A 104,716-nucleotide genomic window follows, 5' to 3' on the forward strand; every position below is an offset into this window, starting at 1 on the left:
CTGATCAATGAAGCTATCATAGTTAGCAAGACAATGTTTGCTTCATCATCTTAAAACTCTTTGATGTAGGACTTATAAGGTGCATAAACACTACTATAGAGAAGTATGTATATAACAGATAAATCATTGAAAGATAGATGAAAAGATACGCAGACAGATGACAAACAGATTGAATTTTAGCCTCAAAACCCAATGAGTATACAAATAAAATATAGAAAGCCCTGCTGGGCAGGTTCATTGTGTCAGGAAAGTAGGGTACCACACTGGAATGGCCTGGAGATTTATTACCAATGGGGTGGAATTCCTTCCACTTGTACCACCTTGCCTTCTCTCCCACACTCACCTGATGCACTGGTATATTCACGTGTAACAGTTCACATGAATGAAAACTTCCAGAAAATAAATGAACCATTCACTGATGCACTAAAGATAAAAGGAATTTCCTTACAGGGAATTAAGCTACAAGCACCAATGGAAGGGAATCAAGAGAGAAGAATGGAGGAAAGTAAACAGAATAAAACAAAAAAAAAACTGATGAGGAAGAACTGGTCCATCCCAAAGGAATCAGGTCATTCAGGACATAAACGCAATCCAAATTTGTCCATGAATTACTCGAGAAATTTTCCTACATTGACAGCCATTGTTCATGTCTACTTTCTACAAGAGATTAAAAACAAAAAGCTAAAGGAAAGCTTTCAGTTACAAATTCATAATCAAATGAGTTGACAGCCCAGACCAAAATAAAATTGAAAATAACCCAAGCAAAAAAGGAAAATTGTAGATTCACTGGTTGATGAATCCAAATTGAGTTAAAGAAGGACGCAGGCCAAAGTAACTAGCAGCATAAGCTGCCGTTTAGTGGTGCATTTGTAAACACAACAATCACACAACACTTTCATCAGCCAATCAACTTTTACTATTCATTTTTAATTTGTTTCTTTTTGGCTTTGTCAGCTTTAGTTAATAATGGTAAGAATCTTTAATATTAAATCTCTCTTAACATTATTGTGCACTATAATTTATTTTTCTCTACTTGCAAGTGTATACATTCAGGAAAAGAAAAAAGAAAAGAACCAGTTATCAGTTACTAAATATGGGCTTTACATGCATTAGCTAATTGAATACCTGTAGTAGTTTCATGTTGTAAATGCTGCCATCCTTCTTTGGGACTGGAAAACATACATTATACAGCTTCTCCACCAGCACACAGCAGAGACAAAGTACAGATCTCCAAATCACTATATGGCACTATATGGTCAAACACCAAGCCTGAGCTGCATCAATCAGTGTTGCCTCCCCATATGCTTAAATGTGGCCATGAATTCTGGTTGTTCCCAAACACATTTAGTGCTTCAAGGAGACTTAGCCTTAAGTGAGTCCAGGCACACAATGTAAGGACAAATATAGAGGCCAAGAGTTTCCTCCCTCCTGAGAATGAGACGATGCTTACTTCCCCTTTCTCCTTACTTCCAGCGTTTCTTTCTTTCCTAATGTGTGTAAGTCTTAGTAAGTCTTAAATAAATCTTCTGCAAGTCTCAAGACTCAGAATATTTCCCAAAGACTGGGGAGTGACCTTGGACTACAAACATCCAGAGAGAGCTGCCCTAAGTCCCAGTCTCCAGCAGAGGGTTAGAGCTCCAACTATCAAAACTTCCTTGGTCATGAAGATACGAGAAATGTTTTTCTGTAGACCAGTGGCTCCCAACCTTCCTAGTGCTGTGACCTTCTAATACAGTTCATGTTGTGGTGACCGCCAACCATAGAGTTATTTTTGTTGCCACTTTCTAACTGTAATTTTGCTACTGTTATGAACTGTGATGTAAATGTCTGTGTTTTCCAATGATCTTAGGTGACTCCTGTGAGTCATTTGAGCCCCTCAAAGAGGTTGTGACCCACAGGTTGAAAACCAATGCTCTAGATAAAGCCAGTAAGTTATTATAGATAGTCACCACTATTAACAGGTGTACTCATTACTTTTCTTATCTATTTGATAAAATATTCTTCAGAAGGGGGGGTTGGAGATTTAGCTCAGTGGTAGAGTGCTTGCCTAGCAAGTGCAAGGCCCTGGGTTCAGTCCTCAGCTCTGGAAAAAAAAATATATTCTTCAGAAACAAGGGAGGGAAGGTTTATTTTGGCTCAAGACTCAGGTGTATTTCAGTTCATCACATCAGGGAAGAAATGATAGTGGGAACAGTTCTATCCCTGGTAGGGGGAGCACGTGACAGCAAGTCTTCACGTAACACATCCCAGTAAGCAGAGAACCCAAGACAGAACCAAAGCAGGAGTAACTATCAAAGACCTGCCTCTAGGGGCCCATCTTCTGCCAGCCAGGCCCGCCTCCTACAGGCCACCATTTGAGGACACATGAGCCTGTCAGAGCATTCAAACCATGTCATCAGGTGAAGTTCAGAAGAACTATGCATGATGAAATGGGTTCTGTCTGCAAGTCCAGAGAAGGGGGGAGATTCCTCTACATCTACAACCGCTTAACAAACTGCCCATAACACACATCACCACTTTGTAATTTCAAGCTTACTCAACAGAACTCTTGCCTATCTTTATTACCTTTGTGACAAGACTCTTTCAGTCGGGATATTTTATTTTTAATTCTATTTCCCTAACAATAATGAATATGAATTTTTCTTGAGCATAGAACTAACAAAGGACAAACTTATGGAAAGATGGATTCATGTTTCCAGTTCTCAGATGCACTATGCTATGTGGAGTTTAGATGTCACAGTCTTAAATCACCAGTTTTATGATCCCAATATTCACTCTTTCCTCAAATCACTAAGGAACCTTCTCTAAAGACAACAAAAGTAATTTTAATTTCTCTAGGAGTTACTCTATTTTTATCATGTTTTCCTTCAACCTAAAGCAAGCAGTAGTAACCTGCTTAACGGTATGAAGGAAAAAGTCATTGAAAAAATAAATTCACTATATATACATGTATAGTTGTGGGTATATATAGTGTATATGTATAGTATATCTACTACGTATAGTATATATTCATACTTTGGTAAGCCAACCAGATTACTCCTTCAGCGCTGAGCCCAGATGCTAGGCATGTTGACTGTGGTCAGTTGATTCCCTTCCCAGAAACTGCCATCAGATAAACAGTGTCCTCTTGTCCACAGTCAACTCCCTTCCAAAGGAACAGCTTAAAATCCAATGAGTGGGGATGAACATAGAAGGCAACAAAAGATCATTTAAAATGTCTGATGCCAAGGAGCAACTCTGAAGAGCTATTCCAGGCTTGGCTAAGGCTTCAGTGCAACCACAGGACCAGTCAACTTCGTCTGGCCAGTCCTGAGTCCCCTACTCCTCTTGAGTGCTGTTCCCAGGACCAGGGGCCAAGAACAATAAAAGGTTTACTGCATGCAAAGGTCACAGTCTGTTTCCTGAGGAACCCAACTCGCAACACTCACCAGGATGAATTTTCTTTCTAAATGTCAGGCAGTTACATATTTCCTGCAATGTGATACTGAAACATGATGACTATAAACCAGTGTTCCCTCATACCATTTTATGGATACGAAAGTTATATTTAGTGAAGGCTTCAACTATTCCATATAGTGTCCTTTTAGTGAAACAGCAACCCTACTGAATGCACAGAGCTCTGGGGCTACAGGAGTAAAGGAGCAAGGGCTGGCTATCAGCCTACTCACTCCTTTGGCACCACAGCACATGATGGACTGTCTTTGCTATAAAATATGAGTGGGCACCAAGGCAACAATTACCCAACACTCATGAAAACTGCAGTTGCTAGAAGACAGTGCAAATGATAATTCAACAAAGGTTCATATACAGGTACTTCCTCAAAACAGTAGGAAGAAACATCCTATAGAAATGGGTAATATTGGCCGGGCAGCGGTGGTGCACACCTTTAAAACCAGCACTCGGGAGGCAGAGCCAATTCTACAGAGTGAGATCCAGGACAGGCACCAAAACTACACAAAGAAACTCTGTTCGAAAGAGAAAGAAGGAAAGAAAGAAAGAAAGAAAGAAAGAAAGAAAGAAAGAAAGAAAGAAAGAAAGAAAGATAGATATTGCCAAAGTACCTAAAAGTATGAGAAGTATGAACTAAGAAAGTTATAACAGCCAGGAAAATACCTCATGCATCAAATTGAAGGATGAGATAACAGTGGAAAGATACTAGAAAACAGCCAAGTCAGTGGTCAAGAGGTGAGAGCAGTTGGTGTAAAAGGAAAAACTGAAGCAAACACTGTGTCCTAAGCCTCTGAGTAAACAATAATGTTCTTAGTAATGACTCTTCCAGCGAAGTCTTGCTTTTATGCATACTATATGTGGCATGTAGTAGATTTATTGTCTGTAAGGAAATATCTGATAATATACAGTTCAAAGAATTCTGAAGGTAAGATGTTCCTAAACATAAGGTCTTTCCTTAAAGAGAAATTGAAATCATGTATATAATTATTCAAGCCATGGCTTCTAAATGAATAAAGAGTCAGTAATGCTGTGGGGTATGAAATCAACATTCAAAAATCAATAGTATTTATATATACCAAAGACAACCTACCCTTTAAATATTAAAAACACAATCCCATTTATAACAGCAGAAAAATATTTAGAAGCAAATTTAACCAAAACAAGTATATAAATTGAAAGCCAAAAGACAATAATTAAAGAAACTGAAGATGACATAAAGGGAAAAAATCCTGTATTATAGGTTATAATAATTAATATAGTTAATATAATTTATACTGTCCAAAGCAATATTCAGAATCAAACTGACCACTATAAAAATAACAATGGAATTTTTCAAAGAAATAGAAAAAAAACCTAAAATTCATATGAAACACACACACAAGAAAAAATAACAAATAGTTGAAGCTATCTTTAGTGACACACACACACATACTGGGGAGAAGAGAGAGAGAATGCTCTGTAGGCATCACTCTCTGGTTTCAAACTATATTACAAAGCTGTATAATCAAAATATCATGATGATATTGACATAAAAACAGACACAAAGACCAATGGAATGGGATAAAAAGACCATAAATCAACTTGCATGTTTTATGATCAATTGACTTTCAACAAAGAAATCAAGAACATGCAAATAACATTGAAAGGATACTCCCCTCAATAAATGGTGTTAAGAAAACTGAAAGATGAAATTGATCTCTCACACTATATATAAAAATCAACTAAAACTTATTAAAGACTTAAACATAAAACCTGAAACTCTAAAAGTACTAGAAGAAAACAAGGGAAAAACCCCATGCCATTGATCTGGTCAATAATTTATTAGTCATAATCCCACAACTACAAATTAGGAAAGCAAAAGTTGACAGATGGGTTCACACCAAACCAAAAGGAAACAAGAGACAACTATAAAGTGGGAGAAAACGCTCACTTGTGACCCATGCACCTAATAAGCAAATATCAAAAATACACAAAGCAACTCAAGGAAAGTAACCCAATTTTAAAATGCCTAAAGGACTTCAACAGACATTTCTCCAAAAAAGACACATGAATAGCAAACAGATCAATGAAAAGTGCCCAATCATCCAGCAAATGTAAATTAAAATCACAAGGTATCACCACTTTTAGAATGATGAGCATCAAAAAGCTGTGGTGCTGAGGCTTGTTCCTAGGTTTTCAGGAGACTAAGGCAGAGGGCTGCTTGGATCCAGGAAGTTGAGATGAGCCTAGGCAAAAGGAGAGTCTCACAAAGGAGAGAATAAAGAGGAGGAGGAAGGACATAATTTTGAACTGGGGGTATAGCTCAGTAGTAGAGTCCATAGATTCAACCCCTAGTAAGTGATTGGGAGACTGGAATCTGACACTATTGATGGGCATGGGAATTAGCACAGATACTTCAGATAACAGTATGAAAATGCTTTTAAAAACTTCTTGGTATATACTCAGAGGAATTGAAATCTGTATCTCTGCAGCATTATTCTCAACAATAGAGATATGAAAGCATATTAAGTGTCTGTCAGTGAACAGAGAAAGGTGGCATATATATATACAATATTATACTATTCAGCATTGTAGAATCAAGGAAAGCCCACTATTTGTAACAAATTAAATGAACCTGAAAGACATTATACTCATGTGGAATCTGAAAAGTAGATATTTGAGAAACATAGAGTGGTGTCACCAGAGGCAGGAGAAGGAAGTGGGAAAGAAGATGTAGAGTACAAGTTTCCTTTAGACATGAGAAATAAGCTTAGTAATGTATTACACATTTGAAACACAGAGTTTCAAATAACATATATTTGAAAACTGCTTAAAAGTAAGTAGGTTCAGATTCAGATTCAGAAATAAGTACATTGATGAGCTTGATATAATTATTCTAGGATATTGTAGTCCACAAGTAAAGTTATTTGTCCATTAAAAAGAAAAAAAAGCAATCACTGGAATCTGAGATGCTAGAAAACTAACCAATGAGCTTAGACTAACCCTGAACCAGGCCTCCAGAATTCGGAAAATGGAAGGTGCAGGATGAAAGACAATCTTCATATAAACTACAAGCAGGAAAACCATTCTGGAGAAATCAATCAAATTTTACGTTTTATACACCCATTCGGGGAAATAGCGGGAAAAATGGTTCTCTGGAAATGATAAACTATTCCTCACTCTCGGTCCAGAAAAGTGTTATAGTGGTTTAGGACAGCTGTTGTCTAGCCAGGCATAGACTTCCTCAAGTCCTAAGTCTAGTTTATACCTTATGGGGAAAAAAGCCATCTCTTCTTACAGTTCACAACTAAAGATTTTTTCTTTGTAGTTTAGTACATCCTTAAGAAACTTCTAGGAGCTGTGGGACAAGGAGGATGGTGTCTCGTCTCATAGGCCAGCTGTGAGCCCATAACTGTCTAATGTCTAAAGAAGAAAAGGCCAAGTGATGGGGATTATGGGTAAATGCACAGTGGGGTGAGAGGTCACTGGCTAATTCGTTACCGTACTCTAAAATAATTCTTGGGTTCCTACCTTGCAGTAGGCAGCAGGCTGTTCCTGCCTCCCTGTGTGTCTGTTCCTCTCCTCCCCTCAGCAGGATCTAGCCATAGAACTCAGGTTGACCTGAACTCAGGAGCCTCTTGTCTCCTCATCCCAAGTGTCAGGATTATGGATATTTGCTGCCACATTCAGCTATATTGTGTGTCCAACTCACATGTCCATCCAGACTCATGATAAAAAGCAAAATCAATTTTTACAATGAATTTTCCAATAAGTCTGATATGCTCTCGTCTTAATCATTTCTATAACACCCTCTGCAAAAGTCAGTACCATGTTCCCCATAGAGGAATCTGACTTGGCCCCTTTGCTTCCTACAACCTCTGCTTCTCATCTCTTCTATTTCAAACACCCAATCATCGCAGAAAAGAAAATAAGACACCTAACAATCTCCCCAGGAAAAAAGTTGGCACATCTTGCAACAAGAGAAATTTTTTTTAAAAAAAGGAAGCAGAGACATCTTTTAAATGTGTCTTTTTATGTGGTTTCTATCTACCAAACTAAATCACTCACTGGTCTGAGCTACTTCTGGTACCTGGCACCTCTTACACGGCTACACTGAGTGTGCACAAGCATTCATGCATACACATACACACACACACACACACACACACACACACACACACACACACACACCCCTACACACCTACATAGCTGTTTCTCCCACTATCATGAACTTCTACTACCTCTTAACTACCAAAGCAAGAATCAGGCACCTTGATTATTAACATATCCCACTGCCATAGTGCAGAGGTTAGCCCCCAAGATATATGAAATGGTCACTTTGTGCTGTGAGTTTTGTTTTGTTGTTTTTGTTGTTTGGGGGAAGTTTTTGTTGTTTGTTTGTTTGTTAAGACAAGGTTTCTCTGTGTAACAGCACTTGCTGTCCCAGAACTCACTTTGTAGATCAAGCTGGCCTTGAACTCACAGAGATCCACCTTCCTCTGTCTCCTGAATGCTGGGATTAAAGGCGTGCACCACCACAGCCTGGCCTCATTCCGTAAATTCTGAAGACATCCAAAGGGATATCAAGGAGAATCTGATATAAAGAATAACTAGGAGTCAGAATATGGAACTAGAAAAGTTACGAGGTGGTCAGGGAGAAACTTGTCAGCAGGGGAAGACAAGCAAGGAGGGTGGTCTAGGTAAGTCCTGGAGGGGAGGGAAATGCGCTGTAGTTTGCAGAGTTTGTATCTCCCAGAGGTTTGTGAGTTGAAATTCACTCACCATTGTGAGGAATTGTGGTGGTTTGAATAAGAATGGCCCCCCTAGGTTCCTATATTTGAATGCTTGGTCATCAGAGAGTGGTACTACTCAGGAGGATTGGGAAGAGTGGCCTTGTTGAAAGAAGTGTGTCACTGGGGGCGGGGGAGGCAGTGAGCCTTCAAAAGCCTAAGCCAGGCCCAATGGCTCTCTCTCTCCCTGCTGCCTGAGGATCCAGAGGTAGAACTCTCAGCTCCTTCTCCAGCACCAGGTCTGTGGGCATGCTGCTGTGCTCCCTGCCGTGATAATGAACTAAACCTCTGAAACTGTAAGCAAGCCCCAATTAAATACTTCCTTTCTATGAGTTTCTGTGATCACGGTGTCTCTTCGCAGGACAGTGGGGACTTGATCCAAATAGGTTTTTTGTTTGTTTTTTTTTTTTTTTTTTTTTTTTTTTGGTTTTTCAAGACAGGGTTTCTCTATGTAGCTTTGTGCCTCTCCTGGAACTCACTTGGTAGCCCAGGCTGGCCTCGAACTCACAGAGATTCGCCTGGCTCTGCCTCCCGAGTGCTGGGATTAAAGGCGTGCGCCACCACCGCCCGGCTCCAAATAGTTTTAAAGGTTGGGTTTGGGAAGGTAATCAGGATTAGATAACCATCGAGGTGGATGACCATGATTGAATACAAGTAGCTTTATGAAGAGAGGGAGTAGAGGACAGACAGACAGACAGACAGGTGCATACACACACACACACACACACACACACACACACACACACACACACACACTACTGCCCCTTGCTGTATGATGTCCTGCACCACCTCAGGATTCTCTCCCTGCCATAACCAGATGCAGCATTTGACCTTGGACCTCCAAAACCATAACTCAAAATAGAACTCTTTCATTATTTCACTAAATTACCTGTGTTATTTGTTAGCAACCAAAAAAACAGACTAAGACCCACGAACTATGGTCTGAACAGACTGATGGGAAAAAATGAAAAGCATTTGGATTCTAGAAGAAACTGAAACAAGTGAGATACTAAGGTTTGTAAATTGCAATATATTATACTGGTGTGTATACATGCATGTGTATGTGCATATGTATGTGCATATACCTGTGGAACATGGAGGCCAGAATCCAAATCCGGGTGTTTTCCCCCAATTGTTCTCTACCTTACTCTCTGAGACAGCCTCTCATGAAGCCTGAAGTTTGTAGCTCCAGCTAACCTGGCTGGCCAGCAGGCCCCAGGGATCCTTATGCCTCTGTGTCTCTATACTGAGATTACCGCATGTCCTGGGTTTTATGTGAGTGCTGGGGATGCATGCTGAGATTTTCACGTTAGAAAGGCAAGCCCTCCACCAACTGAACCATCTGCCCAGTCCCGATATACAGTGCTATTTATTGCGTAGTTTAACTTTGTCAATGTCATCTCTAATATTTAAAACTTGTCATGTGTGTTGAGGTAACAAGTACAGTTTTCACTTGAGCTGTTTCTTCTCCTAATTCAGCAACGTGTCTCCAGCCACTAACTCTCTGAATCTCTTCTGGGCTGAGGATGTTAGCTTTTCCTTGCTGTGAAAAAATACCTAAAATACAAAGAATGATCGATTTGACTCAGCTTCAGGTATCTCAGTCCTTGGTCTCTTGGCCCCATCATTGTGGGCCGATCATAGCAAGACACAGGATGGAGAACATGTCTGGAGGAAAGCAATGAGAAGAGGGCAGGGTCCCAGTATCCACTTATGGGCACATCCCTAACCACCTGACTTGCTTTCCTGAGGACCCTCCACCCAAACTTCCCTTCACCTCCTGTGCTCCGCCAGCTGGGAACCAACCTGCGACACACGAGCTTCGGTGGACAGTCAAGATGCAAATCCTAACAGATTATCTTCGTAAGTTTGGCACTGATTAGATAACCTCTTAGTTATCTTCAATAGCTCTGAATTGTGAAGGTCCCCAGAATGAAATTGTAACTCCTTATTTCTAATATATAAATAACAGAGAAGAATGTACTATGCAAAGGAGCCAGATAGAATTAAGTCTTGAAAACTGCACCCAACCCTCACTAACAATGAGACAAGAGTCACTTTTGCCTAAGACTCAAGTTCCAGCGGGAAAGAGACAGTAAGACAAAGAAGGGCAAAGCATGGCTGACAAGATGCTTCAGAGGGTAATGGTGCTTGTCACCAAGCCAGACAACCTGAGATCCATCCTGGGGCCACACAGTAGGGAGAGAACCAACTCCCACAAGCTGTCCTCTGACCTCCCTGTAAACACACAGAGAGAGAGAGAGAGAGAGAGAGAGAGAGAGAGAGAGAGAGAGAGAGAGAGAGAGAGAGAGAGAGAGAATGTAATTATTTTTAAATTTTTTAATGAGATTTTAACAGAAACCCTGGGTATGGTGGGCACACTCCTGTAATTGCAGCAATCAAGTACTGAAGCAGGAGAATTACCATGAGTTACAGGCCAGCCTAGGCTATATAGTTCTAGGCCAGATGGGCCACAACATGAAACCCTGTCTGATCAAAAAAAAAAAAAAAAAAAGATTTTATAAGACCGTACTGAGAACTTTTCCTCAGATTTCCTCCCAGAACAGCATTCCAGTCTTAAATATGACCTTTCTCGGCCCTGCCACTGTACGCCATGATGTTATCATCTGCATTCCCACGGCGTTTAATTGTAGTTCACGGATCTTTTATCTTATTTCACTTGTATCTTATTTATTGTAAGCATATTTAGATATAATTACCATTTGTACAAATTGGGCTTTTCTCCCCTTCTAATATATTTATTGTCTTATATTACCCAGACTGGTCTCAAACTGTGAGCTCAAGAGATCCCCCTGCCTCAGCCTCACAGGTAACTGGGAATACAGACACAAACCACCATGTCTGGCCTCTTCTACCTTCAGAATGCCTTGAAGACTAATGTTTGAACTTTACCTTCTAGTAGCATATCCCGTTAGGTGCTACGTATAAACTCTACATTTGTCTACTAAATTGGATCATATAATTTTGTGTGATTTAGCCCAGTTTTTTAAGTTGTTTTGGATTAAAAAGTAAAGAGAAACTGAACAGAGAAGTGTGGCATTGTCCCTAACACTAATACAGTCCTTGGGACACAGTCACTGCTCCCTCTCCATTTTGTTCATTATGCCGCACCAAATACCTCCGGTGACGGTTACCTCTTTTCAGAAGATGCAACCTTCAAAAGTTAACTACTTTTACTAAGTAGGAAAGAGAAAGACTTGGGCATAAAAGAAGTATTATCTACTCAGATCCCTCAATACTACTGGGGAGGGGAGGAATTTCCAAAGGTCAATTCTAGAATATGCATTTAAAATCTAAATACATTTCTATTTTCCTTTTCCACAGAAACTAAAACCTGAGAAAATACGTTTTGTGTCCAGAAATGTACAACAACTTTTAGGACGCTTCATCTAAAATTAACAAAAGTTGTTTCTCATCTGTGATGAATAACTAAGCTTTTAGGTACTTTTTTTTTTGATAACTAATCTTTGGACATATTACCACTAAGATCGTTGCTGCTTATTTTGAGGACAAATTTTACAATTCAGAGTGCACAGGTTATCCCAGATGTTAACTTCTAACACTGGCTGATGCTGACAGCTTAAAAACATGGCCAACCCCGTAAGATGGAGAACTCGGGTTGCTGTCTCCTAGGGTTAAATTTGCTATAGCTTTAGACCTTGACACCAGGTGAATCTATCGGGGAGGACTGGTGTGAGAAGTGACCATAAATAAAGCAATGGCCTGAAACAAAACGGATGGTCGCTTTTATAATGGCAATCCTTATTATGTGAGTTTGTCTAACTGGAATTACACACTACTTAAGAGAGGAGATGGGCTCTCGGCAAACTTTTAGAGATGGTCCCTGCAAAGCAGTCCTTCAAAGGAGATCGCAAAGCTATGGGGCCGAGTTTAATGAAGCTGATTCCCTCCAGCTCTCTCTCCTTTTTGAGAGGTGGGGGGAGAAGGATTGGGTGTCAGGGCAGGATCTCACTGTGTAGCCCTTAACCATCCTGGAACTCGCTATCTACACCAGGCTGACCCTGAACTCACAGAGATCCCCCTGCCTCTGCCTCCCAAGTGCTGGGATTAAACGTATTGGCCCGGCTCCCGGGCCCTCGGGTTCTCAGGAGCTCAGCACAGCTACCCTACCAGTGGCCTGGACGGCGGGCGCTGCCCCGCCCTCCCTGGCAGGGGTGAGTGACAGCGACGACAGCAGGTGCTGCTTCCTTCCGTCCGCGGCTTTTGCGTGCGCCGCCGCGCCGCCGGGAGGGGGAGCCGGGTTTGCACGTGGAAACTGTCTTCCTGTCCTCGAACCAGCCTTCGGGAGTCCCCGTGGGCGGCGCTGGAGCACAGGGTCGAGGTGAGCTCATCCGGAGCTGGAACAGCGACTGCCTGCGGCTTCCTCGGCGGCTTCGGGAGAGGCGAGCGCATCCTACGCCCGTCCCGGGTCCCGGACAGTGCGCGCCGTCCATCCCGGCTCTCCCGTGGGGGGGAGAAGACCTGCGCACAGCGCCTCCTCCGCCCCCCGCACAGCCCGCCCCCCCCCCCAGCACCGCTCGCCCTCCCCCGCCCCCCAGGCCAAGCTCGCCCGGCTCGGAGACGACTGCGCCGCCGCCGCCGCCGCCGCCGCCGCCGCCAGGGGGAGCGAGTCCCCGACGGGAGACGCGCCGCCGGCTCCTCCGCTTCCACGGAACGCGCCTTCCAACTTGAACTTCCCCGCGCCTCCTGCCTCTCTCTGAAGAGCGGAGGGGGAAAGATGGAGACCGAATCCCGGGCGGTGAGTGCTTGGGGTCCCCGGGCGGGCGGCGCGGGTCCCTGCGGGGCTGGAAGGGTGTGCTTTGGAGCCGCCGAAACGCTCGCTTCTGTTCGGTTGGGAGGGAAGGCGGTGCGGCCCGTCGGGGTTGTGTGAAAGGGGGCCGGCCTGGGGTCCCGACTCCGGGGAGCGGGTGGGCAGCGCGGGGGGGCGGAAACGGCCGGGGACCGCGAGGGAGGCTCAGCCCTCCGTGCCCAACGAGCGAGCGGGCAGCCCTGAAACGCCTTCCCGCCCAAAACTGCGGCGCCCTCGACGCTCGCCCGCCCGCCCTGTCGGGGACACGTTCTCGTAGCCCGCGGCCACCCGTCGTGTGGCCGTCGATGCTCCGCCCCGGGGAGGCCTGAGCTCGGGAGGCCGGGGGTGGTCTCTACGCGCGCCCCCCGGCTCAAGCTTGGGGCCCCTGGGCCCGGGGCCTACGGGCCCCAGCGCAGCCTGGTAACGTGCCGCCCCGCCCCCGTGCCGGCCGGCAGCCAATCAGCAGGCGCCAGCCGGGGAGGCCCCGCGGAGCCTGGTAACGTGCCGCCCCGCCCCCGCCCCGCCCCCCGTGCCGGCCGACAGCCAATCAGCAGGCGCCAGCCGGGGAGGCCCCGCCCCCGCGGGCCTGCTGCGCACGAGGCTGCGCACCAGGCGGCCCCGGCGCGTGGTAGGTGCCGTTGAGGGTTCCCGCCACCGCTGCTGGCGGGTTTGCCTGGCAAAATTTCTCGCTGGCTGGCCTTCTTTTCCCTCCCGCACTTTGGTGGGGAGGGGGGGGACCCTCGCGTCGGCGCCTCGCTTCACGATGACCCGAGAGAAGCCGAGGACGTTGTCAGTTCGGCCATGCCCCCCATCGCCTCGACCTGCTGGCCTCGCCGGGGAAGGAGCACCGAGGCGGTGACTGCGACGGTTAGCCCCCACCTCTTCCCTTCGGTCTCTGCAAAAAAAAAAACAATGGTCCAGTTCTAGGCTAAGCCCCAGAGAAGGAGGCGGGGAGGCCCTAGGACTTGGGAAGAGCGTCTTAATAAACGCTTGACCACGAAGCCGAGGGACGCATACTAACAACCCGGGAGCAGCCCCGGCCCCCGTGCTGTGAAACGGTGGACAATGAGAGGTGTCCCCGGTTTCGAGCCACGGCTGATCTCGAGGGAACGTCCATGCCACCTCTCCCCGAGCCTTGTGGCTGCGAACAGTCAAAGGTGTTCTAGAATATGACTGGTACTTCGGTCCTTATCCAAATGTTGAGCACATGCGAGGCAGGTTTCTCCCGAAGCAATGATGGGTGTGTTCGTACAATTCAACAAACACCCATCGAACACTTGCTGTGTGATGTTACTGGTTTACACGTTGTAGTGTTTTAAATATGTAGATGTAGGCAAACTTCCTGCCCACGTGGATATTGTATCGTAGTGCCAAGTGACAGGTGAATAGATGTTATAGTAGAAGGTGGCAAATAGTAAAAGAAAAAAAAAAAAGTAAGCAGATAACATCCACAGCAGAATAGGAGCCTTTAAAACAAGGGAATGAAGTGAATGGGTTGGTTTTTGGTTTTGTTTTATCAATATTTTTCTTTTTCTCATTGACTAACCTCAGGTCTCTTCATTTGGGACTGTTTTCATCCACCTCTCACAGGAAAAATTATGGAGTTTGTCTTCTTTCTTAAACTTGAGGACAAACTAGAACTTCCATTGAAGTCCTTTGTTTTTAGAGAATTTTCGGAAGACTTTTTTTTTAATTAACAAGTTCTATATTATAAATAAATGGGCAAAGAAACAAGGTTTTATCTATTGGAGCTAGAAGACTTTTTCTGGTACAGTGTTTTCTAGAATATCGTTGGTAATGTTTACAATTAAATTTCCTTTGTTGAAATTGTGTTACATGTTACTATTCATCTGTTTCCTTCCATTCTCTAAAATACCATATATTTATCTGTTACTTTGTACTATGATACTATTCATGAGGACAGGGAATTTGCCTTTTTTATTTTAATCACATAAACGTTTAAAATAGTGGTTTTGTTGTCCAACAAAATGGAAAAAGACAAAAAAAATGGAAAAGGACAAATAATAGAAAAGAACAAGCCTACTGTCTAAATTAAAACTTCATTGTGATGTTTCTCAGCAAATTATGAACTTTAGTATTTAGTATTTTTGAAGGACTTAAACTGTCTCAAACGTCTGTTTAGTCTTCCCAGAAAGAAAGTAATATTAGTTTTGTGTGTGTGTGTGTGTGTGTGTGTGTGTTTCTTTATTTTTGTTTTCATTTTACATTGCAAGTCTTTTTGGTTGCCATTATGCAAAGTCTTATACATTGATATTGATACATTAAGCCTTCCAATTTAGAAGTATGAACATAATGGATATGTCCTCAGCTCAATTCTTTGTCATGAAAATGTATAGTTAAGTTTTTAGGTATTTAATGTTTTTCATAATGTTCAGGTTTGTAAATTTTTCACTGATTAACCCTGGCTGGCCTAGAACTGTGCAGACCAGGCTGGCCTTGAAGTCCCAGGAACCTGCCTGCCTCTGCCTCCTGAGGGCAGGGTTGGAGGGGTGCACCACTGCACCCAGCTAGGTGTGTGTTTTGTAAAGATAACTAATTTTCAAATAGATACATGCATTTACAGTTTTGACTTTCAGGCTAACACTATACAAGTTTATTAACCTGTCAGTGTTCTTTAGCCAAAGACTACCAAGAACACATCTGTAATTGAGTTGTGTCTGTGAATTCATTGGAACTAGGAAGAAAGTACACCGTGGGTCCTCTCAGGCGTTAATAACTTGATTTATACAATATAGGCTTTTAAAAAGGATTTCATATAGAAAGGCTTTACCTGGAATGCATGTTGTGAGGAAATGGGAATATTTCTATGATTGTGTTAATTATTTTAAAATAAGATTGATAAAGGAGAAGCAGTTGCTCAAATTATCTAGGATAAAGCAATATTTGGTAATTCTCATGGTTTGGACAGTGTTTTTGTCTTTATCAGTGTTCAGACATGATTAATTTATCTTGATCTATCGTAATTATAGGTTCCCTTGTCTGATGTTGATGTTCTTTAATGAAAGAACATCACTGCCTAACTGTGAGTGCCAGGCTTTTCACACCTGGACAAAATGGCTGGGACAGAGCATCTCCCAGCCATCTGGGTCTTCTTTTCTCCCTCTCTGACTTTTCTATGAAATGAGTGCTTGTGAGGGGGGTTGCTTGTTTGTTCGTTGGTTGGTTGGTTGTTTTTTGTTGTTGTTTGTTTGTTTTTGAGACAGGGTTTCTCTTTGTATAGCCCTGGCTGTCCTGAAACTCACTCCCTAGACCAGGCTAGCCTTGAATTCACAGAGATCCACCTGCCTCTGCCTCCCAAGTGCTGAGATTAAAGGTGTGTGACACCACTGCCCCGCTTACTTATTGTTCTTCCTTAACAAACAGCATACCTCATAACTATTGTAAGTATATTTGAGCAGTACATCTAATATAAGCTCTTCTCTAGCATGAAGTACTTTGTTTCATTTTTATTTCCCCCCAAAACTAATTATAGTTTTCATAATCTTAGAATAAAAGTCAAGTCTAGTAAATGGCATTTTGCCTAGATGACTATTTTGATGGCCCTGCATTAAAACTCATGCCCAGTGCTAAAAGTTTAAAATGACTTTATTTTACAGCAAACAACAAATCAGACGCAAACAGATTCATTATCTCCATCCCCTAATCCTGTGTCACCTGTGCCTTTGAATAACCCAACAAGTGTCCCAAGATACGGAACTGTGATCCCTAACCGCATCTTCGTAGGAGGAATTGACTTTAAGGTATCTGTTTGTGGGTGCAGCATGGTGGGAAAGGAAAGGAGTTTTGTTTTTCTTTACAATTGAATAGTTCAATTTCCAGCAGATATTTCCTATTAGGACTATAAAAATTATATTTGCGTATTGGTTAATAGGCTTAACATTTAAATACAGATAACCCTTTAAACAATTGTGTAGGTTAATTTACATGTGTATTTGGGCAATCTCACATACAAGGAAATTGAGGCTTCTTCAATTGCTGTATGCCCCTTGTTACTTACTGATGGAAATCTACCTTTCTTTAATTTTCTCATTATTGCTCAATATTCTTCGTTTTTCAGCATACTTGTTATACTTTCTTAAATGATGCTCCAGTTGCCTAGATGATAGATTATTTCAATTTTCAAATGAAAACTTAATGTAAATATTTTAATCTTGTAGAACCCTGTGTGTATATGTATATATGCACATACATATGAAATGTTTAAGATTTATTTATTTTATGTATATGGTGCTCTATCTGCATGTACACCTGCATGCCAGAAGAGGTCATCAGATCCCATTATAGATGATTGTGAGCCACCATGTGTTTGCCAGGACTTGAACTCAGGACCTCTGAAAGAGTTGGCAAGACTCTTAACCACTGAGCCATCTCTCCAGCCCCCAAACCCTGTATCTTTATCCCAGCCTTTATCTTGCTTTCCTAAGCCATGTCCTAGACTTCAGTTTCTTACAAATAGCTTTCTTCAATAGGATTTATAATCTGATCATTTAAAAGGCTTTGTGGTCCAAATAGAGAATCTGTACAAAAGTGTACTTAATCAGCTTATCAGCTATTTCATTCTTTCAGAAAAGCATAGTTGAAATTATTTTCAGTATTCCTGCATAAGAGGTAGTAATAGATATGTACAGGAAAGATATTCATGGATATTTTTAATCAAATACCTTTACTGGAGCTGAGGATATAACTCAGTGGTAGAGGTTTGCCTTGCTTGTAGAGGCCCTAAGTTCAATCATGTACACATTCACACTTCTCTTCCAAATGGAGTTATAGAAGCATTTCTAAAGCCGGGTGGTGGTGGTGCACTCAGGAGGTAGAGGCAGGCGGATCTCTGTGAGTTCAAGGCCAGCCTGGGCTACAGAGTGAATTCCAGGAAAGGCACAAAGCTACACAAAGTAACCCTGTCTCAGGGGGAAAAAAACATTTCTATTAGAAATTATACAGAGAGATGCCTTCTGTGATAAAAGGTGCCATTATGTGTAATTTTTGACACTTACTTCCATGTACTCTATCACAATTTAGGTAAAATTACTTTTTCTTTTACTTAAGAAAAATGTTATCCTTAGTGTATTTGCCAAAATAATGATTCTTAAGTATGTGATTGTTTCACTATAAATAAATATGCTTTATAAAATACCTTTGAAAGATTGTCTGTACCTATGGAAAATGTGGGTATTCGTGCTTAGAATTCATTCATATTAAACTTCTTAGTGAACTTTGAAAGTAAGTATTCCATAAATACATTTCGGATAAGTCACTAAAGCACATGAAGGATGATAGGAATCTTAGAGGTCATTGTTTCTATGCAGCCAGAGCATTCAGGTAACAGAATTCTTTCCCTTGAGGCATATCTTTTTCAAAACTACAAATAATTGCCTGTGAGGAAATAATCTGCGATAGTAGCAGTGTCAGACTGTTCCAGACTGTCCCTCTGCAGGTTCAGTCATCTTGACTTTCCCCTTGCTCTGTGAGTTAGTGACTGAAGTAGTGACTCCTCTCCAGAGAAAGGTCTGCATTAACTTTTCTAAATATCTGATAGCAGTTCCCATTCTAGCATTGATTCCATTTTTAGAAGTTCTGTTATTAGAATAAAAGTAATTCACATATTCTTAGATTTAGTGTTTGTCATTGTCCAATTTAACAGGCTGAATGTTATCATGCAAAATAATAAATTGTGTATTTAAGTAAGTGAGTTGACAGTTGACCTCAAAATGAGTGGCTGTGCTGTAAGACATCTTTTGATTGTCCTTTAGGTAAATTTAAAGTTACACTTAGAAGCAAACAGTTGCAACCGAACCCAAAAATCAAATTGCCATGAATTCACCATAAACACTCTGGGACTAGCTCTTGTTTGTTATCTTCTCTATACCAGATATTCCCAAACCATCTTTGTACACATCTTGAACATTGTGTCTATTATACCTATTTTATTGTATCATCATAATGTCTGTAGTTAGCTAAAATGTATGTTGACTACAGATAAAATACTTGTAATTTGAAATATTATAGTCACTTTGTAACTTCTTATAGCAAATTCAAATATTTGGGGGAAATATATTCCTTTCCTAAGGCCTGATTCTTCCTAAAGACTGTGTTGATTACCGTAAAGTGACTGGATTAGGCCATTGTGACTTGGTTTCACTGCTGGAATTGCTGCCCTTCCCAAATACTAGAGGCAACAGTAATGCAGCCAAACTATGGGTTTAGGATATGCAATCCAGCATTAGCATTCTTAAAGTCACTAAAAGATTCCTTTACATAGTTAGCGTTCTTTGCAGGTTTAGAATAATTCACTTTAAAATCGCTACTTAGCTACTACGTAAAGCAAAGTACATAGATTTTAGTAACAATGGTTTTGCCTATTTTTCAATAATGAGAGATACTCTAACTTGTTTTCTATATTTTTTATGTCTCCACAACAAGCATTGGAGTTGTTTATCTTTTATTGATTAAAATGTTTTTTAATGTTTTCTTTTTATTCCATTAGACAAATGAAAATGATTTAAGAAAATTTTTTTCCCAGTATGGGTCTGTAAAAGAAGTGAAGATTGTTAATGACAGAGCTGGAGTATCCAAAGGGTTAGTATCATTCACATAATACATATATTAATGAATTGTATTTCGTTGGGTTAGGTTTTGTATGCTAATATACTTTGTCTCCATTTTCGAAGAATTTTATGCCCTCTTGTTTTCCATACATTTGCTCTGTGTGTGTGTGTGTGTGTGTGTGTACTTTATTGAGGTAAAGAGGGACTCTATAATACTTCTTAATCTAAAAACTTACTTTTTCATGGACCAAAGGGCCATTCAGTATAATATGACAAAAAAATGTTGAAGGGCAAATTGTATAGTAGCTAAAGAAGCAGAAACTGAAAGAACAGATGCTTCTGGAATTGTGTTCTTGCTTTGATCTATAAGAGGGTTTATTTGAAAATTGCCGATCTGAAAGAATGTCTGTGGTCTGTGGTTCAGAATCTAGTTAAGGAACAAATGAAAAGTGCCACTCTAAGAAGAATGACAAATTGTCAAATCAAAAAGAATTGTGGTAATTTGAAAGAGAATGGCCCCCATAGGCTCATGTATTTGAATGCTTGGTCACAAAGTAGTGGTACTTTTGAAAGGGTTTGGAGGTGTGGCCTTGTTGGAGAAAGTGTCACTAGGTTTGGGCTTTGGGCTAAGCCCAAACCAGGTCCAGTGTCTCTCTCTCTTCCTGCTGTCTGTGGATCCAGAGGTCAAACTCTCAGCTCCTTCTCCAGCACCATGTCTGCCTGCATGCTACCATGCTTCCTGCCATGATAACAGTGAACTAAACCTCTGAAGCTATAAGCAAGCTACACTTAAAAGCTTTTCTTTATAAGAGTTGTCATAATCATGGTGTCTCTTCACAGCAGTAGAACAATGACTAAAACAAGAATAAATATTGAAATTAGTAGACTGTGTAATATATAGAGAGCTGTTTCAGGATTTCTCTGTGTACAAAATCCGAAATTTTCTGAGAGGGAAAAGGTAGTTTTGCATAGTGCATTCACATAAGGAGTTTTGTTGCAAAGTTAAAAGAAAATAGATAAGGCAGTGGAGGTAAATAGAGGATTGTGTTTGTTTTCTTCAAATAAAGAAATATATTTACAGGATTAATAGAAGAAACCAATAAGATAGAAACAATTTTAATGAGGAATGACATGGAAAAATGGCAGGAGCTAATGTGGAAGATACAGTGTTTTCACAGGGAGACTGTTTTTAATTAACAAGCCTTCCTGAGACTGTCAGACAATATTAAGATGAGTTGAGATTGTATCTTTCTCATTTAGCTAAAAGAATTTACATTATTTTGGTAATACTTTTATCATTGAAAAGCATGGAAAGTCAGATGTAATCCAATAAATATTCTGGAGACTGAGGCAGGAGGCTTGCAAATTGGAGCTCAGCGTGGGTTACTGCCCTCTTCAACCAAAAAAAAAAAAAAAAGGTCAAGGCTATTGCTTAGCATGCACAAGGCCCTGGATTCATCCCTGGAACCACAGAAAAGAAAGGGAAGGGAAGGAGATAAAGGAAAACTCAGCTGAGATATTAAATTAGAAGCTGCCTTTCTATGACACATGAATAATATATTAATAATAATAATAAATAATAATCAGGGTAATAAAAGAGTCTATTCCAGAAAGAGAAAGGTTAGAACTTACAGAACAGGTAATAGGGCAGGACAGCCGAGAAACGGCCCAGAGAGTAACAATTATAGTTCAGAGAGCCTGAAAACGACCTGCCCTGTCTCTTGAATGTGAAAGAACTGTGGAGGCAATAAGGAAGGGCTAGACCCACTGACAAGTTCAGACAACATAAGATTCTAACAGTAAAGAATATGATGGTCAATCTTCCTTGGCTAGAAGACAGCCATCTCTGAGGATAAGTAGTGGAGACTAACAACCTTGAGCCTGAGGTTAGCCCATTCTCCAACTCTTAGAGCCACAGCTAGGCACATGACTTACCCTCTGACAAGCTAGAGAATACCAAAAGTCAGCCCGCAACTTCTGCAGCCTCCTCTCTCGTAGAGAGTAATTTTTAATGGGATTTGAAAGCACGAAGACTAGTCCTCTGAATTACACTTCAGTGCTCTGTTTGTCTCCTACTCCTCAAAACACTTGGGAACACTATTTGGCTTAGGCAATAGCTGTGCCAAGTTGTTCAGAGTATGGAATTTCTGGAACATGGAAGACGCTACGTGGCCTACAAGTACAGTGCTAACTGTGGCCAGAGAGGCTCCTGGGGTACAATAAAAGCAAAAATCCTCAGGCAAAGACAGCTTGGGGCATGTTGACCCTTGGCTAGCGCAGGCTCACCACTAGCCTAATCTTAGGACAGACCGGGACTCCCCGTTCAGCTGCACACTGCCTTTCCCAGGTTAGAGGACCGGAAAGAAGCTGCTCCAATAGTTTGTCTTCGTCGTTTTCCTTTGCTTGTGGATGTTTGGGGCCTTGTATTTATCCTTTTTCTTTAGATGTTTTCTCTTTTATTCTTCTCACATTTAATTTTGCTTACACATTTTTCCTTTAGTGTGCAATCAGAATGATTTCATCTCCGCTCTTCCCTCCCCACTTCACGGTGTATTTCTGTACTCCTTTTCCTCTCTGCCATTTAAACTTGTGTCTCTTCTTTCTCCCCTTCCCAGCCTCCTCTCATGGCAGTAATTTACTATTTTTATATTTACCCTAAGGTTTTAACTTATACATGTATAATGGCTTATACATTACTTTTGCCCTTTTCTGATTTGTGGTCATTGACATTATATTAGTATCAATCAATTTTAAGTATATTTCCCATCTGTTTTGATTCAGTATTCTAGCTGGTAAAGCCATTTGTTTTCTCCTTAGTGGGTGGTAATGGAGGTTACGCCATCAAGAGATATCCATAACAGTAGATGAAACATGAAAAGGCAAGGGAGCACCCGTAAGATCAAAACTTCTTAATTATCTAATCTAAATATAATAAGTAAAATACTGAACAAGGAATTCAAAAATCTTCTTGTAAAATGACCAGTAACTTCAAACTGTATGCAAACAAGCAAATGAGTAACATAAGCATCTCAGTTCAAGCCTGTGCTGGTTTGAATGAGAATGGCCCCCAAGGGGAGTGGCACTATTAGAAGTTGTGGCCTTGTTGGAGGAAGTGTGCCACTGTGGAGGTGGGCTTTGAGAGCTCATATATACACTCAGGCCACGCCCAGTGAGAAAGTCCATTTCCTCTTGCCTTTGGATCAGGCTGTGGAATTCTCCAGCACCGTGTTGCTTGCAGACAGCCATACGCCCCGCCATGATAATAATGGACTAAACCTCTGACACCCTAAGCTGCCACCTCAATGAAACGTTTTCCTTTATAAGAGTTGCCATGGTCATGGTCTCTTCACAGCAATAGACATCCTAACTTAAGACAAAGACCTAAATAACAAAATCAGAAACAAGCATGAGACAGGCTCTCAAGGCTGCCACTGAGGTCAATGGAAATAAGCAACAAGGTGTTGTATTTGCCTTCTTCTTAAAACACTGGGGAACACTATCACCACCGTACTACTGAACCAAAATCTGGTGAGGGAAGGAACTGAGAAAATTCACTGCTTAACTCAGCACGGTTGTGCCAAAAATTTAGTACAAAAGGTAATTGATCCAAACTAGGCAGTACATCCCCCAATCTAATTTAATAGTGTGAACTGAGATTGGTAGTTAAACCTCTCCCATCAGCACACTATAGTACATGAAGTATCAGTGAGGGAAAGAATTCAAAACTCATTCTACCAAAAATAAAATATGTCCAATGTGATTTTTTTTTTGTCATTTTGTTTTTGGGTTTTGGGAGTTTTTTTGTTTTGTTTTCATTTCTTAGTCTGTACTCTTGCAAAAATGTCTTGGAATGGTCTTGCTTTAGTTTGTACTGTGCATGGTTAGGCTGTATGATTGTTCTATATTATTCTCCACCCATTCTGACATTTTCTACTCTGAATCCTTACATTCAGCCCATGCAGTTTCCCTCTCATTTTCTTTCTCTCTTCCCCATATCCACTCCACTTTTACTTATTCACTATAACCTTCCAAAACCTTAAATTCTGAAAATTGCCTGACTTTCCCTTCCCAGATATTTTTCCTCCCTCGTATTTTTTCCTAATACTGATACCTAGCCTTATTCAGCCTATAGTCCCTCCACTCTTAATCCTAGTAACTAATATCCTAGTCATACCATCCTGGCTTATTGATCCTCCGGTAGTTATTGAAGTTATATTTAACTAGCTAGTATGATGTTTGTGTTGTAGACCTACCCAGCATTTATGGTTGCTTTTGCAGTTAATACTATACTCTGGAAGTAGTAAAGAGTGTGCCCTGAGCACATGAGCTGAGGACTTCTGAACTATGCGCCTCCACTCTACCACAATCTAGCCCCATTTAAATATTACAAATAATTAAAGGATACAGCTGATAAAAACTCCAATCAATAAAATAACCACAGATCCATAAGTCTTAATTTGGTAATTAAGAAACATAAAGGCAGAGCCAGGCGGTTCTCTGTGAGTTCGAGACCAGCCTGGGCTACAGAGTAAATTCCAGAACAGGTGCAAAGCTACACAGAGAAACCTTGTCTCTAAAAGCAAAAAAAAAAAAAAAAAAAAAGAAAGAAAGAAAGAAAGAAAGAACACGTGAAAATCACACAGTGCTACACCCCCAAAAAAATTATAAATGGCTGCAAATGAGAGTAAATTAGATGAAATTCAAGATGGGGAATGAAAAGAATGTTTAATAAAACAAAACAGTATAAAAATAAACCGTTAAATTAATTCAAAGAGAATATAAACAGCTAACTGAAATAAGAAAGTCAGTACATGATATGATAAATTTACTAAAAAGTACTGAAAACCTGAAGAACTCAATATGTCAAATAAATTCAGTAGGAAGCTTTACCAATAGAATGGGTCAAATGGAAACAAGAGAGATGAATTAGAATTCCTGAATCAACAAAGAAAATAATAAAACATAAATACAGCATGAGTTCTATGTACAACATTAAAAATTTACAATCATTGGAGTAGCAAAACTCCATTTTAAGGGCATAAAAATATTTTGATAGAATTATAGCAGAAAACTTCCAAATCTAGAGAAATAGATGACCATCTGTCTTAGTTTCTTTTCCTATAATTGTGGTAATAAAATATGCTGACAAGAGCAACTTCTGTGGCACAAAGTTTGTTTTGGCTCACAGTTTAAGGGTACAGTCATCATGTGGGGAATTCAAGGCAGCCAGAATTTAAGTGGCTGACCACTTTGCACAATCAGAAAGAGGCAACAAGTGCCCTCTGACTGTGGGCAAGTCTTTTTACCTCAGTCCAGTCAAGATAGTCATCCCCAGGCACGTCCAGAGGCTGTCGTAACCAAGCTGATTCCTCACACGTGTCTAGAGGCTTATCTCTAAAGTGAGGCTAGATTCTGTCAAGTTTACAGTTAACTGTAGTACTCAACTCAGGAGGCATATAAAAAACAAAATGGACAAGAAGAGAAAAGTTTTCCATAGCCTATTATAATTAAAACACTAAGTACAGAGAATGAAGAAAAATATGGAAAGTCACATATAAAGGCAGACCTGTCAGCACTAATCCATTTCTCAACAGAAGCCTTTAAAGCCAGGAGTTTATGGAACGATGTATTTCAAGCACTGGAAGGTAATTATTAAGCTAAACAACTATATCCAGCAAAGTAGGTCATAATTTAAGTTTCTATGATAAAAACAAGCAGAAGGAATTCATGACCACTTAGGCAGCATTACAGAAGATAATTGAATATTTCAGGAAAAAAAGCCAAAAATAACTCATCCAGGACACTACAAGAAAGAGTAAACTGCCCTAGAAGAGTAGTTAAGGAATAGAAAGAAGACCAAACACTAGAAATTTAACAAATAACAGGAATTAGTACACCTTTCGAATAGTAAGTTTGAATATTAATGGACTAAATTCTACAATAAAAATATACAGAGTAGGTTGAGTTAAAAAATAGACTCTTTATTGCCTACAAGACAAACCCTATAATCTAAGACAAGTGTAGTCTAAGGATGAAAGGGTGAGAAAATGTTCTCCAAGCAAATGGAACTAAAAAGCAAACAGTTGCTGTTCTGTGTCTGAAGAAAGACTTCAGAACAAAGTTGGAAGAGATAACAAATGTTCATACTGATTAAGGAGACAATTCATCAAGAGAAAATGTTCTAAATATACATGCCTCAAACACTGATGCACTTAATTTCATAAAACAGGAACTGCTGGTATACAAAGACACAGACTAACCCTAACACAATAATAATGGGTCATTTCAGTCCTCTAGTCTCAGCAGAAATAAATCACTCTAGCAGAAAATAGTAAGGACCATGTGAGTTAAATGACATCATAGATCAAATCGACCTAACAGACATCTACAGAAATTCCCCTGAAACACTGCAGAATACACATTGTTCAAATTGGCCCAGAAAACTCTCTCTAAAATATATTATAAATAGGATACAAAGCAAGACTTACCAAGTATAAGAAAACTGAAATGTTTTTGTATCCTGAGCACAGTTAAAGCTATAAACAAACAGTAAGAGAAACTTTAGAGCATTATGAACTCATAGAGACATAGCATTTTATAGAATAATGATTGCGTCATCGGAAAATTAAGGAAATTTATAAATTTCAAGAAATTAATAAATGTGAAGTGACACATAAATGCATGAAATAGAATGAAGGCATTCTTCATAGAGGGATATTCATAGCTGAAAATATGAACATTTAGAATCAGATTTCAGATAAATAATAGTCCCCCTTGTAGCTATAGAAAAGAATAAGAACAAACCAAAAAAGTTAGTAGAAGCAAAGAATCATGATCAGCACAGAAATTAATAAAATGGAAATGGGGAAAAAAAGAACCAATTTAACAGAATACTTTGGAAAGATAAACAAGATCCATAATTACTTAGCCAGACTAGCCAAAAAAGAGAAGACCCAAATTAACAAAATTAGAAATTAAAAGGGAAGAGATTGCAACAGATACCAATGAAATTCAGAAAATTATTAGAGCATATTTTAAAGCTTATATTCCACCAAATTAGAAAACAAAAAAAGAAATTTGCAGACAACACAACATAGACAATATTTTTCAAAAATAAACCAGTATGTAACAGCAACAATGAGGTACAAAAATAAACAACAAAAACCTCGACTGGTTTATAAGAGAGAGAGTGGGGCTGGAGAGATGGCTCAGTGGGAGGAGCACTCGTTGCTCTCAGAGGACTCCAGGTTCAGTTCTTAGAACCCATGTCAGAATCACAGTCACCTGGAACTCTAGCTCTAGGGATCTGATACCTTCTGGCTTTTGTGGGCACCATGCACATAGATTCATGTAAGCAAAACACTCATACACATAAAGTAAATGTAATTTTTTTAAAAATACGTAATTTTTAAAAAAATTAAAAATAAAGGATGCAGAAATAAACCAACTTAGCTACAGCCACCTGATCTTTTGCAAAGACAAAACTTTGCATTGGTGCAGGTAAGCCTTGTCAACAAATGTTACTGGCAAATCTGGATAGCTACATGTGAAAGACTGAAACTAGATCCCTATCTCTCACCCCATACAAAAATGCAACTCCTTAAGACTGGAGATGGAGCTCAGTAGGTAAGAGCATGGCTGCTCTTAAAAAGAATTCAGATTCTATTTCCAACACATGGTAACTCACAGCCATCTGTAACTAGTGCCTCTTCTGTCATCTTTGGGCACCATGCACATAAATTAAAATAAAAGTGTGACCCCAAATGTTAAAAAGTCTTAATAATGTAAGACCTGAAATTAATATTAACAGAAGGAGACATTTCAAGATATTGGCATAGGCAAGCACTTTCTGAATAGGACTCCAGTCACTCAGGAAATAGCACCAACAATTAACAACTGGTATTTCATTAAATTCAGAAGCTTCTGCACAGCAAAGGAAACAATTGAGTGACGAGATAGCTTACAGAATGAGCTGTCTGTACAGATGCCACCTTTACATCAGATGGGATTATTATCTAGAATATACAAAAAATTAAAAACTAAAAACACAAAACAAAGCAATTCAGTCTATAAATGAGTTAGTGAAATAAAAAGACAGTGTTCAAAATACAAATTACAATTGGCCAATAAATGTATAGGGAAATATTTAACCTCATACCATCAGAAAAATATGAATAAAAATTACATTGAGATTCCATCTTATGCCAGTCAGAATGGTAGTCACCAATAAAACAAATACTAGCAATGATGCAGACAGAAAGAAATCCTTATCTACTGCTGGTGAGCCAAGTCCAGCCATGGTGGAAGTCAGTATGGCAGTTCTTCAAATAAATAAAGATGAACCTATCATGTGACAAAGGTATACAGCCCCTTAGTATTTACCCAAGAGACTCCAAGTCAGTGTATGTCAGATAGTAGTGCTTACTGCAGCACTGTTCACATTACTAAGTTATGGAGCCAACCTAGGTATCCACAACAGAGGTGTGGGTAAAGAAATGTATGTACACAGCCATGAGGAAGAATGAAGCCATGTGATTTGCAGGAAAATTGATGCAACTGGTGATGTGTTAAGCAAATTAAATAAGTCTTAGACAAATATGTGTGGGCCCTAGACTTTATATATAGATAACATAAAATAAGCACCCTGATACTGGCACAAAAGCAGATACAAAGACCAGAGGGATAGAGGACCCAGAAATAAGCCACTTGATTTTCAACAAACATCCCCAAAACATGAACTGAAGAAAAGGCAAATGGTTCTGGGAAAACCAGGTATTTACATACAGGAAAACGAACCTAGATCATCTCTCACCCTATACAAAAATCCATTCAAAATGTCTAGAGGCCCTTAATGAAAGATTTGAAATTTTAAAACCAGTAAATGAAAATACAGGAAAAAATACTTGAAGATACAATCATAAGCCAAGATTTTGTGTAAAGGACACCACTAGCTCAGTTGGAGTTCTTTACACATGAAAGTGAGAAGGGAACCAAAGGGGAGAAAGGAAGAGGAAATGAGAGAGTTAATGGAGTGTAAAAATAATATTGAATGCTTGCCCTCATGCGAAGTGCAAGTTTGTGTGTATGACTATCTATATCAGAAGGGAGACTGTTTAAGGAATGCACTGGCAGGAATGAGGAAGCACAAGAAAGGATCGTAGGGAGTCAATATGACCAAAGGATACTAAATGCTGTTTATGAAGATGTCACAATGAGCTGGGTGTTGTGGCACACACCTGTTGTGTAATATTATTATAAGATGTGTTACATTTGTTTATGCTCTGGAACATTTGTTTTAATGATGCAAAGAAGTGTTGCAATCTTTTATGTTGCATTTGTTTAACTCTGTGAAGCTGTGTTACTTTGCCTGTCTAAAACACCTGATTGGTCTAATAAGAGTTGAACGTCCAGTAGCAAGGCAGGAAAAAGAATAGGCAGGATTGGCAGGCAAAGAGAATAAATAGGAGGAGAAATCTAGGGAGAAAAGACCAAGAAGCAAAGGAGGAGGACACCAGGGGCCAGACACCCAGCTACAGCCAGCCACAGAGTAAAAAGGAAAGAAAAGTATATAAAGTAGAGAAAAGTAAAAGCCCAGAGGCAAAAGGTAGACGGGATAATTTAAGGAAAGCTGGCAAGAAACAAGCCAAGCTAAGGCCAGGCATTCGTAAGAAAGAATAAACCTCCATGTGTACTTATTTGGGAGCAGGGTGGTGGGTCCCCCAAAGAGTAAAAAGAGTGAAAAAACAACCAACAACACACACCTTTAATCCCAGCACTCAAGAGGCAGAGACAAGTGGATCTCAGTGAGTTTGAGACAGCCTGATCTACAAAGTGAGTTCCAGGACAATGAGGACTGTTACACAGAGAATCCCTGTCTTAGAAAAACAGAAGAAGAAAATGTCACAATGTAACCTATTATGTTTAAAAATCAATTAAAAGACCAAAAATAGTTGAGTAAAGGCATTTCAGAAAACTAAGCACACACGCAAGCAAGCTGTATTCTATCCAAAAATTACTGTAAATAATTATTTAATGTTTGGACTAACAGATAAGAGAATTTTATTCTTTAAAAAAAAAAGTTACTTTGATGTTAGTGGTGTAGCCAGGTAGTAGAACACTTGCATAGAATGAGTGAGGACCTTTCTTCCCCAGCACAAAAATAAACATTAAACAAGAAGGAATACTATTAAACAATATCAGTTATAAAATAGTAATCATGATGTTTAGCATTATTTAATATCTAAACAGGACTCATACATGTTAGCTATGTACTTTATTTCATTTTTCCTATAATTTAGCATGACATACATCATTACATGTATCTTATTTCTTTTCCTTTTTTTTTTTAACCCTTAGAAAACAGTTTTGCTGTATATCCCAGTCTGAGCTGGAATTCAGAATTCTTTTGCTTCTGCTTCCTGATTGCTGGGGTTATTTGCATGTAAAAATCAAATACAAAAAAAATAGGTTGTATTTTTACTGCTGTTTGCGAAATATAATAGTTATATTGCTAGTTTATGTGTAACAATAATAATTAAATGATGGATTTGTAAAGACCTATACAAATACAAGAAATTTTGTATTGAAACTTTTATTGTTAACATTTTTCTACTTTGATTCCTCTAAGGCAAACATGTTATTTTTATAAGGTTGGTTGGTTGGGTTTTTTATTTGCTTGTTTTTAAGGAAATTACAGGGCAAAAATGTATTCTGTGGTAAAGTGTAGCTAGAGTTTTCCTGCCTGGCCCACAGTCAGGGCAAATCTCTTTCACCTGCCAGTCCCACAGCCTCTCAGACCCAACCAAGTAAACACAGAGACTTATGTTGCTTTCAAACTATATGGCCGTGGCAGGCTTCTTGCTAACTGTTCTTATAGCTTAAATTAATCCATTTCCTTTAATCTATACCTTGCCACATGGCTCGTGGCTTACCGGCATCTTCACAAGCTGTTTCTCATCGTGGCGGCTGGCAGTGTCTCTCTGACTCAGCCTTCCACTTCCCAGCTTTATTCTCCTCCTTGCCCCGCCTATACTTCCTGCCTAGCCAACGGCCAATCAGTGTTTTATTGATTAATTAGCAACACATTTGCCATACATCCCACAGCAGTAAAGCACCTGCCTTGATGCACAAGTCCTTGGGTTTCATCCACAGCGTGGAGTGGGGGAAAGAAAAAGAAAGATGCCAAAGATGATGGCCCTATTCTGAAACCTGTTGCATCCCAATCTTTAAGGCAGAACATGAATGCATCAAAACGCTAATACTGTTTGAAGATGCCTCACTTCTTTATTCTCTCGGTCCCTGTCACTTTGAAAAGCAAGGATGACAGTATTAATCTATGGTTCCCACGCTGATACAGCATACCTACAGTGGCAATACTTAAAAAGTAAAAATGTTATTACAGGTTTAGGCTTATAGTTCAGTGGTTTAAAAAAAACTTACAGACCCTAGATTCAATCGCCAGAACTGCAAAATAAAATTTAATGTAATATTCTAAGAAAATGTTAATAATTTAATGCATTTACTTAGGTATGGTTTCATCACTTTTGAAACTCAAGAAGATGCACAAAAAATCTTACAAGAGGTAAGATCTTTCACTGTATTTAACTTCTGATTTGGAACTTCTTTCTTTGGAACTAATCTCTTATGATAATATAATGGTAGAGGACAAACCAGTGATCTACATATATGTATATATACATATATGTATGTACATGTGTGTGTTTATAGGTATCTTAAGATTGCTGTTGGCCTCTAAGAAATAGTCTGAAGAACAAGACATTCCAAGTCATTACATGAGGATGGTTGTTAAGTTATAATATATTTTATTTACTTAAACTAGTAATTTAAGAATGTATCTCTGTGATATGTAAATGGTTTTATATAATTCTTTAGAAACACTACAAATGTAGATTTCTAGAATAAGATTACCTGGTATTATTTCCTTCCTATGAAAAACTACATAAACCAGTAACATTCTTTGATAAAATGTCTATAGCCTGTAGTTCATTTTGATATCTTTTAACTTATGGCAAGTATAACATTTAACCTTTTTAGAAAAAGATAGTTAAATTATGTGTTATAAGATAATACACAGTCAGTTCTTATCCACTTTTGTTCTATGAAGTCACCATATAACTGGATTAGTGGATACTGAACTTCTGGTGTTCCTAGTTACAATACAAGATAAGGTTCCAAAAGACCTTTAATCACAATATTGCCACCAGTACATCAACATAGAACCTGGTTTCATGTGTTGCTATTTAAAGAAATTGTGTTAGCAAAACTTTTTATTGCTTGTCACAAAGATCTGAAAGAGACTGGAAAGATGGTCTCAGTTCATGGGGTCATAGGTTTCAGCCATAGCTGGCTGAGTCTGTTGCTGTGGGCCCTAGGACAGTGAATGTCAAGGAAGCAGAGACTTAACTTAGGAAGAGATCTATGATGAGCTATAGTTCTCAAGAATATTCATACCAAGACTTGCTTCCTTCAGCGAAGTCATCTCCCAATAATGGTTTTAGATTATTAACCCAGCAGCAGTAATCTGTTAAATCCAATCCCTTATAATCTGATCACCTCCTATGGTTGAATCTATCAGTTGAGACAAAGTATTCAACACATGAACTTTTTTGAGAGGGGAGTGGACACTTCATATCGAAGCCATAATAAACAACATATTTAATAATTGTTAATCATTAACATTGTATTCATAGCCAATGGGACTATAATACCTGAATTCAGCATAACAATACATTTCTCCATAAAATATATGACAACCTCCGTGTGCTTAGGGACATTAGCTGGTACTTTAGCACCTGTGAGCCATTTTATTTATTTCACATAATGTGAAAAGCATATCTAAAAAGGACACTTGATTAGAATATGATATCTAGAGGAAGGAAAAACATCACTTTGATCTTAACTGGGTTCTTTTGTGTTGGACTACTCACATTTTCTGTACATGTTCACAGATAGTCTTGAAATAACTACAAATAGTGGTTTGGAAATTGCAAATAAATTTTAGAGAATATCTAAGTTGCAAATACATAATCAGTAACTAATGATGATGGTTACTACATCACCTAGATTCATAGCAGTAGAACCAAGATAAAGATAGTTACTTGAACCCAGACCATCTTTTGAGGCATACTTGATTCCCAATACTACATAAGCCAGGCAATGTGGCACATGCCTGTAATCGCAGCACTTGAGAGTTAGAGGCAAAAGGATCACAAGTTCAAAGTCATATGATAATGTATCAGATTTGAGGACAGCCTGGGGTTCATGAGATCTTGTATTTTAAAAAAGAAAAAGAAAAAACTCACACAATGTCTGCTGTTTTATACCGGTTTTTCTTCACTGGTTTTACAAATCATGGTGTCAAATGATTTTACAAATCATGGTGATGGGCTTTTTCCTTTATTTTAGGCTGAAAAACTTAATTATAAGGATAAGAAACTGAACATTGGTCCAGCAATAAGAAAACAACAAGTAGGGATTCCTCGTATGTATTGAGAACTAATGTATTTTTTAATGCTTTGCATGATTTTTGTGAAATATTAGACTCTTCTAGACCTTTTATTAAAATACCTTGTTTCTTTAAGTTATTTTAGCAAAATTGGTAGCTTATATAATTATTTTTAACAAATTAAAATATCTTAGTTTGAGGTATAGAGGAAATATACATGAACAATATTAAGTATATTCTATATAATGGTGGATTAAATGAAAAATACTTTTTAATTAGCATAAAAAGTACTGTTTCATAATAGCATTTTCTTTTTATTGAAAATTCATACAATATATTCTGATCATGGTTTACCCTCCCTCAGGTCTTCTCCACCCATCCAACTCCACCCCTTCTTTCTTTCTCTCTCTTTAGAAGACAAACAGGCAAATAAAAAATAAACAATTTTTTAAAAAGTGAAAAAGCACAAGAAACACAAACAGAGACACAAAAACAAAACCCATAAAAACAGAGTCAGAAAGCATAAAATATACAAGTAAAAGATAAATAAGATTTTTTTTAAATTGTCCAAAGAACAATATTGAGGTCAAAAAAATCTACAAAAATACTGTTAAATTCATTTTGTGTTGACTGTCTACTGCTGGGCATGGAGCCTACTCTTAAGTGTGGTTTGTATACCCAGTGAAACTCCATTGGGGAAAAGAGTTTGCCTTTGTAAGCAGTTGTCCACTGCAGACAGCTTCTTGGTTAGGGATGGGAGCTCATGTCCACTTGCTCACCTTAACGCTGGGACCCGTCTGGCTTGAGCCTGTGCAGGCCCTGTGCATGCTACCACTGTCTCTGAGTTTGTGTGGGTCAGTCCTGTTGTGTCTAACACGGTTTCCTTGGTGTCACTTCATCCCACCTGGCTCTTGGAATCTTTCCACCTCCTATTTTTTCTTTTTTTTTTTTCATTTTTCTTATTAAGAAATTTTCTACTCACTCTACATACTATCCACAGATCCCCCCTCCTCCCTCCTTCCTCCTCCCACTCACCCCCATCCCTTTTTCCCAAGCCGCCCCGCATCTCCACCTCCTATTCTACATAGCTCCCTGAGTCCTGATGGAGGGGAGGGAGAGTTGATGAAGGCATCCCATTTAAGATGTTCCAAAAGTGTTTCCAAAGTCTGTCACTCTCTGTCTGTACATTGTCCTGTCATGGGTCTCTGTATTAGTTCCCATCTCCTGCAGGAGGGATGATCACCTTCTCCGATGATGGCTGAGCAAGGGAACTGACCTATAGGTATAGGGGAATGTCATTAGAAGTCATCTTATTGCTGTGCTTCTTTAGCAGAATAGTAGTATTTGGTTTTTCCCAGGGTCCATGGCCTATCTAGTCACCACCCCAGCCGTGTCAGTCTTGGGTTCCATCTTGTGGGATGGGCCTGAAATCCAGTGAGATAGTGGGGGGACTCTCACGTTTGTTCCACTCTTGCACAGGGTATCTTGCAGGCAGTTAACTGTGGTAGACTGCAGGGTTTGTAGACATGCAGAGTACTTTCCAGTACCCCAAACACTAGGCAATAGGAGTGAAGGCTGTGGGTAGGCACCAGCTCAACCTTTCTGTGTTCAGTAAGATAGTTCAATGTTGTATTGAACACTTACCATCAGTTTGTGGAGAGCAAACAATAGTCTTGGCAATAACCTGAGTTGTTTGAGGATTTCCATTTGGGCCCCTTCGGTCAACAACTCAGACAACCCATTCCTGGCGGTGTAGGCTTTACTTAGTAACTAGAGGTCTCTAGTTGGGATATAATCCTCTCCCCCATTGCTTGGTGACTTCATTTAGACTTCTTTGATAAATGTATATATTTTAAGAAGCTTCTGTAGTAGATCTCCATATGACCCCTCAAATGGCCCTTAATTACTTGTCTCTCTCCATTTTATCTTCTTTACCCCAATCTTCCCTCCCCCTCTTCTTTTAATCTTCCCATTTCAGTCTCTCCCCACACCCCCATCTCTCCATAACTATATATCTTCCTAGGGAATCCTCCTCTTCCCACCTTGTCCCTTATTCTAAACCTACGCTTCATGATTATACAGATTGTAACATGTCTATTTAAAGTCTTAAAAGCTAACATCTGCATGCAAGAGAATGCATACTATGTCCTCTGGGGTTTGGGTTACCTCACTTAGCTCACTCAAGATGATTTTTTTCTAGCTTCATCCATTTACCTACAAATTTCATGACTTTTTTAACAGCTGGATAATATTCCATTATGTAAATGTGCCACATTTTCTTTATCCATTCATCTGTTGGTGGACAACTAGGCTGTTTGCAGGTCCTGGCTTTAACAAATAAAGCTGCTATGAACGTAGTTGAGAAAGTGTCTCTGTAGTAGGAGGTAGAGTCCTTTGGGTATATGCCCAAGAGTGGTACAGCTGGATCTTGAGAGAGATCTATTCCCAGCTTCCTGAGGAATCACCACACTGATTTCTTGTACCAAGTTTACACTCCCACTAGCAATGGAAGACTGTTCCCCTTACTTCACAGTTCTCACAGCATGAGCTGTCATTTATTTATCTTAGCCATTCTGATGGCTGTAAAACGAAATCTCAAAGTAGTTTTGATTTGTAGTTTTCTAATAGCTAAGGATGTTAAACATTTCTTTAAGTATTTCTCAGCCCATTTGAGATTCCTCAACTGAGAATTCTTTTTAGTTCTGTACCCCATTTTTTAGTTGGGTGTTTTCTTGGTGTCCAGTTTTTTTGTTGTGATTGTTCTTTATATATTTTAGGTAGTAACCGTCTATGTCAGCGGTTCTCAACCTGTGTGTTGCAACCCCAGTGGAGGGCCAATTGACCCTTTCCTTGGTTTCAGATATTCTACATAGCAGATATTTGCATTGCACTTCATAACAGTAGCAAAATTACAGTTATGAAGAAGCAGTGAAAATAATTTTCTGGTGGAGGTCACCACAATACGAGGAACTGTATTAAAGGGTCAAGCATTAGGAAGGTTGAGAACCACTGCTCTCTAGGGTAGCATTTTCAAACATACTGTGTTTTGTTGATCCTCCTCTGAAGCCTGTTTGTCCCACATCTCCCTGCCTTCCATCCGTCCTTCCACTCCAAGTAACTTTTTATCTATTGTCATATCGTGGCTTCCTGTTCCTCACCACCGTTTTCCCCTCTCACAGGCCTCTTTCTGTTTATATGACCTTCACACAGACATGCACACACACACACACACACACACACACACACACACACACATATCTAAACATTTAGACCTGTGCTGAGCATAAGAGAGAGGATACCGTTATTTGTCTTTCTCAGTCTGGTTTACCTAACTTAGGATAGTACATTCCAGATTCATTCCTTTTCCTGAAATTTTCATAATTTTATTTTTTTACTGCTGAATAAAATTCTTCTGTGTATATGTACCACATTTCCATTATCCATTCATCTGTTGATGGACCTCTAGGCAGATTCCCTTTCCTTGCTGTTGTAAATAGAACAGCAATATAGACACAGGTATTTCACCCTTGGACATAAATTCAAAGGAAACAATTATAATGAAAATATCACTTAAAAGAGCTAAAGAAGGGCTGGAGAGATGGCTCAGAGGTTAAGAGCACTGGCTGTTCTTCCAGAGGTCCTGAGTTCAATTCCCAGCAACCACATGGTGGCTCACGACCATGTGTAATGAGATCTGGTGCCCTCTTCTGGCTGCAGGGATGCGTGCAGACAGAACATTGTATATATAATAAAAATAAATAAATCTTTGCCGGGCGGTGGTGGCGCACGCCTTTAATCCCAGCACTCGGGAGGCAGAGCCAGGCGGATCTCTGTGAGTTCGAGGCCAGCCTGGGCTACCAAGTGAGTCCCAGGAAAGGCGCAAAGCTACACAGAGAAACCCTGTCTCGAAAAACCAAAAAAAAAAAAAAAAAAAAAAAAAAAAAGCTAAAGAAATTTAGAATTCTAATTAAAAGTATTCATGATTATAGAAGTATTTTAAACTAACCAAAGTATGGAAAGTAAAAATACATAACTAATAACAAAAAATAACTGCATGAAAAGTTCTTTAATCAAACCTCATATGTTCTAATTATCCGAGAAAGCAATCACTAAGTCTTTGGGATTAGATAACTAACTTTTATGTATGCCTTCCTCAGATTTTTGTAATCCTTTGACTCTTTTTTTCCTACTTTCAACTTTTTATATTAAGTACTTCTGTAGTTTATTAAAGAAAATTTTTACAAAAAATTGTTACTGGTTGTATTTTTCCTTAGCCGTATTGTATGTCTACTGGGATAATGAAACATTAGGCTGTTATTCTATCACTGAAGTGTTCTGTTGACTGCAGTTAACAAATAGTTTATCTTTGACTCAGCATTTATTAACTTAGGCAAAGATGTCTTAGTCAGTAAAGTGCTTGCCACGAGAATAAGGGCTTGAATTGGATCCCTTCTAAACCATGTAAAAAAGCAAAGCACAGCAACATGTGCCTGTAATCCCAGAGCTGGGGAGGCAGATACCAGAAAATCCGGGGGCTTTCTTGCCAGCCGTCTAGTTAAATCAGTGAGCTCCATGTTTGTGAAAGATTCTATCACTAAAAATAAAATGGAAAATGATTGAAGAAGATACTTGACATCAAACTTTGGCCTCTACATGCAAGTTTATAAGTATTCAGACACACACACACACAGAGACAGAGAGATGATTGTACTAAATATAGCAGGATTCTGAAAATTTTCGGAATACCGTTTATTGTAAGAGTTTAGCTGTAATAAATGCATCAACAGTTCTTTGGCCCATTGTCTACTGATTGCTTTCAAATTTACAAATAGTTTATTCAGAATTAATGAGCAAAAGAGCCAGTGTTACAGTTTTTCATTTGTTTCACGAAATAGCAACTTGAGAAATGTTAGCTCTGTTTTTATAATACACATATCTGCCTTAGAAAGGGAAAGTCATTTTAAAACCTTTTTGCTGCATCTATGAAATCTCTGAAATGTGGTCTACTAAACAAGACCTGAATAATGAAAATACCAGTTGACATTTCTGCTGAAATACTCTTAATAATAGAGGGGAGATGATCTTGGCCATTTGTAGATCTATCTATTGTACACTGGAATTTCATATTTTCTTTGAAGTCTTAGTTTATGTTAAATCTCCATGGATAAATTGCATTCTGTTTCTTAGTATTAATTGTTTGCTTATTTGAAGATAAACTTTTTCCAAAAATAACAATTGTTTGAATTAAACTGCCTCTGTGAGACCATCACCATGTTCAGCCTATACCTTGTCTCTTGGTATAACACCCCATATTCTAATGTGAGAAGTATGCAATAAACTTGCCAAATGGTAGCATTAGCCTTCATTTCAAGACTTCTAGACTCCAAAGCTATTTTTATGTTCTCTGCAAATAAAAATAAATATTAAAATTTATTTCCACAATTATAAGAGATTCATATCTTAGTTTTTTTCTCAAATATGTCATTTCTTTTTTATTTCATTAGCAGCCTTATCTTCCCAACAATCCAGTCTACTTGCCTTCATTGCTGGGAAACTCTCCTAATGGGTACTTCTGTATGCAGCCTGCTGCTGCTGCTTAATCATTCATAAAACAGCCAAAGCAATATTTAAAAAGCACACATCAGCTTACATCATTTTATCTTCTGTAGCTAGAGTTTTCCTGCCTTGCCCATAGTCAGGACAAATCTCTCACCTGCCAGTCCCACAGCCACTCAGACCCAACCAAGTAAACACAGAGACTTATATTGGTTACAAACTATATGGCCGTGGCAGGCTTCTTGCTAACTGTTCTTACAGCTTAAATTAATCCATTTCCATTAATCTATACCTTGCCACATGGCTCGTGGCTTACCAGCATCTTCACATGCTGTTTGTCATTGTGGCGGCTGGCAGTGTCTCTCTGACTCAGCCTTCCACTTCCCAGCTTCATTCTCCTCCTTGTCCCGCCTACACTTCCTGCCTAGCCAGTGGCCAATCAGTGTTTTATTTATTGACTAATCAGCAACACATTTGCCATACAGAACATCCCACAGCAATCTTCAGCTTATTTTTAACTATTCCCATTTCTTTTTGGGCCAGTGCCAAAAGCCTTCTCAAAGCCAGACCATGGCATACTTCTCAAGACTCTATGATATACATACCACTACACCTCATTCTGTCTTTGAAGCCCAGCTTATCTATCGTTCTTCACAGATGCCCCATAGATTAAGTTTACATATTTGCATGTAAAATAATTTAAACATTCAATATAGTGCCCTATACTACCTAACATTCTGCTCTGTTCTGGTTTTTCATATATTTGTCAAAACTTACGAAGGACACTAGAGAGATGGCTCTGCAGTCAGGCACACAGCTCTGAGGACACAAGTTTGGTTCTCAGCACCCACATCAGGTGACTGGAACTCCAGGTCCAGAAAGACCCAATGCTGCTAGCCTTCATGGACACTGCACTGGAGCACATACCCACGCACAGATACCCCCACAGGGATATATACATAGTTTAAAACATGTAAATATCAGCCAGGTGGCAGTGGCACATGCCTTTAATCCCAGCACTCAGGAGGCAGAGCCAGGCAGATCTCTGTGAGTTCTAGGCCAGCCTGGGCTACAGAGTAAGATCCAGGACAGGCACCAAAACTACATGAAGAAACCCTGTCTCAAAAAAAACAAAAAAAAAATTAAATATCAAAAATGATTTAACTAACTAATTGTGTAATTATGTAATGACTGTCTCATATATCAGAACCAAACTTCTAAAATATGGAGAAGATGTCATGTCTGGTTTTTCAGTTGTTTTGCTTTATACCATCCTAGCTCAATGTCATCTTAATATGCACTAAAAATGTATTGATTTACTTAACAGATAAACTTAAAAACCTCTTGAATTGTATATTAACTATATATGCTTATGATAAATGTCCATGATTTTATATGATGAATTTCTTTATATAGATAGCCACCAAAATTAAATCAAGATGAAATAAAAAGTTTAAACAGGCCCCTAATCCCTAGTAAAATCAAAGCAGTAATTTAAAATCTCCCAACCAAAAAAAGACAAGGCCAGGGCCAGATGGATGCAGTACATAATTTTATCAGACCTTCAAAGAATAATACCATTACTCCTTAAATTACTCCGCAAAGTAGAAACTGAAGGACCATTTCCTGATTCTTTTTCCAAGGCCACAATTGCCCTGATACCTAAACTACACAGAGACCCAACCAAAAAAAAAAAAAAAAAAAGATTACAGACCAGTATCCATTATAAACATAGATACAAAAAAACTCAATAAAATACTTGCAAACTGAATTCAAGAACACATCAAAAAGGTTATCCACCATGATAAAGTAGTCTTCATCCCAGAGATACAGGGATGGTTCAACATATGTGAATCAATAAATGTAATCCACCATATAAATAGACTGAAAGACAAAAACCACAGCATCTCATTAGGTGCAGAAAAGGCCTTTGATAAAATTCAACATCCCTTCATGATAAAAATTCTGAAGAGACTCAGGATACAAGGGACACACCTCAACATAACAAAGGTAATTTATAGCAAGCCCACAGCCAACATCAACCTAAAGAGAGGGAAACTCAAAAGGATGTCCACTTTTTCCATACCTATTCCAATATAGTAATTGCAGACTCAGCTAGCGCAGTAAGACAACCAAAGGAGATGAAGGGGATACAAATAAATTTTCAGAGGTGGTTTTTGAAAACCACTAAAATAGGACTAACAAGATAGCTTAGTGAATCCTGGTTTGACTGTCAGTCCCTTGAGTTCATATGATAGAAGGTGAGAACTGACTCCCACAGTTGATCTTCTGACCTACACACACACATTAAATATGTGCATATGTACATGTGAATTAGAACTAAATAGGAACAATACTACATCAAATACCACGGAAACAAAAGCCAAAACAGTGCCACTTAAGCAGAAAGTGTCGGTTCAAATGTGAGCTCAAAATGCAAATTTATAGTCCTTATTTTAGGCTTACTAAATCAAAGTCTCTGGAGATGGGTACCTAGAGTTGGTATTTAAGTAGGCTAGGCAGTTCTTATGTATGTTGAAGTTAAGCACTGGCATAATGGGAGGAATAGTCAGTGGGCAAATAGTGTAATTTAGGTCATATGATACACATACTGTGTATGTAGTATATATATATGTTTATAATTGCATGTGTGCACAGGTGCTCATGTGTGGAAGTTAGAAGTTGACCTAGAATATACTCTCCTATTGCTCTCCACTTTATTTTTGAGGCAAAAGTGTCTCACTGAACCTGGTATTCACCAATTGGCTACATTGGCCATGTGACAATATGAGAGAGGGAGAGCGTGTGTGTGTGTGTGTGTGTGTGTATGTATGTATGTGCATGCCTGTGTGCTCTATGTGTGTGTTGTGTAAATCCTGAGCTAGAAAAACAGATGGGGATCCTAGACTAACTGCATCAAGGAGTATGGTCATGGTTATAATAGCAGAAGTTATAACCAAAGGGAAAGTAGAGCTAAAAGAGAGTTATAACATGAAACAATGCTGCTGATATTAAACCCAAAGAATTGCTAAAATGGATCCAAGTGCCTTTAGGAAACTAGAATCTTCTCCAGCTTCACTGTCTCCATCATCTTTGAACTTTTATAAATAGGTCCAGTCAAGATCTTAGGAACTTTACTATAGAGTCTGTAGTTTTCAAGTTCTCAATATAATTTATACTTATAAAAATAATAACTTAGTTAACTAATAATTAGTTTCATTAAACTGATATTAGAATCTGAATTGGAGGATTTTAATATTTATTTACCTTGTTTATTCCTTAATCCCTAATAATCTAATAAAAGCTCTGAGGTAATAAGTCTAAAAATGGATTCAAAGATAGTGTAATACATAGACCTTGAAATACTTTTTACTGCAGCTATGTAGAAATCTTAAAATATTTTTCTGAAATATGTTCATAAATTACATATTTATAAAATTAAACTTTCATTTTTTATTTATTCTTTGTTTTAGGTTCCAGTGTAATGCCTGCTGCTGGAACAATGTATCTAACCACTTCAACTGGATATCCTTACACTTACCATAATGGCGTTGCTTATTTTCATACTCCAGAAGTAACTTCTGTCCCACCGTCTTGGCCTGTAAGTAATTTTCATTTTAGAAGAGTTACTACCAAATTTTTTAAGATTTGTTTTGTTCTTATGTATTTGATTAATTTTGCATTTGTTTATTTTTGTCTGTGTCAACCAGTGAATGTGGAGGTCAGAGTACAATTTGCAGGAGTTAGTTCTCTTATTCCATCATATTGGCCCTGGGGGCCCGTATCCATTGAGCCATCTTACTGGCCGTGATTCTGAAATGAACAAACAAATACAAATATAGCCACATCCCTACTACCCAAATTTAACAAATAATAATACTTTTCCTTATTAATTTAAGGTCTTTTGAAAGAAGAAATAAAATATGGCAAGTTCAGGTAGTTTCCTTATTTCCATGCCTTTTATCCTTTCTTCAGAATACCTTCTTCATTTTGTTTATCTTATTACAAATACATACTCCAGTAAACAATATAGGAACTCCTTGGGTAGTTTTTAAACACTATGTAAATAATCTGGCTTTTATATTACATTTTTGAGAATTAAACTATTGACTCTTGGCTGACAATACTGTTTTAACCCTTAGAGGCTAGAGAGGCTGCTCAGTGGTTAAGAGCACTGGCTGCTCTTCCAGAAAACCTGGGTTCAATTCCCAACACCTACATGGCAACTCATAACTGTAACTCCAGTTCCAAGGGATCTGACAGCCATGGAAAAACACCAATACACATAAAAAAGTAGTAAAGCTCACATAGCCCTCATATATTTGTTCACTTATTCTGATACTTTATAATATTCTATTTTTGGTGTACTATCAGTTTTATATTCCTCTAGTCATAGACATTTTTATTTTTTCTATAATCAGTATGGAACAACCAGATCTTGTATGTATGTAAGCTCTTCTGGGACAGTGTTTTTCAGATTTGTTTACATACCTTTAGATTGCTTTTGAAAAATTATGGATTTATTCATTCATATTTGAAAGTCATTCTAAGTTTCAATAGTAGAGGCATGTTATATGTTCTAGATTTGTTATAAATATATCTTAATCAATACTTTGTACCTGTATGTTTGGCTTTGTTTTAATAATTGAAAATGCCTGCTCAACAGCTTAGTTAACTAAGTTAACAAAATTGGTTGACTAAGCAACTAAGCAGAACACTATAAGAATATTCTGACTTTATTCTTAAACTCAAATAGATAGATTAATATGTATCCTATGAATCCATCTACTAATTTAAGATTGTTCCCTGAATGAAATAAGGTACTATTTTACCTTTAATTTTTGTTACACAGTCTTTTGGTTTTGTTTCTTCCTACTTTACATGGCATTGCCTTCTTGAATTGTGTATTCATGCCGGATGGTGTTTACACTCCAAAGAAAGCATTATGGCCACATCTACAGTGAGTAAGACATGCCTTCTTAAGAAAAGGAAAATTGAGAAGGGGAGTTTTATTAAGAAAATGTAGAATACAGATACATTCAGTCAAAAGGGGCTTTATGATCTGAAAACTTGTAGTCTTACTCATTGGTCATGCCCATATAACACTATAAAATGTCTGTGGTCCTCTTAACACTAGGTTAGAATATATCTTAGAATCCGAGCTTCACATTGATAAAATATATATGTCTTTTACTACATGTTGACTTGTAGCTTTCAAAAAGAAAAGTATACTTTTTATGCTTTATTCAAGCTCCAATTTTTCCAGTGTGTGTCAGCCCTTAAAAATAACTAGTCTTGGCTATGTGGAGAGACCTTGTCTTAAAAAAAAATTTTTTTTAAAGTCTTTGGGGTTAAAGAGATGACTTGGTAAGGTTGGAGTGTGCACCTCTCTAGCACTGCTCTAACTATGATGTGCCATGGAATTTTCTTTCCTGGTCTTGTCTATTTGGTGTTTTGTAGGCTTCTTGTGTCTAATTTTCTTCTGTGATCTTGTTGAAGATCTGATCATGCCATTGACTTAGGATTCCTTTAACTCATCTATGCCTATATTTCTAAGGTATGGCCATTTTGTGGTGTCCCACATTTCCTGTGTGTTCCTTTCCTGTATTTCTTTAATTATTTTTGTATTCCTTATTTTGTATAGATCATCTACTTTATCTTTGAGTCCTGATAGTCTATCTTCTGCTTGATTCATTCTGCTTGGAAGGCTTTCCTTTGGAGTTTTCTAGTTGGGTTATTGGGTTTTTCAATTCCATCTTCATTTCAGCTTGAGTTGTCTTCATATTCTATTTATTGGATTCCATTTTGAAGTCTTGAACTGTCCTCATCATTTCTGTCAGCCTTATGTTTGTGTTTTCTTGGCCATCGCTCAGGTTTATTCTCCTTAAGTTCTTTCTCCTTAATTTCACTGAGCTGTTTCTTTGTGTCTTCTTTAAACTTGAATTCCTTGGTGAAATTTATTATTGTTCTTTTAAATTGTCCGCCCTATAGCTCATCTAGGTAATGTCATTGGCAAACATTTCTACAGGACTGTTGGGCTTTAGAGGGAAGAAACTAGTTTGAGATTTCATGTTGTTTATAGATTTGCAGCGGATCTGGGCATGTGAACGAGTGAACTCTGTGTCTGATATGGACAGAGAGGGTTGGAGCAAAGAGGGCATGCCTTGGTAGGTTAGGCTTATTTTCACCCATCAAAACTTTTTACTTTTGTGATAAGAAAAAGTGACATATATTTTGTTTACTTGATTCTTACTACTCTGTAGTTATTGTTACACTTATGAAAGATGCCCTTTTTAAAAAAATATGCTATTTCCTAATAGTTTGTGACAGTTGGCTAGTAATTAATGCCTTTGATTTGGTATGTCAGTATTGTGTCACTAATTCTGTCAAACTTTCATTTGTTATTCAGTATACCTTGATTTCTTTATGGGTTTATTTTTTTTCTCTTGATTATTGTAGTGGCACTGTCTGTGATACAATATTGACATGATGTCACTATAATATAGTCTTGTTTCAGGGAAAAGAAAGAAATTGAGGGATCACTGTTGGACTTTATATATAGTGAGATATGCATACATTTAGGTGGCTTAAGATACTCTTTTTTTTCCATTTTTTCTACATGTTAGTAATTGATTTTAAGGAATTATTTTTACATTTCATCAGCAACATCAAACAGAAGGTACAATACTACACAGGGTACAGAGGGCTGTTGCATACCTAAGAATATTTGCATGACATGGAGAAGATGAGTGTTTTGCATTTCCATGAGCTTATGGTCTAGAGCTTTACAATTCATTTAGGCTCATATAGTTTTTATTAACATTCATTCAGTAAACAGAATTTACCTAGTAGACAACTGTAAGTAAAGACAAGCTCTCCTGATATGCAAGAGTTAAAACAACTTAATTGTTGTTACTTATTTTATAAAGCAAGTATGTTGAATAGTATGATGAGAATTTTTATACTAGTTTTAAAATAGGCTAAGTTCTGACAGTGTGGTCCCCTTATACTATACATTGTTCATTTAAAAGTGAAATGGGCAGAGGGAATGGTTCAGCAGTTAGAGCAGGAACTGCTTCTGCAGGGGAGCTGAGTTTGGTTCCCAGCACCTATGTTGGATGGCTCACAACTTCCTGTAATTGCACCTTCAGGAGATGCAACACCTTTTTTTGAATTCTGCAGGTACTTAACACTCATCTGTACACACAGACACACTCCTTTACACATAACTAAGATAGTAAAAATAAATCTTTTTCAGGTGAATCTGTAGACTTGGTAGATGGCTTAGTAAATAAAGTACTTGGCCCTGAATATGTTAGTACCGGCTTTCATAATCTACATAAAAGCTGGAATCACCAAGCTATTTGGTTCATCAAGAGACCTTGCCTCAATAAAGTGGAGAGCAGTCCAAGGAGACTCCCAACACCAACCTCTGGCCTCCACAGCCCAATGCACACCACACACACACACACACACACACACACACACACACACACACACAAAATATAAATCAAAGTGACTGCTAAAATATGTGGGTTTGATACCTAACCCACAGAAAAGCTACCACAAATCTTATTGTTTTATGTAATATCAATCTCATATGAAATTTATATTTATCCTCACTGTTAAGTCAAAAGCAATGTAAACAGTCAATTCTGATAGTCCTAGTTATGATAGTCCTGGTTATGATGGCAACCTTGGTAAATGAAGTGCCCAGGTATTCTAGCAGGAAAAAATCAAAAGAGACCCTACTTCAGCACTTATTCATCTTCAACTTCCAAACTCTCTTCTTAATGTGACAAGCTGAACATCAAATTAGAATCTTTATTATATGTGAAAATACTATTTAGTTAATTCTGGCTTCTTTAGGTCCTCAAGTTTAAATTCTTCTTGACACCCTTTAAAGCACAGTTCACACCGGGGGAGGGGTGTACATGCCTTTAATCCAGTACTTGTAAATCCCAGTACTTATAAGCAGAGGCAGGTGGATCTCTGTGAGTTTGAGTCTTAGAGCAAGTTCCAGGACAGCCAGGGCAACACAAACAAACCCTCTTTCCAAAAAAACAAACAAAAGCACAGTTTACAAGTCCAAGCATGTTGCAGTTTTTTTCCTATGGTATTTATTTTGTGAATTTAGAATTAGTGTGATGAACTTGGACCTACTTTTGTAGATGCCTTGTTTACATCTAATACTCTGTAATCTCCACCAGATGGCCCCAAGAGCCTACATCCTTACCTCTCCTAAAACCCACTGTCCCAACACTGCAGCAGACTGTCACATCCGTCATACTCAGTCACTGACCCATCCTGTTAAGGATAAGCTCTAAGTCGTGGTCTTTCCTCAATGGCCCCAACGTTCAATTTGAGAAGACACTGTGAAACAGAGTTTTGAAATCTTGGCAGTCAAAGATTTCTACTTGGGACCAAATATTTCATTGTTGTGGAATTCTATTCAGGGCATTGTAAAATGACTAAAAGGGTCTCTGCCATAATTATGGCAGTCAAGCATGTCTCCTAACGTAGCCAAATGTTCTTAGGAGGCAAAATCAATTATGGTTGAAAGTATTCTCCTGTGCTATTCTCTGTTATGTTTGCTAATAATTTTCATTATAAGAAGCAGTTGTTTAAATGCATTTCTCTATCTTCTGAAATGGTCAGTTTTTTCCTCTAACATATTATTAACAGTAAAACGCACTATTACTTTCTAGCCTTATCTGTGTTATCATTTTATTAGCATATCAAGTCTGAATTGTATAAAACCATGATAATTTTCTTGACTTTGGGGTTGTGGGCATTTAAACAAAATAATATTATACTACATCCCAAATTAGAAATTAAATTTTAATCACTATCATCAGTTTATTTTGCCTCTATTGAAATATAACTTACCTTTTTTATTAATTACCTGGTCTTAAGTAATCTCTTTGGGAGCTTACTTTGTCATTTTGAATAATCAAAAGATACTTTATTTTCCTCAAATACAGACCTATCACAATTTTTCGATTATTAACTCATTTAAATATTAAATTACTTAAATATGATTTCACTGTATTTCAATAAACAAAATTTTAATTAAATATATAATGGAATCGAATATTGGTTCTAAGAAATGGGAAAATCAACATATGATTATTCATTTGATGTTACCTGCTATTGTAAATACAACTTACTTCTGGTTTCTGCAGTGGAAATAGGCTGTGACCCTTAGTTCAGGTGCCATTTTTTTTAATGTTATCATAGACCTCTATTTTCATAACTTTTGGAGGTATTAAGTTTCAGACTTAAAGAAACTTTACTGGTGTTTTAGTGTTACTATGGAAATGAAGCCACATAGGAAAATTGATTATTTTAGTAAGTAGATTTAAATAAAGTTGGTAATAATACCATAAGAGGAAATAAAAAATAACATTTTAATCAATAATCGAAAGTTAACTGATCTTAGGTAATAATTCAAGATAAAATTTTACTGTAACTTAAAGAGTTTTTCCTAAAGTAAACTTTGTTTCCTCCCACAGTCACGATCCATATCTAGTTCTCCTGTGATGGTAGCTCAGCCAGTTTATCAGCAGCCTGCATATCACTACCAGGTAGGCATTGCGTTCCTTAGAACCTCTGGGCTGAGGGACCTGGGCAGATGGCTCAATGGAAAAACCTCCTACTGCTCAAAACCTAGGCATGTGACTGTCACCCAGTGTCACAGGGACAGAAACAACAGATCTTTGAGCTCACTTGCTAGCCAGTCTGACCATAGAGAGAGACACTGTCTCAAAGAATAAGGAGAGCAAGTCAGCCTGTAGCCTCCACATGTGTGCACACATACAACACACATGCACATACACCCTCAAGGTTGCTTAGCATGTAGGAGGGACACGATTTGATCCTAAGTACGTTTTTTTTAAAGGTCCAATACTTTTAAGTCCTTTTCAGGTAAATTTCACTTCTTTCTTTTTTTTTTTTCTTTCACTTCTTTCTTTTATATGCAAAGACTAATTTGGGAAAGATAGTTAAGTCTTAAGAGAGGATGAATTTTCTTCCTTTCACAAATGTAATGAATTTAGTTCTCTCCTGTTTAAAATTTATTCTAAAACGCCTTTATTAGGCTGGGATGTAGCACAGTGGTAGAGTGCTTTCATAGCATCTGTAGTGCCCTGGTCTCCATTCCCAGCCCCACAAAAAGAAATCTTTAGCATTAATTCACAAAGCCAGGTACAGGCGTTGTGCTTTTAATGTTACTTTTAATTTGTGACTGTTACATTTAATACAGTATGTTTTGAAGTAATCAGTATACTATAATATATCAGTTATTATGGTAGCCTCTTATAGTTAGCCAGCCAGCACTCATTTTTAATTCTCGTGGGAGATTAGGAATGAGAACTATGGTATAATGTCCCATTTAACTTTTGGCAGGGTAAACAAAGACTTCTAGACAAAATTCAGGTAACAACCTGTTTTTATAAATAAAGCATTACTAAAATATAGCTGTATTAATTTATGTCACATCTGTGATTGCCTTTGCTTTCAAAGGTTGTATAATTCTAACAGAGGTCTTATGACCTGCATGGACATTTTAAAATATTTATTCTAGCCTTTCTTTAAAAACTTTTTGTCATCCTGTGATTTATAACATTTACACATAAAATCAAATTTTAATATTTCTAGAGTAGTGGAAGAGCTTTTGGGTTTTGTTACTGTTTTTTTCTTTTTGAACTTTTAAAATACATCCATATGAAATGTGGCAGGGTTATGAATGAAATTCAGTGATAAAATTCTTCTTAGCATGTGTAAGGCCCTTGATTTTATTCCAGCAGTGTGAAAAGAAGGAAGAGAAACAGGGAGGAAGGTAGGAGAAAAGGACAGCAAAGGAGAGAGAGGACAAGACAGGCGGAGTTGTCCTAGCATGCATGAGGCCCTGGTTCTAGCCTCAGCACCACCTAAATTGGAAGTGGGAGGTGGAGACAGGAGATCTCTCTTGGCCGTATAGACAGTGGAGGCTATTCTGGGTCTGTGAGATCCTGTCTCAAAAACAAAAACCGAAAGAAAAAGAAGTAGTTGTATTAATGTTCTGTAATCCTTTACTATGAGATTTTTTAATTATATTATTCTATGTGTGTGAGTGGCTTTGCATGGATTTATGTGCACCACCCTTGGAGGCCAGAAGAGGAAAGCAGATGCTCTAGAACTGCAGTTACAGACAGTTGAGAGCCACTGTGTAGGTGCTGGGAGCAGAACCTGGGTCCTCTAGAAGACAGCAAGTGCTGTTAACCACTGAGCCATCTCTCCATCCCCCTACTATTAGACTTAGTTTTTGTATGTTTAATTAATTTTATTTTTAATTTTACCATGCTAATAAACTAAGATATTTTCTCCACTTATGAAAAATCAAAGTATCTTAACGGCATTTATGTAAAATATATTTGTAGCATGATTTTTTCTAAGCCATCATAGGATTTCAGCTAAGACTAAAGACAGATCATTAGGTACCACACCAGTTAAAGTAACTGGCCAAAGTATTGTGAAACCAAGAGGAATGTGAGACTAATGAAGATTTGTTAGTGTGCTATGGCATATCCACGTCTCTTCAGCCAAGTAAGGACCTCAGAGAGTGACTTGGGGAACTTAGAACCCATCTGCTGAGTCTGTGAGGATGTTGGCACGTTGGGTCTTGAACTCCTTAGAAACACCAAAAGAGCTTGTTGGCAGAACCAGGGAAGAAGTCTGTAGTAGGAATCTGTTAAAGCAAAGGTTCATGTTTCCTCAAAACAAGCTGTAACCTGACAGAAGAAACTCTTCCCAAAAAAACATGTGGATGAACCCAGCTAAGAATCTGTACAAAAAGAATGTGACCTCCTCAGAAGTTCCTAAGAAGAATATCATCAAAGGGTCTAGTAAAGTTCCATACCAGACAGCTGGTATTTGGAATCTGCCAAACTCCAAAACAGTAATTTGCTCTCTATCAAACCCAGGGACAAGGAAAAACAACAGAGTGCTTTAAAGTATCAGAAGTGAGAAGAAAGTTGGATTTTGCTTGTATCCTGAGGCTAGCCCCTTTATTAATTAATTATTGATATAGTAATATTAATTGTAGCAATAAATATTATTGACATATATGTAATTTTAGAAACTATCATTTAATTTTATACTCTGATTCTGACTTCATGTTTGACACTAATTACAAAATTAAAGGTGAAGATTGATGGCTTCCTCAGATCCTGTTCTTCATACCAGATAATTCATGACATTAACCTCTGTCATTCTGTTTCCATTGTAGTTAATTCCTTCATTTGTCTAACAAAGCCACATATTAATCATTGTATTTCAAGATTTTATCAGAGCAGTCAGAGGTTTTTACCCTGCGTTTTTAAATGTCATATATCAACAGATTTCAGTTATCTTAGTCATCATTATAATATAGTGATATCATCCTTTGGAAGTTCAAGTGGTCAGCACTGTACAGTGATTTGGTTTAGATAATAGATCTGTGGGGTTATAGTCTTAGTCCCTCCTCTCTGACTCTGTCTCTATCCTCTCTCCCTCCTTTCCCTTCTCTCTTTCTCCCTCTCCCCCTTCCCCCTTCAGTAAAGAAGACCTTATAAAAGTGAATAAAAGTAAAACATCTTTGATAATACAAAATCATTATCTTTATTTAGATAAAATTTGCATACTGTATTGCTCAGTTGTTAAAAGTATACGATTGAGTAGTTTATACTAAACAGAGTTGATATATAGTATACCAATATTTTAGAATACTTAACCACTCCCTTTAAAAAAATAAACTGTAACCATTAGCAGATATGCCTTTTTCTCCCCACCCAAACCCTAAACAAGAGGTATTTTCTTTACTTTTCATAGCATTTCCCACATGCATGCAAAAACCCATATACAATAAGTAAATACAATTTTTTAAGTGTGTAAAGCAGCCTATCTGGGATACACTATGCCATCTACCTCTCTATGCGCCATCCCACATCCTAATCATGGGCACTACTGCAAGATTGCCATGCATCTCTCTCCTCCTATGGGCTTTGTCTCTGCTTCCACAGCACTCAGACTGAGCCCACATACCCCCTTGTCCCACAACCACACAAGCTAAGCCGTGAGGTGCTCTTTCACAATTCACTCAGTTCAGATGTACTCACTGACTACCATAGTCCAAAGTGCTGAGCCGCTAAGTCCCCGTCTTCGTGCTGAAACGTGGATTTTCCCTTCCTCTGTATTAGGTCTGGATGCCCTTTGATCACACTCTGTATCAGGTCCGGATGCCCTTTGATCACGGGGTATTTTCTCTTACTGCTTCTTTGCACCTTTCCTCCTTGGTCTCTGATTCTTCCCAGGAGTTCCAAGTTTGGGATCCCAGGATGGGCTCTTTAACAGAGATCTAATTTGTAGTCATGTTGGTTATCTCTTCTCTCCCTCTCATCACACCAGTAGAAAGGGAGAGCCAAAACCTCATCTCGTCTTCCTTTGTCACACGTTTCCTGCCAATCAGAGGTTAGATGGCATTCACATGTTTCTTTATACAGTCTTCAGAATTCCTCCCCACTTAGGCAAATTCACCCGCCACCAAACAGCTACTGCTGTCTGCCTGTGATTCCATCCCATGCATGCTACATTTGGGGGGTTGCATTATATTCGCTACTTCTTTGGCCGTTTAAAGGGGAGCATCCATGTACTTATAGCAGACCCTATTAATCAAGATTGCATGCCACCTCATACCACATGGAGGAAGGTAGACACCCTGAAATTCCTCCTAAGAATGACCTACTCTTTGAGTAAAAGACCTTGTAACACTCAGCCTTAAATGGGATATTTTCATCAAATCTCTCCCCTCAGAGCTCAGGGAATTTTGCAGAAGAGACAGGAAGTGTAAGAGGCAGAGGGGATGCAGGACACCAAAAAAACAGGGCTCTCTAAATCAACATGAGCAAAGCTCACATGAACTCACAGAGACTTAAGCAGCAGGTACAGGGCCTGCCCGGGTCTGCACCAGGTCCTCTGTGTATATATTATTACTTCAGTTTAATGGTTTCATGGGACTCCTTCCTGGGTGTGCAACTAAATGAGCCTCGGATTCTTGGGCTCTTTTCCTTCTGTTGGTTTGTCCTGCCCAACTTCAGTGTGATAGTTTTTGTTTTATTATGTTTTGTTTTGTCATTTTTATTAAAAAATGAATGAATGGATGAAAACCTAGTGAGGAGGATAAAGGTTAACAACTGAACTGTCCCTTATACCTGCTGGGAGAGGGAAAGTCAATTTTCTCCAGTAGAGTGAGTAACCAGTGGTATATCAGACCTCATGGTCAGGAGTAGTGGACCAACACATGTTTGGGGTGGAAAGTACGTTTATTTGGTTACAGTTTGGTGATTTTTTCTCTTTGGGTGTAGTTTTGTTTTCTTGGTTTTAGGGGTATTGTTGCATTGGGGTTTTGTTTTTTTACGAAAGAACTTAAAGTTGGGTGAGTAGTAAGGGGGAGAAGATTTGTGGGTTTAAAATTATTTTAAATAATAAAAAATATAAGAGAAAAGGAATGACCTACCCTTAGCTAAATCTTCTCACCAATAGCATGGACTATGCTGCTTCCCCTACAGCAAGGAGGCACACCTTCCCATCCCACATGAGGAAAGGTCCCCATGCTGGGATTGCCCCTGCAGATGCTCCGTCCTCAGATAGATCAGCTTCAGTTGTGTGTCTTACCCACTGCAACAGCGTGGCCTTGCTCCTGTCCAACTCCTCTTCATGTCTGTCAGATCCCTATGCAGGTGCTAATCATGTTGTGTGACTTTTCTTGTGAAGAAGTGGACAGACATCTCTTAACCCCAGGTAGGGTGGGTCTAAAGACAGACCAGAGAAACCTTTCTACTCAAGTCTGGCTTGGTGAGTTTAACAGAGCTGCTCATACTTGCAAGGGTGGAGGATTACCAGCAGGAGCATGGGTGACTCCAAAGGAACTAGGTCACTGTAAAGTTCCTCCTAAGATGGTGACAGCACACCACAGCTTTGTTACTGCAAGCAGCACCATCAGAAAGACTCCACTTCTGCAGTGACTTTCTCCTGCTTCCGTGATCTTTCAGAGGAGACTCTTGGTAATAACTTAGTGAGCTTCCTGAGTCATGGAGTCGTCCTTCTCCCTCCAGGAGGGAATGTTTCAATGCAGAGGAAACAACTGTATAACATTCATGAATCAGCAGAACTAATACTGTTAAAAGAGCTGTTACCAAAAAAGGATTCGCAAACTCAGTGTAATGCTCATCAAATCTCCAGTAACGTTCTTCCCAGGTACAGAAAAGGAAATCCTAGAACTCATATGTACATCGAAATACTGAGAATGGTCAAAGCAATCCTGAGTAAAAGGAACACTGCAGGAGTCATCTACTGCCTTACTTTATAAGACCATAAAATGGACACACAGACCAATGGAGTAAAAGGAACACTGCAGGAGTCATCCACTGCCTTACTTTATAAGACCATAAAAATGGACACACAGACCAATGGAATAGACTGAGGAGGTCTATTAGCCCAAGCATCTACATTCATCTGAGTCTTGACACAGGAAAAACACAGCCTCTTTAATAAGTAGTGAAAAGAAAACTGGATATCCACACACAGAATAGGGTTAAACACACCCCCCAAAAATGAATCAAGCAGGAAACTTGATATTCAGACTATAAATGACAAAAAGCAAACTATCTGGTAAATAAATGTCCGTGGAGATAAAGTGACACTTCTCAGGTTAAAAAACAAGTACAGATTTGAAACAAAAGATTCAGACTTAGGCATCAGAAAAATGCAAATCAAAACTACAATGAGATTTGATTTCACCACAGTCAGAATGTCTACCATCAAGAAAACAACAAATCATGCTGGAAACGATGTAGAGGAAAGGAACCCTTATTCACTGCTGATGAGGCTGTCAATTAGTGTAACCACTGTGAGAAGCAGGATGGAACTCCTAAAGTCAGAACTACCATAGGACTCAGCTGTGCCACACTGTTGTATGGAATCTACGAAGGAGTCAATCAACAGATAAAAGTAGCATATATACAATTTTACTCCTCTCTAAAGAAGAATGAAGGTATGTCATTTGCAGGAAATTAGATGGAACAGAAGATCATCATGTTGTGAAGTAATCCAGACCCACAAAAACAAGTAAAAGAAAAAGCATATCTTATCTCATATGCTTAAAAACTACTAAGTGTGTTAAAAGAAGAAGGAAAAAGAATTGGATGGGACAGTAGGAGAGTATAGGGTGGTTATGATGGAAGCATGTTGTATGCCTATATGGAAGTGTCATAATGAAACGTCTTACTTTGTGCAAGTCATACGCACTTGAAACTACTCTAAGAGGAAAATTCTCATATGTTCATAGAATTATAGACAAGACATCTTGCCCCAACAAACAATTTGAAGTTAACGTTCCAAACTGGAGAAGTTGGGTATAGCAAGTCTATATTTTATTCTAGAGAATAAAAACCTTCTTTTCTCTACCTGTGCACTCTTACAAATGCAAAACTGACTCACTGCATCTGAGTAGGAAGAAAACCCCATCCCATTGTGGATCTCTTCCAGTGCCGCCTCTCGGAGAAGCTGATAAACACAAAAAGGGACTCCCTATTCCTATAGCCTTAAAAATCAATACATAGCAGGTTTGTGTAGTCTTTGGGGCTTAGAGTATGGCTGTTTCATGATTGCAAAGGACTTGTGGGGCCCTGTGTCGAACCACCAGTATTGCACATAAAAAAATAAAGGTTTGATATAATCTTGATAAAATTTCCTTATCAAATTATGATTTGTAAGCCGGGTGGTGGTGGTGCATGCCTTTAATCCCAGCACTCAGGAGACAGAGCCAGGCAAATCTCTGTGAGTTCCAGGCCAGCCTGGTCTACTGAGCAAGATCCAGGACAGGCACCAAAACTACACAGAGAAACCCTACCTTGAAAAATTATTATTATTATTATTATTATTATTATTATTATTTGTAGATATTTTCTCACATCTTGTGGGTTAAATTTTACTTCAGTGATGGAGTTCTTTATAGCAGTCAAATATTTAGGAGTTTTGATGAGGTCCTGTTTATCCAGCTCTCATTAGTATTGTTCCTTTGGTATGTGGCTTGGGGGTGTTTGGTTGGTTGGTTGGTTGGTTTTCTAGACAGGGTTTCTTTGTGTAGCCTTGGCTGTCCTAGAACTCACTTTGTAGACCAGGCTGGCCTCAAACTCACAGAGATCCACCTGCCTCTGCCTCTCAAGTGCTGGGATTAAAGGCCTGTGCCACCATCACCCAGTTGTTACAAGTATTTTTAAAGCATTTTAAAACATTGTCTAATTCAAAGTCATGAACATTTCTACCTTTGTATTCTAATTCTTGTAAGAATTTTATTATTTTAGCTTTTGTGTTTAGAGCTCTAATCCATTCTGAGTTAACTTTTATACATTCCTTGAAAACTGAGCTTCATTCTTTTGCATGGAAATGTCTGGTTTTAACCCTGTGTGTAACCTAGGTGTGTGTTTGTTGTTCTCATTTTAGGCCCCAGCTCAGTGTTTACCAGGGCAGTGGCAGTGGGGGGTTCCCCAGGTAAATATCCACCTCCAGTGTCTAATTTACAATCTTTCTTTTCACTCTGTTTTTACTAAAAATCCCTGAAAACTAAAGTCACGATAAGTAGACTTAGAGCCTCCCTCCTTTATTTATAACGGTGTCCCCTTGGACGACTCCTCCCTCACCCCCCCCACCCCACCCCGTGTAAGATGCGTGCAGTGGCGTTCCCTTTAACTACCCCCCCCCCACCCCACCCCGTGTAAGATGTGTGCAGTGGCGTTTCCTTTAACTACCTCCGAACTCCCTCGGTTGTAAAATGGATGTTGTGATGTTAGAACCTTGTAAGTATCTTCCAGGATTTGGAGAAGATGAAATGAGATCGTGTTAGTTGAAAACATTTTATAAAGGAGTGCTATATAACATAAAAAATGATTTTGGTACTTTTGTTGTTGAAAACGTTGGCATTTTGCTAACTTCATTTCAGATTTTGCTTTAGTTTGTCTCATGGTCCTAAATAAAAACAGGCTGCATATTTATTATCTGAAATGATTGAGACCAAAACTGTTTTAATATTTTGATTTGGGGATATTTATATAGCTGTTATTGGATGAATACTCCTAATCCAAATCCAAAGTCTTCTCTAAAATCTGGAGTCTCAAAGGTGTTAACCTGTACAGTTTTCCAATTTTTCTCTAATAAATTGTATACTACCAAAAAATTATTTAGTGGTATTTTCTTACACCTATGTGAAATCACAAAGTTGAAAGTAGACACTTAGACCAATTTAAATATGATCGGTCTATTACTGTTACTTTTCATGATATCAGTATACCTGTAATTATTGTCTATTTTTCTATGAGGTTCTGAGGCACTGTAAACATTCAGTACTTGCCATTAATAAAGTTTCTTAATAATACCTATATACCTGAAATGTATGACAGCTTGGATTTCCTACTCTGTTTCTAAGATAATTCTATGCTATCCCTGAAAAGTCATTTTAGGAAAATATGTAACAATTTTTTTTTTCATTTTAGGGTCTGTCATTTTTGCTTAGCAGAAATAACTAATCGTATTTGAATAACAAGGATCATTTTGTGTTTTAGTCCCCTGCCTCTTCTGCTCCATTCCTATATCTGCAGCCCTCTGAGGTTATTTATCAACCAGTAGAAATTGCACAAGATGGTGGCTGTGTTCCTCCTCCACTGTCTCTGATGGAAGCCTCCGTCCCAGAGGTACACATTCATCTTTTTCTTTGTTTCCATTTGCTCAGGGTTGGAAATTCAACCCAGGGCCTTGTAGGTTCTAGAAAAATACACTGCAACTGAGGTACATCCCCAGCTCTATTTGTGGTAAAGTGATTGGTCTGTAACTGCCTTGTATGGACATTTAGTTCTTTTTTATTTGTTGAAGATCATCATTAAAATTGCTTATTTTATGTTTTCTCTGGTTTATTTGTATTTGCCATTTTTATTCCAAGAGTGTTGCTTCTTCATCTTAGAATTTTTCAGTAACTAGTCCTGAATCACTTTCCACGTTTCTTTTAAAGTTTTAAGGTATCAGCTATTTGCACCTTCTTATTTTCTTGTCAACCTGTGTTGTTGTTAAATAATTTGTCAGTTAAAAGCATATAATCTTTAAGCCATTGTAAAATTTAAAATTCTTCCTATACTAATGTAAATTAACTATAAATTACAAATATTATCTTTAAGTTATATCCTCAGTGTGTCACTAATAACATCATCTGTGTGCCGGAACTGTGCAGGTGATGTGGTATGTTTTAAGTCAGCACCTGGTTGAGTGTATTGTTTTGTTATCTCTATAGTACTAAGGCTTGTAATATAATTTTATCCTGAAACAGTAATTTCCAGTTAGATCTTAGTGGTTTTGCTCTCCATACTTTTACTAGAATTTCTCCATTCCGTCTCATCCTTCATTTACTTTTTTGTGTTCCTCTTTTCCAGATTTAGTAAAATATAATTGAGTATAAATGTTGTACTGTAAATATTTATGAACTACATGATATTTTGTAGTTATATGTATTCTGATTACCACAGTCAAGGTAATTCATCTCTTCATGTTGTTACTCGTTTTTGTTTGTAGTGAAATTGTTTTAAGACGTTTCAGCAGTTTTCAAGTTTATAACCCGTTACTATTATTCATGGTCGCCATGGTGTACAGTGACTCTCGAGAACACATTCATCCTTTCTGTGCCTGTCACTGTACCATGTAAACAGCATCTTCCCATCCTTCTCCCCACCCATGAAAACCACTATTTTAGTCTTCACTTCTGAGGGTTTGGCTTTCCAGAATTCCACATAGAAGCATTGAGAAACATTTATCCTTCTGTACCTGACTTGTTTCATGGTATAATGTCTTCCAGGTTCATCCATGATGTCGCAGCCAACAGAATTTCCTCCTTTTTATACTGAATGTTATTCCGTTATTCATAGCCCACATTTTCTTCATCCATCGATAAACACTGAAGTTGATTCTATATCAGTGCTATTGTGTAAAAGAAGAATATTGTTTTGTTTTTCTAGTACTAGGAGACAAAACCAAGGCTTTGTGTACTGTGAGCAAATACTCTACCATGAAGCCACATTTCCAACTCCTTTGCTATTGTGAATAATGCTGCAAATGAGCTTATGAGTTCAAATCTCTGTAGCAAGTTGGTTCCTTTCCTTTGTGTGTATGTGTGTGTGTGTGTGTGTGTGTGTGTGTGTGTGTGTGTGCATATGTATGTATGTATATCCAGAAATATAGATCTGCTGAATCATATAGTAGTATTTTTTGGAAACCCACATACTGTTTTGCATGATAGCTGTCCTAATTTACATTCACTCCACAGTATCAAGGGTTCCCTTTTGTCCATATCCTTGCTGGTGATCATTTTGATTCCTAGTTAATCTCATGGTAGGTTCTCTGTATTGAGATGGAACAGTCACTGCTCACCCCAGCCTTCACCCTGTTCCACCTCCAGCATTGTTACTCAGCTCAGAGCCCACAGGGTGGACAGAAGAAGTAATACAGACCTCACTTCTCCTGGAGGCCCTCCCTTATTGTTAAGCAGTGTAAAAGTGGATCTTTGTGTTGTTACCTCGGCTCGACCACACAAGCCTCTAAAGGATCTGTGGGGAGATCTTTCATTGACATCTGGGGAAATCTTTATTCTTGCTGAATTAACGCCTCAGACTCCTCCTTATGTTTGTCCCAATTGCATAGCATAGGAACACATTATACGTGGTTTGTGATTTGGAAACCATGGGTATTTGCTTACTTAATTGATGATGGAATTTCAAAATTCTGTCTTGTTGTTTTCTACCTTCAGGTTTGCGTAGAGGTGAGAGTAAAGTAAGAGTTCTTTCACATTAGCTATGTCACCAGAACTTTGACATTAGCTATCTCACCAGAATCGGCTTTGGCCTTCAGCCGTACTCTCGGTCTCCCCGTCAGACACTCCCCATTGGTGTATAGCCACTCCTTATCTAGTCTAAGAAGTCGGTCTCCGCTGTCAGACACTCCCCATTGGTGTATAGCCACTCCTTATCTAGTCTAAGAAGTCATCTCTAAGACTGCTGCTGCTGCTGTGACTGCCAGCTTCTACTTTACATGGTACTTCCATACTCAGTGATACCTGTGTGCTTTTATTTGGTGCTCTTTCCAACAGAATGAATACTCTCATTAATATATAATTTAATAAATAGACTGTAATGATTTGCAGTTAAAATCTGCAGGACTTTCGTTGTGAATGTTATGATCAGGTTTCCTAAAAAGAAAACAAGTATGTTAATTCAATTCCCAGCAAACTTCTACCCTGCCTTGACTACTACAGATCTCCCCCATGTCAGTCTTAGAATACATCTGTGCTTTCTCTTTCATAGAAGTTGAAACCAACCTAGCCTCCAACTCCCAACATACAAACTTAAACAGGTCCTAATCCAGCCTTATGCTTTTTATATTTATTTGATCTTTTGTTCTTGTCCAAGGTTGCTTCTACTTACTGCGCTCTGGAAACCTTCACTTCCTTCCTGTCAGGGCTCTCAGTCCATCTCTGGTTGAAGTCAGCTTCTCTCCATTGGTCCTCGGCTTCACTGCTCTGCTGTGATTGTTAAGGGAATTAGTTAGCTTCCACAATCTTGACCTCAGAATGACCTTTTATAGAAGTGAGGGTATCAAGAAACCACATTGCGGTATTAAGAGATTAAAGCTGTGTGATACAAAATTCTTTGAATATCTGTAGCACCTTTGAGAGGTAACTATTATCTTTTGACACATTCTTTCCCGGATCCCCTAATTCTCTTCTACCTTTTAAAACTATGATTCTTGAAAGATAGGCTGTATTCAGTATTTAATGTTCAGCACCATTTTATTCCACACTTGCTGAAGTCTACTTCATTGTCTCTCTGCATAAGCTGCCTTTAAGAAGGCTCCTTAATGACATCCTAATTACTAAATATTTTCTTGCCTTTGTAATCTTATTAACCTTTCAGGAACACCATCCATATTTGATCTGTCTGACACCTGTGTTTACACAGCACTGCCCGCTCCTGGAATTCCTTTACCAGATTTTCTTTTCCTTTGTAAGCTGACCCTTTGCTCCTTCTCATGTCTGGGTCTCCTCCAGTCCAATGCTGTCCTCTCCATATCTCTATGTCAGCATCACCCTGAGTTTGTAGTCGCTGTCTGTCTAGAGCAGCTGAGCACCTGAAAGGGGGAAAGAAGAAATGGAGACGTCCTGGAAGTGTAAAATTTGTATCGGGTTGGGAAGACGTGCTACTAAAAATACTGACAAATTCAATGATTAAATAATTAGCGTACTTTAGATAACATTTGGAATCTATTGGTTTAAATATAAACTTATTTCATTATCCATTCATCTGTTGGTCGGTAACCAGGCTGATTCATTTCCTTTCTATTTTGAATAGACCAGCAGTAAACTGGGTATGCAAGTATCTGCGTAGGATATAGAATCGCTTGGATATAGGTCCAGGGTTGGTATAGCTGGGTCTTAGAGTAGTTCTATTTTTAATTTTTTGAGAAACCTGTATACTGATTTCCACAGTGACAGTACCAGTTTACAGTACCACCAACAGTAAAAGGTCCCTCTTTCCCCGCCCCCTTCCCTGCATTGGTTACTATTTAAATAGAATTTTTAAATGATCTGCCCTCTGTGTATTGCTCTTCTGCCTTATTTATTGTACCCCTTAGTGTATAATGTTCTATCAAACAACCTAAGTAAGCCTCACAGAAGAGATATCTTACTTAGGCTGTCCCTCACTGTGTCCCCAGGTCTTTAAATCAAACATCAGTGCCACTAGGAAATTTTTTATGACCATCATCCCTAATTTTTTTTCTTTTTCTTTTCTTTTCTTTTTTTTGAGACAGGGTTTCTCTGTGTAGCTTTGGAGCCTTTCCTGACTCTGTAGCCCAGGCTGGCCTCGAACTCACAGAGATCCGCCTGCCTCTGCCTCTGCCTCTGCCTCTGCCTCTGCCTCTGCCTCTGCCTCCCGAGTGGTGAGATTAAAGGCTCACACCACCACCGCCCAGCCTCCCCAGTTTTCTTATGCATATTGTTTTAGTATTTTTTGAGTGATCATTATTCCCCACACATCATACACGTGACTCACAGATGTGATGACTTAGAGTAATGTCTGTTTCTCGATCAGACAATAAGTTCATTAAACATAATGAGTGGGTTTTTGAATGAGGCAGCAGGCATCTCACATAGTAAGTGCTGAGTAACTATGTTAGTAATAAAAATGACCCCTCTTTTTTCTCTCCCCTCCTCTCCTTTGCTCACTGCCTCTTGGAACAGCCGTATTCCGACCATGGGGTCCAAGCAGCGTACCACCAGGTCTACGCTTCCAGCGCCATTGCTATGCCTGCGCCCGTAATGCAGCCTGAGCCCATTAAAGTAAGGAGTTCAGTTTGAGTGCTTTCTGCTTTCCTTCCATTATGCTCTGGACAGTTTTACCCCACTGCGATCCAAAAAGTACAGTTAATGAATTATTTAATATGAAGGAAACAAATTCTAAATTAGCTATAATTCCTATTAACTAATTTTGAAATGTTATAAATCATTCATGGTCAAAATGTTTTATTTGTTGTGATACAGAGATACATAAACTTAAGCTTATTGTTTTAACTATTTTAAATGTCTTTAAGTATATTCACAGCACTGTGAAAATTATTACCAGAATTTCTAACCTTTTCCACTAACACAAGTAAAAACTCTGTTCTCATTACACAGTAAGTTCACCTTCCTATTTGTCCTCTCTCTGAAGTCCCTGGTAACCTTTAATATCTTCTTATATCTAATTTCCCTGTTCTGGATATGGCACATAGGATTATCTGTGTCAGTAATACAGAGGAGTTATAGGGAGATGAAACAGCTAATCTCTCCACTTTATATTTAATGTATTTGTATTCGCTGAATCAGATTCAGGCCAGAAAATAGTATAGCACCCAATTAAATCTAATCTACTTAGATTCATGTGTATATTCTCTATATTCTGGTCATCAGCTCTGAAGCAAGAGATTCTCTTCCTTTATTTTACTGGGTTTTTTAGTGAGGCTCAGGATCACCATGTGAGAGAAATAGCCTCATCATAGTAAAGAATTGCAGATTGATTAACTGTTTGGGTGGTGACATGAATTTTTATCCACTTTAGTTTGGTCGAATAAGAAAGTATACTCTGCAATAAATGAAAGAAAATAGCTGTGTTTGCACTCACATTTATGACTGATCCATCATATGTGTTGAACGCTATAGTAAAGAGCCTCTCTATCCCCTCATATTCCTGCCCCGCCCCCACCCAGTAACCACTCACTGCCATGACTACACATTGAAGCCCTTATTTCCTATGCCATTGTACTATGGATATGAAATAAGACCCCAGTTTTGGTTTCACATTAAAATCTAGAATGTTAACAAGACTCACTTCTAGAGGCTTCATTTTCAGTATTGTTAGAAAATCTTCTAAGACAGACTTCCCCTAATGATAACATCATCAATTGCTGGTATATGTGTACATGATGTTTTGGATATACATGTCAGGGAGAAAGGGAGGGGGAGAGGGCGAGCATCAAAATAATTGAAATTATCGCTTAAATATTTCAAGTAGGAGACGGGGTGGTGAGTGTTCTAATAGTGTTCATTGAAAGTTAGATTTTTCAGCTTAGGAGTATGTACGTTTCTAAGTTGTCTTCAGACTCTAAGTAGGTAACACCAGAAACTGTAAAAAGAAACTCACTTTAGTCTTAAATTTAGTCATATAGGAATTACTCTTTCGTTGAACACTGAAAAAATTAATAAATTTTCAAGTGAAAAATTGGAATGCAGGACTATCATATAAGAAGTTTATACTTCTTTTTGTGTTTCAATAAAAGATAGAGTTTTTTATGTATTTTATACTCAAAATGTCTTGGTGGTGCCAGTCATTGATCCCATGGCCTCGTTAAATCTTGCCAAGCACTCTACCACCAAAATACTATAATCAGAAAATTTTAGGTAGAGTCCCCTCTGCATTATATAATTAATAGTTCTTTAGTGATTTGGTGGCTCTACGTAAAAAGCTTTGTCTGTCTCAGGGACAGACACTCCACTGTCACTTCCATAGTTGTGTAGAACTTCACAACAATGCTTTACTATACAGGCTGGGTTTGGTTTTGTCTTTCAAGACAGGGTTTCCCTGTGTAGTTTTGGTGCCTGTCCTGGATCTCGCTCTGTAGACCAGGCGGGCCTCAAACTCACAAAGATCCGCCTGCCTCTGCCTCCCGAGTGCTGGGATTAAAGGCCTGCTATACAGGTTTTATTGCACAAAAGATTAACCACTTTTGTTTGTACTGCATTTGTATTACAAACATAGAAATCTTAAAGTGCAAATGTTACATTATTAGAAACATCTTTTTTATAAGACATTAAACCAACTTTAAAATATTAATGGACACTTGAAATATCAGCTATTTTCTCCCTATGTAAATTTTCCCTGGCACTAAAACCCTCAGTGTCTTTTTTAGAGTTTGAATCTTTTGATTCTTAGTTTTATAAGGACAGGTCACTTTGAAAACTGGTGAGAAGGTTGACGTTCTAGTTTCATTTCTGTGCTCCAGTTAAATACTCTGAACAAAAAGCAGTTTGGAAAAAAGGGTTCATTCAGCATTTACAATTTCAAGTTATAGTCCCACCATTTTGAGGAAGTCAAGGCAGGAAGTCAAGCAGCTGGTCACATGACACCCACAGTGAAGAGCAAAAGGAGAATAAGCATGTCCTTCCTTGCTTGTTCCTTTGCACTTAGCTAGCTTTCCTCACTCTTGTACAGCTTAAGGATGGCCTCTTAAATGTGTCACCCACAATGGATTGGGCCTTCGAACGTCAATAAACAACCAAGGCAGTCCCTCACAGACATACCACAAGCCAACCTGAGCGCAGTAATTCCTCATTGAAGACTCTCTTCCCAAGCAGTTATAGGAAGTATCAAGTTGACACTTAAAACGAACCAGCATAATTGATCAATGGGTACTATGCTAATGTTATTTCTATTGTTAGGATGAAATACCCTGATAAAGAAGAACTTTGAAAAGAAATTGGTTTATTGGGCTTACAATTCCAGGTTACAGCCCATCATTTCCTGAAATGCAGGAACTCAAGCAGCTTGTCAAATCATATCCACAGTTAGAAACAGAATAAATGCATCCTTGCATGCTGTTTGCTTAGTACCACTGCCCAGGGAATGATGCTGCTCACAGTGGGTTGGATAAGTTAGCAATCAAAAAAATTTTCCACGAACATGTCCAAAGGCCAACCTGTTGTAGGCAATCTCTAATTTGGAAATATGTCAAGCTGACATGGAAAGCCATCACAGGTAGGACATCACACTTAGTAGTAAAAGTTCTTAAGTACCATTGCACAGGGGGTAATTGTCAATCACAGGAATGTACTGTATTTTTCTAAGTTAGAAGAAAAAGCTCTGGATTCTTTTACCATTAAAAAAAAAAAAAAGGAAAATGTGGCCTAGTGAGATAGATTAGGTGGTTAAGAGTACAAACTGCTCTTGCAGAAGATTGAATTTCCATTTCCAGTGCCCATATTGGGTGGCTCTTTGGAAAGACAGTATAATTTGGAAGTAAATCGGAATGGGATTTGACTGCTACAAATGTTTCCCTCTCTCTTGCAATAACCACCCACGTAAAAATTGCAGACTGTCTGTGAAGAAATATTCTACTACCACTATGTTCTTCCATTGTTTTATTTCAGTACCGTTAATACTTCTTTTAAGTCAATTTAGAGGCTAAAGTTGACTTATATTCACTACTCCTGAGCACAGAGGAAGACAATAAAGTGTTATGCTGTAGGGGACAAAGAAAGACTCAGGGGCGGGGGCTGATTTGTACCTTCTAAGACAAGAGTATAAAATTGTGTTGCTCTCCATAGTCAAACAATATTCCTTCAACTATGTAGCATATCTTTACTCATAGAACTATACAATAGTACCTGTGTAGTTAAACAGTAGAAATGCCTAGGTTCCGTGTGCATAAAACTTCCTTGTTTATGACAATCTAAGACAGTAAAGAGAATCATAGTCTTGAGAAACCAGTATATTTAAATTGTCAACTGGAAATAACCAAAAATGTTTGGGGTCAGTAGAAAACTGCTTACATATAACATATTAAAGGTATTGTACATAGCTGCTCCTCAACTTGCAAAGTTGTATCTATCCCAAAAATATCATAAGATGAAATATATCAGGGCTGGAGTGGTAGTGAGCAGTTAAGAGCACTTGCTGCTCTTGCAGAGGACCTGAGTTTTTTATTCCCAGTACCCACATGGTAGCTCACAACTATCTATAGCTTCAATCCCAGGGGATCTGACAACTTTTTCTGACCACTGTGGGCACCAGGTGTGCACATATATACATACACAGAAAATAAATAAATATTTTTAAAACGAAAATGTAACTCAATGTGTTTAGTTCACCTTACCTATCAAATCTCATAGCTTAGCAACTCAGTAGACTGCAGAGTATCAGTTATGTCCTAGTGATTACATGGCTTACAGGAAGTTATGCCAACATTAAGGATATCATGATACATATTGAGTCCAGGAAAATCAAAATTTCAAACTAGAACTATGATTTCCACTGATTCAGTATGACCTTTGTACCATCTCAAATCAATATATCAGAAATCAAACCACTGTGACTTGGGTTCCATCAGTATATACCAGCTCTATCATATGCTCTAAAATAATTCAGGAATTAAACTTTTAATTAAGTTATAATTCACTTGCTGCTGTTAAGATAATGTGTAGTTTCTCATTTTGTTGTCTTTGCTCTTCCTAACATGTTGAAATTGAATCTAAGATGACATCCAAAGAGCTAACATGAACATTACATCCCTTGTTATATGTTAATAGTGAATGAACTAAAAAATAAGGCCTCTATACTGTCTTTAATATCTTTGTAGCAAGAAGGAATGCCATACTGATTCTTGGTGGTGTCACTGCTCCAGTTACTTATATTTAATCTCTGGGAAAATAGTCACTAAGATTCTACATTGAGGGTGGTTTTTTTTAGATTATTTTACATGTATGGGTGTTTTGCCAGCATGTATGTATGTGCACCAACTGTGTGCCTGGTGCCTCAGGTGAGAAGGCATCAGTTCCCCTGGATCAGATGGTTGTGAACCACCATGTGGGTCTGGGGATTGGTTGAATCCAGGTCTCTGCAAGAGCAACAAGTGCTCTTAGCCACTGAGCCAACTCTATAGCCTTGTACTTTGAGTTTTATTCTGGTTCAGAGACATAACACAGACCTCAAGAGTCTATGGATAGGAGTACATTACAGCTTACTTTGTTTCCCTTATAATCTCTCTATGTTAATCAGACTTTTCATGTGACAAATGATTGAAAGAACAACTTGATTTTTAACAACACAACAAAAACTTTATTTTTGGCTTGATAGGTTTCATGGTTTCAGAGGTTTCTACCCGTAATCTTTGGCTCCACTGACTCTAGACCAATGATGAGGCAAAATATCATGGTGGACCAGAAGTAGAGGATACAACAAGATACAGCCCACAAAGACACACCCATGGTGATCTAGTCCTTCTAGCTAGACCTTACCTCCTAAAGTTTCCAGAACCTACTAAATAGTGGCAGTAGCTAAGAACCAAATCTTCTAGAATGAGCCTGTGTGGGACATTCATATTCAAACTGAACCATTTTGCCCCCAGACTCCAAAGACCACATCTGTTTGATAATGTAAAATGCGTTTAGTCCATCTCTAAGAATTCCCGTAATCTTAACACTTGCAACATTGTCCAAAAGTTAGGTCAGCAGTCTCTTGTGATATTCAAGGCAAGCTCTGTGGATGTTATTCACTTGGTAGAGTGCTGGCATGTGCTAGACATGCCTAGCACGTCACAGCACTGAACTCCACTTCTCTGGTACCAGTTTTCTTCTGTGTCGGACATACCTTTTGTCATTCTGAGGGAAGATAACAGGATAGAAACAACTTAAAGGAGGAAGGACGTATTTTGGCTCTTGGTCTCAGCATATTCAGTCTGACTGTTGATTCTGCACAGACTGTTCACTTGATGGTGGATGGGAAACAGAAAAATAGAAAGAGGGGCCTGTGACAAAATACAGCCCCAAGGATCCCAAGTAAACAAACTTGTTTCAGCTAGGTGCCACCTCCTAAAGTTTGCAGAACCTCCCAAAATAGTGCCACAAGCCGGAGACCAGTCCTTCCTTCAACAGTGAGCCTGAGGAGGTTAGCTCAGATTCAAACTATAACATAATCCTAGATTTTTCTTTTATGTTTTTAAAATATTCTGAGAATAATTCTGATAGCCTCAGTGGGCTGCTGAAAGAGCTTATGACATGAATACATTAAACTAGTTAAGAACCTCTCAGTTGCTAGCTATGGTGGCACACATCTCTAATCCTAGCACTTGAGAACTCAAGTTAGGAGAATCACAAGTTGTAGGGCAGCCTTGGCTACGTAGCTGACCCCATCTAGGAAAATGAGCTTCTGTATTAGAGTAACTTTATTTTACATGTGACAAATTTTTATAAGAAAGAATGTCTTTAATTAAATCTTCCTAATTCTCTTTTTTGTTGTTGTTTGTTATTGTTCATGTTGCTGGGGACCAAAACTAGAGCCTTAAGCTTGCTAGGCAAGTGTTTAGCCCCTTAGCTAAAGCCTCAGCCTTTCTGTTTTCTAAATTCTAAGAAAGTACTTGGATCTTTCATACTGCACTGGTGAAATTATTTAAACTATATAAACAATGATACAGGCAACTGGTGAGAAAGAATAAAAAGCCGGGTGGTGGTGGCTCATGCCTTTAATCCCAGCACTCGGGAGGCAGAGCCAGGCGGATCTTTGTGAGTTCAAGGCCAGCCTGGGCTACCAAGTTAGTTCCAGGAAAGGCGCAAAGCTACACAGAGAAAACCTGTCTTGAAAATTTTTTTAAAAAAATTTTTAAAAATCAAAATAAATAAAAGAGAGAAAGAATAACAACCAAATATGAAAAATAGTTTACTACATGAAATAAATGCAGAGTTCTACAACAAACATTCTAACAAATGTAGCTTTCTGTATAAAACAGTACTAGTCTTAGAGTTAAAAAGTCAAATTTTGTATCTGGTGTGGTGGCAGTTGGCTTGTAGTCACAGAACTCAAGAAGCTAAGGCAAGAGAATTGTATGTTCAACATTAACCCAAACTACATAATTAGACACTGTCTCAAAAAAAAAATTCTTGGTAGTATTAAAAATAATGAAATCCTGAGGTTGGGGATTTAGCTCAGTGGTAGAGCACTTGCCTAGCAAGTGCAAGGCCCTGGGTTCGGTCCTCAGCTCTGAAAAAAAAAAAGAAAAAATAATGAAATCCTGTTACTTGCAACATGTATGAAACCTACATGTAAAAACCAACATGTGTAAAAATAATTATAAGTAAAATAACCCAGGCACAAAAACCTAAGTACTGCATGATATCACTCTTGAAATCTGAGAAAATTGATCCCATGGAAGCTGCAAGCAGAATGGTAGTTACCTGTAGCTGAGGTTTTCCTGGTCCTGCCTGGCTCCCATGGCCTTGCGGTCGCTTGGACTCAAGTAAACACACAGAGGCTTATGTTAATTAAAACTGCCACCTCAAGTAAACACACAGAGGCTTATGTTAATTAAAACTGCTTGGCCATTAGCTCAGGCAAACTATTGACTAGCTCTTACACTTAAATTAACCCATAATTTTTATTTATGTTTCGCCATGTGGCTTGGTACCTTTTCTCAGTTCTGCCTTCACATCTTGCTTCCTCTGTGTCTGGCTGGTGACTCCTGGCTCAGCCTTCCTGTTCCCAGAATTCTCTTCTCTGCTTGTCCTGCCTAAACTTTCTGCCTGGCTACTGGCCAATCAGCATTTTATTTATTAACCAATCAGAGCAACACATTCACAGCATGTAGAAAGACATCCCTAGCACTTCTGCTTTTCTTTTTTTTTTTTTAAGGAAGGTTTTAACTTTAGTAAAATTACATATAACAAAACAATTATCAAGTAAGAATTATAGTTATAATATCTAGTCTGTTTGTATTTGGCAAAATTAAAGAAGATATTCTATCTATCTTGTATTTGTGAGTCCAAGGTTTCATATCTAATTTATCTTTTATCATAACTAAGGAAATTATAACTGTCTAGTCTTCAACTACATCAAAGACCTCAGAAGGATATAATATTACCTAAGTAAACAGGAAGAGCATTGTAAGCAACTTCCAAAAATCTAGAATGACAGAGAAACCTGGCTGCCTGGACAGTTGCCCAAAGTTCTTCAGTATTGGGGCATCCATTCTTAAACAGCCTACAGGCCTAGAGTCTCTCAGTCACTTCTCTCTGTGTCCTGCAGAATGTCTGGCAGTTTCTTCTGCAAAGCAGGAACCTGAATGACCATTTTGCCTTGCAAAGTTCAGTGATCACATTCCTATGGGTCCTGCATGTCCAGTCAATACAACATTTTGTCAAGCAGTCCAGGCAAGAACAGTTTCTTGCCTAAATGGCTATTTTTGCCAAGAAGAAGATAAATTCCATGTGGAGTATCTTTAGTGCCCATCCTCCTCTCTGAAGTAAATGGGTCCTGCCAGGAGCAGACATGTCTAAGTTTTTAAAACATTTTAAATATCATATTCTGTAAGTCTTTGAAGTGTTTGACGATTATCTATCTGAAATATATCTATGTAAACTTAGAAAACTAACATGACTATAAGTTTGATTACCATAGATGATTAACTATTAATCTGTATTTCTTAATGATACATTACAATTTTAAATGAGTTGTATACACATAATACCTTAAACAAGAGTAAAAATATACATACAGTATAACAAAATTAACTTTAAATTTGTATCAGTAAAGTAAAATCTATAGCAGTGTAAAACATTTTTAAACAAGTTCTTTAAAAGTAGGTTCAATAATCTACTCTTTCATCGTATCATATCTATATCCTATATTTCTGTATCACATCCTCCTTTCTTCTTTTAGAAAGAGATTGATTATGACTAATAACAGTTTGTAACCAACAATCTAAACAAAGACAAACATCCATAATCCATTTTTTGGGAATGTGGGCGTAGTTTTCTAGGCTACTTCCTCCTGATAGAGGGTGCTGTGTTCTTATGGGGATCCTGAGAAAATTAAGAATTTTGGTCAAGTCCTGACTGGAATAGTCTGTGAGGCTGCATTGTCTGAGCCAGTTGCCTTGAAACCATTCTGGATGTTGGATCATCTGGGCCATGGTGTCATCAGAGACCTTTCAGGGGGTCTTGGCTGGTCTAACCTGATGTAACTTAATCTGGAACAAATCTGTACCCTCTTGCTTTCTGTGGAAACAAAAGCAGAGCCTCCTTTCCAAAGCAACATATCCTTAGATCCAAATTTTGAAATCAAGGTACCTTTAAAATATACATACTGGTTTAACTCAGCAGCTTTTACAATCAAATGTCTTTCTGCAGTTAAAAAATCCCAAAGACAACACAATCCAGGTTCTCTGTGTAATATCCATCTTTATGTGGCTTTATTTTTTTATACTACCTTTACTGTCTCTTTAAAGACTTTATTTTTAGGGGTTGGGGACTTAGCTCAGTGGTAGAGCACTTGCCTAGCAAGTGCAAGGCCCTGGGTTCAGTCCTCAGCCCTGAAAAAAAAACTTTATTTTTTAAAACTATTTCTTTATATAACTGTCTATATTCATTTTCTTCTCTCTTCCAAGCCTACGTACATTTTTACACACATTGTAAACGTCTTAGTCTATCTGAATCTGCCTTATTGTGTTAACTGTTGCTTTAAACTGCAATGGCTTGTACTGAAGCAGATGACTTTGCTGCTGACTCCGCCCATTTCAGCTTCCCAACATGGCAGAGGTAATTCACCTCCAGCTCAGGGAGCCATGCTCTCCTCTGACTCTGGGAGGCAATGGGTCTATGCTTTCATCCAGCAACATACAGACCAAAAACCTTTTCTTTCTTTTTTTGTTTGTTTGTCTTTATTAGCAAAGGCCATGCTGCAGGTCAAGCCTGCACACTACGAACCTGGCATAGCGTAACTCAAGCCTACAGGCTGCGGCTGGTCTGAGAGACAACTAGGAAGCTGCTCTTGGTTCCATTTTAGAACCCTTTTTAAAAGCTTTCTCAGGTTTTCGGTGGCAACTCTTGCCCCACGTCTTGGCGCCATTTGTAGATGAATTTCTGAACAGTCTTATTAAATAAGAAACACAGAGCCATATACAGGGGTAATAGCCAAAGAGATTGGAGAAATAGCCAAGAGCCTCTGACTAACCTTAGCTTACCACCATGCCGTAGCTTCCCAAGAGAGAGCTTCTTCCTGTCTAATCTGCACCTTTATTGCCTTCCTGTTCTTTACCAGACCTAGGCTAAGAGGAATAATAAGGGATAAAGAAATGTTGATTATAACAGAAGACAAAAGATTTAGTGTACTATTACAAAGTAGTGACTATACATAACAATAATGTACTATGCATTCAAAAAAACTAAAAGTAAATATTTTGAAAGTTTTTACACTAAAAAAAATGTTAAATCTTAGGGAAGATAAAGATGCTTAACCTAACTTCAGCATTACACAATGCATTGAAAACCACAAGAGGTAATCAATTAATACATAAAATTGTTGTTTTTCATGTGATGGTTAAAATAAATTTTAAAAATTCAGTATTTCAGAGGAACCTCATGCTTTTGAAATACTTAGATTTTTTGATCCATCTTTCTATAGTAAGTCATAACATATAAGCTGAGCTTACAAAGAATGTACACAAGAATTGATCTTATGTGTCTACGTATATATCTAGGTACCTCTGTTCTTTTTAATCTCAAAGCACTATTTTTAATACCTTGTTCATTTCTTGGGATTTCTAGTAAACTGTAATTTCTGACTCTGACTTTTACTTTAATCAAGGGAAATACAATTTTTATGACCAGTAATTATTTCCTCAACACAGAATTGCCTTAGTTCAATCTTCTCTAACAACTATACCATAAGCTGGGCTGCTATGACAACACATATTCATTTCTCAGTTTTGGAAGCTGGGAAATCATGCCTGCAGATGCAAGTGTCTATCTTGTTATTGTATCCTTACACAGTGGTTCTCAACCTTCCTAATGCTGCAGCGCTTTGATACAGTTCATGTTGTGGTGACCCCCAACCATAAAATAAATTTTGACCCTAAAGGGTCAAAACTCACAGGTTGGGAAGCTGCTTATAAGGTAGAAGAGAGAGAATGAAAGCAAACTCCCTTTTATTCTTTTTTTTACATTTTTACATTTATTTATTTATAATGCATGAACATGTGTAGGTGCACACATATTTAGATTTCAAAAGTAAGATCATGCAGTACTTATGTTTTTGTATCTAGGTCATTTTTTTTAACATAGTGATTTCCAAGTTCCACACATGTTGCTACTAATGGGATTTCATTATTTTAAAAATACTTTTGATACTTCCAAGAATGTTTGAGACAGTATTTAATTTTGTAGCTCGTTAGTCTTGAGCCTGTAATCCTCCCACATGTTTTTATCATTATCTTTATCTACTTTGTAGTAGCACACTAAATCTTCTTGCTCCTGTCTAACTATAACTAAGCACCCATTGATCAACATTTCTCTATCTTTCCTTCTACTGTCTTATTCTAATCTGTGAAAGAGACACTGTGACCAAGGAATCTTATAGAAGGAAGCAGTTAATTGGGGGGTTGCTTACAGTTTACAGGGTTAGTCCATGATCATCACGTCAGGGAGCACAGCAGCAGGCAGGCATGGTGCTGTAACAATTCCTGAGACTTACATCCTGATCACAGGCAGCAGACAGAGAAAGCAAGATGGGTTAGGGCCTGGTGTGGGCTTTTGAAACCTCAAAGCCCACCCCCAGTGAAACAAGGCCATACCTCCTAATCCTTCCCAGTTTCACTACCTGGAGACCAAATATTTAACATGAGCCATTGGGGTCATTCTCATTCAAATGAGAAAAGCCACACCTACTCTTACAAGTTGGTAACCACCATTCTACTTGCAATTTTGGTGGGATTTGGCCTACAGAATATAGTTGTATGACCTTTGGATTAACCCATTGTCAGGCTAATTCATTTTCTTCAAGTCTAATATGAAATATAGTATGCATTTATTGAGTGTATTTCTGGGGGGTTTTTTAATCTGATTTGAGTTTAATGTAGATTATTTGATCAAACACCTACGGATTATTCTAATACTGGATTGGCCATAAATTCTTCCTATCCAAAATATCTATCTGAGGTGGAAGAGCAGTAAAAAATTAGAATTAGTTATTTATTAGATGCAACTGAAAGCAGTCATATTAAGTGAATTGGGCAATTTTAGAAAGACAGATACTTTGTTTTTTCTCATTTTTAGTTCCTAGATTTTATACAGATACATAAAGTCATATATGTATATATGATATAAAATGAAAGTAAACCTGTGTAAACAGAGGGGACTAACATTAGGGTGGAGAGATGAGAATAAAAGAAATGGGGGCTATAAATGGATTATGTTCAACATATAATAAATACATATACAAAAACTTAAATTCTTAATAACTACTGTGAAAGGTTACATATTAGCTCCATGATAGTCTAATTTTTAAGTACCTTTAGCAGGATATCTACCTATCATATAGCACATCTGTTTTTCATATCAAGATTATATGTTTCCATTCTTGAGCATTTTCTCTGCATTCTGAGCCTATTATTTCTTCTAATTGGACATCATTTCTCTTTTTTTTTTTTTTTTTTTTGCTGCTACTCCTTAAAAGTCAGACCATCTGAATGGCACCTTACCTTTCATAGCATAAGATTCAATTTATGAAACCATAATCTTTTACAGGATATTTCTCTAAACATTTTTTGAATAACGTCTTCCCCCACTTTGAGGATGAGAGTAAGCAGGGGAATTTTTATATTATATTACATACTCCATTAACATTTTTATTTTACCTGCTTTAGAAAAGCATGTGGGTGAAAGATAAGGATTATCTTTCATTCCAAATGAATTTGTGTTTCTTTATTATTGTCAAGTCAAAACACAGTAGGTGCTCCCATCCATAGACAGTCATTCCCAGACCCCGAAAATGCCTCAAACCTCAGCTAGTACCAAATGCTATATATACACAAGCATTAATCTGATAACACAGCAAATATATAGCTCAATTGTTGGGAGACTATGCAGCATGATTATGATAAGCAAAGGGATAGTTCACACCCAGAACATGTTGGGAATGAGACAGCATAAGCAATTTAAAACAGAAAAATTGTGTGTTCCTGGGCTTTTCCATTAATGATTTTTGGGTCACTATAAATGATTTGTAATAAAAACCTTGGAAAAGAAGCTTCAGATGAGGTAGAAATTTCAGTATGTACCTATGTTAGCTACTTGTCTCATTACTGCAACAAAATACCTAACAAAACCTGTCAAAGAAAGAAGGTTTATTTTGGCTCACAATTTAGAGTTGATCACCAAAGATTTCATGATGACAGGAGCACCAGGAGCTTGAAGCAGCTGGTCACACAGTCAGGATGGAGAGATGCATGCCAGTGCTCAGCCTCCCTTCTGGTGTATTCAGTCCTGGACTGCCATCCAAAGTGAGGGTGGATCTCACTAGTCTGTTAATATAATCCAGCAGCTAGCCCCATCTAAATGATTCCGAGGAAGCTTATCTCCTCAGTGATCCCGTGAAATCCTGTGAAATGGACAATGTAACCATAACAAACCCATCTCCTGTCAACTTGACAACTGTCCTGGGTGGCTGTGTTTCATCATCTTGACACTAGCTAGTGTTTTCTGAGAAGAAATCACAATGGAGAAAATACCTCCATAGAGTGGCCTATATATAGGCAAGCCTGTGGGGCATTTTCTTAATTAGTGGTTGATATGGAGAGTCAAGCCCATTGTAGGGGTGGTGCCTTGGGCTGTATTAGAAAGTGGTCTTGAAGTGGTGCCTGTATTACATTAATTATACTATAATTATATGTTAATAATATAATATATATTATATTAAAGAAAGTGGTCTTTGGTTGTGTAATAAAACAGGTTAAGCAGGCCATGAGTAGCAAGACAATAAAAGTATTCCTCTATGACCTCTGCATCATCTCCTGCCTCCCAAGTTCCTGCCTTGATGGATTGTGATCTGAGAGTTATAAGCTGAAATAAACCCTTCCTACCCCAGGTTGCTTTTGGTCATGATGTTTTATCACAGCAATGGAGACAACAGCCAAGCATATCACTTTCAAGCCATAATCTTCCACTCATCCACATAGCCATCACATAATGCAAAATGTATTCACTCCAACTTCAAAAATCCCCATAGTCTTTAACAGTTCCAAAACTGTTGAAAAGTTGAAGTACAGAGTCTCTTCTGAGACTCAGGCAATCTCTTTTTTAACTTCAATCCAATAGTTAGTTACATACTTCCAATATACAATGATACAGAGTCAATATTCCCACTTTAAAAGGGAAGAATGGGGACATGGCAAGGGAAAGATCAGACCAAAGCAAGACCAAAAACATAAGCAGGTAAAACACCAAATCCTTAAGCTCCATGTCCATCATCTGGAACTCATGATGAAATCATATGGGCTCCAAGGTACATTAATAGCCCTCCTTGATCCTCCAGCTCAGCTGACTTCAGCACACATAAGCACACTCTTGGAGTGGCTCTGTTTTCTGTCTACACCTTTCTTTGGTAGACATCCTATGGTCCTATCATCTCCAACATCCTAGAGTCTACATCACAATTTGGACTTTACCTTCACAGCTCCACATAGGCACCTCTCAGAGTCTCTTTGCAAGAACTCTGACCCTACTACACAGTGCCTGACCTCGGTGGCACTCAGAGACTATGGAACAAAACCCTGTAGGCTCTCCCCTGAATCTCATATCTTTCATGTCTGCAAAAACCAAGGCCACAAAGATAGTGCCAAGTTTGGCTGCCAGATTGGGTTGGAACCTAGCACCCTTGGATCACAGGCTGTATGTCTTGGTGGCTGAATTTACAAAATCACTTTCCTTGATTTGTTTGTTTGTTTGTAGTAGGGATCTCTTCTGTGGCATTCCCAGTTCAGGTTTCTCCTTTCTCATAAATTTGTATTTTCACAAGTTGGAGCATTTGATGAATGGAGTCTTGTCTTCAATTCTCTTTTCTTGTTGTCCTATTGAAGAATAATGTTTCTAACAATTACAGATGTTTTCTCATCTGCATTCTCCAGTCCACATTTTTAAACTTGTTCACACACTTTTCTTGCTAAAGTTCATGTTTTTAATTTTTTTTACTGTCTCACTATAGATATGAATAAGAGCATTGAAAAGTAGCCATGTCACAGACTGAATGACACCCTGCCTTGACATTTCCTCCTCCAAAGATTACTCCTGGATTCAGCCTCACTCAAGTTCTCAAGACACAGGAAGAATGCAGCCAGATTCTTTCCCAGAATGTAAACTAAGTAGCCTCTACTGCAGTTCCTGATCCAGTTCTTGTCCCCTCTGAAACTTCATGAGCTAAGCAGGCATGGTCCACAATTCTCACGGCGTTTTGATCTTTCAAACCTCCACCATAATGGCCTCTTGTACTATAACAAAGGGCTGTATTTATTTTGATTCACGGTTTGAGAGTGCAGTCCATCATAGCTGAGAAGTCCTGGGGGTAGGAGCGTGAGGCAGGTGGTCACCCTGCAGCCAGTCAGAAGCTCACAGAGAGAGGTGAATGCTGATACTCAGCTTGCTTTCCCTTCTTAAGCAGCTCAGAACACCACCCCACATTCAGGGTCAGTCTTGAACCCACCTGTTTGAGTTAGGTTTCTGTTGCCATGATAAAACACTGACCGAAACCAACTTGGAGAGGAAAGGGTTTATTTAAGCTTCCACTTTATAGTTCATCACTGAGAACTCAAGGCAGGATGTAGAAGCAGGAACTGAAGCAGAGGCCATGGCAGAACACTGCTTACTGGCTTGATTCCATGGCTTTCTCAGCCTGTTTTTTCATACAACCCAGGACCACCTGCCCAAGAGAGACATCATCCACAGTGGGATGGGCCCTCTCATATCAATCATTAATCAATAAAATGCCTCACAGACTTGCATATAGTTTAATCTGATGAAAGTTTTCTCAATTAAGATTCCCTCTTTCGGTCCTGAGTTCAATCCCCAGCAACCACATGATGGGTCATAACCATCTGTAATGAGATCTGGCACCCTCTTCTGACCTGCAGGCATACATGCAGACAGAATACTGTGTACATAATAAAGAAATAAAACTTTAAAAAAAAAAAAGATTCCCTCTTTCCAGGTGTTCTTGAGTTTGTGTCAAGGTAACAAGAAACTAGCCAGAATACACCACTATTACCCTAATCTAGATAGATAATCCTCATAGACATATGAAGAGGCTAATCTCATCTAGACGATTCCTCAGCAGCTTGTCTCAAAGGTAACCCTAGGTATCATGAAGTTGACCATCAATATTAACCATCAAACCATTTAAGGTGTCTAGTCAAGACTTGGTGACTTATTAGCCAAACCCTAAGGGTCTTCTACTAATTCTTGTCTAAAGTTCTTTGCAGTTCTGTCAGGTACCCTGTCCTCAAACGTTATTATTTGTAACATATGGCTCTTTTTCCTTGTGTTCAGTTGTATCTTTCCATATTACTTTGAAAAATATTTTTGCTACTTGGATGAGCTACTAACAATTCTCTAGTTGTTTTCCTAGAGCAGTTTTCTAGTTTTCACCTATACTTTTAAAATCTTTTCCATTTATTTTTTAAATGAGATAACAAATAAAGGATAGGAACTGGAGAGATTGCTCAACAGTTCAGAACACTGGCTGCTCTTCAGAGGGCAGGGGTTAGATTCCCAGCACCCGAGTAGTAGCTTACAACTGTCTAACTCCAGTTCCAGGGGATGGCATGCACAGATTTACATGCAAACAGAATACTCAGATCCATAAAATAATAAAATAAATTTTTTTTTTTTTTTTTTTTTTGGTTTTTCGAGACAGGGTTTCTCTGAGTAGCTTTGCGCCTTTTCCTGGAACTCACTTGGTAGCCCAGGCTGGCCTCGAACTCACAGAGATCCGCCTGCCTCTGCCTCCCGAGTGCTGGGATTAAAGGCGTGCGCCACCACCGCCCGGCAAAATAATAAAATAAATTTTTAAAAAAATAAAGGATGGGCTGGAGATGTAGCTCAGTTGGTAGACTGCTTGCCCGGCATTCGTAAAGCATTGGCTTCCATCTTGTAATGAGGCTGCCGATGGTGATCTGGGGGATTGCCAAGCTTGTTTAATGGGACAAAGTATTGAACATCAAAGAAATACACAAGACTGAGCCTCCAAAAAGAAGTGAAAGTGACAGCTTTTTTGCAAACGGCTCTCTTTGGGATGAGAGAGATCCCAGAACTGTACTTCTCTAAACAGAATGTGGGTTGGGTTTTATAGGACTCCTGATCCGTGCATTGGATATACGAGGAGTAAATGTCCAGGAAAGATAGCTGGATGGGGTTATAGAGTATGCTTATAGTCTGGCCTTTTTGCTGATTTCAGTCTCGAGTCTTTCACTCTTCTTTCTTTGGCTCCAGAAGCCTGTCACATTCCTAGGCAAGCCTTTGCAGTGTTCGCTCACAGCTACTGGTCACAACCCTGGCAGCACTTCAAGAATGGAGTTGGAATGTTCTCACCTACAGGCCATCCTTTGACAGGGCTAGTTACTGATGCTTCTCCATCAGTGGGCAGTGCTTCACAAGTGGACTCTCAGACACCTGTAAGACACTCTCACACAGCTGGGTAATCCTTAGGAGTCCAGTTGTAAATGCTTGTCCTACCCCTGTCCACACACACACACACTCCTAATCTAATAATATTCTGCTGACCAGATTCCCACATATAATTCTGTGACACTTGCTCTGAATTTCCCTAGAGGTTGGTTCACAGGATCTTGGGCTGCTGAGTCACCAGTGCGTCAGTGGTCATTTTGAAATAGTGTCCCACAGCTGCTCTGATAAAGTGGCAAATACTGAAAAGAGAGGACTTTCTTGGCATCTCCTTACATCGGTGACACCAAGCACCTTCTGCCCTTCCTCCCTTTCTGATCCTTAAGATGTCCATTTCTGAAAGTAAGGAGCACATTATCTAAGTGTTTCTGTCTTTACCTATGGTGGCACTCCCTCTCCCCCTGTTCAGAAAGCACTCTACCCATTGACTCATCTTCTCATCCTGGTTTGTGTCTGTTAATTGGAGAGTAAAGACCATTTGCACTTACCGTTATTAGTTATAGGTTTGTAGATTTCTGTCATTTTTGGTTGTTTTCCTAGTTGGTTCAAGAATTGTTTTTCTCCTCTGGAGTAGTAGGGAGCACTAATTTATAGTTGAATAGGTTTTTTCCTGGGTTGACTTTGTTCATCTATTCCTTTCGTGAAATGTATTTTTTTTCTTTCTCTGTGTTGTTTCTTTTAATATATATATATATTAATATATATATATATATTTGGTTTTTCGAGACAGGGTTTCTCTGTGTAGCTTTGTGCCTTTCCTGGAACTCACTTAGTAGCCCAGGCTGGCCTCGAACTCACAGAGATCCGCCTGGCTCTGCCTCCCAAGTGCTGGGATTAAAGGCGTGCGCCACCACCGCCCAGCTTCTTTTAATTATCTTCTTTAATGTTCACTAATTAATTTGTGCTCTTCTGAAATGTATATGTTTCCATTGGTTTTAAAAGGTAAGTGGATGCAGCAATCTTGGTTGGTGCTTATTTAGTTTCAGAGCTTAAAATGTATCATTCCACGCTTTGTGGCTTTTAGAATTTTTGTTGAATTCTGATGTTATTTTAAGGGTTTTTTTTAAGGGGGGGTTATGAAGTGCTATCTTCTGGACATGACATGGTCATAGCACTCATGACGCCTACCTGCACAAACTCAAGCTAAAAAGGTCAGTCAGTATTCAAGCTGACAGTAATAATTGGACTCAGTGAGTTACCAAAGGTGGGGGTGTACCAGGCTTTCTTTTTAGGCCACCAACCAGCTCCCAAATCATGACATGGAGACTTAATGTTAGTCATGAATGCTCAGCCTTATCTTATGCTCATTCTTGCTAGTTCTTGTAACTTAACCTTTTTCTCTTCATCTACATTTTGCCTTGGGGATTTTTACCTTCCTTTCTTTCTGTATGTCCTACTTTTCAGTGCTTCTGTGTCTGGCTGGTGGCTGCCTGGCTTCTGGCCCCAGAGGTGGAGTCCCTCTCTTTTTCCCTCTATTCTCTCCTTCTCTCTCAAGCCTAGAATTCTCCTCCTACTTATTCTCTCTACCCACCAGCCCTGCCCATCCCTCTCCTGACTAGCTACTGGCCATTCCGGTCTTTATTAGACCAATCAGGTGCCTTAGGCAAGCAAGGTGAAACACCAACACATCTTTTCATAATTAAACAAATACGGCAGAAACAAATGTAACACACCTTCACACAGTTAAAGTAGTTTTCCACAGCATAAACAAATGTACCCCATCTTTAGGTAGTTAAAATAACATTCTACAAGGGGGCACATAAAGTTTGGGAAGGAACATTAGGAGGAGTAGGAGGGAGATTTGAGATATGATCGCGATACATTGTATACATATATAAAACTGCCAAAGAGTAAATCAAAATGTTCTTTTCAAAAATGACAGAGAATCATGAAAGTAAATTAAGTAAAACCAACTAGTCTACCACCAGTGACCACAGAAAAGAAATGGCCAAAATACAGAGTAAGATGTTAGAAGTTACTTAGGGTAGAAATAGTAACTGAGGGCCAGTGAGATGGGTTGGTGGATAAAAGCATTTGCAGTTAGCCCCAAGAATCCACAGTAGAAGGAGGGAACTCACATGGAAGTTGTGCTCTAACCTCTACACATGCTGCGGCATGTGCATGCCTTCATTCACATAGGCAGTTGTACACATGGACAAATACTACATAAAATAATTTATATTTTTAAAGATTTTTAAGCAGTAACTGAACAAAGGAAGTAGGCAGGGAAAGAGGAAAAAGAAAGGAATTCTGGTCTAAAGAAAGACTCAGGAGACAGGAGAACATTAAGAAGACAAAGAGCAAGATGAAGAAACACTGATTGGACAATAAAGAAAACTACAGAAGCATAAGAAGTGGAGCTAAGTTATGGAACCAACCTAATTGTCTAACAAGAGTAATGAGTGAAGAAAATGTGGTCTATATACACACGTGTGTGTGCACATGCATACACACACAATGAAAATTTTCAGTCATAGTGAACAGTTATGTGGTTTGCAGGAAATATAAGATGCAACTGGAGCCAAGCATGGTAAGCTAATCAAGCCAGTCTCAAAAAACAAATATCATATGGTTGTTCTTATATAGATACAAAAATTCATCTATATATATAAAACATGAAAGTAGGTGTGAAACTGTCTAGAATAGAGCCTTATGGGTGGTAAAAAGGGAGAGGGTATGAAAACATGGGCAAAATATGCTCAACGTGTATTATACACTTGTGTGAAAACATCTTCATGGAACACCATACATGTACAATGAAAATAACTAGTGTTACACTCAAAGAAAAGGAAGACCAAATTGTCTATTGGGCAAAATGTGACCTACACCTCACAGTGTAGTTAAGGTTTTATAAAAGTGTTTTACCTTATTTTAAAACTAGAAGCAAAAGAGAGACCCTGTTTCAAAAACATAAAATAAAAAATAGAAGTAAGAAAGGCACTTAGGTCAAATAAAAGATTTCACTATACAATATTTTAAAAATAATAATAGAGGATATATTATACAGAACAAAAGAATTTTTAAAACAATAAAATGATATTAGGAAAAAACATACTGGAACACATTTTTTCTGGATCCTGCCAGGTGAAGAGGTTAGTCGGTTGAAGTTGGGGGTTCTTCTCTTTCATCCTGTTCGAACTGGTATTGTACCTAAAGTGTTCAAGGGACCATAGTTCAACAGTGCTTCAAATGACTACCTTCTTTGTCTGCCCAGACTCACTCTGACCATCTTGAATTCCCCAGCTGTGGGCTGGCAGGTTTCCAGTCACTCCAGAGCTGGTCCATGGTGGCCTGTTTCCCGTGTGTGTTTGGGTTGTGGAGAAGTGGGCGAATCCCTGAGCTCTCCCTCTGGTTGGTTTCTGACCCTGGTGAGCATCGAACACCCTGTGGAGAGAGATCATCGCTTGGAGTGTCACACGCCAGGGCTCTGGAGTCCTTGGACCTGAAGTGAAAGTTTGCAGTGTTTGCCTAGTTCTAGCCACTGCTGGCTAAGGATTACAGTGTCTGCTGTGGTGATCTTGAAAGATAACAAGGAAGGCAGGGCCTAAACCAACCAGCTCTTCACTGCCACTGCCATCCCCTACGAGCTATGGCAGATTGACTCTTGGTTTTCTGACCAGTTGCTTCTTCTTCTGTGGCCCCCAAGGAAACTCCATCTTAAAAAAAAGTTTCCTCTCAAGATAGTACCTCACCACAGCCCTAGAAGACACAAGAAACCACCTGTCCACTACTGACTAGTTTTAGAGGAATTGCTATCTCACCAGAATCCTCTACTGGATTTGAGGCATTCAAGAACTATGGCCCATCCTACAGATAAGACTTCCAGTATGCATTCACCAAGGCACCTGGTTTACCTTTGGAATGAGGCTTCTGGCCCCTACCGCAAGAGCATGTGCTGCTCACTTTTCCTCTGGCCCCTTGGGGTTTCTGTTTTTTCAGGCTCTCTACCCATCCCTTTGTGGTTTCTGATACCCTTCTCTCTCTCCCTGCGGAATATGGTCTATTGTGTACTTCCTGAGTCTTACTTGCCATATTTTTTTTTTTAAAGATTTATTTATTTATTTTGTATACAGCATGTATGACCAGAAGAGGGCACCAGATCTCATTACAGATGGTTGTGAGCCACCATGTGGTTGCTGGGAATTGAACTCAGGACCTCTGGAAGAGCAGTCAGTGCTCTTAACCTCTGAGCCATCTCTCCAGCCCCTTACTTGCCATATTAAAGGACAGCTTCTGGTCTACCATCTTCCCCTGGAAGTCTCTCATTTAAATATTAATTATGGGGTTGGAGGGATGGCTCAGAGGTTAAGAGCACAGGCAGCTCTTCCAGAGGTCCCGAGTTCAGTTCCCAGCAACCACATGGTGGCTCACAACCATCTGTAATGAAATCTGGTGCTCCCTTCTGGCCTGCAGGCATACATGGAGGCAGAACACTATATGATGGGCACAGCTTCCTCAAACTGGAAATCATGAATACACACTTTGAAATAAAAATAATAATTTTTTTCATAATTTACATGTTAACTTGCCCATCCAAATTCTCTAAGATCAAAATAAATCCAGTGGTTTTTCTGACCTAATGCCACATAGTCTACTTTATATATTGGGTTTTTTTTTCAGCTCTGTAACTTACTAAGAATAATAAATTCATTTCTCTCTCCACTACCCCAGATCCATTTTAAAAGCTCTATTGTTATATAGTGGGATTATTATCTATTTCTTCAGTACTTCTCCACCTTCAGTTTCCATGCTTTTAATTCTGTATAAAATCAAGTTTAGTTTATTTAGACTTTGTGTTTCATTGGGGGCTTTTGCAGTACTGAAGACTGAGCCTAGAGCCTTATGCAGGTTAAGCGTGTGCTGTCCCACCAAGCTGTACTCCAGCCCCTTGAAGTTTTTTAACTACGCAGAGTTTGCATACCTGTAATCCCAGCCACTAGGGTCACAGAATTGCAAATTCAAGCCTATTTGGACTATATAATAAGACTCAATCTAAAAGTAACTGGTTAATTAATAAGAATAATGCACTCCCTTTTATCATTCTCATTAATTTAAACCCACATTCTTACCGAATTCTTTACTACTAACTATTCTCTAGTTTTCTGATGTTTGTTAACCTAAACTATATGTATTAAGAGTATAATAAAGCTACCTAGCACAGCTCCCTATTCTGTCTAGACACACTGAGCCAAGCAATCTCACACACATCAAACTATATTTATCTCGTATACCCAGTATAGCTAATAGGCTCTAAGTACTTAACTAGTGTGGATAGCTGTATTTATCACTAGATCGATTCATCTAACAAACACTTAACACCTAACAATGATGTCACAGTGAATAAGTAACATTGGGCAGTATTGAATGAGCTGGTAGTAATCATCTGCAAAGTTTGGTTTAGGAAACCAGATAAATTTCAAATTAAATCAAATTTAAAATCTATTTCCCCAGTTTCATCTAGCCACATCTCTAGTGCCAAATACTCATGTATACTAGTGGTTACTGTGTCTTACTGTGTAGAGATTGAATGTTTCCATTACCATAGACAATTTTATGGGACAGTGCTGCTCTGCAGAGATTGCAACAGATGGAAATACTCAGCCTTGATTCCTAAAACAAGGAGTTAGCCAAGGCCCATGGTGCCGAAAATGTAATGGCAACTAGGTTGTTTCTAGTGGCCTAACTACTCACTTTGGTTTGTTTGTTAGCTTAGAAGGACATTGTCTCAATTCTGGTGTCGGTAGAATTCGTCTCATTTGGGGTGAATTGCAGTCAGTAGGCCACTGAGACAGCAGTCGTTTCAAGCCTTTGCCTGGGCTGGGTATCCTCTCAGGCACCCAGTTAATCTTAACAGCATAGCAACAATCCCAGTGCAGTGGGGATATGTGGGGGTCCTCTAGCTCTTACACCTGTCCTGCCAGTCCAACTCAAGGAGTGCTTTTTGTATTAACAACCTTCTAGATAGCCTTCTGCAAGATGCTTCTACACTTTTTAAAATATGGTTTTTAATCCACCTCATATAAGTTACTATATACTCACTTGTAATCTGTGCTGACCTGGTCCTGATCTAGATAATGAACATTTACACCATGACGCTAGACAAAGGAGTGTCTAATGGAGATTGTAAGTTTTTGGAAAGCAAGGGGCAAGCAAGAGCTAGGTTCTCAATGTCTGCTCATTGCTAGCTTCTCACTCCCTAGCAAACTGATTTCCTAAGTACCACACTCTACAAGTCTTTAGTAACTGTTGATTATGTTCTGTACTCATCTACTCTGAATCCTTTTTCACTTCAGTCTTCCTGATCTATATTTTCTCTTTACTTAACAGACAGTGTGGAGCATTCATTATTAAGACAATTGGGCAGCTCTAGTCCAGCTCAACTGATTTCTTGTCCATTGATCCTTGTGTGACCAAGATCCAGCTTCAAGGAACCGGCTAGAAGCTGCCCGTTGTGAAACTTAGGGTTAGTTACTATCTCACCATACTTACTTATTCCATGATAAGCTGTCTGAGTTTGATGGAATTTGCTTTTACTGCTGTTTTACAAATTTTAATTAGGTAAATGTGGCATTTGGCTTTTTATGTATTAGTTTAATTGTAATAACACTTTCTACATGTTTTATCCATTCCATAAATAATAACTATACCAAGAATAGTGAGGTGTCTTTCATTTTCTCTACTTTGTGTTACTTCTTTTAATCCCAGAGTTTTCGACATTTTGTTTTCTATCTTTGATACTTAAACATTTTGGATAAGAGTCATGTCTAATCTAATAGAATTTTAATACTTCCAATAACATAAAGAATGTAGTAGTTGAATGGTTTCCATTTGTCAATTTGCTTTGCTGTGTTATCATTTACTATGCTTTGTCACATGTTTTTTATTTGTTACTACTACTCATTTAGTGTTGCTTCTGCCATGGTTGTCTGAGTTTAAATAATATTTAATACTTTGTAATAACATCTCCCAATACTAGAAATATCATCAACATGATCAATAGTCTTGCTTTTTTAGCTAATTAATTAAACTATATTAAATTTTGTCTCTAATGTTTTCAGATAAAAGTCTAACCTCATATATCATCATCCATTTGATACCAAAGTTTTTATATAATGTTGATCCACCTCATAGAATTTTTATAAAAGGACTCCCTTCTGACATTATCATATACTATTCCAGTATATTAGTGCTCTTAGAATGCTTTCCTCCTTTTCTCATCTTTACCAATATATACAATTACATATGATTAATTTTAGAAAGACAATTATCTTGATAAAACGTAAAATTATTTCTTACACCAAGAGAAAACTGTAGATTCTAGTTCCAGGGCCAACTTGCAGTATAAACTTGGAAAATGATGAAAAGGCTTCATTGTTTAAAAGACAGAGAACAAGTCATAGATTTCTAATCAGGAAAATTTCTGTAGTAGGACAAGAAGTCCCTCGTTTTATATGTTTCCTTGCAGTTCTTTCCCTGACTTGTTAACTTGAGAACAGAAGGAGAAAAGTCTAAAGATTGGCGTTACCCTAATAATTCACCCTTTCCTCCCCTATGCCAACCCCAGATGCATCCTATGCTCAGCAGTAGCAGCAGAAACAGAAGGACCAGATCCCAGACTTTTTCCCATGAGTCAAATAGGCGTTTTTCTTTGGAAACCATAATGAGTATGTTTGTCAGTCAATGGTTTCCTGAGAGTGGTAGGACCCCATGTCTTTATACTGGCATACGAACATCTCATGAACTAATTATTCTCCGTTTTAAAATTCAGTAGACGAGTAAGTCCCATAATGAAATTTCAAAAGATTTTCTTCTGTAATTTAGAAAATTATTAACCAGTGATGTTAGAAATCTTTTTAATAGCACTGTCCACGATAACAAAAAAGGTTACTGTTTGATTTTTAAAATGTTAAACATGATGCTAAACAAATCCTGGACTGTTAATAAAAATTAATGATGTATTATATTATTGGACAAAGAATTCTGATAATAATTCATACCCAGTGTGTTTCTTCTACAGTTATATAAATTATATGCATAAATACATATAAACATGTATATTATGTGTGTGCTCATATACATCATATACACATATAATTCATGTATACAGTTTTGAAGTTAGCTTTATTTTGAGAAATTAATAAAAACTTCAGAATTTACTGACAATTGAGTTATGGATAGTATCATTTGTCCTTCTTGGCTTAGCTGCCTCTAAAAATAGAATGAGAGAGCAAAAATTCTCCTTACACATTCTAAGTGAAGTCCATTTATTTGTTTCTATTTTTAGTATATCTTCAACCAACAATTTTTAAAGTAAGTTCTTACTTGTTTAGTGCCCATTTTGAAAAACCAATCTGAAGAAATCTCGTGAAATTCACTATATTAAGATGAAATGGATACTATAAACATAAGTGCATATATTCACATGACTTTTCAACTGGTTTTGCCAAAATCTCAGATACAGTCAAGATAGAAAATGGTATTCAAATTTTAAAACTTTATCTTGATTAGATGATTTCTTCAGATTGGAATGGAGTCACATGCAAAATTCTTTGTATATTTCCCAAAAATTGTACTTGGGTAATATCAAAATTCAAAATCAAAGGCCTGGAAAGAACATTCAGAAGACAGCAAATTCAACTTTGATTATCATATTTCAGTGTTCATTGCTACTATTATAAATTTCTAACTTCTAGATCTATACCTTTGACTAAAATTTATTCTGAAGTCTCCCTAGACGTAAAAGAGGCAAAAGAAGGCTGGAGAGGTTCTCAGTTAGGAAAGTGCTTGCCATGAAATCAGGAGGACCTGAGTTCAGTTCCCAGAAGTCATATAAGAAAGCTAGGCATTGTGACTCACACCATTAATCTCAGTGCTGGAAAGACAGAACAGTTCCCTGGGGCTCACTGGCCAATCAACACAGCCTAACCAGCAATTACCAAGTCATGTTAGAGACCCTATCTCAAAAACAAGGTACATGGCACCTGAGTTTGGCCTCCACACACAAATGCACATACCTTATTCCTGCACACTGACACACATGCACACACACACCAGATCTCTCTGCTTTTCCTCCTCCTCCGTTTTGTTGTTGAGAGAGATCACGACACGACGATGTTAGTACGTTTCTTCAATCCCAGCACTCAGGAGGCAGAGACAGGTGAATCTTGGAATTCAAGGCCTACCTGGTCTACACAGAGAGTTTCCAGGCCAGCCAGAGCTACACAGTGAGACCCCGTCTCAAAAGTGAAACCAAATAAAAATAATACTACCCCTCATGTTGGTGCCGTCTCTTGCACTCCTGTGTTCTCGTTGCTGCGCATGCGTTCTTAGAGGTGTGCTCTCAGCTTCCATCCTTCCCTGTTGAACTCCATCTTCTGATCCCTGTCTCCAGTGATTGCTGTTCACCGCACCTGCCGCGTGCTGTGACTGCTTCTGGGTATTGCAGATTTGTACTTTATTCATTCTGCTTATTTCTCTCAGCAGTCATGCTACTCAAGATTACTTACTTTATATTGCCAAGTTTGACATTTTTTGTTTCTCTCTGACATAATTTTACTTTTTTTTTTTTTTTTTTTTTTTTTTTGAGACAGGGTTTCTCTGTGTAGCTTTGCGCCTTTCCTGGAACTCACTTGGTAGCCCAAGCTGGCCTCGAACTCACAGAGATCCGCCTGGCTCTGCCTCCCAAGTGCTGGGATTAAAGGCATGCGCCACCACTGCCCGTCCTAATTTTACTTTCTACCTACTGGTCTCACGGTTATTTGTCTAGGTTCTGCAAATATGAAATAACAGACATAAATTTCCAAATAATAAGAGATTATATATTTCCAATTTGATTATTTTATGCATTCTGATTAACAAAGAGTAAACTAATATAATGCCAATAATAGTTCACTAAAAATACATAGTAGTAGATTGTGTAGTTAGACATTTTATGTAAGGCATCACTCACTAGTGAGCAATTACATAGTTACATATTTATTTTTTAAAACATGTAATCTGCAAATTTCTCGTCTGTTGGTCATATACTCATATGATGATGTACTTCTTAATAAACAGAAAGTACAATTTCATTATTTGGCAGTAATTTTCTTAAGGAAGCTAGTATTTTAACCACATTTTGATCAAAATGTGTACCTAATGAAGTAATTGTCATTTAGTATTTGAGATGGTCAATATTGGTTGTCAGCTTGACAGGATCTAGTAGAATCACAGAAGAGACCAGCCTCTGGGCATGGCTGTGAGCGATTTGAAGTGAGGAGGTTTACCCTAAATAGGATAACATCATTCCATGGACTGAGGGCCTAGACTGAATGGAAGGAAGAGCACTAGCTGAGCAGCGCTCATGAGTCTCTGCTTCCTGACTGTGAGGTGACCAGCTGCCTCGGGTTCCTGCCACCATGACCCCGCCCCCCAAAGTTTTCCTGTCCTAAATGTCTGTTGTCGGGTATTTTTGTCACAGCACTAATTAAAGTAATTGATAGAACCTTCTACTGATAAGTTGGGCCATTGCTGTGAAAACCTGACCCTGTGGTTGTTCAGCCTTTGGAATTGTCGGCAAGAGAAATGTGAAAGAATTTGAGGGAAAGTCCTAGAGTGCTGTCGAAGCAGCACTTAACAGACCAGTAGTTCTGGTAGGGATGAAAAGATGAGAATGTCAACTGAAGCAGGGACAGTAGACCAGGCTACAAGGTTCGAGGAGGAACAGAGACCCTTGGGCACTGAGCTAAGTCTACTGTGACAAAGGGTCTGACTGTATTCTGCCCTGTGTGAGAATGTAAGTGAGGCTGAATTTACAAGTAATGGACATTTCAAAGCAGGCTAGTGCTCATCCTATGGAATAGCTACTGCTCACTGCTTTTATCCGGGTCTACAGTGAAAAGGGGCAGGAAGATTTAAAAAAAAAAAAATGTTGCTGTTTGGGGAGGAAGAAGTCATGAGCAAGTTTTCAATCACAGACAAGACAGTTATTGCCTTAATTATTAAAGAGAGAGCTCCAACAGAGAAATCTGTGCATGGGAACAACAGGAGAAGGACCCTGAGGGCAGGACCACACCCATGGAAGGGTCCATTTTGTCAAGATGCAAATTCACTTCAAAGGAGAAAGCCTAAATTCAGAATGCCACTGAAGGGGTTCCCTAGAAAAACAAAAACACTCACCAACAAAAATGTTTCTCCAGGGTTAGCACACAAAGGCCCATGCTACTGTGGACCAGGAGGCACCAGGTTTCACCCCAAGGTGACAGTAGAACTTAGCAGCGACATCTGTGTGGTACTGGCTTTGCAGGCGTGAAAGACACAAAATTGAGGGCGTCGCAGAGCTTTGTTCCATGATTCCAGAGAGCCACTGAGCCAGGCAGTGTGTATCAGTGCTGGAGTCCCCGCAAAGAGACCCTGAGAGGCCACTGCATGAAGCTGGGAAGGTGAAGCCTGAGTTGCATTGGAGACTCCAGGATGTTGGCGATGTCAGGACCATGGGACAGCTGATGAGTAGAGCTGAAGGCACAGAACAGAGCCTGCTTAAAAAGGCTGCAGTGCCACAGCTAACAGAACAGGGAGGTGCAGCTACCTTAAGCCCTTTGGAGCCCAGGTGATTTCACGGAGAGCACCATCCCTGACGTGGGACTTGAGAATTCAGTGCCTAACCCTACTGGATTGCAGTCTTACTTTGCTCCAATCTTTCCTTCATATTCTCCCATTCCTCCATTCTGGAATGGGAATGTTCTATACTGTTGTATATTGAAAGTATATAACTTACTTTTTTCTCCTTTTAATTTAATTTTTTAGAGAATTTCATATGTAAGTACTGTGGTTACATCATATCTACCTCTACCTACCTACCTACCTCTCTTCCCTCCCCTCCCCTCCCCTCCCCTCTCCTCCCCTCCCCCCTCCTCCCCTCTCCTCCTCTCTCTCTCTCTCCCTCTCCCCCTCCCCCTCCCCCGCCCCCTCTCCCTCTCCCTCTCCAACACCTCCAGCGTTCTCCAAGTCCCTCTCAAATTCTTGACCTTGAATGTTACTGTTTTAGACACACACAGGCACACGGTTTTATGTAAGTATGACTTGCTAAGCCTAGTTAGTGTTGCTCATATGTCTATGTTAGACTCACCACTGGGATTGGGTAACCAGTTAGGGGCCTTCTCCCTAAAGAAGACTGATTCTCCTCTCTCTGCAGCCATTGATTCCTGTAGTCTTTGTGTGTGGTGGAACCTGATGAGATCTCCTCCATCCATGTTGAGATGTCAGCTAATGTTGTCACTGTTCAGATCATTTTTTTTTGTTTTTGTTTTTGTTTTGTTTTTTTGGTTTTTGGTTTTTCGAGACAGGGTTTCTCTGTGTAGCTTTGTGCCTTTCCTGGGACTCACTTGGTAGCCCAGGCTGGCCTCGAACTCACAGAGATCCGCCTGGCTCTGCCTCCTGAGTGCTGGGATTAAAGGCGTGCACCACCACCGCCCGGCTTGTTCAGATCATTTCTAAGCAGCCATGTTGTTGAGGTGCCATGGGTGCACCGTCCCTGTCATACCTTGAAAACAATCTTACAGCCAAAAGACATCCTGGTTCCCTGGCTTTTAAGATCTTTCTCCACCCTCTTCTGCAATATTCACTGTCAATCTTCATTACACTGATAGGAAGCTACTGTTGTAACTAAGTCTTAAAGATCGGATGAAATTAGAAAGCATATGATAGTTAATTACTGTTTCAAAAAACTATCCTGATTTCCTTAAGATTTCATAGATTTTAATTCTAGATAATGTGATGAAGACATTTTGACATTTGCATTTATGAAATTTGGGGATATCATAATCTGAGTCGCCTTAGTACTTTCTCTGTTGGGTAGGACCTGTTGTCTTTGCAGTAATCATGGCTCACAGTGGTGAATCCCAGACGTCATTTTGGATAATCACTTGTGTCATTCTGTTGCGTTGTTGTTACTGGTTTTGGGTTTTCAAGACAGGGTTTCTCTGTGTAACCCTGATTGTTCTGCAGCTCACTCCGTAGACCAAGCTGGACTGGTACTCAGAGATCCACCTACCCTCAAGTGCTAGGATTAAAGCCATGCGCCCCCACTGCCTCCAGCTCATTCCCGGTTTTTTTCTGATCCAGTTGGATAATCTAGATTGTCTCTGAAATGCCTGGGTAATTACAAGTTTCTTTTATCACTCTTACACAGCTGTTTCTGTATATACATATATAAAATAGGGTAATAGAAAATGTATGTTGATTAGAACTATCATTCTGATATTAATAATACCATTATTAATAAGCAATGTGCATTAGAGAGTCTATAACCAAGTATTGGTTTATAGACAGAATACAAGCCTAGAGACAGTCTCAGTTTTAACAGGTGGGTTTTGGAGATTTCATTTCACACATCACCCTGTTCCTTTGTTGAAAGTATCAAGCAACTGATAAATCACCTCAGATTTTGTAGACCTGAGTTTGTGGATCTATTTCTAACTGAAGGAAACTGACCAAAATCTGATTTGTACAATACAGAATTTAATTCCTTGTTAATATTTAGTTCTTTCCACATAAAATATTTAACTTAGGACTTAACTACGTAACTAAAGTTACTATATTTCTGTCCGTATTGATGGGGGTGTTGTATTTTAAAAATGGCAGGTGACACTTTGGTGGGTTGGAGGCGTGGGGGGGGGGGGGGGGGGGGTTGCCATGCAGACAGCCGTCACACGGAGAGTTTTATTGGAGCGGGGAGGAAGAGAAAGGAGCTGAGGAGAGAAGAGGAAGGAAAAAGAAGAGAAAAGGAGACAGGAAAGGAGGAACAGAGGAGGTGCAGGGGCAACCTCATGGGAATAGAGAGAGAGAAAGCGGGCAGGGCCCCGCCCTTTTATGTCATGTGCTCATTGCTATGCGCGGAGAGACCACGTAGCAATGAGCACATGACATTGTCAGGACCCTGAGTGGGCTAAGGTATTGCCTGCATATTGGCCAGGTCCCCAAGGGACGGGTCTGAATGCTAACAAGGGGCAGTTAAGATAGGGTCTCAAGTAGCCCAGACAGGTCACCACCTTGCTATTTAGCTGCAACTGACCTTGAACTCTTGACCCTTCTGCCCCCAGCTCTAGAAGGCTGGGATTATAGGCATGCACCACCACCCTGGCCTTCATCGCAATGGCTGTTTCTACAAATAACAGTGGAGAGTTGAAATAGTCTCTTCCTCACCTCAGTGCAGTGTGATTCATTCCATTTTCTGAGCATGCCATCAGGAAAAAGGAAGAAATGCTGAAGAGAATACACTGTTTGGGTTTTTGACAAGACTTTGGAAATTAAAAACTTCTTCTAGAGAAGTTAACTCAAAAAAATAAAAAAATAAAAGGGGAAGGGTGTAGAGTTGAGTGGGTAGATAGGATCTTGGAGAGTTGGGGGCCAGGAAAAGAGTGATCAGAATATATTGTATGAAAAAAATTTCAATTAAAAAAAGATAACCCTTAAAAACTAATGATAATAAAAATACTTAAACTCTGAACTTATAATAAAACTTAGACCATACAACCCACTTACTTTATTCATTTGCTTCTTAAATATTACCTTTTAAATCACATTTGCTTAAGTTGAGTAGAACCATTACCGAGAATTACTGTCCTCTAAATTATTGGAAGAAATGTCCCAAGTTTTTCCTAAAGAACATTGTCATATGCATCTTCCAGTTGGTCTTTTTTTGTTACGAATCCTTCGAACCAAAGGCCTTTATGTATTCTAGGAGAGTGTAACCGACAGTACAGTGTTTCTGTCCTGTCAGAAGAATCTTTCCTTTATTTGCTAAGTACTTTGCTCTATTTTGAAGTAAAACAAACTTGTGATTAAAATCTGTCTACATAGGGTCATGTGTGTCACTTTAACTGTTGCCTCAGAAGTGACACCATGCTTAGGGACTTGTCAAGTTTTATTATAATTAGGGATCTTTGAGCTATCATTATGTGATCTCAGAAGCAATCCTTGCGTCCTCCTGAGGCTTGCTCTGCCTTCGTTGACGAGCAGCAGATGTGACTTGATTTTCATTCTCTTCATAGACATCAAAACCAGGGCTTGGAGAGGCGGTTCGGCAGCCAGGGCACATACTGCTCTTGTAGAGGACCCAGGTTTTGTTCCCAGCACCGTATCAGGAAGCCCACACTGTAAGTCCAGCTCCAGGAAGTCTGATGTCCTCTCTGGCTTTGTGGACACTGTGTGCACATGGTGCTTATAAAGACAAGCAAGGACACATGTAGACATACATAGATAAATAAAAATAATTTTTATTTTATGTGTATGGGTATTTTGACTACATATATATTTGTGTACCACACGTCTGCCTTGTGCCTGTGGAGGCCAAAAGAGGGCATTGGGTCTCCTAGACTGTAGTTACACACAGTTGAGTACTGCCCTGAGGGTGCTGGGATTGAACCTGGGTCCTCTGGAAGAACAGTCTGTGCTCTTAACTGCTGAACCCCCTCTCCAGCCTCAAAAGGAAGTAGGTTTTAAAACAAAGAAATCACAACCATTGACCTATGGACAGGATCTTGTGAGTCCTGCTTTCACATCCACTCCTTGTGACCGTAGCTTGGCCATCCCTGGTCCAAAGGTTTGTCTTCATTTTACTGAGGGTTTTGATTAGATTTTTGTGTTGAAACAGCCTCATGTAGCCTAAGCTGACCCTGAACATAGCTAAGGTTGACCTTTGAACTTCTAATCCTCCCCTCTGTCTTCTGAATGCTGGAATTACAGTTGGGTACCACCATACCCAAGTTCATGTGATGCTGGGGATCAAACCCATGGTTTCATACAGGAAAGGGAGCGCCAAAAAATTAACTAAAATTGTCTAATTTTTTAATTTTTCATATTAATAAACTTAAATCATCATTCAGAAACCACTTCTCAAAAATGAAGATCTAGAAGTGCTGTTGATATGACCTCAACTCTTTCATGGAAACTGAAATTTTATTATATGAGCATATAACTACATGGGCTTTCTGTATCCATAGGTTTATGTAGCTTAAGTTTTCCTGCCTGGCCCACAGTCAGGGCAAATCTCTCTCACCTGCCAGTCCCACAGCCTCTCAGACCCGACCAAGTAAACACAGAGACTTATGTTGCTTTCAAACTGTATGGCCGTGGCAGGCTTCCTGCTAACTGTTCCTATAGCTTAAATCAATCCATTTCCTTTAATCTATACCTTGCCACATGGCTCGTGGCTTACCGGCATCTTCACAAGCTGTTTCTCATCGTGGCGGCTGGCAGTGTCTCTCTGACTCAGCCTTCCACTTCCCAGCTTTATTCTCCTCCTTGCCCCGCCTATACTTCCTGCCTAGCCAACGGCCAATCAGTGTTTTATTGATTAATTAGCAACACATTTGCTAAGGTTTTAACCTTAACAAAGTAAAATTACATATAATTTGGGAATTTGGGCGTAGCTTCTCTTACTACTTCCTGCTGGAAGGGGCGCTGTATCTTATAGGAAAACAAAGAAAATTTTAGAATTATGGAATAGTCCATGAGGCTGTATCGTCTGAGCCAGTTGCCTTGAATCCAAGTTCATGTGATGCTGGGGATCAAACCCATGGTTTCATACAGGAAAGGGAGCACCAAAAAAATAACTAAAATTGTCTAATTTTTTAATTTTTCATATTAATAAACTTAAATCATCATTCAGAAACCACTTCTCAAAAATGAAGATCTAGAAGTGCTGTTGATATGACCTCAACTCTTTCATGGAAACTGAAATTTTATTATATGAGCATATTACAAACTACATGGGCTTTCTGTATCCATGGGTTTATATGTGCAGATTCAATCAACTGTAAATCAAAAGTATTTTAATTGTACCTGTACTGGACATGATGCTTTTTTCTTGATATTCCATAAACAATACCATATTATAATTATTTATATAATATTTACATTGTATTAAGTATTATAAGTAATCTAGAGATGGTTTAAGTATATGAGATGTGTGCAAATTACATGGAAATACTATGACTTTTTATATAAGGGATTTGAATAGTAACCAGTTGGTTTACTTGTAGGGGTTCTGAAACCAATCCTTATGAATTCTGGGAGAGGACTAGAAATGTGACATTAAACTCCAAAGCCATAATCTGAATGAAAGCGATTGAACCCACAGGTTAGACTTAGGCTTCCTATGACTTAATTCGTTATTTCCATTCTAACCAATGATACAGTGCTGTTTAAACTAACTGAATTATGTTTAGAGGAAAGCCTTTTTCCCTGTTATAAACCTGAAATTACAGAATCATATCATGTAAGAACTCATGAATCTTAGAAATCCTAGTGTATTTTATTATACATGACAGAACACTATGAAATAGTCTTATGGTACCAGGATTTGTTTTTAGAAGGCAAAACGTTTTACTTCTACAGAAGGGTGAGTAGCAAGCAGGCACACCTAGCAGAATTTTGTTCAGATAATATAATATAATATAATATAATATAATATAATATAATATAATATAATATAATATAATATAATATATTCTCATGGTTCCCCTTCCCTAAGTCCTCCCAGATTTCTCCACCTCGCCACCCTCACAAATCCACATCCTTTCCTGCTCTTTCTCAGTAGAAACCAAACAAGTTAGATGAAATCCTACAAACCTGAATAGGACAAAACAAAACAAAGGGAAAACAAAGAGCCAAAGAAAAAACACAAGAAACAGATATAGACACAGAGACACACACATTGGCAAATACAGAAATCCCTAAAAACACAAAATCAGAAATTATATATAAGCAAAAGTCCTGTAAGGTTGAGGGCGAGGGGGGTTGACCAGACAAAGCAGTTTGAGACAAACATCCCTCCAGAAATACTATTGAGTTCATAACCGCTCTGGTCTTACACTTTTCTGCCTCCTCTTTTGCAGAGTTCCCTGAGCACTAAGGGGAGGGGTGTGATCTCATTCAGGCTGAGTGTTCCAGCACCTCACACTCTACACATTTGTCTGGCCGTGGATTCCTGTATTTGTTCCCATTTACTACAGGAGGAAGCTCCTCTGATGATGGCTGAGCAAGGCACTGATCTCTGAGGATAGAAGAATGTTGTTAGGAGGCATTTTGTTGATAAGTTCCTTTAACAGAACAGTAGCGTTTGGTTTGCCCCTAGGTCTCCGGCCTATCTCATCTCAGGGTCTTGGCCACTTGAGCAGTGTTGGGGATGAGTTCCATCTCATGGAGTGGGCCTTACCTCCAAGCAGGTGTTGGGCGCTTAGTCCACGAGCTTTGCACCACTACTGCAGTATCACAACTGCATGGAGGCCAGCCATAGTAGATGAGATGTTCTGCAGCTGCGTTGGTCTTCACCTTTCCCCTTTGGTGGCTGCAGAGTGCCTTCCAGTACCCTGAACACTAGTCAGCAGGGATGAAGGCTCTGTGTAGGCACCAGCTTGACCCCTCCATGTTCAGTGGGTTGTGTGGGTGTTGTCTTCAGCAATAGGTAGGGCCTTCCTTGCTGTCAGTTTGTGGAAGCAACCAATAGCCTTAGCAATAGACTGGGTTGTTTGGTTTGGCCAACAAATCGATTAGATGTAACCCAGTCCCAGAACTGGAGTGTTTATTTGGCAGCAAAAGATGTCCAGTTGAGGCTCTGTCTCCCTCATTACTTGGCAATTTCATTTAGATCCCTTCATATGTTTATGGAAGCTTCTACTGTCTTATTTCCATACAATCCCTCAAATTGTCCTTCATTTGAGCTGTCCTCCCCGAATCCCCTCCCTCATCCCCCTCTTCCTTCTTCCTCCTCGTTTGATCCTCCCACTCCAGTCCCTCCACATCCATCCATAACTGTTCCATTCTGTTAGCCCCTTCCTAGGGTAACGCAGTCCTCCCCACAGTCCCTTACCCTAACCTCTAGGATTATATGGATTGTAGCCTGCTTATCCAAGACTTAACAACTAACATCCACATATAAGTGAATATATACCTACTTATCTTTTGGGTTTGGGTTACCTCACTCAGGATGATTTTTTCCTAGCTCCATCTACTTACCTTTGAATTGATTGTATTATTTTACTTTTTTTTTTCTTTTTTCAAAACAGGATTTCTCTGTGTAGCTCTGGATGTCCTGGAAAGTAGACCAGAGGAACTAGAATCGGAGATCCGCCTGCCTCTGCTTCCCAAGTTCTGGGATTAAAGGCATGCGCCACCACACCCAGCTGATTTCCCTTTTTTAACGACTGAGTAATATTCCATTGTGTAACTATACCATTATTCTCTTTGTCCATTCATTTGCTGACTGACATATAGGCTGTTTCCAATTTCTGACTATTATGAATAGAGTAATGAATGAACATGATTGACCAAGTATCTCTGTAGTAGGATGTAGAGCCCTTTGCCCGTTAAAAAGTCTTTTTTTTTGTTTGTTTGTTTGTTTGTTTTTCAAAAAAAATAGTCATTTAAAGTATTATGCAAGTCATCATTCTAGGAAATACAAGAAACATATGGTAAGAAGAAAGGGCTTCTAGGGTATCCCAGAAATCTTTTGGCCATCAGACAGCAAAAGAGAGCTATAGCTTGGGCCATCCACTCTCTTGAGACCATAACACATCTCAAAATATTTTTAAACAAAATCCACTACCAAAACATTTTTCCATCTTCCTCTCCATTCTTCTTGCTAATCTCTACAGTGCAGGCGTTCATCAGTCTTTGTGTATGATTCCTCATTTGGTCTTACTATCTCAGTTCCTCCACTAACTACAGCCCCAGCTCTGCTAGCTGGGGACAGTTCTTCAAGCCTGGTTTTGTTACATCCTAGTGATAAGTACTAGACTCAAACCATTTTTATGTAGATAAAATTTGATCTAATTAATTTTCTTACTATTTTTAATTATGTATATTTGTGTGTGTGTGTGTGTGTGTGTGTGTGTGTGTGTGTGTGTGTGTGTGGTTATGTGTATGTGAGTGCAAGTACCTACAGAGGCCAGAGCTGCCGGATACCCCTGGAGCTGGATATGCAGGTGGTTGTGGGCCACCTAATGTGGGTGCTGGGAATCAAACTCATGTCCTCTGGAAGAGCAGTACTTGGCTTCTAACCACTGAGCCATCTCTCCAGCCCCAAATTTAATCTAATTCTAAGGTAAAAGTCACTATCAAAATTGTTTTATGGTCTCCTGAACTCAAAAATTTGTAAAAAGTGCCTGACCTAATATAGCCTAATGTCAATGGAGTAAATTTTCTCATAATACTAATTTTTGATAAACTTTCTTTAGCTTATTATTACAATACATTGTTACATTCTTTTCAAGCTGGAAGACTATTTTGTAATGTCACAAAGTACCATAAGTGCTATTAATAAACTATACTTGCACATTAAATCTGGAAGCCTCCAGATCTGTTATTGTACTTTACAAACGACTCACTGTTTTCTGAATTTCTCCTCACAGTTACTTGCTCTAGCACTGCTGGTTCGTTCTTTATTGGTAGATATGCTCAGAGCTCTAGTAGAACAGTAGAGTGCTCTCTGTGCCCATATCATGTTACTTGAAACTACATTGTAAAATTTCCCTTTGGACAAACTTTGCTTTTTAATCTTAGAAATTTTATTCATATCCCTTAACTGTATGTAAGATGCTAGTTAAATTTTTAGAAGAACTACTAAAATATTTTTATAGTCAGATATAGTTGATTTGGTCTAGGTCCTACTTCAGAAGTTTCGGCACAGACACTGCCTCCTTGATGACTTTATTCCTTAATTACAATATTGAACTCCAGTCATTTAAAGTAGACAGAACCATTGATGAGATTTCTAGGCAACAGGATTTGCCTCCCCCCAGATGCTCTAAAGTAGGCATTTAGTTATTATAGATACCTTAGTAAAATTCCCTGTTTTCAGTGTCTTAAGCAGGGAACTATCTCTAGCAATCTTTATATTTTGCTGTAGATCAAATAAAAGTCACTTGTTAGCTTAACAGTAAGAATGTTTACTTATTAACATTTACTATATTAATAATCTGTTGATTTTTCTCTGGCTAGTGCTTTCTTGTCCATAAGGTCTAATTCTAATCTTATATATCATAAGCACATAATTTTTGTAAAAATAAAAATAAACTTAACCAAAGTTTAGAGATGACCCAAAGAAAGCATAACATAATTTAGAAATCTCACTGAATATGGGATTTCTTTATACCATGGGATGCCTCCCTGTCTAGCAGATTAGAATTAGCCTACTCTTCATATGAGGCATTTCCTGAAGAACCCTTTCCTCAGAATCCAGACCCAGGGCTCAGTGGTAGAGCAGGCTTGACTAGCACACACAAGGCTTGGGTTAGATCCCCGGTGCTCTCTGACCACACATCCAGACACAGTTAATCTTATTTTTTAAATTTTTCCCTTAAGTCATTATAAAAATGAGAGCCATTGAAAGTGCATTAAGACCCTAACTCTGTTTAAATCTCTCAATAGGAGCCAAGGTTACATTCTGTGAGAAGAAGCTTTTCTCATCCTTCACCTGTGGCTTTGAACCCTCGATATTCTCGAAGCCCACACTTCCATCCTAGAAAAGAGTTCAGAGCAGAGGATTCAGTTTCCACTCCACCTTCCTGTACTGACTTTGTTAAGTAGACTCTTGGGTAACTGTCTTGTCCAGAAATAGAAAATAACTAGCCCTGCTTGTGGTCTAGTAACAAATGAGGTTTGGGGATATGCTTAAGGTTAATGTTTTTGCTTTTTTTTAAAATTTTTAAAATCTTAGTAGCCAGAACATGGGAGATGCAGAATTCAATCATGGTTTCCTTTATTAACTCAGACACGTAAGTGAGACAGAGTTACAAGCCCTAGCACGCGAGACCACAACAGTCTTAGCAGCACGATCAGATCATCATACATAACCACTTACAGACACCTTTGATGGCTGGGTTTTCAGTCTCATTCCAGAAGTTTCATACTTGTAAACAAATCCATAGCATAGATAAAAAATACTTAGCAACAGACCATTTTTTTGTAATGTTGTATAACTTTTAAAAACTCCATCTTGTTAGGAGATGATGCATAAATTCTAGTTTTCACATTATTTTGGTTTTACTACATTTGTGTTTGTATTTTAGCTATATTAAGTGGTTATGATAAAAAACATTTCAAACTCTACTTACATTACAAATTTTATACATGTTGATATAAAAATAATTTGTGTATTATAAAATATAAAATATCCATTAATCTGTCATATTATGACCACTTATTGTATAGTGGTTACTATGACCAAAGTGACACTATCCTTCAATGTTCTTAAAGATTATCTATTTCTCGCCCTCTTCTGTCATTCCTACAAGAAGTACAATTGTTCATAGGGCATAGCACCTTAGGGAATATAAGTATTCATAATTACATCATGTCAGACTTGATACTGTCAGGATTTTTATCTTTCATTCACTCGGTTCTTTGTGAGGTTTATAGGCTGTTAAAACATTAGAATTTACCCATAACACAATTTTATTTCCAAATACAAAGAAGCTATGATTGCCTGCTGTTATGGAATGAGAGAAGTTTCTAAAATTAAAAAAATATGCCACAATAATTAAAATTTTTAAATTAAAAATTACTATCTTTTAAGTCAGTGCTTTCTGTTTACCAAATGTAACTTCTGTTTTAAAAAAAATTATTCCTTTGATAGAAGCTTGGATTAGCAAAACAATAAGGTTATATAAATCAACAATATTTCAATTGACTACATGGAAATTTACTTTAGAACTTAATGAAAGTTGATAGCACAATATTTCTAGGAAATACTAGAATTTCAGTATTTTAAATTTACACCTACTCCAAGATTTAATACTGTCTTGTACTTCTGCTGGGAAAGAGTAAGAATTATAAAAAGTTCTTATAATATCAGAAAGGCAATACCCAATAATAACTTGAATAACTTTTTTATTCTGTCTCATAAAGGATGATGAATATACTCAGGGATGTACATATATATTTGGGGTATGTAATCTTAATATTTCTGGGCTAAAATACATGTCTAGGAATAAGATGTAATAGTATTGTTTAGTAGATAGTATCTTCATACATCCTAAGGCTTTCCATCTTTTATTAAGACTATTTCCTTTTGCTAGTGTTACTTTGAAAGTAACATGCTATATGTATTGTTACCAGTGCCCTAGCCAAAATATCATGAAACAATATATTTGATACTCAACTTACCTGTTTTCAGTATATACTTTAATCCCACATTTATTATTCAGGCTTATTCAGTGAATAACAGGCGTTTTTCTAAAACCTTTATAAATTCCAAGAGTCTAAGAGTAATTGTATTTTGCATTAAAAAAAAAACTGAAAGCGAAATGTTTTTGTTAACCAGTTTAGTTCAGGCAATTATGCTCTCTCCTAAAATACACTCTACTTCCACATTATCTTAATTCTGTAAAGATTATATATTATATTTCTCTCTGTAGACTGTAAAGTATAAAATGGAGATAACTTGAAAATATCAAAAGGTATTACTCTGTTTAAGCTGTTATACCTTGCTCTTATTTTACAAAAGTAATTTTAACAACTCTAAACCGTCAGTGTTGAAGCTTTCCATTTTCAAGCTCTTTTTCTTAGCCATCCCACGTCAGCCTCACCCTTGGTTTCAGGTAGTTCTGAAACAGCCACTAACAGTGTCTAAAGGAAACGTCTAGTCAGCATAAAAAGTGTTGCCAAAGGACTTCCTCTTCCTTTGCTCTTTGGGGGCTAGCAGAATAACAATTGAGATTAGAGTAATATCATGTATTCCTTGCTAATCATAATTAGGATCTTTGTTTTCAGCACCAGAAGAAACAAAGCTACACTATATACTCCCATAATATTTCTAACAACATGTAAAAGAACACAGATAGATTTTTTAAAGATATGCAAAAATTTCTCTCTTTTGTAAAAAGCCAAATGCTGATTAGTAAAGTTAGTAGTAGTACTTCTGCTTAGACTGTGAAAACTGCTGTTAATTAAAATAACACTTACTATCCTGATGTTAAAAAGAAAAATGAAAATAAACTCAGCAAAAATCCCATGTACACAGGTGTTTAAGCCCATGTCCTGACTACATATATAATCTTTACAGAATTTGTTTTAAACAGTTGAGCTAAGACATGCATAGCTTTACATACTGAATATTTAAACATCTACCTCAACAAACTTAGCAATGATGGTTTTCAGTAACTTTGTTCAGCCTGACTAGCCCCCCTCATTACTTGGTTTTAAGTAGCGAGTTTTCACTATTACTCCTGTATGTCTAGCTGAAATCACAGTGGTTTCCTAATATATTACACTGAGCTACAGAGCTATATGTTTACACAGTCTGTTTATGTCAGAGCTAATAGCTCTTTATATAATCTCCATGATTACAGAACAAGTGTGTTCTCTTATGCTGGATATATATTTATGACATCAGTTACATCAAAAAATATTTCACTCAAAATGTGGTGTGAATTGATTACCTTATAGATACTGACTTTATGTGAACAATAGTTTAACTAAAATAATTCCCTTGAGCACTAACCAACCACTTTTTATATTTATACTAGTCAAAACAATGTCACAATAAATGTTAAAAATGTTTGCTTTGCATCCAAATAAAAATCCTACCTAAAGTGGCATAAAAACCAACCACTCATCTTTCATGCAGCTAACTACACACATTTCCAATAACTAACCTTGTCGGTACTTAGAAATAGACTTCTTATTTTAATTAGAGTCCCATACTGAATTAAACACTGGCTAGAGAAAATGCTTGCCTCAACATGCACAAGATGCTAGTTCAGTCTCCAGCATTTAAAAAAGAAAGAAAAGCCATCCACAATTAAACTAGAACAGAACTTAATACTAAAAGACTGCTTTTATAGAAAATACAGGGAATTTCTGTAAAGTGAGCTTTATAGGAATTTAAGTATAATCTGTCAACTCAGTAATTCCACGTTCCCAAGTATTAAGAATTTGAACCTTAGGAAGTCTTTACAAATTAGTAACTGGCCCTTAATGTCAACAGGTTATTCATTACCTACTGTGCATTCTTTAAGACTGAAAAGCAATACACCTTGCTAACAAAGGTCTGTCTTCATTCAAACAGGATCCTAAAGAAGTTATTTTAAACCCAAAATTAAAATGTAGGTTTCTTGGCCTTCCTAGTTGACAAGGATTTTAAAACATTTGATTTCTTAAAATATATTTTACATGGGAGCTAAGACCTGTATAAAGATGGCTTTACCCCTGTTTGTTTGTTTGTTTGTTTGTTTGTTTGTTTAA

General features: G+C 38.5%; 1 protein-coding gene and 1 long non-coding RNA gene across 8 annotated transcripts; one reads left to right on the forward strand and one right to left on the reverse strand.

Annotated features, from left to right (window-relative positions):
• Positions 1–9,571: 9,571 nt before the first annotated feature.
• Positions 9,572–10,396, reverse strand: LOC131923162 (uncharacterized). Its single transcript, XR_009382539.1, has 2 exons — positions 10,026–10,396; positions 9,572–9,776 (listed from the first exon to the last, which is right to left on the reverse strand). It is a non-coding gene; the product is annotated as an uncharacterized LOC131923162 (long non-coding RNA).
• A 2,452-nt stretch (positions 10,397–12,848) lies between these two features.
• Boll (boule homolog, RNA binding protein) lies at positions 12,849–102,861 on the forward strand. Of its 7 annotated transcripts, none has more exons than XR_009382552.1 (12): positions 13,685–13,917; positions 16,668–16,811; positions 19,556–19,647; positions 31,143–31,197; positions 33,042–33,117; positions 42,111–42,238; positions 48,153–48,224; positions 56,158–56,205; positions 57,273–57,401; positions 61,985–62,083; positions 85,820–85,955; positions 100,901–101,014. XR_009382552.1 is itself a non-coding variant. In XM_059278200.1 (11 exons), exons 1-11 carry the CDS (start codon positions 12,979–12,981, stop codon positions 101,057–101,059), a joined length of 1,023 nt encoding a protein of 340 aa, XP_059134183.1. In that variant the 5' UTR covers positions 12,849–12,978; the 3' UTR covers positions 101,060–102,861. The 7 variants fall into 7 exon arrangements, 5 of the variants coding, with proteins under 5 accessions (XP_059134183.1, XP_059134182.1, XP_059134185.1 ...); XR_009382553.1 differs by lacking the exon at positions 100,901–101,014 and adding an exon at positions 98,539–99,813; XM_059278200.1 differs by lacking the exons at positions 13,685–13,917; positions 85,820–85,955 and adding an exon at positions 12,849–12,999 and having other exon boundaries at positions 100,901–102,861.
• The last annotated feature ends 1,855 nt before the right edge of the window (positions 102,862–104,716 follow it).

Source organism: Peromyscus eremicus, chromosome 13, assembly GCF_949786415.1.
Source record: "Peromyscus eremicus chromosome 13, PerEre_H2_v1, whole genome shotgun sequence".
NCBI lineage: Eukaryota > Metazoa > Chordata > Mammalia > Rodentia > Cricetidae > Peromyscus > Peromyscus eremicus.

Excerpts from the sequence above, each read along its gene's own strand:
- Boll (XM_059278199.1), top strand. The coding sequence starts at position 13,852 with ATGCCCCCCATCGCCTCGACCTGCTGGCCTCGCCGGGGAAGGAGCACC. Across the intron at positions 31,198-33,041 it reads CACAAAAAATCTTACAAGAG|GCTGAAAAACTTAATTATAA; the intron begins GTAAGATCTTTC and ends CCTTTATTTTAG. Across the intron at positions 62,084-100,900 it reads TGCAGCCTGAGCCCATTAAA|GAGCCAAGGTTACATTCTGT; the intron begins GTAAGGAGTTCA and ends ATCTCTCAATAG.